The sequence below is a fragment of the Artibeus jamaicensis genome, unplaced genomic scaffold (assembly GCF_021234435.1).
Source record: "Artibeus jamaicensis isolate MK-2021 breed Jamaican fruit bat unplaced genomic scaffold, CSHL_Jam_final contig_482, whole genome shotgun sequence".
Taxonomy (NCBI): domain Eukaryota; kingdom Metazoa; phylum Chordata; class Mammalia; order Chiroptera; family Phyllostomidae; genus Artibeus; species Artibeus jamaicensis.
Window position 1 is genome coordinate 2,090,138 of NW_026521857.1, and position 144,179 is coordinate 2,234,316.

The window sequence follows — 144,179 nt, forward strand, 5'->3', positions numbered from 1 at the left end:
TGTTCAAGTACACTTGTCTCCATTTTCCCCCTACCACACCCACCCAGCCCCATCCATCCCTACCTCCCACCCTCGATCTTACCCCCCTTTGGCATTCTCCATATGTTCTTTATATATGTTTCTTGACTACCTTTCCCCCTTTCCCCCTTATTCCCCTCTCTCCTCCCCTCTGGTTACTACTGTCAGTTTGTTCTTTATTTCAGTGTCTCTGGTTATATTTTTCTTGCTTATTTGTTTTGTTGATTAGGTTCCACTTATAGGTGAGATCATATGGTATTAGTCTTTCTCTGACTGGATTATTTCACTTAGCATAATGCTCTCCATTTCCATTCATGGTGTCACAAAGGATAGGAGCTCCTTTTTTCTTTCTGCTGCATAGAATTCCATTGTGTAAATGTACCATAGTTTTTTAATCCACTAATTTATTGATGGGCACTTAGTTTGCTTTCAACATTTGGCTATCGTAACTTGTGCTGCTGTGAACACTGGGGTGCACAGATTATTTTGAATTGGTGTTTTAGGGTTCTTGGTATACGATCCTAACAGTGGTATTGATGGATCAAAAGGCATTGCCATTTTTAGTTTTCTGAGGAAATTCCATACTGTTTTCCATAGTGGTTGCACCAGTCTGCAATCCCACCAACAGTGCACTAGGGTCCCCTTTTCTCTACAACCTCTCCAACAGTTGTTTCTTGCTTTGTTTATGATGGCCATTCTCACTGGTCTGAAGTGGTATCTCATTGTGGTTTTAATTTTCAACTCTCTGATGCCTAGTGATGCTAAGCATCCTTTCATATGTCTCTGGGCTATCTGTATGTCCTCCTTGGAGAAGTGTTTGTTCAATTTCTTTGCTCATTTTTTAATAGGGTTGTTTGTCTTCCTGGAGTGTAGTTGTGTAAGTTCTTTATATATTTTGGAGATCAAACCCTTGTCTGAGATATCATTGGCAAATATATTTTCCCATACAGTTGGTTCCCTTTTCATTTTGTTGATGTTTTCTTTAGCTGTGCAAAAGCTTTTTATTATGATGAAGTTCCATTTGTTTATTCTTTCCTTTATGTCCCTTTTTCTAGGAGACATATTGGTGAAAATATTGCCGTGTGGAACATCTGAGATTTTCTTGCCTATGTTCTCCTCTAGGACTTTTATGGTGTCATGACTTATGTTTAAGTATTTTATCTACCTTGAGTCTATTTTTGTGTATGGTGTGAGTTGGAGGTCAAGTTTCATTTTTTTGCATGTAGCTGTTCAGATCTTCCAACACCATTTGTTGGAGAGGCTATTTTGCTACATTTTATGCTTTTGCTCCCCTTTTAAAAATATTCTTAAAATGTTTTCAGATTGTTTTCCATAAGTGTTGTAGTAATTTATTATTTGCCCCAGATGCATTTTAAAATGATCCTTTTCAGAGCTGTATCCTAGTACTCAAAATTTTCATTAAAAATAGCTCTGCTAATTTTACAAGTAAGGGATTGTTTTAACCTTCAATCCTTTAAATACTGAGGGAGAGTTTTTTTCACAATTATTTACAACTTTTAGTACTCCTCCTATGACACTGTTACTTTTATTTTTCATTCTTTTAATAAAATTTATTTGTATGAAATTTGCTTCTTCCTTGTGTGTGGAATATATTAACATTGTTCAGTGTCCTCATTAGTGACATGAAGGTAAGAATAAGTATCCTCTAGCATTACAGTTAAAACTTGGTACGCTGAATACACAAAGTATTAGGCACCTAATAGTTCTTACAAATGGGTATAATTTCTTATAACTGCTTGCATATCAATGAAATGACCTGCATATACTCTCACTTGCTAAGATTTAGCAGCACACTTAGTTTGAGTTTGTTTTTTAACTTTTATTTATTTATTTTTTTAGAGAGGGTAGGGGAGGAAGAAAGAAAGGGAGAGAAGCATCAATAAGTGGTTGCCTATCATGTGCCCCCTACTGGGGACCTAGCCTGCAACCCAGGCATGTGCCCTGACTGAAAATCGAACCAGTGACCCTTTAGTTACCAGGCTGGCATTCAGTCCACTGAGCCACACCAGTAAGTCAAAAAGGCTTACTTCGAGTTTTCTATTAATTTAATCACCATTTTTGGAGTGATCTTGATAATTTTCTTTTGTATTCCCTATAATCTTTGTTAAGATTGGACCAAAGTGTAGGAATTAAGCTGGTTTGAAGACTCACTGTGGGAAAATACATAGAGGCATGGAATGCTTGAGACGGGGAAGGATGATGACTTTGCACTGGGACTACCTGGGTTCAAGTCATGATTCCATGTGTTGACAAGTGGGTATCTTTGGATGAGTAAATTTATCTTTTCATGCCTGTTTTCGCTTCTGTAAAATGGGAACTAATAATGTTAACTATCTTACAGATTCTTGTGATGGGTAAATAAGGTCTTTAAATATCACATTATCCCAAATCCAGGAATCCAGGAATTGTTTAGCTGGATGGTTCTAATTCAGTGTCTCTTAGGTGGTTGTGGTCAAGATGTTATCTGAGGTAGTAGTCATCTGGTTACCGAACAGCAAGCTGTGGTCCTGCTGCCCGCTGCCACCCTCTAGGCAAAATTCCAGAGGCAAAGTTTTGGTTACAAAGAAAAGGAGTCTCTATTCAAAAGCTACACAATTTTGGAACAGCAGGCTTTCTACAAGAATTAGAAACTTAGGGCTATGAATGAAGTCTAAAATCTTTAACTCTTTAATTGCAGCTTTAATTACTTCAGCCTATCAATTAAGGCTAAATGCTAATACCTGGGTTCCCCTGTCATTCCCCTGTTAATTTTTAGTTATTTTATTTCTATAGAATTAGTTTACAAGCAAAAATAACATAAGCTATAAAAGCTACACAATTTTAAAAGAATGGCTGCCTCAGTCTTCTGCCTCAGAGTCTGTTTCCTCTAGAACACCCAAAGAATAAATCTGCCACCCTCTGCCAGGCCAATCTGATCATAGCCTGCACCTGGAGTTCCTTCCCATCCAAAATACTGTCTGCTGGGAAACACAGGCAGCTGCAGCACAATCATCCAGGCATCCTTGAGGAAGAATGGGCCCAAGAGCCAGATAGAGCCAGTCCAGAAACCAGAGATTCCATGAACCAGAGAGCCAGCCCCCTCTTCATTTTCATGCACTCTGAAGGCACTTGGCTTCTCAGCCCAGCCTATTCTAGACTGCTTACCACTGCTTCAGCAAACTCCTCGTACAGCCCCTCCCTACTTCTCCTCAGTGATGTGATCAGATCTTTCTGTATCCATCTAAGGCCTGACTAGGTCTAAAGGATCTGCTTCCAAAATGATCATTCTTGTGTCTGGTAAGTCAGTGCTAGCTCCTGGTGGCAGATTGAAGTATCTTGCCCTGTGGATTTATTCTTGGGTTTGCTTGAGTATCCTAACAGTATGGTGGCTGTCTTCCATCTGAAGTAAGAAAGACAGCATGAAAGAAGTTGCAATGCCCTTTTGACCAAATCTTGAAAGTCTCCCACTGTCACTTCTGCTCCTCTCTAATTATTAGAAGCTATTCATTATTTGTGGTCTATACTCAAGGGAAAAATTATTAGGCCCCACCTCTGGAAAAGAATTTGTGGCCTTCTTTTAATACAACATGACAAAAGATATTAGCTATTGTATCATCATAATCATCATTGTTATTCATAGCACTGCCATTGAGGAACTGTGCTGGCTTTGGGGTGCACATGAAGTGTGATAGAAAACGAGTTTTTGAAAATACATGGGGGATAGGTCAAATGGGACCTCATCTGTGATAACACAACATCGCATTTTTTTCTGTAAGTTTTTGGTTTTCGAACTGAGCTATTTACTCCCAGGGCACACAGGCACAAGGAACTGGTGCTATTAAAAAAAAGTAAAACTAAAAAGACATGAGCTACAAGCCATGAAAAGACATGGAAGAACCTTAAGTGCACATTACTAAGTGAAAGAAGGTAAACTGAAAAGACTACATACTGTATGATTCCAATACATGCCATCTGGTAAAGGCAACACTACGGGGCAGTAGAAAGATCAGTGGTTGCCAAGTGTCAGAAGGGAGAAAGGGAAGAATAGCAGAGCACAGAGGATTTTAGGACATTAGAAATAGTCTGTATGGTATCATAATGGTGGACATATGTCATTTCATTTTTGTCAAAACCTACAGAATGTACATCAAGAGGGCCCTGTATAAACTATGGACTTCAGGTGATAGTGACTTATCAGTGTAGGTTCATGAATTATAACAAATGCTCCAATCTGGTGGGGTAGATTGATAATGGAGGTGGCTATGCATGTGTGGGGGTAGAGGGTATATGTGAAACTTCTGTACTTTCTATTTGATTTTGCTATAAATATTAAATAGCTCTTAAAATAGTCTATTTGAGAAAATAGATGTATTGGAAAATAGATTGTGAAGTTGCTAGGATTTTAAAGATAAGTATTAGACTTAAGTGTCATGTTGCCTTTCTGATGGGCTGCTTTGGATCATACCTCTGATTCTTACTCAATAATTTACTTTTCTCTCCCTTTGGGGTACCTTGGTGGAAAAATTAAGTGACTTGATTGATAAGGGCTAACTGAAAGATCTTAGGCACGGTGAAAACTTGATTATTTAGAATGGTATTGCAGACAAGAATATTGAAGAAATTTTTGTTAAAAGAAGAATGGTAAATATTTGAATTTGCCCAAAAGATTAAAAAATTAGGATAAGAATAAGAATAAGGAAATAACCCATTTATGAGTTTAGCTGTGTCAGAAACAGATGTTGCTTTATATCTTAAAAGCCTGATAAAGAACAAGAAGGTATTACTAATCATTGGGGAAAGCAGTGAATTTGGGTCATGTCAGGGGAAAAATTAGCTCTCTGAGGATAAAAATCTGTACCTAGGCTCACCTTGCATTATATACTAAAATAAATTCCAGATACATGTGATAAATGTAAAATAAAATCATAATAGACTTGAAGAAAATAGATGTTTATGTACTTGCTCTCTGGATGGAAAGAAATTTCTAAACATAAAAGCATTAGAAGGAATCACTAAAGAAAATAAATCAATATATGTATCTAAATAAGTACTAACCTTTTAAAGATTTTAAAACAAACCACATGAATACTAATAGATGGTATTCGAGTGCACCGGCTATGTACCAAACATGCTTGGAGCTTTGTCTTCATCACTCACCTTTCACAATGCAAAACATACAAAGGGCTCAGTGTTATTACCTCCATTTTACAAGTGAGGAAACTGAGGCTGCAAGATTACATCAGTTTACAATTCTGGCTGCACACTGAATTACATACAGAGCTTTAAAAAGACCCATACCTAGGCCGCATCCTAGAACAGTTCAATTAGAATTTCTGCGAGTGGAACCTGGCCATCTAAATGCTTTGCCCAAAGTCACACAGCAAAGATGGAGCAGAGATTTTTCTGCCTCCTAAATATATAACCTTTTTGTATACCACACAGAAATATTTCTTTAAAATATAAATAGTTGCTTAGTTCTCAAAGACTGCAAAAACCTAAATGAAGTTTTAACGTAAAGCAGAAAAAAATTAGTTATGGGGATGTATTTGTTGACCCATGCGCAACATGGACTCCATAATCTGTGTTTTGAGGCATTGATAACCCCCCCCCCCCAGGCTAGAGTGGATGATCCTGTGAGAGTTCCTTCAAAACTGTGGGCTAAAAGAAATAATAGAAAGTAGGGGGCCTTGAAGAAGGATAGCATTTTGATGGTCTAGTAATTTTGAAACAACTGGCAGTGCATGCACAACATGTGCAATGTTTACATAAATTGACTTGCTTTGGCTTATTATAGCCCTTGTAACTTCTCCATCAAGTGATACTTAATATGCATTAGCAACTTTATTGCATCATTTTTAAGAGCACAGATTTTGCAGACAAATCACCTAATGTACTTCCCAAGTATACTCTTTATAACTGCATAATCTTAAATATGTTACTTAACTTCTCCATAACTCAGTTTCATCAACCATAAAATAGGAATAAAAAAGTATCATATTAATGCTGCACAACAAATCACTGGAAACACTAGAGACTTTAGATCTCATGGTTGTTATGGGTAGGAATGCAGGAGTAGCTCAGTTGGGAAGTTCCAACTTCGAGTTCTCTTAAGCCAGGGCTATAGTCATCTGATGGCTTGAATAGGGATGAAGTATTCACTTCCAAGGTGGCTCACTCACATGAATGATGAAATGGTGCTTACTGTTGGCAGGAAGCTTTAGTTTCTCACCACAAAGTCTCTTTACAGAACTGCTTGGGAATCCACATGGTGTGATGTCAGACATCTCCCAAAGCAAGGGATCCAAGAGACCAAGGTGGGACTTAAAATGCATTTTATGACAGTCTTGAGGTCATACATCATCATTCCTGCAGTATTCCCTTTGTTACACACATCAATCCTGATTTAGTGTGGAAGGGGACTGTGAGAATATTATATAACTAAATCAGAAATTCTAGGAGTAGGATTTGGACATTAGTATTAGTAGGTTAAACGTCACCTCAGGTGATTCTAATATACAGCCAGGCTTGAGTACCACAATTCTATTCCAATGCTTAATCTTCATGAAGATTATCAATCCTGAAGCCCTAGTTGAGAGGTCTTCATCCTGGCTGCTCAGTAGAATCATCTTTGGAAAACTTTTAAAAATCTAGATGTTTAAGCTAAATACAATTATAGCAGAATCTCTGAGGTATAGGACCCAGATATCAATATTTAAAAAAAAACAACTTTCTAGGCCATTCCAATACATAGTCAAATTAGAAGCACAGTGTTTTAATTATTTAACTTATATTTATCTTTTATGATTGAATTCCCATCCTCTCTAACACAGCATTTTCTTCTCTAACAAAGCATTTAGATCCTCAAGACCTGTTTTCATTTGTTGAAAACAAAGAGAAGACCTTTGCCTCACCCTAAATGTGCTGGGAATGCTGAAGATGGGTGGGAATGTGCAGCATGGCGCCAGTTGCTCTGTCTATGCTCTTTGTGTCTGGAGGATTCGAGCCTCCAGCATGTCAGCCAGGCTCCTTTGGCCAGAATTTGCCACCATGCAAAAGAAGAAACCTCCTAGGCATGTGATGGCTGGGCCAGGAAAATGTCACCCGTTGCCAGAGAAGAAACAGCCTTTCACAATACCAGAGTGAATGATAAAACGAGTTCAGCCAAAGTGGTTGGAGAAGTATGGGAAGCATTGTGAGATGGCCACTCTGGAAACAGTGCTGAAAAGATGTACCTGGTAATGTTTATAGGTGCTGTGCAGCCACACAACATGCCCCAACTTCAAGGATATGGATCTATCTGCTGCTCCGAGAGTCTGCTCTTGTAAACACTCATTAGCATGACATAGAGAACAGTCAATTACAATTTGGTGTGGATGAGCAATAGAAAGCAAATGGAAAGTGTATTAGGTCAAGAAAAAATTAGATGAATGGCAATTTCTAATGAATGTTACCATTAAATTATGCACAGAAAACTTGTCATGTGCTAGGGGGAAAGAGCCCTTTTTGCAAGTATTTGAGATTGAGAGAAACTTTTAACAGACTTTGCCAATAGTTTTCTCTTCACTTTTAAACCTATGTTTGTTAAGAAAAGCTTAATCCGTATGCTTTAGATTCCTTTACACATAACTCATTGGAATCTTTATTTTGAAAAAACAAGTCTATTTAATGTCTAAGATGACCTTGTGCTTTTATTTTTCCCTCTTTGAAAAGGGAATCAAATACCGTGTTTGCTGGGGTTAGAGCCCACTCAGCTTCTGTAAATACAAAATTTTGACCACTGCTCAGGATTTGAATTTCTTCACATTTGCCAAAAATGTGACTTTGTGTTTATTTTGAATACAGAAGTCCCTTTATAAAATTGAGTTTGAGACTCTCAATGAACCCTGAATGCAGTAGATTTGCCCATCCATAGGTTCTTTTTTGCCTATATATTTATATAACAATCTTTCTGACTCTGGAAAATTTTTAATTTGTGTTGTCTAGTAATAAAGGAAGAATATATTGAGTTTATGATAACACCTTTCATCAAGGATCTCAAAGCTGGCTTGCAAACATGAGCACAGAGCTATGATAATATTAGTTTCATATATCCTGTCATAAATGCGATATTTGATTTGGAGAAATAAGAAAATGAGAAGTAAGAATATAAAAGGAGAGTATATGAACTAAAAGCAAGCCAAATGGGACATTAGGGCCCCAATAATTTTTTTCACATTCATCACTTAAGACAACTAGTTAAGTGTCTCTCTCTTATACAACCTCTATTTCTTAGAATGAAAGGAAAGGGGAACTAACTGTGTTAGTTGTGTGGAAAATAACGCAAATTGCCTAATAAAAACTGTGATGAAATTATGAAAATCACCTAATAAAAGCCAAATAAATATTAGTCAACTATTCAGATATATTTATCCACATAATACTATATGTTCTTTTATTTGGAATAGTTTTCCTTTTCTTTACTAACTTTTTAATTATAGAAGCTTGTTCAGGTAATCAAGAAACAGAAGAAAAAGCTCAAGAAAGTTGTAATGAACTATTGTCAAGAAACCGAAACAAATATTATTTTACTTGATGCAGTAAGCTGATATGTAATTTCACCCCCAGATGAGTAATTTGGTCAACACCATCTTTTATGTTGTTATTTGGTTACAGGGGGACATTTGTATGGGCAGTGGAAGTCACAGCTCTTGTCCTTGAAGAACTTAGAATTAGGACAGTATGACATTTTACTTCCAAACATAAGCCATGAAAAACAAGAGATTAATTTATAACAATAACAAATATTCAAGCAACTCAGTGTTTGGGAAAGAAGAACATCAGCAGAGAGATTGAGTTACCGTATCCGAGGAGACTTGGAGCTCTTTGACTCCCAGGATACTACAGAAAACTCAGGTATGAATTTTCACATGACAGATTCATTTATGAAACTAATGATGTAATCAAAATCATTCTCTCTTATACAAGTAGTTGCAAGATTGATATTTAAGGGAAGACCAAATTGAATATGGCCGTGGAGAGGGACACACTTTAATAACTTCTATTGGCAGCTCATGCTTATTTTCTGTAACAAGGTTTACATTTACTATCTCTACTTAATATATTCAATTGGATAAAAACATTCGTAGTGTAGTGATGAATTTTTAATCACTATCTTTTATTTTATTTTATTTTACTTCATTTTCTTTTATATTTTGCTTGTGCAGACATTTTATCTCAGGGCTATATTCTTAAAATGCCAGTGATTTATACTAACTGCAGTTGTCTGTTGAAAGATATACAGCAGCTTCTTTAATGAGGAATTAAAATCAGACATCTTAAGGGAAGATTTTAAATGTTTTCTCTGGTTGGGCAATATTAATTGAATTTGCCTCTCAGTCCCTTATTCTAAACATAGGGCTTTCACTTCCCAGAAAAGATGTGTGGGAAGAGGAAATGCTTGAAATGAAGATTTGGACTCCATAGTTACAAATATTATTATTCCTGGGATTCTGGAAAGATTGTAGAGTAGGAAGCATGAGAAATTTCTTTCTCCACCTAGACAATTGTACTGGCAGACTCTGTCTGATGTAAGTATTTGGGAACTCGGGAATTTATCGAAAGCTTGCAACTTCCAGGAGAAGACGTGGTTGATAAGTTGTGTTTAATTTCCATCAGTTTCAGCTCTTAGCACAGCAGCCACTACCCCTCCTCCACCTCCAGCCCCAGGGCAGGCCGCTGTGCACACGGGCCATGAGCAGTTCATACACAGCTTGCAGAAGCCAGGGTGAGTATAGTAATCATGGTTCTCCAGAGAAACACAACCAATGGGGTATATATAGCTATAATAAGAGGGAATTTATTACAGGAATTAGCTCATGTGGTTACGCAGGCTGAGAAGTCTCATTATCTACTGTCTGCAAGCTGGAAAACTGGGAAAGCTAGTGGTATAATTCAACTATCTGGCTGTCCCTTAGTCAAACTGTCACACAAAATTAATCATCACAGTGGGCAAAAAGGACCCTGTTCTACAAATATTAGAGGTTTTTGTTCTGATTGCTGATATCTGCTTCTAACCTCAAAGGTGCAGGCAAAGAGGTGTGCAGCCCTTGTTGCCGTACCTTCCTCCATTGTTGCAGGCCCTTCTCCCTCTGGCTGAAATGACTTCTAATGAATTGAAAAGGCTGATGACCTTCTCCCTGCCTTCCTTCAGTTTTCTTTTTTCTCCTTGTGGGAATCAGATTAATATCAAAGACTAACATATATGAAAACAATTGCATATAAAAGGGGCCATTAAAAAGTCACCATTAGTGCTCAACATCACTAATCATAAGGGAAATGCAAATTAAAATGAGATATCACATTGTGCCTATTGAAATGGGTATAATCAGGATAACAAGACAGAAATGTTGGTGAGGATTTGGAGAAAAGGGAACTCTTGGGCACTGTTGTGAGACTGTAAACTGGTATAGTCACTGCGGAAAATATAGTGCAGAGGGTCCTCAAAAAATTAAAAATAGAACTACCATATGATCCAGCATTTCACTTCTGGGAGCATAGCCCAAGAAAAATAAAGCACTATGTTAAAGAGATATGTGCACCTCCATGTATGTAGTATTATTTACAACAGCCAAGACATGAAAACAAAAGTATCCGTTAATGAACACATGGATAAAGAAGTTGTGACACAAATACACACACACACATATCACATCTTCTTTATCCATTCATCTCTTGTCAGGCATCTAGGTTGCTTCCATATCATGGCTATTATAAATAATGCTGGAATGAATATTGGAGTGTATATATCTTTTTGAATTAATGTTCTCATTTTCTTTGGATAAACACTCAGAAGTGGAATTGCTGGGTTGTATGATGTATCTACTTTTAGGATATTTTTTTAAAATGAATCTCTGTCCTCTTTTCCATAGTGGCTGCACCAATTTGCAGTACCACCAACAGTGCACAGCAGTTTCCTTTTTCTACATTCTTGCCAAAACATGTTACCTGTTTACTGTTTGATAATGGCCATTATGACTCATGTGAGGTGGTATCTCATTGTGGTTTTGATTTGCATTTCCCTGATTGTCAGTGATGTTGAGCACCTTTTCATATGCCTGTTGACCATCCAAATATCTTCTTTGGAAAAATGTCTTTTCATGTCTTCTGTCCATCTTTTTTTTCAAGTGGATTGTTTATTTTTTGTTTTTGAGTTGTATGAATATTACATATTTTAAATATCACCCCCTTTTAGATATATCATTTGTACCTATATTGTTTTTGGTTTTTTGAAGGTTTTCCTTCACTGTGTGGAAGTTTTAGTTTGATCAAGACCCATTTGTTTATTTTTGCTTTTGCTCCCTTTACTTGAACTGATGTATCCAAAATGACATTATTCTGATGTCAAATAGTTTACTTTCTATGTGTTCTTTTAGAAGTTTTATGGTTTCAGGCCTCATATTTAAGTTGTTAACCCATTTGAGTTTATGTTTTTTAGTGATGTGAGAGAACGATCCAGTTGTATTTTTTGCATTCATCTGTCCAGTTTTTTTAAATACCACTTGTTGAAGAGACTGTCATTACTTTATATATATTTTTACTTCCATTGTCATAAATTAGTTGACCATATAAGCAAGGGTTTATTTCTGGGCTCTCCACTCTTTTCCATTTATCTGTATGTTTTTACCTGTTTTAATTATTACAGATTTGTAGTATATTTTGATATCAGGGAGTGTGATAGCTTCAACTTTATTCTGCTTTCTTAAGATTGCTTTGACTATTTGGAGGTAGTCTGTGGTTCCATATACACTTTAGCATTATTTGTTCTAGTTCTGAGAAGAATGATGTTGGTATTTTTATAGGAATTGCATTGAATTTGTAGATTGCTGTGGGCAGTATTATAATTTTAACAATAGTAATCCTTCCAACTCATGAGCACAGTATACCCTTACATTTATTTGTATCCTCTTCAATTCCTTTATTTGATATCTTCAATTTTTGAAGTACAGATCTTTCAGCTCGTTATTAAATTTATTTCTAGTTATTGTATTCTTTTTTATGCAATTTTAAGTGAGATTGTTTTGTCAATTTCTTCTGCTGATAGTTTGTTATCTGTGTATAAAAATGCAACCAGCCCTGGTCAGTGTATCTCAGTTGGTTGGAGCGTTGTCCCATATACTAAAAGATTGCAGGTTCAATTCCCAGTGGGGCACATATCTACGTCGTGGTTTTGATTCCCAGTTGGGGCATCTATGAGAGGCAACCGATCAATGTTTCTCACATCAATGTATCTCTCTCTCTCTCTAAAAGCAGTTTAAAAAGTCCTTGGGTGAGGATAAAAAAATGCAAACAATTTCTGGATATTTTGTATTCAAAATTTTGAATAATTTTTTACTACTTTACTATTTTTTAAAATAATTTAGTGAACTTTTTGGTGGATTCTTTAGTATTTTCTATATATTGTGTCATGTGATTTGTAAATGATATTTTACTTCTTTCTAGATGAGGACTTTAAAATTACTGTTTTAAAGATGCTCAAAGAATTAAAGAAATGTGGGGAGAGAAGATGGTGGTTAGGTAAGAGGGAGCAGATTATACTTCCCCCTACACATGGGAAAGAAACCTGGCCGATCTACAGAGGAATAGAGCAGACAGCCAATAGTACCAAAGCATATATAAAGACAGGAGATCAAAAATTGTAGCGGACATTGAAAAACCAGAAGGTAAGGAGAGTGCTTCAGGACAATAAGGGCCTAGGAATCAGTTCAAGGACCAGAGAGGCTGCAGCCCCAGGCCCAGGGCCCACTGGGCCAGCCACACAACTCTTGGGAGAGAGCTGGGTTGGCACTCCTTCCCCAGACAAGCAGGGTTTGAGCAGCACTGGGAGAGATCTGGTTCCTTGAAGTCACAGAGCAGGGAGTAAGGACTGAGTAGCAAACACACAGGGGCTGTAAGCATCCATGCATAGCCCTGGGAAGAGTGTGCACTGAGCCCATGTGACTGGAGGCAGCCTGGCCAGGCACATGCACCCGCAACCCAGGGAGAGAGAGCTTTGTGGAACACCCGGGAACCATACCCGGGACCATACCCGGGAACCTGGAGTGAGCTCACACAGCCTCCAGAGACCCACACTGCCCCTCAGCCTGCTGCAACCAGCAAGAACAGAAAAACCAGTTTGGCCAGTTTGAAACCAGCAAGAGCGTTTTTTTGTTTGTTTTGTGTTTTTCTTTGTTTGATTTTTTACAGTATTTTTTAAAAAAATTTCTTTTATCTCTCAATTTCTTTTGCTTCTCTTTTCTTCTTTCTCATTTTATTACTTCTTCCTTTCTTTCCACTTTTATCTCTTCTGCCTTCCTTAGCCTGCTTTTTTTTAAAAATACTCACAAAATTGAAATCATACCAAGCACTTTCTCTGACCAAAAGGGACTGAATTTAGAAACCACCCCAAGGAAAAAAAACCCAAACACACAAAATCATGTAGATTGAATAGCATGCTATTAAACAATAAATGGGTCAAGAATGAAATTAGAGAAAGAATCAAAAAGTTTCTGGAAACAAATGAAAATGAACTGACAACAATTCAAAATTTATAGGACACAGTGAAGGCAGTCCTAAGAGAGAGGCTCATAGCAACACAGGCCTACTTAAAAAAGATAAAAACATTTCGAACAAACATCCTAACCCTATGCCTACAAGAACTCAGGAAACAACAACAATGACAGCCCAGGGCAAGAAGAAGGAAGGAAATAACCAAGATCAGAGGAGAATTAAATGACATAGAGATTAAAAGCACAATTCTAAGAATCAACGAATCCAGGAGCTGGTTCTTTGAAAAGATAAACGAAATCAACAAGCCTTTAAGCAGGCTCATCAAGAAAAAAAGAGAGAGGACCCAAGTAAACACAATCAGAAATGAAAGAGAAAATATTACAACTGACACCACAGAAATACAAAGCATTGTAATAAATTACTATGAAGAACTGTATGCCAAGAAATTTGAAAACTTAGGTGAAATGGACAAATATCTTAAAATATATAATCTTCCAAAACTCAATGAAGAAGAAGAAGCAGACAGCTTGAACAGACCAATAACAGCAAATGAAACTGAAGCAGTAATCAAAAAACTCTTGACATGCAAAAGCCCTGCAACCTGATGGTTTCACAGGAAAACTCTACAAAACGTTTAAGGAAAAGCTAACCCCTATCCTTCGCAAACTATTCCAAAAAATTCAAAATGATGGAAGACTCTCAAACTCTTTTTATGAAGCCAACATCATCCTAATCCCAAAATCAAATAAAGACAACAAAGAAATAAAACTTCAGGCCAATATTGCTGATGAACATAGACGCTAAAATCCTCAACAAAATATTGGCAAACCACATCAAACAATGCATTAAAAAGATCACACATCATGACTAAGCAGGATTCATCCTAGGGATGCAAAAATAGTTCAACATCCGCAAATCAGTAAATGTAATACACTGCATAAAAGCAAAGACTAAAATCACATGATCATATCAATAAATGCAGAAAAGCTTTTGATAAGGTACAAAACCCATTTATGATAAAAACACTCAGCAAAGTGGGAATGGAGGGAGCACTTCTCAAAATAATAAAGGCCATATGTGAGAAACCTACAGCCAACATCATACTCAAGGGGCAAAAACCAAAAGCTTTCCCACTAAGATCAGGAACAAGACAAGGTTGTCCACTTTCACCACTTCTATTCAATATAGTATTGGAAGTCTTAGCCACAGTAATCAGGCAAGAAAAGGAAATAAAAAGCATCCAAATTGAAAAAGAGGAAACAAAACTGTCATTGTTTGTAGATGATGTGATAGTGTACATAGAAAATCCTACAGACTCCACCCAAAAACTGCTCGACCTAATAAATGAATTTGGCAAAACAGCTGGATACAAACTCAATATCCAGAAACCAAAGGCATTTTGGTATACCAACAATGAAACAGCAGAAACAGAAATCAAGAAAAAATTCCCATTTTATATGGCAAAAAAAAAAAATAGGTATAAACCTAACCAAAGAGGTAAAAGACTTGTATGCAGAAAACTACACAACACTGAAGAAATATCAAGGAACACACAAACACATGGAAACATATACGGTGTTCATGGATCAGAAGAATTAACATCATCAAAATGTCCATACTACCTAAAGCAATTTACAAATTCAATACAATAACTATTAAAGTACCAATGGCATATTTCACAGATATAGAACAAACACTTCAAAAATTGATATGGAACCATAAATGACCCCAAATAACTGCTACAATTTTGGGAAAAAAGAGCAAAGTCAGAGGGATCACAATACCTGATACCAAATTGTATTACAAGGCCACTGTAATTAAAATGGCATGGTGCTGGCATGAACACAGACACATGGACCAGTGGAACAAAACAGAGAGCCCAGAAATAAACCCAACTCTCTACAGTCAATTAATATTTGACAAAGGGGACAGTAACATAAAATGGACTAAAAATAGCCTCTTCTACATATTGGGAGAACTGGACAGCTACATGCAAAAGAAAATGAAACTTGAGCACCAACTTACACCATACACCAAAATAAATTCAAGGTGGATAAAAGACTTAAATATAAGCCATAACACAAAGTCCTAGAGGAGGACATTGGCAAGAAAATATCAGATATTTCATGCAGCAACTTTTGTCTGATATGTCCCCTAGAGCAAGGGACATAAAGAATAAACAAATGGAATCTCATCAAAATAAAAAGCTTCTGCATGACTAAAGAAAACAGTATTAAAATAAAAGACAACCAAATGTATGGGAAAACATATTTGTCAATGATACCTCAGACAAAGCTTTAATCTCCAAAATATACTAAGAACTTACTCTACTCTAGAAAAACAAGCAACCCAATTAAAAAGTGGGCAAAGGACTTGAACAGCTACTTCTCCAAGAAGGATATACAGAGGATCCAGAGACACATGAAAAGATGCTCAATATCGCTAGCTATCAGAGAGATGCAAATTAAAACCACAATGAGATACCACTTTACACCAGTCAGAATGGCCATTATAAACAAAGCAATAAACTTCAATAGATTGTGGAGAAAAGAAAACTCTAGTGCACTGTTGGTGGGATTGCAGACTGGTACAAACACTATGGACAACAGTATGGAATTTTCTCAGAAAACTAAAAATAGATCTGCCTTATGACCCAGCAATTCTAGTGCTAGGATTATACCCTAAGAACCCTGAACCACCAATCTAAAAGAATCTATGCACACCAATGTTCATAGCAGCACAATTTACAATAGCGAAGAGCTGGAAGCAACCTAGGTGCCCATCAGTAAATGAATGGATCAAAAAATTATGGTATATATACACAATGGAATTCTATGCAGCAGAAAGAAGGAGCTCCTACCATTTGCAACAGCTTGGATGGAACTGGGAAGCATTATGTTGAGTGAAATAAGCATTATGTTGAGTGAAATAAGCCAGGAGGTAAAAGACAAATACCGTATGATCTCACCTTTAACAGGAACCTAAACAACAAAATAAACAAGCAAGCAAAATATAACCAAAGACACTGAAATAGAGAACAGGCTGACAGTGCCCAGAGGGAAAAAGGGAGGGAATTTCAGGAGAAAAAGAGAAGGGTTTACAGAAACAAGTATAAAAGACACATGGACAAAAACTAAGGGGGGTGGAAATGGGAGGGAGGTGGGTGGGCTGGGGTGAAAAATTCAGTAAGGTTGAAACAACACATGCATTGTGGTCTCAGAGGGACATGAGAGAATGGAAGAGAGAGAATATTTGATAAAATACTGAATGAAAAATTTCCAAATTGGTGAAGACATGAATTTAAATACACGAGAAGCTTATCATACTCTAAGTCATATAAACTCAAAGAGACCCACATCCACGCACATTGTGATCACAAACTTTTAAAAGATTGAATCTTGACAACAGAAAAAGAGAAGAAATTTAATACACATAAAGAATCTTCAATAAGTTTATCAGCTGATTTCTCTTTAGAGTCTTTGGAGGCCAAAGGCAGTGAGCCAAGATATTCAATATGCAAGAAGAAAAAAAATGGTAACTGAGAAATCTATATGTCATAATACTGTCCTTCAAAAGTAAAGGAGAAAGTTGAAAGACTTTGCTACTACTAGACCACACCTGCAAGAAGTGCTCAAGGGAATTCTGCAGCTTAAAATAAAACAATACTAGGCAGTAACTCAAAGCTTCATGAAGAAATTAAGATCTCAGTGAAGGAAGTTATAAAAGCTATTACTAGTGTAACAATGATGTATAACTCTACATTTTGTTTTCTGCATGATTTAAGAGACTAATAGATTAAAAATAGTTGAAATATTTGTTCATAAGTCGACATTTTGTCTTCTTCATTATTTAAGATATTAATGCATTAAAAAGAATTATTAGTTTATGTGTTGAGGCAGACAGTGTATAAAGATAAAATTTCATGCCATTAACAACTGAAAGAGGGAAAGAAGAGTTTTGTATGTTATTGAAACTAAGCTCCTATGAATTCAACTTAAAGTGTTAGAACTTTAGATTCCCCATGAATACCACAAAGGAAATAGCTATAGAATATACACATAAGGAGAAAAAAATAAAATGTCTCACCAAAAAGAAATCAACTAAACACAAAATAAGAGAATAATGCAGGAAATGAAGGACCAAAAAGCTATAAGACATAGCAAAAGGATTATATCCTAAGAACCCTAAAACACCAATTCAAAAGAACCTATGCACCCAATGTTCATAGCAGCACAATTTACAATAGCCAAGTGCTGAAAACAACCTAGGTGTCCATCAGTAAATGAATGGATCCAAAAACTATGGTACATTTACACAATGGAATTCTATGCAGCAGAAAGAAGAAGCTCCTACCCTTTTCAACAGCATAGATGGAACTGGAAAGCATTATGCTGAGTGAAATAAGCCAGGTGGTGAAAGACAAATAACATATAATCTCACCTTTAACAGGAACCTAAACAACAAAACAAACAAGCAAGCAAAATATAACCAAGACACTGAAATACAGAACAGGCTGACAGGGACCAGAGGGGAGAGGGGAGAGGGGAGAAAATTTCAGGGGAAAAGGGGAAGAAGGGTTTACAGTAACAAGTATAAAGGACAGATGGACAAAAACTAAGTGGGGTGGAAATGGGAGGGAGGTGGGGAGCACTAGGGGGGTGGGCTGGGATGGGAGTAAAAGACAGAAAACTGTACTTGAACAACAATTAAAATAAATAAATTTAAAAAAGAAAAAATAGCAAAATATGAAATATCTCTCTTTTATCAGTAATTACTTTAAATGTGAGTTAATTAAACTTCCCAACCTAAAAATAGAGATTGGCAGAATGGAAAAATAAACCAGTACCAAAAAGACAAATACTGTATGATTCCACTTACATAAGGTGTTTAGAGTAATCAAAATCACAAAGACAAAAAAGTCACCAGAGGCTGGGGGAAGGGAGAAAGAGTTTTTGTTTAATAGGTATAGATTTTCAGTTTTATAAGATAAAGAGTTCTGGAGATGGGTGATGGTGATGATAGCACAAAATTATGAATGCTTTTATACCATTTAACTGTACACTTAAAATGGTTATGATGGTAAATATATGTTATGGGAGTTTTATCACAATTGAAAAATTGGGAGAAAATCACTATCCTAAAGAACTGATGGCCATTAAAATTATGCATTGCCTGGCAAGATCAGGAAAGTAGATGCACCTGGCTTACAACACTGGGAAATGAACAATGTCATATGAGATTTGATTTGCTTCTCTGGGCCTTTACTCATATTACCTACCACCTACGTCCTTTTATGGTGTCAGCCATATTTTGAGAGCCATTATGTATGTAGTCATACATGAGCAGTGGTTAATTAGTATTTCCCTATTGAAGTAGAGCATCATGTTTTTCTTACACTCAGCATGTCAGATGTGGAAGAATTCCAGCATGCACATATGCAACAGAAAACAAATTATTTATCAGGAAAAAAAGGTAATATGTTTGGGGTTTGGTTTGTATTCACTGAAATGATCAACAAATACTTATCCAGCATACATCAGGTGCCAAGTGCTGTCCCAGGTGCTATGGCTACATTGGTGGGCAAAGTTTTAACCCAAGATTAAGGGATTTATTTAGTTTCCTTAATCAAATGTGTGTTGGAGGAATATTGAACCACACCAAAATCCTAAAAATAATTTTGTCTAAGTTTAGAATTTTTCTCTCATTCTATTTTCTTGTAAAAATTAAGTATAAAACAAAATTATCATGTAATAGGAGACATGTTACAAAGTGCTCTCATAAATTGTAAGTTAAAATTAAACCCATGTTTTTTTCTTCTTTTTAATTTTTCAAACATCTTTATTCACTATGGCAATTTTTCTTTTTTTATATATTTTTTAAATTTAATTATTTTTCAACTACAGTATTCTGTCTTTTACTCCTATCCCAGCTTACCCCCTGTGCCCCCCACCTCCCTCCCATTCCCACCCCCCTTAGTTGTTGTCCATGTGTCCTTTATACTAGTTTCTGTAAATCCTTCCCCTTTTCCCCCTGAAATTCCCTCCCCTCTTCCCTCTGGTCGCTGTTCCCCTGTTCTCTATTTCAGTGTCTTTGTTTTTATTTTGCTTGCTTGTTTATTTTGTTATTGGTATTTGGTAATATGGTGTTTGTCTTTCACCACCTGGCTTATTTCACTCAGCATAATGCTTTCCAGCTCCATCCAAGCTGTTGCAAACGGTAGGAGCTCCTTCTTTTTTCTGCTGCATAGGATTCCACTGTGTATATGTACCACAATTTTTTGATCCATTCATTTACTGATGGGCACCTAGGTTGCTTCCAGCTCTTCCCTATTGTAAATTGTGCTGCTATGAACATTGGGGTGCATAGGTTCTTTTGAATTGGTGTTTTAAGGTTCTTAGGATATAATCCCAGCAGTGGAATTCCTGGGTCATAAGGCAGGTGCATTTTTAGTTTTCCTAGAAAATTCCATACTTTTTTCCATAATGGCTGTACCAGTCTGCAATCCCACCAACAGTGAACTAGGGACTCCTTTTCCCCACAACCTCTCCAACATTTGTTGTTTGTTGCTTTGTTTATGATAGCCATCCTGACTGGTGTAAAGTGGTATCTCATTGTGGTTTTAATTTGCATCTCTCTGATAGCTAGCGATATTGAACATCTTTTCATGTGTCTCTGGATCCTCTGTATGTCCTCCTTGGAGAAGTGTCTGTTCAAATCTTCTTCCCATTTTTTAATTGGGTTATTTGTCTTCTTACAGTGGAGTTGTGTAAGTTCTTTGTATATTTTGGAGATTAAACTTTGTCTGAGGTATCATTGGCAATTACATTTTCCTATACAGTTGGTTGTCTTTTTATTTTAATACTGTTTTCTTTAGCCACGCAGAAGCTTTTTATTTTGATGAGATTCCATTTGTTTATTCTTTCCTTTATGTCCCTTGCTCTAGGGGACATATCAGTACAAAAGTTGCTGCATGAAATATCTGATATTTTCTTGCCAATGTTCTCCTCTAGGACTTTAATTGTGTTATGGCTTATATTTAAGTCTTTTATCCACCTTGAATTTATTTTGGTGTATGGTGTAAGTTGGTGGTCAAGTTTCATTTTTTTTGCATGTAGCTGTTCAGTTCTCCCAATACCTATTTTTTGAAGAGGCTATTTTTAGTCCATTTTAATGTTACTGTCCCCTTTGTCAAATATTAATTGACTGTAGAGAGTTGGGTTTATTTCTGGGCTCTCTGTTCTGTTCCATTGGTCTATGTGCCTGTTTTTATGACAGTACCATGCCATTTTGATTACAGTGGCCTTGTAATACAATTTGGTATCAGGTATTGTGATTCCTACTACTTTGTTCTTCTTTCTCAACATAGCAGCTGCTATTTGGGGTCATTTATGGTTCCATATCAATTTTTGAAGTGTTTGTTCTATATCTGTGAAATATGCCATTGGTACTTTAATAGGTATTGCACTGAATCTGTAAATTGCTTTGGGTAGTATGGACATTTTGATGATGTTAATTCTTCCAATCCATGAACAAGGTATATGTTTCCATGTGTTTGTGTGTTCCTTGATATTTCTTCAGTGTTGTGTAGTTTTCTGCATACAGGTCTTTTACCTTCTTGGTTAGGTTTTTTCCCCAGATACTTTATTTTTGTTTTTGCTATATCAAATGGTATTTTTTCTTGATTTCTGCTTCTGCTGATTTATTGTTAGTATATAAAAATGCCTTTGATTTCTAGATATTGACTTTGTAACCTGCTGTTTTACCAAATTCATTGATTAGTTTGAGCAGTTTTTGGGTAGAGTCTATAGGATTTTCCATGTACACTATCATGTCATCTGCAAACAGTGACAGTTTTGTTTCCTCCTTTCCCATTTGGATGCCTTTTATTTCCTTTTCTTGTCTGATCACTGTGGCTAAAACTTCCAGTACTATATTGAATAGAAGTGGTGAAAGTGGACATCCTTGTCTTGTCCCTGATCTTAATGAAAAATATTTTGGTTTTTGCCCCTTGAGTATGATGTTGGCTGTAGGTCTCTCATATATGGCCTTTATTATATTAAGGAATGCTCCCTCTATTCTCATTTTGCTGAGTGTTTTTATCATAAATGGGTGTTGTACCTTATCGAAAGCTTTTTCCGCGTCTATTGACATGATCATGTGGTTTTTGTCTTTGCTTTTGTTTATGTGATGTATTACATTTACTGATTTGCGAATATTGAACCATCCTTGCATCCCTGGGATGAATCCCACTTGGTCATGGTGTATGATCTTTTTGATATATTGATGGATGCGATTTGCCAATATTTTGTTGAGGATTTTAGCGTCTATGTTCATCAGCAATATTGGCCTGAAGTTTTCTTTCTTTGTTGTGTCTCTATCTGGTTTTGGAATTAGGATGATGTTGGATTCATAAAAAGAGTTTGAGAGTTTTCCATCATTTTGGATTTTTTGAAATAGTCTGTGAAGAATAGGGGTTAGGTCTTCCTTAAATGCTTTGTAGAATTCTCCTGTGAAACCATCTGGTCCAGGGCTTTTATGTGTTGGGAGTTTTTTGATTACTACTTCAATTTCATTTGCTGTTATTGGTCTGTTCAGGATTTCTTCTTCTTTTTCATTGAGGTTTGGAAGATTATTATTTTAAGAAATTTGTCCATTTCACCTAAGTTTTCAAATTTCTTGGCATACGGTTCTTCATAGTAATTTCTTACAATCCCTTCTATTTCTGTGGTATCAGTTGTAATCTCTCCTCTTTCATTTCTGATTGTGTTTGTGTCTGCTCTCTTCTTTTCTTGATGAGCCTACTTAAGGGCTTGTCTATTTTGTCTATCTTTTCAAAGAACCAACTCCTGGACTCATTGATCCTTAGAATTGTGCTTTTAGTCTCTATGTCATTTAATTCTCCTCTGATCATGGTTATTTCCTTCTTTGTCCTTGCTCTGGGCTGTCTTTGTTGTTGTTCCTCCAGTTCTTGCAGGTATAGGGTTAGGTTGTTTGTTTGAGATGTTTCTATCTTCTTTAGGTAGGCCTATATTGCTATAAACTTTCCTCTCAGGATTGCCTTTGATGTGTCCCATAAGTTTTGGGTTGTTGTGAATTTATTTAAATTTGTTTCCAGAAACTTTTTGATTCTTTCTCTAATTTCATTCTTGACCCATTTGTTGTTTAATAGCATACTATTCAGTCTCTATGGTTTTGGGTGTTTTGGTTTTTTTCCTTTGGGGTGGGTTTCCAATTTCAGTCCCTTGTGATTGGAGAAAATGCTGGGTATGATTTAAATTTTCTTGAATTTGTTGAGGCTTGTTTTGTGTCCTATCATGTGGTCTGTCTTTGACAATGTTCCATGTGCATTTGAAAGGACTGTGTATTTAGCTTCTTTGGGATGAAGGGCTCTATATATATCAGTTAAGTCCATTTCCTCTAGGGTGTTGTTTAATGCCACAATACCTTTGTTGATATTTTTTTTGGAAGATCTGTCCATTCTTATAGTGGGGTGTTAAAATCTTCTACTATAATTGTGTTGCTGTCAATATCTTTCTTGAAGTCCTCTATATTTGGGTGCTCCTATGTTGGATGCATATATATTTAGGATGTCAATGTCTTCTTGGTGGATTCTTTCCTTGAGTATTATGAAATGGCCTTCTGGGTCTCTCTTTATGGCCCTTTTTTTGAAGTCTATTTTGTCTGATATGAGAATTGCTACCCCAGCTTTTTTTTTCTTGTCCATTTGCTTGGAAAACTTATTTCCAGCCTTTCACTTTTAGTCTGTGATGGTCCTTTGTCCTGAGGTGGGTCTCTTGTAGGCAGCATATGTGAGGGTCATGCTTTCTTATCCATGCAGCTATTCTGTGTCTTTTGATGGGAGCATTTAATCCATTTACATTTAAAGTTATTATTGATAGGTACTTATTCATTGCCATTTTTGTACCTGTGTTCCTCTCTGTCTCTCTCTTTTCCTTCCTTTCCTTAAAGCAGTCCTTTTAGTATTTCTTATAGGGATGGTTTGGTGGATGCATATTCTTTTAGACTTCTTTTGTCTTGGAAGCTCTTTATTTGGCCTTCTATCTTGATTGAGAGCCTTGCTGGGTAATGTAGCCTTGGTTGTAGGCCTCTAGTTCTCATTACTTAGAATATTTCTTGCCATTCTCTTCTTGCTTGGAGTGTTTCCATTGAGAAGTCAGTAGCTAACCTTATTGGGGCTCCCTTGTATGTTACATCTTTTTTCTCCCTTGCTGCCTTTAAGATTCTCTCTTTGTCTTGGAATTTTGCCATTTTAATGATGATGTGTCTTGAAGTGGGCCTCTTTGGGTTCCTCTTGATTGGGACTTTCTGTGATTCCTGGATTTGTGTGACTTTTTCTCTCATCAAATTAGAGAAATTTTCCCTCATTACTCTTTCAAATACACTTTCTATCCCTTGTTCTTCTTCTTCTCCTTCTGGTATTCCTATTATCTGGATATTATTATGTTTCATATTGTCTTGCATTTCTCTTAATTCCTCTTCATTCTTTGTGAGCCTCTTTTCCTTTTCCTGCTCTTTCTGTGAGATATTTTCTACTTTGTCCTCCAACTCGCTAATCCGATCTTCTGTCTCATTGACTCTACTTTTAATACTTTCTACTGTGTTCTTCAATTCAGAAATTGTATTCTTCATTTCCTCTTGTCCCTTGCTGATAGTTTCTATTTCCTTTTTCATGTTGATATAATTTGTGGTGAGATAATTGTAGCTCCCCTTAGTTTCTGGTAGCTCATTGTGAGCTCCTTGAACTTCCTGATAACCAGTACTTTGAATTCAATATCTGATAGTTGACTTGCCTCTATTTCATCTAACATTCTTTCTGAGCGTTCCTCCTTTCCTTTCACTTGGGGGTTATTTCTTTGTCTTCCCATTGTTCGTGAGACTATTGTTACCCTCAGCTTCTTAGATTGATCTGTTCTGACTCCCTGAGTTTATGGTGTGAACTTCTATGGTAGAATGCCTGTGAAATTTAGTGGTGCTATCTCTTTCAGTTATCCTGTCATTCTCTGCTTCCACCTACTCAAATATGCAGCAACTTGTGGCTTCTCTCATACAGCAAAGTGAAATTTGTCTCTCTGACTCTACTGTTGGGAAGCCTCTTCTTTGGGTCCAACTCTAGTGTTTTTGCATTTTCAAGTTGTTAGTGTCTCTTGTGGGTAAAAGAAAGAAAAGAAAAGAAATAAAAGAAAAAAAAAGGCAGGGGAATGGAGGAAAGAGTGATAAGTTTTGGAAAGAAAGGAAGAAGGAATAAAACAGAAAATACAGAAAAAGAGGACAAAAGTATTGACAGATAAAACAATAATAAAATTTAAAAAGAATAACAGATTACTTAAAAAGAGGAAAAAAGAAAAAGGGAAGGGAAAAGAAAGAAGGAAAGAAAGAAGAAAAAAAAGAAGAAGAAGAAAAAAGAAATGTCACTTGTTGGTTTCAAACTGGCCAAACCAGTTTTTCTGGCTGCAGATGGCTGAGGGTTGATTAGTGTGTTCTTTCTGCAAGCCCTTTCTCAGGAGCCAAACTGTGGGCACCTCTCCCCAGCTCCCTATGATGGGGATCTAGGACTTCCTCACAGCACTCTTTTCCTAGGGGTTGCCACCGTGGGTTGGGTTGCAGGGTGCGCGGGCGCCTGCGCCAGCCAGGCTGCCTGGCTCCCATGGGATCAAGCACAGACCTGCCCCAGTTCTGTGGGAGAATTTCAGGCCCTCTGCCCAACCTCGGGTTCGCTGCCAGGCTGGGTGAGGAGCAGACCAGGTGGCTGCATCTATCGGAGACAGAGCTCCACACTGTGCTTATCAGTTTTCCGGGGCTGGCAACCACAGAGTCCACAGTTGAGGTCCTTTGTCCTCAGCACCCTCTCTGCCAACTCTAGCAAACAAGTCTCTCCCAGTGCCCAACCTTGCTTGGCCAGAAAGTGAGGGAGTTGAGGGTCCCAGCTCTCTCCCAAGGACCACTCGGCAGGCCCAGAACTCCCAAAGAGTCCAAGAGAGATGAACCAGAAGCCAGAAGCGGATCTGAGGGCTGGGCGCCAACCTAGACCCGCCCGGTGCATGTCAAGGCAAGCTGCGAGCTGTGCACTGGTCCTCAGACTGTGCACTGGCCAAAAACCCTTCTGCTCCTGTCTTTGTTCCGGTCCCTTCAGCAGACCCAGGCCTCCTGACAAATCCAATGGAGAGAGATGCACGGGGAACTTCGGGAGTGCTGGACAATGACCCAGGTGTGCTGCACGTCCACCAAGATGCGCTGCATGCCAAGCACTGGTCCCCAGACTGTGCACCCCCCAAATTCCCTGCTGTTCCTGTCTTTATTCCATCCCCAAGACTCTACTGTACCATTGCTGTCTCCCTACCATCTGGATCCTCTGTGACCGTCAAGATTTCTGGTCCCTTATTTTCATACATACTGAGCAAATGCTGGCTGTCTGGCTTCTCCGCAGATCGGACAGGATTCTCTCCCTTGTGTACAAGGAACTGGAATATGCTCCGTCCTACTCCATCTCCATCTTGCCTCCCTCTAATTTTTCTTAATTGTCTATTCATATCCTTTCCTTCTTTTTCTACCAAGACACTGACATTTTGTTGATTTTAGGATTCTTTATTTATTAAAGATAGTTCACCATTGTAAATCATATGTGTTATAAATATTTTACCCAGTGTTGTTTATCTTTTAACTTTTCTGCCCTTTTATTTTTACTTAAATGTTTACATAAAATATTTGTGATTTTGATGTAACCAAATCTATCACTCTTTCCCCTTATACCTGATTTCTTGGCTTTTACTCTTGAAAAGCCCTTGCTCCTCTTGAAATCAAATAAATATTCACCTATATTTTTTGGGGGGTCTCTGCACACCTTTATTTTTTATCTTTTTTGAGCCTTTAAATTATTATTTTTTTACTTTTAATTGTTATTCTTGTTTATTCTTTTACAGTTGTCCCAATTTTCCCCCTTTACTCTCCTCCATCCTGTCCACCCCTGTTCCCACAATCCATCCTTATTCTGTTGTCCATGTCCATAGTCATTCATACATGTTCTTTGACTAGTTCCTTTTCCTTATATTCACCATTTCTCCCTCCCCATTTCTGCTGGTAGCCATCAGTCTGTGCTCTGCTTCCTGGTCTCTGGTTCTGTTTTGCTCATTAGTTGATTTTATTCATTAGATTCCTCCTGTAAGTGAGATTATATGGTATTTGTCTTTTACTGACTGGTTTATTTCACTTAGCATAATGCTCTCCAATTCCATCCATGCTGTCACAAAAGTTTCTTCTTCTTACATTTTGCTGCATAGTATTCCATTGTGCAGATGAAACTACAATTTTTTAATCCATTCATTTACTGATGGGCACTTAGGCTGTTTCCAACACTTGGCTATTGTAAATAGCACTGCTGTGAACATAAGGGTACACAGGTTCTTTTGAATTGGTGTTTCAGGATTCTTAGGATATATTCCCAGCAGTGGAATTGCTGGGTCAAAAGGCAAGTTCTATTTTCAAATTTTTTGAAGAAATTCCGTACTGTTTTCCACCATGTAAAGCCATGTTTTAAAGTAGGCCAAGGTGTCTTTTTAACTTAGTATGGTCCCCAAAGCAAGTTCTATTTCTATCTTTATCAGTGAATTTAGGTGAGTCACCTACTCAAAGGCGAGCCTTCACTCAAAGTAAAATGCTGACAATTTTGCTGTTCTGCAGCAGACAGGATTGACTTATACTCACTAGCATTCTTTTTTTTTTCTTATCAACATCTACCATAGTCATTGAAAGCTAAATATAAGTTTTCCAGGCATCCTTGCAGCTAGAGGTAGGTGTATCATGTAGCAAGTAGATGTAAGTAGAGATGTAAGTACCCAATGAGTAGTACATAATGTCTGTTGAGGAGGGGTGGAAAATTCTAGAAAATACATATTTCCTCATAAAATGGTACAGACACAGTGGTGCCACTTCTCACCCCCTTTTTCTCCCTTTTTATTCCTTGAATCCATCTGCAATAACCTAAAGTGTGAAAACCATATTGTGCCTATGAGCTGACATAATATTCAATTAAGTAGAACATACTCAATGTACTATAATAGCTGAATAAAAGATGGAAAGTGCCTGAATCCAGTGAGAGATTCCTGAGCACGTGAGTTGACTCTAGCAGTAGTTGACCTCCTGATTTACTGTAAGAGAAGAACATGCACCCTCAATTTACTTAAACCTCTGTTAGTCAGGAGTTTTCTTTCTTGAAGACAAACATATTGCTATGTGGTTACCCTTTCCTCTTAAGCTTGTTGTAAGGGTTTTACACAAAAATGGCATAAAATGTATGTTTTATGTTGATATTATTTATACTACGGATATATTTTTAATTTATTGATTATGCTATTACAGTTGTCCAATTTCCCCCCCTTTATTCCCCTCCACCATGCACACCCTCTCCCACCTGCATTCCTCTCCCACCCTTAGTTAATGTCCATGGGCCATACGTGTAAGTTGTTTGGCTTCCACATTTCCTATACCATTCTTTTTTTTTTTTTTTTAAATTTTATTTAGTTATTTTTCAAGTACAGTTTTTGTCTATTTTTCCCATCCCAGCCTCCCCCGCCCCTTGCTCCCCACCTCCCTCCCATTTCCACCCCCCCCTTAGTTCTTGTCCCTGTGTCCTTCCTATTTGTTCCTCCAAATCCCTCCCTCTTTTTCCCCTTAACTTCCCTTCCTTCTCCCCTCTGGTCACTGTCCCCTTGTTCTCTATTTTAATGTCTTTGTTTTTTGGGTTTTTTTTTTTCTGCTTGCTTGGTTGTTTTGTTGTTTAGCTTCCTGTTAAAGGTGAGATCATATGGTATTTGTCTTTCAGTACCTGGCCTATTTCACTCAGCATAATGCTTTCCAGTTCCATCCATGTTGTTGCAAAGGGTAGTAGCTCCTTCTTTCTCTCTGCAGCATAGAATTCCATTGTGTATATGTACCACAATTTTTGGATCCATTCATTTACTGATGGGCACCTAGGTTGCTTCCAACTCTTGGCTATTGTAAATTGTGCTGCTATGAACATTGGGGTACATAGGTTCTTTGATATTGATGTTTTAGGATTCTTAGGATATAATCCCAGCAGTGGAATTGCTGGGTCAAAAGGCAGGTCGATTTTTATTTTTCTGAGAAAATTCCATACTGTTTTCCATAATGGTTGTACCAGTCTGAACTCCCACCAACAGTGAACTAAGGTTCCCTTTTCCCCACAACCTCTCCAACATTTGTTGTTTGTTGCTTTGTTTATGATAGCCATCCTGACTGGTGTAAAGTGGTATCTCATTGTGGTTTTGATTTGCATCTCTCTGATAGCTAATGATATTGAGCATCTCTTCATGTGTCTCTGAATGTTCTGTATGTCCTCCTTGGAGAATTGTTTGTTCAAGTCCTTTTCCCATTTTCTAATTGGGTTGGGTGACTTCTTAGAGTGGAGTCGTGTAAGTTCTTTGTATATTTTAGAGATTAAACCTTTGTCTGAGGTATCATTGGCAAATATGTTTTCCCATACAGTTGGTTGTCTTGCTAATTTAATACTGTTTTCTTTAGCCATGCAGAAGCTTTTTATTTTGATGAGATCCCATTTGTTTATTCTTTCCTTTACATTCCTTGCTCTAGGGGACATATCAGTAAAGAAGTTGCTGCGTGAAATATCTGAGATTTTCTTGCCAATGTTCTCCTCTAGGATTTTAATGGTGTTATGACTTACATTTAAGTCTTTTATCCACCTTGAATTTATTTTGGTGTATGGTGTAAGTCTGTGCTCAAGTTTCATTTTTTTGCATGTAGATGTCCAGTTCTCCCAACACCATTTGTTGAAGAGGCTATCTTTACTCCATTTTATGTTACTGCCCCCTTTGTCGAATATTAATTGACTGTAGAGAGTTGGGTTGATTTCTGGGCTCTCTGTTCTGTTCCATTGGTCTATGTGCCTGTTTTTATGCCAGTACCAGGCTGTTTTGATTACAGTGGCCTTGTAATACAGTTTGATATCAGGTATTGTGATCCCCCCTACTTTGTTCTTCTTTCTCAAAAAAGCAGCTGCTATTCGAGCTCGTTTATGGTTCCATATAAATTTTCGAAGTGTTTGTTCTATGTCTGTGAAATATGCCATTGGTACTTTAATAGGTATTGCATTGAATCTGTATATTGCTTTGGGTAGTATGGACATTTTGATGATGTTAATTCTTCCAATCCATGAACAAGGTATATGTTTCCGTTTGTTTGTGTCTTCCTTGATTTCGTTCTTCAGGGCTGTGTAGTTTTCTGCATACAGGTTTTTTACCTCCTTGGTTAGGTTTATTCCCAGATATTTTATTTTTCTTTTTGCTATATCAAATGGGATTTTTCTCTTTATTTCTGCTTCTGCTGATTCACTGTTGGTATACAAAAATGCCTTTGATTTCTGGATATTGACTTTATAACCAGCTGTTTTGCCAAACTCATCAATTAGTTTGAGCAGTTTTTGGGTAGAGTCTATAGGATTTTCCATGTACACTATCATGTCATCTGCAAACAGTGACAGTTTTGTTTCCTCCTTTCCTATTTGAATGCCTTTTATTTCCTTTTCTTGCCTGATCGCTGTGGCTAAAACTTCCAATACTATATTGAATAGAAGTGGTGAAAGTGGACAACCTTGTCTTGTTCCTGATCTTAGTGGAAAAGCTTTTAGTTTTTTCCCATTGAGTATGATATTGGCTGTAGGTCTCTCATATATGGCCTTTATTATTTTGAGAAATGCTCCTTGTATTCCCACTTTGCTGAGTGTTTTTATCATAAATGGGTGTTGTACCTTATCAAAAGCTTTTTCTGCATCTATTGATATGATCATGTGATTTTTGTCTTTGCTTTTGTTTATGTGATGTATTACATTTACTGATTTGCGAATATTGAACCATCCTTGCATTCCTGGGATGAATCCTACTTGATCATGGTGTATGATCTTTTTGATATATTGTTGGATGCGATTTGCCAATATTTTGTTGAGGATTTTAGCATCTATGTTCATCAGCGATATTGGCCTGAAGTTTTCTTTCTTTGTTGTGTCTCTATCTGGTTTTGGAATTAGGATGATGTTGGCTTCATAAAATGAATTTGGGAGTTTTCCATCCTTCTGAATTTTTTGAAATAGTCTGTGGAGAATAGGGGTTAGCTCTTCCTTAAATGCTTTGTAGAATTCTCCTGTGAAACCATCTGGTCCGGGGCTTTTGTGTGATGGGAGTTTTTTGATTACTGCTTCAATTTCTTTTGCTGTTATTGGTGTATTTAGATTTTCTGCTTCTTTTTCACTGAGTTTTGGAAGATTGTATTTTTCTAGAAATGTGTCCATTTCCCCTAGGTTTTCAAATTTCTTGGCATACAGTTCTTCATAGTAATTTCTTACAATCTCTTCTATTTCTGTGGTATCAGTTGTAATCTCTCCTTTTTCATTTCTGATTGTGTTTATTTGTGTCCTCTCTCTTCTTTTCTTGATGAGCCTACTTAAAGGCTTGTCTATTTTGTTTATCTTTTCAGAGAACCAACTCCTGGATTCATTGATCCTTAAAATTGTGCTTTTAGTTTCTATGTCATTTAATTCTGCTCTAATCTTGGTTATTTCCTTCCTTCTGCTTGCTCTGGGCTGTCTTTGTTGTTGTTCCTCAAGTTCTTGCAGGCGTAGGGTTAGGTTGTTTGTTTGAAATGTTTCTATATTCTTTAGGTAGGCCTGTATTGCTATAAACTTCCCTCTCAGGACTGCCTTCGCTGTGTCCCATAAGTTTTGGGTTGTTGTGCGATCATTTTCATTTGTTTCCAGAAATGTTTTGATTTCTTCCCTAATTTCATTCTTGACCCATTCGTTGTTTAATAGCATACCATTCAGTTCCATGTTTTTGGGTGCTTTGGGTTTTTTTCTTTGGGGTTGGTTTCTAATTTCAGTGCCTTGTGGTCAGAGAAGATGCTTGGTATGATTTCAATATTCTTGAATTTGTTGAGGCTCTTTTTGTGTCCTATCATGTGGTCTATCTTTGAGAATGTTCCATGTACATTTGAAAAGAATGTGTATTTAGCTTCTTTGGGATGAAGGGCTCTATATATATCAGTTAAGTCCATTTCATCTAGGGTGTTGTTTAATGCCACAATATCTTTTTTGATAATTTGTTTGGAAGATCTGTCCATTTTTGATAGTGGGGTGTTCAAATCCCCTACTATGATTGTGTTGCTGTCAATATCTTTCTTGAAGTCCTCTAAGATTTTCTTGATATATTTGGGTGCCCCTATGTTTGGTGCATATATGTTTACAATGTTAATGTCTTCTTGGTGGATTCTTCCCTTGAGTATAATGAAATGACCTTCTGGGTCTCTCTTTACAGCCTTTTTTTTGAAGTCTATTTTGTCTGATATGAGAATTGCTACCCCAGCTTTTTTTCTTGTCCGTTTGCTTGGAAAACTTGTTTCCAGCCTTTCACTTTTAGTCTGTGATGGTCTTTTGTCCTGAGGTGAGTCTCTTGTAGGCAGCATATGTGTGGGTCATGCTTTCTTATCCATTGAGCTATTCTGTGTCTTTTGATTGGAGAATTTAATCCATTTACGTTTAAGGTTATTATTGATAGGTACTTATTCATTGCCATTTTTGTACCTGTGTTCCTCTCTGTCTCCCTCTTATCCTTCCTTCCCTCAAAGCAGTCCTTTTAGTATTTCTTGTAGAGCTGGTTTGGTGGAGGCATATTCTTTTAGACTTCTTTTGTCTTGGAAGCTCTTTATTTGGCCATCTATCTTGATTGAGAGCCTTGCTGGGTAAAGTAGCCTTGGTTGTAGGCCTCTGGTTCTCATTACTTGAAATATTTCTTGCCATTCTCTTCTTGCTTGAAGTGTTTCCATTGAGAAGTCAGTAGCTAACCTTATTGGGGCTCCCTTGTATGTTATTTCTTTTTTCTCCCTTGCTGCCTTTAACATTCTCTCTTTGTCTTGGAATTTTGCCATTTTGATGATGATATGTCTTGAGGTGGGCCTCCTTGGGTTCCTCTTGGTTGGGACTCTCTGTGATTCCTGGATTTGTGAGACTTTTTCTCTTATCAAATTAGGAAAATTTTCTCTCATTACTCGTTCAAATACATTTTCTATCCCTTGTTCTTCTTCTTCTCCTTCTGGTATTCCTATTATTCGTATATTATTACGTTTCATATTGTCTTGCATTTCTCTTAATCCCTCTTCATTCTTTCTGAGCCTCTTTTCATTTTCTTGCTCTTTCTGTGAGATGCTTTCTACCCTGTCCTCCAACTCACTAATCCTATCCTCCGCTTCATCTATCCTACTTTGGAAATTTTCTACTGTGTACTTCAATTCGGAGATTGTATTCTTCATTTCCTCTTGTCTCTTGCTGATGGTTTCCATTTCCTTTTTGATGTTGCTGTAGTTTGCAGAGAGATCATTATAATTCCCCTGTAGTTTCTGGTAGCTCACTGTGAGCTCTTTGAACTTCGTAATAACCAGTGCTTTGAATTCACTGTCTGATAGTTGATCAGCGTCTATTTCATCTAACATTCTTTCTGAAGTTTCTGCTTTTTCTTTCATTTGGGGATTGTTTCTTTGTCTTCCCATTGTTTGAGACTCTTCTTTTTAGTCTCTGCTTCCAAAATTGATCTGTTCTGAAACACTGGTGTTATGGTGTAAACTTCTGTGGTATGTTCCTTGTGAAGTTCAGTGGTACAGACTCCTTGAAGTTTCTTGATGTTCTTCGTCTCCACCTACACTCACGCTGGTCCTCGCACTGGTCTCTGCGTTGGTCACCTACCACTGCTGAATGTCCCGGCTCTAGTAGCCGCCTCCTCAATCACCCAGGCCCGTTACTAGGGCAGTGGCACAGAGGCTGGGAATGTCCTGGCTCCCGTATCTGGCTCTCTCTGCCGTCCAGGGCCGTCACAGGGGCTTGGAGTGTCCCGGTTTCCGTACCTGACTCCCCGGCATCTAGTCCTGTCTCTATGGCAGTGGCACAGAGGCTTAGAAAGTCCCAACTCCCGTACCTGATTCCCCAGTGTCCAATCCCCTCGCTATGGCAGCAGCACAGGGGCTGTGACCCTCCCAGTTCCCGTAGAGGGATCCTCTGCCACCCCGGGCTGTCTCAGGGGTTTGGAGTGTCCCGGCTTCCGTACCTGACTCCCCTGCGTCCAGTCCAGTGGCTATGGCAGCAGCACAGAATTTGAGAGCTTCCAGGCTCCCGTAGCTGGCTCCTCAGCTGCGTCACAGGGGTTTGGAGAGTCCCGGCTTCCGTACCTGACTCCCTGGCATCCAGTCCCGTCACTATGGCAGCGGCACAGGATTTGAGAGCTTCCCGGCTCCCGTAGCTGGCTCCTCCGCTGCGTCACAGGGGTTTGGAGAGTCCCGGCTTCCGTACCTGACTCCCCGGCGTCCAGTCCTGTCGCTATGTCAGCGGCCCAGGATTTGAGAGCTTCCCGGCTCCCGTAGCTGGCTCCTCAGCTGCGTCACAGGGGTTTGGAGAGTCCCGGCTTCCGTACCTGACTCCCCAGCGTCCAGTCCTGTCGCTATGGCAGCGGCCCAGGATTTGAGAGCTTCGCAGCTCCCGTAGCTGGCTCCTCAGTGTCCAGGCCTGTCTCTATGGCGGCGTCACAGGGGCCTTTGGTGTCCCAGCTCCTGCAACTGACCCTTCCGTTGCCCAGGCCAGTAGCTATGGCATCGGCACAAGGGTGTCCCCGCTCCGGTTCCTGACTCCTCTGTCTCCCAGGACCGTCACAGGGGCTTGGAGTATCCGGCTTCCGTACCTGACTCCCCGGCTCCCAGGCCTGTTGCTCTGGCGGCAGCACAGGGGCCGTGTAAGACCCAGCTCCAGTAGCTGACTCTGCCGCCGTCTGGTGTTTCAGCGTCGGTCACAATCTCTGGTCTTTTAATTTCATAAATGCTGGGTAACCGATGGTTTATTGTGCTGTTTCTCCATAGATCTGCCAGGATTTTCACCCATGAGTACAGGAGCAAGTATCCGCTCCATCTTACTCTGTCGCCATCTTCCCAGCCCCTATACCATTCTTAACCTCCCCCTATCTATTTTCTTCCTACCATTTATGCTACTTATTTCTGTACCTTTTCCCCTCATTCTCTCCACCACTGATAACCCTCCATGTGATCTCCATTTCTGTGATTCTTTTCCTGCTCTAATTGTTTGCTTATTTTGTTTTTGTCTTTATTTTTGCTTTTATAGGTTTGGTTGTTGATAGTTGTGACTTTATTGTCATTTTACTGTTTGGATTCTTGATCTTCTTTTTCTCAGATGAGTCCCTTTAACATTTCATATAATAAGGGCTGAGTGATGATGAACTCCTTTAACTTGACCTTATCTGGGAAGCACTTTATATGTCCTTCCATTCTAAATGATAGCTTTGCTAGGTAGAGTAATCATGAGTGTAGGTTAGCCTTTCATGACTTTGAATACTTCTTTCCAGACCCTTCTTGTCTGTAGGTTTTGTTTTTTTTTTTTAGAAATCAGCTGATAGTCTTATGGGAATTCCTTTGTAGGTGACTTTCTTCTTTTCTCTTGCTGCTTTTAAGATTCTCTCCTTATCTTTCATCTTGGCTAATGTGATTATGATGTGCCTTAGTATGTGCTTCCTTAGGTCCAACTTCTTTGGGACTCTCTGAGCTTCCTGGACTTCCTGGAAGTCCATTTCATTTCCAAGATTGGGGAAGTTCTCCTTCATTATTTTTTCAAATAAATTTTCAATTTCTTGCTCTTCTTCTTCACCTTCTGGCACCTCTATGATTCCAAAGTTGAAACATTTAAAGTTGTCCCAGAGGTTCCTAAACCTCTCCTAATTTTTTAAAATTTTATTTCTTCATTCTGTTCTGATTGAATGTTTATTTCCTCCTTCTGCTCCAAACTGCTGATTTGAGCCCCAGTTTTCTTCTCATCACTGTTGGCTCCCTGTACATTTTTCTTTATTTCACTTTTAATAGCCTTCACTTTTTCCTCTATTTTGTCACCATTTTCAACCCATTCCCTGAGCATCCTGATTACCAGTGGTTTGAACTCTGCATCTGATATGTTGGCTCTCTCTTCATTACCTAGTTGTATTTTTTTCTGGAGCTTTGATCTGTCCTTTCATTGGGGCCATTATTATTATTATTATTATTATTATTTTGTCTAAGCCTGTGTGTTACATAGTAAGGTGCAGGGCCTTGGGTATTCATCAGGGCAGGAAACCCAGGTCACTGAGTTGTGGCACTGTATATGGGGGGAGAGGTCTGAGAAGAAACAATACTGCTTGATCAGCTCTCTGCTGGCTTTCAGTCACTTCCACCACTGTCCACAAGCAAATTGGGACCTCCTGGTACTGATTCCTGGGTGGGTGGGTTTGTGTACATTCTAGAACCCTGTGGGTCTCTCCAACAAACTCTCCTGTGAACTTGGGAGTTTCTTTTGCCACATCAATTCCTACAGGTTTTTACAGTCAGAGGTTTTGAGGCTCTATTTCCCTGCACTTGAACCCTGGGTTGTACTGTCTATCTCACATCCCAGTTGTTCCTCATGGTTTGTCCTCATGCAAATGTGGGATTGCCTGCTCCACCAGCTACCACCTCACCTACCCCAGTCCTCCAGCTGCTGCCTGGCTGGGAGTCCTCTCTGCCCGGCTGCCCATCTCTGCCCCTCCTAGTGGTCTGGATGAATGTTTTTTCTTTAACTCCTTGGTTGTCAGACTTCCATATAGTTCAATTTTTGTCAGCTCTGATTATTTCTTGTTTTTAAATTTATTGTTGTCCTTCTTTTGGTTGTGCGAGGAGGCATAGTATATCTACCTATGCCTCCATCATGGCTGGAAATCCAATATATTTTATATTATTGCATATGAAGGCAGTTGGTCTCCAAAAGGCTAAATAACAGAGCAGTGTTAATTCAGGTCCTCCGATTGCAAGTCTTTGATCATGCTTTATGCCTTGATGCTCCCTTTTGGAGAATATGGAGTGTATCAAAGCATTTTGTAAACAGTAATGCTCTTATATTAACTCTAAACATCTGTCTAGTTATTTAAAATATTCAATGCATTTTCAAAAATTTCAAGTTTAATTCTCAGAGCAACCCAATGAGGTGGGTATTATTAATCTCCCTATATTACATAGTTATTATCATTATTTCCCCTTAGTTCTTTTTCAACCACCACTCAACAATGTCTATTTACTATTCTTTCTTTTTCTTATGGGTTCAAGCTCTTTCTCTACTTCATGTTTCCACCTCACTCAATCTCTATTCATCTCTTGTAAAATTCTATTTTAATTTGGTGGGGCATATAACATACTTCAGCTTGGCTGAAGCCAAGAACTTTTGGAAATCTCACTACAGAGCCTGTCTACATGGCTGATTTCACTTATTTAAAAATGCTTATAGCATTAAGCATAAAATATGATTAGATCCAGTTCTGACTAGAGACCATTGTTATAAAGGCAGTGCCTTTCATTCTGAAGGACTTGCAGCCCATGTTTTCCTACCAAACATGCTTACTTAGAGGAAACCTCATTTGAGCTAAATCACTGAAATCTACCCTTTCCATACACACCTTCCCACCTCCTCAAGTTGGTGACTGTAAAGTGACACGTCATAAAAAGAGTGAACACCAGTTTGTTGACACAGATTCTGTGTGTAATAAAATGTGACAATTGCACTTAGATTGGGAACTAAGAAGTTACTTTACTCAGGCTACTTACATGGCTCCTAGACCAGCATCATTAGCATTACTCTGGATTTTGCTAAGTGTGCAGAATCTCAGGCTCTACCCCAAACCCACTAAATAAAAAACAGAATTTTAACAAGAGTCTCTGGGGATATGGATGCATACTGAGGTTTCACAAGATTACTGGGAAGAGCTATCTATCACATAGTTGCATCTGTTATGGGTGTCTATGAAGCAGTCTTTGCTAGAGTATGCATTCTTTTCATCTCTTTTATACCTTGCCTGTGATGCCTAAAGAATTTCAGTGACACAAAATGAACTCTCCTAATCCCACTTTTTTTATTGCTCAAAATTTAAGTTGCTTTACTAACACTTGCTTTGCAGTAAATATGTTTGCATGCATCTACTTTGAGAGCTGGCAGATAGTTCAGTGAATTGTTTGTTCTATCTCATTAGATTTGGATTCAAATTCCTAACTGAATTCCTGAGATTTTATCGATCCTCAAGTACTACTCCAACTAGTAATGTCAATTAAGTAAAATGTGTAAAAGATGTAGTACAATGCCTACAATACAGTGCTATGCAAAATATGGCGTTATGAATGTTTTTATCTGTTGAATTTCAAGATACTATTGTTTTTATTTTGGGATCCACATTTAGAGAATATTGAGGGAGATGGAGGGAGAAATATAGACTACATGAAATTTTTGTAATAGGTTTTTAAAAAATCACATATAAATATTCTCCTAGGTTCCTGCACTGACCAGGTGCTGAGCATGTAAAGATGAATGAACATAATCTCTTTCCTGAAGCTGCAGGTGATCATGTGGAAGCAGAGCCTGCATAACTAGAATCTAATGGCACCAGTCATACTCCAATTTAGGTGAGTCTTTCTCCTGAAGCTAGGCCTTTGTAGACACCTTGAAGTGGGCAACCAACAGGAAATAGTGAATTAGAGCAGAAATATTTTTAGGAGCCCAGGTAGCACATTGGATGGGTATCTAACTCACACTGAATGAAGTGTGAGTGTATGTGAGGTTTTGTGTGCATATGTGTACATGATTTGGGTATGTGTGGCATATGTGTAAGTGTGAGGTATATGTGTGAGGTATACACCTATATGTGTGTGTATATATATATATATATATATATATATATATATGGTTGGCATGTCTTTGTGGGTATATATGGTATATATATGTATGTGAATGTATGAGGTATGTGCACATTCTTGTGTTTTTGTTGAAGGGAGAAGTGGGAAGCTTGGATATAAGCAAAGCTTTGTGAAGGTAGTGATGTCTGAACTATTTATGCAACTACAGTCTGGCCAACTTTCCTGAACTGCCCTGGTAGGACACCTACCAAGTTCTCAGTGTCTTGGACACCAACAAATCAATGCTTGATTATTCTTAGTCTTCAGTGTGTTTACCTCCTTGAATTCCCATGTCAGTAAATGGTACCTGCTTCACCTAGATGCCCTGATTGCACACCTAAGAATTATTATACATCCTCTTTCTCTAACACTGTCCATCCAACCCACCTAAAAATTCTGTTAGTTCTACCTTCAAATCATAGCCAGAATCTGAGCACTTCTTACAACCTTTACTGCTAGTCAAGAGTTCTATATTGGTTGTCCTGACTAATATAATAATCTCCTAACTGATTTCCCTGTTCAACCCTTACCTTCCTAGAGTCAACCTTACATTCAGAAACCTTCACCATCTATATTTGGCCATGTAATTCATTTCCTCAAGGTTTTTCAATGACTTTTCTTTATCTTTAGAATAAAATTCATTTTTTTCCAAGGCTGTACACGATGCAGTCCTTGGCTGCTTTGCTTTCTGACTTCTTTCCAACCTCTCTCCCCTCCATCGTCACTTCTCTATCCACACGGGTCTGCATGTGGATTCTGAAACTCACCAAAACATGCTCCTGCTTCAGGGCCTCTACATTGTTTTCCTTCTGGTTATAATGCCCTGCTGCCAGTCAGCCACGTGCTTTTCTCCATCTCATCCAGGCCCACACTTCTCCTGGTCACTCTTTTTTCCATCATACCCTGCTTTATTTCTTTTGAGCACTTATTATACTCAGTATTTTATATTAATGTCTTAAGTATCTGTCTTCTTACTAGCATGTAAGCTCCATGAAGTCAGGAACCTTGTATTTTTGTTCCCTGTATCTCCAACTCATACAGTCCCTGCCATAGTAAGTACTCAATATGCATGTGCTTGGTAGCTGGCTGACTGGCTGAGTAGGGGTGGGCAAAGCATAAGGAATGCCTAGATAAAAGCAATCGTTGTGAAGCTGAACAGCAGGAACAGGATATCAAGGCTAACTTGGTAATAATTGAGCTGGGTGAGAAGTTTCTTGCTGTAGGTCAGTAGGTAATTGTAGGTTCATTACAATTTGATGAGAAAAATAACAAAAGGGGGAAGAGTAGGTTTGGAGGTAAAATGATTAATTCAGTTATGAATGTTTCAAATTTGAGGTATCAATAAAATATCCAGTTTGAAATGTTTAGTAAGCAGATGGGAGTATGAGCCTGGAGTTAGGGAGAGGAGATTTGAAAGTTGGATTGCGGGTAGTGATTGGAATCACAAAAGAAAATGGGTTCATTCAGTAGGCAATCCAACAGTGAGAAAAGATAATGCAAACAGCTACCCTAGAGCCCTGAAGTATTATCCGTCCCTGCTGCTGCTTTGTGTAGAAACTCAACAGCAGCATGATTCTCGTTTACCAGCCTAATTAAGAACAATGAATGTAAATTGGGCCTGAGTTAGTTGATGGTGGCAGCAGGTTACAGAGCCTCTAGAATTACCTCATATCTTCTGTGCAGCCCAGAAAATATCGACACTTACGCTTCTAGCTATCTGACATGATGGCCAAGTGCTCTGCTCTTTTACACTGTGAAGTATAATATAATAATCACTCAGTATTATGGTACTTTCTTTATTTCTTCACTACTCATTTACTTTGTGACCCCCTACCTTCAGATTCTACCACTCCACAGAAGCTGTTTGTTGAGAGCCTTTAGTAACACACACACATATAAATTTAATGCCCTTTCCACAATCCCTTTTTCCTTGCTATGTTCGACATTTGACACTGCTGATTGCATCCCTCGTTATGAAGCACTCTCCTATCTTTGGGAAGTTAATTGTGGTCATTCTTTTTCCTTCCTGGGTCTATATCTATTCCTATGGGCTCTTTCCAATTTCAGACCTTGGTTTTCTATTTTGTTTCATGCTCTCTTTCTGGAACCTCAAACATCCCATAGTTTTGTAATCCCCAAATCTGTAACTCCATCTGACTACTCTTCTTCCCCCACTATCCTCACTTGTCTTATGAGCCTACGTTTTTGTTTCCAACTACCTCCTGAATAGTGCCATTTGGATGTTATGCTTCATAATTGTAACCCCAACATGTGAAACTGAACTCAACGTTGTTACCAATAATACTGGCTTCTTTTGCCAATCTTTGCACTGCTCTATCTCTTGGGTCAAAGTCTTTATCACCCGCGCCTAGTTAGTATGGGGAAGAGTCTCTGGAACTTAGCCATCTCTGCTTGACTTCAAGATCTACTCTTTATGCACTTTTGAACAAGTCATATCACCTCTCTATATCTCCACATCCTCATCTGTCAAGTGGTGATAATAATGGTATCCATCTTACAGACTTGTTGGAAGATTAAATAGATTGATACCTAGAAAATATTTAGAATAGTCCTGCTCCATTATAAGCACTGTTATTGACATTAGGTGTTATTATTTGTCATCCTTTGTGTAACTTTCTAACTGTTCTATCTGCCTTCCTTCCTATAGCCTCCCAGTACAGCTCCACTGTCTTCCTACAATACTTTTGTCATGTCCCCCTAACTAAGAGTCTGCAATGATTGCCATTCCCTTTCATTTACAGGGAAATGGTCCTACTTGCCTTTCAAGGTTTTCCATGCCTGGTGCTACCCTGGGTGATCACTCTTATTTCTTATCACTTCCAAACATCTTCTATACTTCAGCTGCAATTTCAGTCCCAAGCATGATGTGGTGGAGAGATTAGAGGAGGAAAAAAAGAGTTATGTCTTCATTTTCATAGACCTACTTTAGCTTCAGATGGAGGTTCCAATCTCAGCTTTGTGTGATCTGGAACAAGTAACTTAATCTCTATGACCTTCAGTTTCTTCATCTGTAAAAATTGGAGAGTAATAATTTCGTATAGTATTGTTATGAGTATGAAATGATATATCTACTTTAAGTCCTCATTGGAATGAGGATAGACATAAACACATTAATTAAATAAAATATTACAAACAGAATGTTAAAAATGAGTTTGAAATATGTGCAAACTCATGGAATATATACAAATTCATTCACAATGTATGCAAGTACTTTGAAGTTATGTAAATTTACAAGTTGTATGTGAAAAGTTGACATGAATTAATTCCAAGCTAGTTCATTCCCATTTTTGCCTTACTTAAAACTGCTGCTTGCTTTTATTTGATTTTTTAAAGGTTTTCAAAAAAGATTTTATTTATTTAGCCCTGGCTGGTGTAGTTCAGTGGATTGAGCATGGGCCTGTGAAGCAAAGGGTTGTCGGTTTGATTCCCAGTCAGAGCACATGCCTGGGTTGCAGGCCAGGTCTCCAGTGGGGGACACATGAGAGGCAACCATACACTGATATTTCTCTCCCACTCTTTCTCCTTCCCGTCCCCTCTCTCTAAAAGTAAATAAATAAAATATTTTTAAACAGAAAGATTCCATTTATTTAGTTTTAGAGAGATGGGAAGTGACAGAGAAAATTGGGTGAGAAATGTTAATGTACAAGAGATACGTCACCCCCAAATAGGGGCCTGGCCTGCACCTCAGGCATGTGCCCTAACTAGGAATCAAACCAACAACAACCTTTCAGTTCTCTGGCCAGCACTCAATGCACTGAGCCACACCAGCCAGGGCAAAACTGCTGCTTTCTTTTAAATAATTATCTTAACTTCTTCTGCCTTCCTATCTTAAAAGTCCAGCTCTGGTCTTGACATTTGAAGGATGTATTTCTTTCAACTCAGAGTTCTGTTTTTTCCTTTTATAATAGATATTATCTAGATTATTAATTTAGGGTTTACTATGGGCTTCCCTACATTGTTAGTTAATTTTCGTTTGCATGTTTAGTCTATTTGGCTAAAGTATTTGTGCTTCATAAGCACAGAAACTATGTCTTGATATTCCCTCAGTATGTAGAACAGAATTTTGCATTCAGGAGCCCCACATTAATGTTTTTAATTTCCTGTACTGTGGGGGAAAAAAGGAACCTTTGCTATGTATGCTGACTTGTCCTTTCATAGAGTGCCTCAAATTCATGGGTATCTATCCTCTATGTAAGAAGTGTCATGCCATCCTCAGGCCTGGTGGGCCTCTTGAGGCCATGTTGCAAATGTACCATTCAAACCATTGCCAGTACTGTGTTCCTCTGTGCCGGGTATAGATTGAGGCAGAGTATTTGGAACTTGATTGCTCTATATACAAATCACAACTGCTTCCTTTTTGGTAGCAGCATTTAAAGTAAGCTTAACAGAAAATAAGATCCATCGAGAACAAGTCTCACTATGAATAATATATAAAGCCTTTCTAAAACAGACCCTAGAAACTACCTGATCTTTTCTCATCTGGCAGCTTTGATTTGTGTTTATACAGATTTTATTAGTTTAAAATGAGATGCATTCATAGAGTCTGAACTTGCCTCATTATTTATCACAAAGTGCACATAGATTTCAATGTGTTATAAGTAATCCTATTATATTGTTTAGGTGGTCTGAGCTAATTCAGGCTTTCTGTCCAAACACATAACAGAAACAACCCCTTCCTCAACAACCACTTCAGTGATGACAGGGGTGCCCTGGGTCACAGTCTCCGCATAGCCCATTAGAGAAAAAAAAGGGGCCATTCTTGACATGCTTCGGAGATTCATTCCATAATGAGGCTCAACAGTCATTTCAAAAGGCGCAGGGCCATATAAGGGAATTTTGATCCATAAACTAAAGAACTTGAACAGAAATGGTTCAACACCTGCTTTCAAGGCCTTGTTAGTCAGTCTGATCAAATACTAGGTTTCTGGCCCTGGTGCCTTGACTTTATCATAGCCTCTTGCATTAATCAATAAGTTGATAGATTAGCACTTTATCAAATGGAGAGACAATGAGACTAGCACAAATGTATCATTAACTCCAAAAAAACAGTGTTCATACTAATACTAATAATAGCTCCTTTTATAAAGCCCTCTACTAACCATTTATGTAATCTCATTCTACCTTTACAGCAATCCTACAAGGTAGGTAGAAGACCAATGTTCAGGTAAGTGACCTAGTAATTAAGTGTCAGGGAAATTATTTAAACCTAGGTCTAGCTAGCTTCAAATTTTTTTACACTAAATATTATATTGCTTAAATGAGGATGCTTCTTGAAATAATAAATGTTTTGGTGGCTGAGTCTTTGATTAAGGACACATTGATTCCATATGATTTTAAGCTGTGTGCTAACTGCGAAGAAAATATTTTAGTAATATCTAATAATAATGAAGAACTTAACCACATGGTAGAGTGAGTGTGTAGATGGTTAGACATGATTTTTAAAGATTCTGAGAGTGTACTGATTACCTTTCTGTGTGTGCAGATACAAAGAAGGGAGCAGTATTGACTAAGAAAGGGCCCAGGGAGCTGGGAATGTTTAGTCTCTTGATCTTGACAGTGTTTATATGAGTTTACATGAGTGCATACTCATGTGAAAATTCATGGAGCTGTGTACTTAACATTAGTACACTATATTTGTCAGTTATAGCTCAATAAATATTTTCTAAATTAAAATGCCTTGAAGTATGCTAATTTTAGTTTTATTTGCTGGAAGCTTAGATCATCAGTTAAAGGCCTTTCTTCTATTTTGATATGAGTACTTTATGCTACAGATTTCCCTCAACCACTGCTTTACCTGTGTTTCTTATATTTTGAAATATGATGCTGTTGTGCTCATTCAATTCAAAATATTTTATATTTCCCTTTATGAATTCTTTATTGACCCATGAGCTACTTAGTAATGTTATTTAACTTCCAAATAGTTGAAGATTTAAAAAATTTTAAAGTATAGTTTAATTTCGTTGTGGTCTGAAAATATATTCTGTGTGCTTTCAATTCCTATGTGTTTAATGACCCACAACATAATCTATGTTTATATTATATGAGCTTGAAAAGAATGTGTATTCTGCTGTTGTTGGATGGAATGTGCTATAGATATCAATTAGGTCAAGCTGGTTGATTGTGTTGTTCAGATCTATATATTTACTAAATTTTTTCTACTTGTTTTACCAATTACTGAGAGAAAACTGTTGAAGTCTCCAACTATCGTTGTATATTTTTCTTTTTCCACTTTTGTTCTGTCAGTTTTTATCATTTATTTTAAAAGTATATAGCATTATTGTCTTCTTGATTAATTAAATCATTTATCAATAAGGAGTGACCTTGTTTATTCCTGGAAATATTCTTTTCTAGTAATCTACTTGGTGTGATATCAATACAGCCACCTCAACTTTATTTTGATTAGTTTTATAATAATAAACCTTTTACATCTTTCACCTTTACCTTTACCTTATTTTTGTTTTTATATTTAAAGTAAGTTTCTTATAGGTAGCATATAGCTGGGTCTCCCTTTTTTTGTTTAATCTAACAATTTCTGTCTTTTAACTGGTATGTGTAGGGCATTTATTTTTAATGGAATTACTGATATGATTAGATTTAAATTACTACATTAATATTTGTTTTCTAATTGTATTAGCTATTCTTTGTATCTTTTCTTCTCTTTTTCAGCCTGCTTTTGGAAGGTTTTTTGTTTGTTTGTTTGTCTGATTGATTGTTTGTTTGTTTTGAGAGAGAGGGGGTAGGGAGGGGGAAAGACAGGAAGAGTAACAATGATATGAGAGAGAAACATCTGTTAGTTGCCCCTTGTATGTGCTCTGACCTGGGACCAAACTGGCAACCTAGGCATGTGCCCTGAGTGGAACTGACCCAGCTGTACAGGACAAAGCCTAACCAACTGAGCCATGCCAGTCAGGGCTTGGATTGAATATTTTTATGTGTTAATTTTATCCTCAAATTTAACTTCTTATTTATAGGTCTTTATAAAAAATAGGGGCTGCCAATCACTTACAATTCACATATTTAATCAAGTATAGTTTACCTTTTCAAATAATAATATACTGCTTCAAGTAGTGTATAAAATCCATACAGCAGTGTAGTACCAGTTGCCACCTCTCATCTTTGTACTATTGCTGTCATGTATTTTATATTCTAAATGGTATACACCCACAATAGATTGCTACTTATCATTTAGATAGTAACATCTTTTAGAGTGATAAGAAATAAGAAAAATGTCTTTTATATTAACCTTTATTTTAAGCATTCCTAGAAATCTTCCTTTCTTTATTTATATCCAAATTTCTATCTGCTATCATGTTGCTTGAAAAATGTTAACCTTTCTTGTAATCCATGTTTGTTGAAAATGGATTGTTTCAGTTTTTGTCTGAATAGTATTTATTTTGCCTTCATTTTTGAAAGACATTTTCACTAGGTAAAGAACTTTAGATAGATAATTTTAAGGATATTTTATTGATTATGCAATGACAGGTATTTCACTTTTCCTTCATTAGCCCTTCTCTGCCCAGTACCAGCCTTTCCTCCAGTAATACCCCCTTTGTTTATGTCCATGAGTCATGCACATAAGTTCTTTGGCTTCTCCATTTCCTATACTATTCTTGACATTCCCCTGTCCATTTTGTTCCTAACAATTATGTTTCTTAATCCCTGCATCTTTTCCCCTTTTGTCCTTCTCCCACCTCCCAACTGATAACCCTCCAAATGATCTCCATTTTTGTGATTCGGTTCCTGCTTGCTTATTTCTTTTGTTTGTTTTATTTTAGATTCAGTTGTTGATAGTTGTGAATTTGTTGCCTTTTTAATGTTCATGGTTTTGATCTTTTTCTTAAATAAGTACTTTTAATATTTCATGTAATAATAGCTTAGTTATGATGAACTTCTTTAGCTTTACCTTGTCTGGGGAGTACTTTATCTGCCCTTCCATTCTAAATGATAGCTTTGATGGATGGAGTCATCTCTTGCCAGTCCCTTCTTGCCTACAAAGTTTCTTAGCTTTATATTTTTTGTTCCAGAATCTATTTTTAGTCATTTCAATGATATTTATAGTAGATCTCTCATGTACTGTCAAATATGCCAGGTGCTTAATATACTACAGTGAACAAAATAAACATGGTCTATATTTCTCTCATCTGATAAGTGAAATAATTGGAGATTTTTCAGGCTTTTAACCAAGCCATACAAAGTCCCAATGTGCTAAACTGCCAATGCTGGGAGAGTTTAGATACTCAGACCATAATACCTGAATGCTGTTTACATTTTCATTTCTGACCTAATCACAATTTCTTTCCTAGTATGTATATTCATGTGGGGATTTTAATATCTGGCTGTAAATTTTTTAAATTGAGAAATGTATTTTATTATATTCTGCTTTGCTGTAACTTCTCATATACTTTATTACCAGACATACAAAACATGAGAAATGTTTTTGTGAATTTGACTTATAGTATCCTCTGAGTCTCACATGTTATTTTATTAGAAAAGTATACTTTATTCTACTTTTCAAAGCATGGTAAATAGCCAGATAATTGTTACCTGGATATTTGCCACATCAAAAAGCTTTGAATCATAGGCCTAACATGCAAATTCTGATATTTTATCTTCAGCAACCTTTACACTTCATAAAATAGATATGGTGCTTCCTATTTCTGTACATGAAGGTGAGAGATAACAAAATTGAAGGAAGTTTGGTTTTGCAAATGACTTGGAACCATATCTTGAACACTGCTTTTTACCACATATCCTTTTCAAAACAGATATAAAATATAATGTTTTCTTCTTTCTTTTAATTGCCAGGAATAGAAATATGATGGCATTTCATTTCTGATAAAACATTGCAGAGTTATGTATTTCCCCCAAGTAATGCCTTTGACTTAGTCAAACTCAGTTAATATGTTTTCCTCTTAATTTTTAAATTTCATAAATGTGTATATATATCAATATATCTATATGTAGTTTAAACTATAGATTTTATTCATTTATGCATAATTTATGTATTGAATACATGTTTTTGTGCTTGAGGTGTCTTGTCAAGACATCTTTTTAAGTACTGGCCTTTGAACCTAGGAATTATGTTTTACTAGCACTCAACTGGGGAAGGGCCAAAGTTCAACTCTCAACTCTGTGTGTGCTGCTTGATTTAAATGTGAAACTTGGCACTGAGTGTCCTTCTGCGCCCAATTGTTATTCTTGGAATGCAAAAGGTACATGTTTTTGTAATTCTCTGAGGAGCTCCTCTATAGCTTTTCCAGAACTTAAGTCTGATTTTGCTTCCAGGGCTATATTCCAAGGCCTAAAATTCATTATTTACCAGTTCTCAGACAGATGGGTACTATTTTGGAAATTCATACCAGCTTTCCTGTCTGCTAGGGTCTCTTTAATGGTGTATGTTACTGCTGCAGAAATACTTACTGCATTTGTTCTCCCCTGGCTGCAGGGAGGGTTCTGATTTCCGTCTGAAATACTGAAGCAGTCCTAGAGAGGAAAGGAAGAGCAAACTCATTTGCAAATGAACTTTGGTCAGCATTTCTGAACTTCCATAGATCCCATTTCAACATTAATGTAGAACTTTAATGTCATCTATGCATATGCTATTGACAATTACAGCTAGTATGTTCTTAAAATAGTATGGGTAGATTAAGGTTTGGGAAATTAAATTTTAAGTGCACCAGGAGGGCATATCAGAACAACATTCTAATTAAGTAAAACCACTTTTGTTTTAAAAGGGCAGTTTGGTATGCATTTTGTAATTCCTGTTTTTGGAATTATGATCTACCCTATCTGCAATGCACCTATTCTGTAATTCCTTCATTTAGAACATAACCAGAGTCACAAAATAGACCAAAGGTGTTGCTGCAGGCTGAAATTGCTACCATAGTGTTTCTGTAGTAAAGCCCAAGAGCTTGACTCCGTGGCAAGCCCCAGTTCAAGATGTATTTACTCGTAGTTCATGCACAATTCTAAAAGTTAGCTGTTTTCATTCTTTGTTTGTATTGGTTGGCTAGGGTTGCCATAACAATTACCACAGACTGATTCAACAAAAATGGATTACACAAAAGGAATTTATTTTCTCAGTTCTGGAGACTGGGAAGTTCAAGATCAGGGTGTTGGCAAGGTTGGTTTCATTCCAAGGCCTTTTTCTTTAGCTTGAAGATGGGCATCTTCTACTTTTGTCTGCACATGGTCTTTCTGTGTGTGCATGTCTGTGTCTAAATTTCCTCTTTTCATAACAATACCAGTCATATGGGATTAGGGCCCTTAAGACCTCATTTAACTTAGTCACCTTTTAAAGTTTGCCTCATTTCCAAATACAGTCATATTCTAAGGTATTAGGGTTTAAAAATTCAACATAGGAATTTTGGAGGATGCAACTCAGCTTATTGCATTGTTCATAGCAACTTTGAAAAAGAAAATAGGAACAGTGACTGTAGAAAGATACAGTGTTAGTCAGTTTTGCTGACAGTAGCAATAAGCAATAACTCAAAGGCAATAAAGAAAATGGCACATTAATTTTAAAAGCATATGTGAGTATGTTGAAAATCACAAAACCTTGCTATAAACATCCTTTCATCTCTCAGCAGGTCCTGGATCGTCTAGAGGTTGGTACACTTGGAGGTGACTTAATCTCTGACATTTAGAAAAAAACAAATAACCTAATGAGTCACAGTCCTCATATAAATTGTTTCAAAAATATGCTTTTAAATGCTGTCAATAATGTAGTAACCACAAGAGACCCAATGCCCTCAGCCTTTCTCTTTGTCTAATATCCTAAAAGAAACTTCTTGTACTAGGCAGAAGCACACCAAAGAGTTTCTCTTTGCTTGAATACAATGAGAATCCACCAGGTGTCAAAATAAATTTTTCAGTCCTTCTACCTAAAGCAGGTAAGGATTTGGGGATAAAATGTCTAGCAAGCAAGCAAGGACTTTCCCAGGCCCTAAGAGATACAAAGTCAGATATGTGAAGATAGACTTCACAGAGCTCATGATCTAAGGGTGAAGGGACAATGAAGTAGTGATGGCAGGGATTTGGGAAATAGGACAGTGATTCTGCAGCAGAACCTACATGGATACAGATTTTGAACTCTCAAAGACAATTCATATTTAACATCAGCAACCAAACTCATTATTCACCCCTGCACAAACCACATTCTCTTCTAAGTCATTTAAGCCAGAATGTAACTTTCTGTACCTAATCAATACCTAAGACCTACCTATTTCATCACCTGTATATCTCTCAAATCCATTCCTCCTCTTATTCATGATATTATCCTGATTAAATATCTCTGTATGCCTCTAGTCTTTCTAACCTGTAGATCATACTTTTCACAATCAACAGATTAACTAAATAAAATTCAAATTTACCCATATCACTTGTCTGCCTAAAGCCCATAAATAGGTCATTTTATTCAATAAAAGTCCAGGCTCCTCAGAAGTATATATAAGGCCTTCTGTACCTAACCTCCCTTGATATGGACACTTTATTCACTTCCTTTCACATTTTAAATTTTCATTCTCTCATTCTGACTCTAGAACATATTGATTCAAATCCACTTGTATCTCTTTATACATTGATTTAACATACATCATATTAGAAAAGCAACATGAATATTGGTCACTGAAGAGCAAAAGTGCCTTACAATAATTTTATAGATTTTCTGGAACAAACAAGTTCTGAACAAGTTTAAATGGTAAAAGCCATTTTCTCTTTAGCAAATCATCATTTACTGAGCTGAGTATTAAAGTTTCATGACTTTACAACAAGTACAGAATAAAGAAAGGTGATAGCAACCTCTATAAACCAGCAAACTGTTCTCTACTACTATAAAGAAAATGAAATAAGATAAAATAAACTTTCATCTTATTAGGCAAAGTTACATTGAGTAAGGAAATTGATTTACAAGTTTAGAAATAGTAGGGAAATAATCTAATGGTGTTTTGATTAGTCTTGTTTAGTGCAAGGCATGCCTTGCCATAGGCATAAGCATAACTAATATTTGGGTGCCATGCAGAACTAATGGAAGAAACAAGCGCTACTGTCCATGGTCCTGATAAACAGATACACACAATGACATGGTTGCTGTCTATGAGTCATGTGCCTCCTTCCCCACTTCCATGATCCATGAGCATTCAAAGATACATCAATACCATTGACTGTAGTTTGTGAGAAAGTCAGCAATTTAAATGAATGTATAGGTTGAATTGCATCTCCCCAAAAGATATGTTGATATCCTAACATTTGAAAAATATAAATATGACCTTTTTATGGAAATAGGGTCTTTGCAGATGTAATCAAATTAAGACCAATTTACACTGGATTAACTAGTATTGTTATAACAAGAAGGAAATTTTGACAAAGATACACAGTGGGGAAGGTCATGTGAAATCAAACCAAAGATTGGAGTAATTAATCTACAAATTTAGAAATATCAAGGATTGCTACAAACACCAGAAACTAGAAGAAACAAGAAAAGATTCTCTTCCTAGAGCTTCTGAGAGTGCATGATCTTACCAACAACCTTGATTTCAGACTTCTGGTCACCAGAAGTGTGATAGAATACATTTATGTTGTTTTAATCTACACCATCTGTGATAATTTGTAGAGCATCCACCAGAAACTAATACAATTATGAGACCAATACTCCTTTAGGTATTTTATATTGATGTTACCTTATGGACCACATCTTAGCTAATTAACTTACTTTAAGCTACAGTTTTGGTGCATTCATTAGATGTATGAAGGATAGTAGTGTTCAGAAGATCTCCAAAATGGCAGCCCAAGTAAGTGCAGTATTTGCCTCCTCATACAACCACATAAAAGTTACAACTCAACTTTATAATAATCAACAATTAGTACCAGTAGAAATTGAATTGAATGGAGGTTCTGCAACCACAAAATTAAAGAAGATAGTACATCCATACAGACTGGTAGGAGGGGCAGAGACATGGAAACACAAAGATAAAGAATGGACTAGTCCCACATCCATGTGTTGTAGACAAAAATTGGGAGGGATATCTTGGGAGTGAAGTATTGCAGCTTCACATGAGGCAGCCCATCCCACAGTTCCAGTACTGGAAAGATAAATCTCTATGGCTTCTGGCTGTAAAAGCCAGTGGAAAATGAGTTGGTGGAAGAAACTGCTGGATTCCCAGGCAGTTCCTCTTAGTGGGCCTGTGCATGGACTTACTCAGACTCACCCCTGCTGAGCTCCAGCACTGGAGAAGCAGCTTAAAAGGCCACAGTGGCATGTGGAAAGGGACTGAAGTGTTTAGAATCAGGGTCAGAGGTGGGGGACAGTTTTAACCAAGACAGAACTGGTGGGACAGGCCATTGCTCCTCTACAGAGCCCTCTCCCTACAAAGTCACAGGGTGCTGTGGCCACTACATATGAGATTCCATCAACCTGGCTCATACTGTTTGCCTGACCCACCTTGAGATTCTATCCATCCCAACTTAGGGGACCACAAAAGCAGTTAACAGAGGCCTTTCCATATGAATGACTTGTCTTTGCTCACGCTTCTGATCTTAGTAAATCCTCTCAAACAAACACCAACTGGCTTCAGCAAGCCCTTGTATCTCTTGCTAAATGGCCCCAGGCCTGGCACTAGCAGTAGCTGGCCTTGGTTCACAGCCAGACCTCACTTGGGCACCTCCAAGCCCAGAACAAGAAGCAGCCAGCTGCAGATTGCTTTATAGCTTAGAACAAGTTGCCCCAGACAGAAAACAAGCGGGAAATAGAGCACTGCTGAAGTATGCCCTGCTCTGTGGAGTGAGACCTGCATAGCTGATCCTACACAGATAGTGGAGGTTGGTGATCAGTGGTCATAACCCATCCTCGGAGCTGACTGACCTGAGTAACTCCCTCCCACCAGCCTTTCAACAACAATCAAGCCTCAACTAAAAGAAGTGGGTGTACTCAGCCCAAACTAAAGGTGCACCTTGAGTATTCAGCTTGGGTGATAGGGGAAACTGTGTCACTGGAACCTGCAGAAGATCTACTGTATTACACTCCATTACCAAGACAGAGAGACATAGCAGCTCTACCTAATACATAGAAAAAAAACAGGGAGGCTGCCAAAATGAGGAGATCAAGAAACATAGCCTAAATGGAATAAAAGAACAAGATTCCAGAAAAAGAAGTAAACAAAATGGAGATAAGCAATCTTTCAGATGCAGAGTTCAAAACACTGATTATAAGGATGCTCAAGGGACTTAGTAAGGACCCCAAAAATTTAAAAAAGATCTATTCGTAAATGAAGGATATACTAGTTGAACTAAAGAACAATTTACAGGGAATCAAACATACAGTGGATGAAGCTGAGAATCAAATCGATGATTTGGAACATAAAGAAGCAACAACCAACTAGAACAGCAAGATGAAAAAAATTTTTAAAAAACCACGAAGATAGTATGAGGAGCATCTGGGACAACTTTAGGCATACCAACATTTTCATCATAGGGCTGCCACAGGAGAAGAGAAAGAACAAGAAATTGGAAATCTGTTTGGAAAAATAATTAAAGAAGACGTCCCTAATTTGGCAAAGGAAATAGACACGCAAGTCCAGGGAGCACAGAGAGTTTCAAACAAGATGGATGCAAAGAGACCCAAACTAAGACACATCATAATCTAAATGCCAAAAGTTAAAGATGAAGAGAGCATCTTAAAAGCAGCAGGAAAAAAGCAGGTAGTTACCTTCAAGGGAAATCCCATAATACTGTCCACTGGTTTCTCAAAAGAAACTTTGCAGGCTAGAAGGGATTTGCAAGAAATATTCAAAGTGATGAAAAAACTAAAAACCTACAGCCAAGATTAGTCTATCCAGCAAACTATCATTTAGAATAGAAGGGCAGATAAAGAGCTTCCCAGACAAGAAAAAGCTAAAGGAGTTAATCATCACCAAGTCATTATTATATGAAATGTTAAAGGGACTTACTTAAGAAAAAGGTCAGAACTATGAACAATAAAATGGCAATAAATATATATGTCAACAATTGAATCTAAAAAACAAACTAAGCAAATAAGCAGAACAGAAACAAAATGATAAATATGGAGAATGGTTTGATGGCTGCCAGATGGGAGGAGGCATTGAGGAAATAGGTGAAAAGGTGAAGGGATTGGGAAGCACAAATTGGTAATTACACAATAGTCATCAGGCTGTGAAGTACAGTACAGGAAATGGAGAATCCAAAGAATTGATATGTAGGACCCATGAATATGAACAAAGGTGTAGAGGTTGCCTGATTGAATGAGGAGGTTCTGGGAGGAGGTGGGCAAAGGGGGAAAACTGGGACAACTGTAATAGCAAAATTAATAAAATATAATTTTAACAAAAGGATAGTAGTGTTCAGGACTCAAACATGATAATCCTTGCAAGTGAGGGAGACCACATTGTCAACACTAAGTCAGATTTAGTTCTTACGTCCATGATACTTCTCTGTTCTACTGCAGTTCAGGCAGCAGGTCAAGTATATCTCTCTCTTAAAAGAATAAAATAGACATATCCACATTATTAAAATTAGTGGTAATTTGTGAATAATTTATAAATTTTACTTGTCTGCTTTTTTCTTTTGTATCTTCACTGCTTAAGCATTTCCTGAACACTAGCAATGATTAGTATGTCTACTTATTGTTTTAAGACACTATTAGGTAAAAAAAATTATTTCTTAAAATGCCTGTTTTCCTGGAACTAGAGGAGAGACTTGTAAAGAAGTAGCCAGGGAGAGAGGTGGCATGGTGGACATACCATGCTTTACAAGTCACAGAGTTTCCTTGTGGCTTTTTCCCTCCTGTCTGCAATGATAACAGGTTGCTTTCTCCCCTTTCCATGCATACATCCAGTGTCTAAGAAGGTTATCTTCATTATTCTTCTTGTGTGATGCTTTTTTAAAAATGAGAACACAGATTTCCTGCCTTTATTACCTTTCATCTGGTGTGTGTATGTGGTCAATGCTCTGTGTTATCATAACATCTTATAGGGAATAATGTTGAAGCATTTCCTGTTCTGTTAGAACAGAACAGCCAGTTTAAGCTTTGAGACAATGCACTCTGGGTACATGGTGCTGACAGGCTGCACGTTAACTCAGGAGGAGCATTTTGCATGATTGAAACATGATACCTAATTCTTAACATTGTTTTTATTTTTTTTAAGGGAGTGAAATTTTTCCCATGGTAATCTTCTTATATATTTCAAAACACATTGTCTGTCCCAGTGTAAACACAGAAGCTGTCCCTGGGGGGCAACTTCCTGAGATAAATTTTCTAGAGTGAATGTTGGGACTAGCATCTGAGTACACTAAAGAGAAAGATTGACTTCACTGGAGTTGCTCTCACATTGAGGCATTATTAAAATTTGATACAGACTTAGAACTCTTGCTAGACTTATTTTATTTTGATTATTTGAAAATATAGACAGTAAAACCATGAACTTTATGTCAAGATTATTTCAATAATAATCATTGAGATAGCTAGTCTCTTGAAGATAACTGGTCTAATTTGTGAGACGTTAGTCCAGAACCTTAACCTTTTCTTTAGGCCACTGTCAGTAAGTGAAATAGTAATTATTTTCTTGTCAAAATTGTTTTTCATGTAAATCAACGACTTATTTAATAAAATGATTTCTGTGGAGAATGGTCAAGATGGCAGAATAGGAAGATCCAGAACTCACATTCTCCCATGGACACACCAAAACTACAATGTACAAAACAACTATCTCCAAGTAGGACCTGAAGACTAGTTGTAGCTGAACAGATTTTCTACAACTAAAACTATAAAGAAAAAGCCATATTGGGATGGGTAGGAAGGGCAGAGACGCTGTCTAATCAAGATGCCTATACCTAGTATGGCATCCCAGAAGTGGAAGGGATATCACAACCAAAGGGTTCTTGAGGAGTAAGGGGAAACAGCCAAGGAACTTGTACAAGAAAGAAGAGCCCCTGTGACATCTATCTTTAAAAACCAGCTCAGCTTGTACCCAGGGAAGCTGGACTACTGTAAGAAACCAAGTCTTAAAGGACTTACACACAGACTCATCCTAAGTTCCAGTACAGAGGCAGGAGTTTGAAAAGCACCTGGTCATATGGAATGGAAATACATTGACTATTTTTAAGACAAGTGCTGGAAGGCAGGGATCTGTTGGAACTTACTCTGGGAACAGAAATGCTGGTGGGTGTCTTTTTAAAAACTCTCCTTCCACCTGGCTGGTCCAGCACTGTCAAACACCATTTGTCACATTCTCCATAAAACCTGCTAATACCATTCATCCCAACCTGGCGTGCTCCTGAGTGTTTGCCCCTCCCAACACGCCCACCCTGATCAGTGCCTCTCCAAAACAGTCTGCATGCTGCCACATCTAGTGGATGACTTTAGCTGGCACTGGTACCCCTCCTAAAAGGGCCAGCCAACTCACACCAGCACACTCTCAACATTTCAAGCAAAACCTTACCTCTAGCTGACCTGGAATCCTGTGCCACACACAAGCACACCCACAATAGTCATGGCAAGGCCTCGTAGACAGTGAGTAAGGGAGCAGCCCAAACCATCATCATGTCTGCAGCCAGTCAGCCTGGGGGCTAACACTACTCACTAGCGTGCCTGACACAATTTCAGCCCTATCACAACAGGAGGGCTCATGAAACCCACATGAGGAACATCCCTAAATCACCTGGCTCTGGTGGCCAGGGAGGATTTATATGGAGCCACAAAACACCCCAATTAGCAAAGCAATTTTTAGAAAGAAGAAACAAAATTGGAGATAAAATGCTCTCTAATTTTAAAACTATACTACGAAGCTATAGTAACCAAATCAGTATGGTGCTGACACTAAAACAGATACATAGATCAATGCAACAGAGTAAAGAGTCCCAAAATAAGCCCTCACTTACATGGTCAATTAATCTGCAACAAAGGAGGCAAGAACATACAATGGGATAAAGACAGTCTCTTCAATAAATAGTTTTGGGAAAATTGAACAGATACAGGAACAAAAGTGAAACTGGACAACTTTCTTACACCATATATAAAAATAAATTTAAAATGAATTAAAGGTTTATATGTAAGGCTGGAAACCTTAAAGCTCCTAGAAGAAAACATAAGCAGTAAAAAGATATTTGTAAATGATATATTCAATAAGGGTTAATATTCAAAAATATATAAAGAACTCATATGACTCAATATTTAAAAAGTCAATTAAAAAATGAGTAGAGGACCAAAATATTTCTCCTTCTCCAAAGGAGACATACACATGGTCAGCAGACACACGAAAAGATGCTCCACATTACTAATCATAAAGGAAATGCAAACCCAAACCACAATGAGCTCACTTACACCGGTCAGAATGGCTATTATCAAAAAGAGAACAAAGAACAGTAGTTGGCAAGGATGTCACTTACATCTCCCTCTGTTTCATCATTCTCATCTATAAAACAAGGAACAGAATCTATACTGCTTCTTGGACTCTCCCCAGAGTGAAAACAATTTGTGTATGGTATCACTGCTTATGCTCTGGGATGTGGGAGGCAAGAAAATGAATTTTTGTGACTGCCAGAAAAGTTGAAAACTAACCTAAACTTTAAAAATTATAAAGCTAATAATCAGCTTGGAGTAGATACCTAGAATATTCTGTTATGATTTGGATATTGAATTTGGCAAGGCATTTGACTAATTCTTATATGTTTATGGACAAGATGCACTGAAATTGTTGCCCAAACTAATTTGCATTTAGTCTGCATTAAAATAAGTATAATTCTCATAATATTGTATTGGTTCCACCCAGATCTGTCTTATAGTTTTCTTGGAGTGTGGGCACAGTTCTGTGTGCTATGCTTTAGGAAGACATTAACTACTTGGAGTGCATTCAGAGAAGAGAAATTAAAATAGTGAAAAGATTCAAAATTGAGTCATTTTAAGGAACATTGAGTAAATTCAGAATATTTAGCCTGAATGAGAGAAGACAGGGAAAGAATATAAAATGCTCAACAGTAAGGTGGGCCAATATGTCAAAGAAGGGTTTAGTCTATGTGGCTCTTTGATTTAGAGAGGCAACAGGGGAGAGAAAAGAAAGAACAAGGCCTTACAAATGAGAACCCTGAGTGTTGCACTCCCCAGCTGTGTAGGGCTGGACAAATTTTTTAACGTACCTGAATTTTAATATTATAATCTACCAAGGGAAAAGAATTGTGTCCATTTTAAGAGGATTAAGACAGGCATTAAAATTGCTGGGTGTATAGTAGTGTTATGGACTGAATGTTGTGTCCCCCAATTCATTTGTTGAAATACTAACCCCAAACACGATGGCCTTTAGAGGTGGGACCTTTGGGAGTTAATTAGGTTTAGATGAAGTCCTGAGTGTGGTGCCCTCATAATGAGATTAGTGTCCTTATTAGAAGAGGAAGGGACATGAGAGCCCTCTCTTTCCTCTACACACCAAGGAAAGGCCATGTGAGCACACAAGGAGAAGGTGGCTATGTATGTGTCAGAACGAGAGCCCTCACCCAGAGCTGAATCTGCTGGTGCCTTGACCTTGGACTTCTTAGATTCCAGAATGGAGAGAAAATAAATGTCTGTTTTTTATTTTATTTTATTTTAAAGATTTTATTTATTTATCTTCAGAGGGGAAGGGAAGGAGAGAGGGAGAGAATATCAATGTATGGTTGCCTCTCATGGGTCCCCTGCTGGGAACTGGCCTGCAACACAGGCATGTGCCCTGACTGGGAATCAAACTGCAATCCTCTGGTTCGCAGGCCCACACTCAATCCACTGAGCCATACCAGCCAGAGAAAAATGTCTGTTTTTTAAATCACCCAGTCTATATTTTCTTATAGAACCCTGAACTGACTAAGACAGTAGGTACCATTATGTCTAAGAATTAGATCTAACATCTAAAAGATTCTGGGAAGTAGTTTTACTTCTCTATGATAAAGATCTTTCCTATACCGAAGCCATCTTGACAAGAGAGGGAAGGAGTGAACTGCTTCTTGCTGAGGTGTTCAGAGTGGATGGTAACCTACCTGACTGTGTAAACTTTCTGCCCCCCTCTTTCTATTTGCTCCACCTTTACTATTTCCTAGAAAATCAAGACACAAGGAAGTAAAAAAAAACATATAAAGGAGAAGGTAACTTGAAAAGCGGTTTCATAATTTTGACCTATTTGATGGGTTTGTAATTCAACCTTCTTGAAAGAAGTTCTTCATTTATTTCTAATTTGGATGTGTTAATTTATTTTAGCCAGTTATATTGCCAAATTATATCTTTTAATACAGTGTCAGTTACTTCCAAACAAACAAATGGCTGTAGGCTTAAAAAGAATACTTATTCTCTTAAACTAGAATCTTAAAAAATCAGTTTTAATTGCTACAAACAAAACATATACTGTTTTTCAGTAAGGAATTATAGTCTCAGGAGAATAAAACTGAAATGCAAGAACACATCATTTCTCTTTTCAGAGACAAGGTGAAAACTCAATGAATATATATACGTGTGTGTATATATATATATATACATATATACATATATACATATATACATACATACATATATATATATATATATTCCCTGAAAGAAATGTATAAATGAGCCTTTATAAAGCATAGAGATTCCCCGGTGGAACACTGAATCTTAGATATGATACCATAAAGCCATATAAGTGTAATTTATATCCACTAATTGTGTTTATATAAATTTCATCAATATTAACAAGTAAATTGTTACTACTTTCATGTGGATAAACTATAATTCTTTGGTGACTTTTGAAAATCATCCTGGGCATGTAATGAAAACTCTCATAGGAACTGAGATTCTGTGTATAAAAATTAATGTACATAAATCATCCACTGTTGGCAGCTCATATTATTGTTCAATGTAACATACATTAATAAATTAAAGTAGTATGTATCAAACTAATCAAATAAAGAGAGACAACATTGTGGATGTTTTAAAGATTCATTATCAACTTGTTAAACGCAATTAGAAGGAAGAGTCTAAAACTTGGCTGAAGTTAGGAGTCATTCAGTCCTAAAGGAGTGGGCATTTTAAATTCCTTTCTGGACAAAAAAATCTGTCTCCAGATATAACATGTATTTTAAAAGCTTTGGAACTTCATCTAGAAATCAAGATAAATTCATCAATGTATTTTTTAATGAATAGGTATAATTAGGTGATTTTTTTTCTTCTACAACATAGAAATTCATTATATTTTCCTCCTCAAACAGGAATTGATTGAAAAATCATTTGAGACATTTCTTGGCTGACAAGTTGGCCTTTCCAAAGAAATTCTTAAAATTCTTCAAGATTTGGTGAGCTAAGTATCTCAAATGCCTCAGGAAGGGAGAATCACTCTTAGGTATGAACAGATGAATCCACCTAGGCATTAACCCTCTCTATTTATTGTGAAAATATGTCAATCATTTCCTTAGAAAGAAAACATTGAAATACAGGAATGCATTTTTTGAACACTATAAAAAAACCTATAGATATATATTATTTGTCTCATCAATTTCCTAACACTTTAAGAGCTGTTATTTTAAACAAATTGAAAGAGGAATTTGCTTTTGCTTTCTTGTACGTGTCTCAGGAAATTACAAGTGGCTCATTTTGAGTCTTGGGAATGTATGTATTAATTCTCTAAATTTGAAAGTGAACTTGAGCTTAGAGAAGCTAAATAATTTCCCCACATGAACAAAAAGCAGTAGAGCTGGGATTCAAATCCAAGTGACATTGCCTACAAACACTCACTGTTTTTCTCGACACCACCTTCTCTTTTCAGAAACATTTTATCCCTTTTATTTTCATTTTAAATATCAATGTTCTTTGGGGCTCTCAATTGGGCCTTCTTCCTTCTCTTTACCTGGACAGTCTTCTCTTTGCCTGGACAACCTCACCTATTCCCACATGCACAAATGCCACCTGAATGTTGATAATTTCCCATTTTCATCTCTAGCTCAAACATTTTTTCTGAATTCTTGGTTTATAAAATTAAATGTCTTATACTTACTTCATTCTGAAAAAATTAAAAGCTTGCTTTTTCCACAAACCAAAATGTACCACCTCTAATTTTTCTATTTCAACAAATGGCACATCCACCCACATTACCTAAGCCAAAGAGTTATGATTGGTCTACATCAGCACATTCAACCCATTGCCTATGTTTTGTTAAACATTTCCTAAGTATTCATTGACTACTTCTCACCATTTCCTGGTAATGAGAGTCAAGAAAGTGGCTACTGATTCATAAAATCTATGTTGATATAGTTTCATAGAAAAAAAAGTGTAATGGGTTCTAGTTCCTGTTTTCTGGAACTATGATCATCCATATGCTTTTTTTCTATTAAGAACTTGTCTTTTTTGCTTTAATACATCTAGAACTGTTTTCAAGTTTTTGGTGGAAAAAATAATATAAGAGTTGTTTTCTTATTTCAGTGCTTCCTTTCTTCTTTTCCCTGTGTGGCATTTTCTACGCTTTCTAATAGCCCTTCTGATTCTCACTGGGGACTTTTTTGCTCAGTTATTTCTCCAAGAACTTCTTTTGGGCTAGCCAGTCCTAAAATCCTGGCTCCTAGGAATGGCATTCTTATAACTATTATTTATTCAGATATGAACGTATTTTATATAGCCAAACATGTGAAAACATTCTGTTTAAAGATTCCCTTATTTAAAAATATCATTAAAAGGTATTCTTCTATTCTAGAGAAAGGAAGAAAAGTTCAAGATTTTGCCACAGAAGGAATACACTATAATCAAGTTTTTTAAAAATATCACTTAAATTTTTTTATTTCTCCATCAACACACAATGCCTGAGTTAGATTTTCACACTCAGAGACAGCAGTGTGCGTGGCAGAAGGATCTGACACACTCCTGATAGTATGCATGTTTTCTCTCTCAGAGGCATACCTCACAGAGAGGAAGAGAATCAAAATCTTAGTTGTGGGTCTGAGAGTACACAGAAAGATCCAGTGATCTTTCTCATTAAATACCACTCCTCATTCTGCATTAGCTGGGCTAGCCAATTTCACAAGCAGCCTTTATACCTGTGACAATTTAGAAAAAAAGATTTTTAATTATTACAATTTTGTTTTGAGGATGGTTTGATTTTATAGTTTCCAGAAATAAATATCAAAAGAGCCAGCTTCTGAGAATACAAAGCAAAGCTGAACATGAATTTGTATCAAGGTCTTTAGACACACACTTGCAGGCCTGGGAATTGACCGAAACCACAGAACAGATTTTGTAGTTACTTTATATGGAACAGTATCTCTAACACGGTTCTCATTAAGAGAAAGTATGCATTCCTCTTATTTTTGGTAGTTAGGTGCAATCCTACATTATCACAGTACACAAAGTTTGTGTTCAAAATAAGGCAGGAGGAAATTTCTCTTTTTAAAAAAGAAAACATTGTGAGATTTGAGAACCAAAATCCTAGAACCAGAAAGATATGTGATGAATATTGTCAGTCTCAGCTGAAGGCAGAACAGAGCTCGTGGGTTTTGGTGTCAGGGCCCTTGACTAGCTGCTTGAATTTGAGCTAGCAGTTTTAAGGTCTTTCCTCATCTTTGAAATGGGCATTTCTTACATGTTGGAATTTATGCTGGATTGGATTGATGGGTGGTGATGGAAATTTAGTTTAGTGGTGGGAAATATTAAATAAATAACTAAGAAAATAATTATTTAATATAGTTGTGGTTGGAACTATGAATTAACAGAACAGGGTACATTGACAGCCTGTTATTGGGGTTAACCTGATATAGTCTGGTAATAAAAATAGCACCTGTGATAGGTTGAATAATGATCCCCTTATAAGCCAGTGAGGGTTATATGACAAAGATTTTGCAGTTGTGATTGACTTAAGGATATTTACTTGGGAAGATCATTAAGAATTATCTGGCTCTGGCAAGGTAGCTCAGTTGGTTAGAGCATCATCCTGATACCCCAAGGTTGCAGGTTTGATCCCTGGTCAGCCCATATATGAGAATCAAGGAATGAATGCATATATAAGTGAAACAATGCATTGATGTTTCTCTCTTTTTCTCCCACCTTCTCTCTCTCCCTTCCTTTCTCTCTTTAAAATCAATAAATCATAAAAAATACACAAAAATTAAAAAATTTTCTGGAAAAACCCTAATCACAATCACAAGTATCCTTATCAGGGAGATAAAAGACGGCTATAGTTTGGAGAGGAGGGGGCAGTATGACCCTTGAGATAGAGACTGAGGCGAAGCAGCCGGAGCCGAAGATTGTTGAGTCCCCAGAATGTTGGAGAGACACGGAGTGGATGCTGCCCAGAACCTCTGCAGGATGTGTGGCCCTGCTGGTTCCTTGATTTCACCCAATGAAACTGTCTTATACATCGGGCTTCAAAATCTGTGAGGTATTCTGTTGTTTAAAGCCACCGAGTTTGTGGTAATTTGCCACAGCAACCCCAAGCAGTTCCCACAGTTCCCATGTCATAGGGTTTGCCAAGAACAGTACCTGGAATTTTGTAAATTCTCACTTATTTGTTGCCATTATCATCTAAACCACCTAGGTTAGTGGGAACTCTTGTTCATGGAATGGTGTTTGCTAAATGAAACATTCATTCTTTCAAAAGAAAAACTAACTGCTCTCCAGTCTACAGACTGTGGGCACCCTAATTTCTCAGAGTTTATTCATCTTGTCCAATATGTCAACACTTATTGTCTAATCATTATATTTACCCAATGTTCAGTCATTTGCCTCTGTTCATTTATTAATAATATTATCATTACTATCATTTTCCCTGAGTTAGCAAATGACATAGAGATCATCAGTGACAATATGCCTTCTCTAAGTTACCAGAATTGATTTTACTTCATTCTCTTTGCTCTATATTTTCTCTCTCTACTTACTTAGTCTCTCTTCTCTTCTCTCTTTCCATGACTCCCCTACTCTCCCCCTCATTTCTCTCTTTCTCACACACACACACACATTCACACACACTCACAGAACATGCCTTATACCTGGCTTCAAACATCTAGGTGCTCTTTACTACATCACTGATAAAGTGCACAACTCCTGCCCTTTCCTTTTGTAGATTTAGTGGCTACAGAGTGTTCATGGCCCACAGTCACGTACACTTTTCTTTCTTTTGTGGAGTAACCGAAATGGAGACATGACTCAACCCTTACTGAAAAACCACATTGTGAGGTGGACAGATTTGGAAAATAATGGAACTCCTATCCTAACCAAAGCTGCCTTCCTGGTCTCTTATTCTATTATTCCTCCCATCAGCTGCTGTCCACGCTCAGAAACTCATTGCCCTACTTAATTTAGTTTCATGACTAAATGTAATGAGGATCCTCAGTAAATTGCAAATTGGGAATGAAAAAAACCTAGTGCTCCATATTCAGAGTAAATTATTTAAAAAGAATCTCTGCATGTGAAAGGTTAGAAAGAAATCAAAGTTATAGGAAATAAAATATTTTGGACTCCTTAGATTGTAATTAACTGGTGCATATCTTGGTCCATTTTAAGTAGTTCTGGTGAAGTACTAACCTGGTTATAAAGGTTGGATATTTTTACTTTTCCTTTGATTAAACCCAATGCTTGTGAGAACCTCATCATTTCTCTGGGCTTTCCTTTTTCATAAAGAAGAAATTGACATCCGGAGAGGTTAAGAAATAGTATAATTTTATGATCTAGTGAGATGTGGGATTGAATTTGAATCTGCTTTTGGCCAGATCGAAGCAGGCTCCATTTGTCTCATCACCGGCATTGTGGCGCCAATTCTACCGCAGTCTCCCTGAGGACATCGGTGCCCTGCTGCCATTGCCCGAGGGTTCTCAATTCAGGTGCCTTATTTCAGAGTCATAATTATTTATTTTAGTGTATAATGCCAGCGAATTACTTGTGACTTATACCCCTAGGTTTTTGCTCTCAGCCTCTCTCCTTCCCTTCTTATCCACCTCACCAGCCCATTGTTCCCCAGGAAGAAATGGGGTCATTCTAGCCAAGCTGCGGAGATATTCAGTCCCTCATCTGCTTCTTTGATAATGGCACCTGACTTCACCTTGCCACCTCCTTGGGTACTCCTCTAGTTCTTTCTGTTTTGATGTCAGAGCTCTTTTCACATTGGAATTGGCTGGGAACCTGATATTTTCACTGTAATTCGATGCTGTCTTCTCCATGAGAAGCTGTGTTGTTGCCTGGATCGAGGGGTGCCTTTTGTGAGCACTGTGTTCTTCTGTGTCAGTCACAATAGCATCTTTCACAGCATTTCTCTCTGCACAGAAGGCTGCACTTGGTTTTTGATACTATGAGAGAAAGTCCCTAAACTTACAGCCTCTGAGGGAAGCCACTATGGGCCACAGGCTGATGACTTCACTCATCACATTCCTAATTCTCTCCAGATCCATACTGGTTGCTTTGAGGTGTTTTTCTTGCCTCCAATCCCACTGAGCCGACCCTGGCTTCAAAACCTGACAGACCAGAGTCTGTACTGAGCAGCTTGACCTCAGGACTCTGGTGTCCACATACTGACTTTCAGATCTCTGTAGTCTTTGTGGCTCCATTGAATTTTCTAAGGAAGCTGGAAGGCTGTTTGCCGTTTTAAGCAGAAAGAAAACACTTCTTGGCAGCCAGGAAGCATGAGACTCACTCTCCAGTGAAGCATAGATTCTTATTCTATAGCTTTTCCCTACTCCCAATTTCAAACACTCCTCCAAAGCCAGACACATACTCTCTTCTATGGAACTCAGTCTGCTAGCTGGGTCTAGAGCAGAAAACATTAGTTCTTTTTTGCCTTCTATATGGGCAAACGCTGTGCATAGATTCATATTTTGCTAAGTTTTTATTCAACTTTGGAAAGCCGTTATGGTAGAAACAAATAACATTCTCTCATAGGGTATAATATTATTCCATATGTAAGACAAGATGTGATCCTTAGTTCTAGGCACACAAACTTTCTTATAAGCATATACAGTGACACACGCACACAGTATGCACCACTGTAAAGGTTGAACACACACTCCACAACTCTCATCATACACACACCGATGGAATGTAGCAGCATTCTTAACATATAGCTCCAGCAGTGGAACTACTGGGTCAAAAGGCAATTCCATTTTTAGCTTTCTGAGGAAATTTTATACTGTTTTCCACAGTGGCTGCACCAGTCTGCATTCCCACTAACAGTGAATGAGAAAAGGGAACAGTGGGTTCCCTTTTCTCCACAACTTTGCCAGTACTTGTTGTTTGTGGATTTGGTTATGATGGCAATTCTAACTGGTGTGAAGTGAAACACCAGTTCAAAAGAACCTATGCACCCCAATGTTCATAGCAGCACAATGCACAATGCCAAAGTGCTGGAAGCAAACTAAGTGCCCATCAGTAAATGAGTGTATAAAAAACAATGTAATACTATGCAGCAGAAAGAAAGGAGCTTCTTCCCTTCACAGCATAAATAGAACTGGAGAACATTATGCTAAATGAAACAAGGCAGGTGTTGAAAGACAAATACCATATGATCTCAACTATAAGTGGAACCTAATCAACAAAACAAACAAACAAGCAAAATATAACCAGAGACATTGAAGTAAAGAACAAACTGACAGTAACCAGAGGGGAGGGGGCAGGGAGATTATGGGGAAAACAAGGGGAAAAAACATGTTTAAAGGACACATGGGCAAAGCCAAAGGGGGGACAGAATCGAGGGTTGGAGGTGGGAATGGGGGGTGGAGAGGTTGGTGGGGGGAAAATGTAGACAACTGTATTTGAACAATAATAAAAAATAAAACTAAAATAAAAAAGGAAAAAAGAAATGCAACAGCAAAATATTAATATTATTCTCAAAATAATTTTGAACTCAACCAAGTTTCTTTTTGAAAATTGAAATTTAAGTTTTAAATACTGCCTTGCCATATTCTTCCAAAATTTCCTGCATATACAGATTTCTTTCTTTTTTCTAAGATAAATGTTATTCCCCATTATTTACTCTTTAGAAAGATGACTTTTTTCTCATCCTATGCTGTTTCAGGTCACATCTGTTTACCCGGAAAACCTCAAATACAACTCCAGACTTACTGATACTCTACCATGATTCCCATAGATTCCTACCCAAAACAAATGACCCTGCTCCTTTTGTTCATAATCATGTAGCACTTTGTACATTCGTAAAATCTTAATGTAGGACTGTAGCTATTATATACACAGCTGTCTCTATATTATGCCATGAGCTCCTCAGAGGAAGGTGCTGTTCTTAGTAATCTCTACCATCCCAGCACTTAGCACAGTGCCTAAACACATAATATGCCCTTAATAAATTTTCAAAGACCTACAAATGACCAATGGGTATGTAAAAAGATGCTGAATATTAGTAAATCAGGGAAGTGTAAATGAAAATCACAATGAGCTACCACCTCATGTTGTTAGGATGGTACTATCAAAAGAACATAAATGTTGGTGAGGATGTAGAAGAATGTAATTATACACTGTTGGTGGGAATATAAATTGGTACAGCCACTATAGAAACAATCTAAGTGTCCATCAACTAATGAATGGCTATTGAAAATCACATATACACATATATGTAAACATACACTGGATTATCACTTAGCCACAAAAAAGAAGGAAATCCTGCCATTTCCACCATGAATGAATCCAAGGGCATTATGCTAAGTGAAATAATCCAGACAAAGAAAGACAAATAATGCATGGTTTCACTTACATGTGGAATCTAAAAAACAAAATTCATAGAAACAGAGAATAGAATGGTGGCTGTCAGGACGCCAGAAGCTGGAGGCAGGAGAAAATGGGATGATGTAGGTCAAAGTGTACAAGCTTTCAGTTATAAGGTTCTGAGGATCCAATGTACAGCACAGTGACTGCACTAAATGTCACGGTGCTGCATATTTGCCAGTTGCTGAAACTACATCTTAAGTATCTCATCACACATGCACTCCCACACACACAAATGTTAACTATGTGAGGTGAGGATGTTTGTTACCATGGTAGTCTTTCCATAAGGCATATGTATATCAAATCATCATGTACACTTTAAATGTATTCAATTATATTTGTCAAAAATATGACTTAATTAATTAATTAATTTTCCACAGAATGGCTGGTTACATGAACAATTAATCTTCTCTGGATTTGCCATTTTAATCATACACTGAGACATTGAACAACAGTGTGGGACAAAAAACAAAGTAATGAATGACAGTGTGTTGCAGATGCAACCTAAGTGAGTCTCCATGGGAGAATTCTACCAGGAGGATCAGTTCCATTTCCCAGTGTATAATTTTGCTTTTTCCAACCATCTTACTTGATCGTGTTGACACTATTGACATATTCTAGGATACCTTTAGATTTGATTAATTAATTAGGGTCTGTTCTCTTTTAAGCTTATTATTTTCCATAAGTGTGTAGTGGGTGAGTCCCTACAGTTTTCTTTCCCTCAGCAGTTGGTTGGGGAAATTTATTTTCAACAGGGAAATCTAAGGCTTTGTCTGTCAATGCAGCAGGTCTGGCAGGGTGATTGTTTTGCAAGGCAAGGATTAAGGACATTTAGTCATTTGGACATAAACTATTTTTCTTCTGTCATTTTAGTATGTGAGTCAATGAAGACATCTAGCCTTCTTAATAAATTACAGATAATCTCTCTCTACATGCATGTTTTTCTGCTTCTAGCTTGGAGCAAAATGTTGCTCATGCCGAAAAGAATGATGTGTACTTATTTGTTTTGCTATTAGCTCTATTTTGATATATGGCACCATATTGCAATTCAAATCATCACCCCAAGCACTTTGTACCACATGTGTACTTTCCTACTTCCCAGTCCTGACTCTGATGATCTTATATGTTTGTGTAACGTGTTTTGTGTGGGTCTCTGCGTCAAACTCCATGTGAGGTATATTTGGCAATAATTAAAATCCAGGCCTCCATTTAACTCTGTGCTCTATGAATATGAGGTTTCTTAAATAAACTTTAAGAGTAAAATAGTTTAAAGCACTAGTGAATCTATTTAAGGAAAGAACTTTCAAAGACATACTCATTGTTGGAATGCAAAAAACCCTTCTAACCAGGCATCATTTTCTTTAGTCAGGAATAAAACTTAGTTCCAATACATTTTACTGAATGTATCTACATTACCTTATATGTATGAAAATAATGAAAACTCATTTAAAATATATCTGTAATTCATACCTTAACTTATATTGTCTTTTTTATCTATTAATCCAAGTAAAACTTTCTACAGTCCTTAGTTTTGAATGGAAGGATCAGAACACAGTGATAGGGGAGAACTATTGGCATATTATGCTAGGGGGAACCCCCCAAAACTGGAATTGATTGATAAAAGTTGTGTATTTATTCTTACATATTTAAACTTCAGTCACCTTCAAAGTACTCTCCAGCTGATGCAATACACCTATCAATATGTTATTACCACTGCTTGAAACATTTCTTGAACATGCCAATTTTGATGCCTTTTAGTGCTTCTGCTGTTTTTTGTTTCACCATTTTTTGTTTTACCTATTGCACATCAGCAAAATGTTTCTCTTTGAGGACTTTTTCCATCTGGTGAAACAAACAAAAAAAAGTCATCTGGGCAAGATCTGGTGAATATGGAGGGTGGGGCATAGAGGGTTATGCCAGTTTTGGTCAAAAACTGCTGAACACTCAGTGAAGTCTGGGCAAATACACTCATAAATCACCCATCATGAAATGGGCAAATGTGTTGAAAAAGCCTTTAAAAAAATTTACTCAAGCCAAACACAGCCTCTCACAACAATGCCAGCTGTTACACGGATACAGATGGGTTCCTAGAACACTTACCTCTTGGGGGAAGCCTGTACTACAAGGTACCCACCCTCCAGAAGATAATTCCATGTTTTGGGTTTTTCTTCCAACCCAGCCCAGCACAAAAGCCTCCAGGATATACAGCAGAAATTCCAGAAGAATGCTGGGAAATAGGGTAAGAAATGGCAAATGTTTTCTGCAAAAGGTTTGCACATAGTAACTATTTTATACTCTGAGGGCCATATACAGTCTCTTGCATAATCTCGCTTAGCTTTTCCTCCTTCCCACCCCCAACAACACTTCAAAAGTATAAAACTTCTTAGTTCATGATGCCTCAAGAAAAAAAACCAGGCCCCAGGCTGATTTTGGCCTATAACTAGTTGTTTCCACACCCCTGGAATAGAATGTTGCTGATTCCATGAGAACACATGCAGTTGTATATGTTGTGAATGTTGAATGTGTGTGTGTGTGTGTGTGTGTGTGTGTGTGTGTATTGGGGAAGGGAATTTAGACTGTGGTAACTGAAAGCCTGGAAAACATTTTTCCTTTGGGTTTATGAAACATTTTAATTTGGGGATGCTCAATTTAGATTCTTTTAGTGACCTAAAACTAGCCACTTTAAATTTTTTTCACAACAAAGCAGGACAGTAATACACATACTTACATAAATGAGTTGGAATAACACATAATAACTTTTGCAATGGACTTAACCATCTAAAAATATATGTAGCCCTCACTGGTGTGGCTCAGTGGGTTGAGCACCAGCCTACTAAAGGGCGAACTAAAGGGTCACCAGTTCAATTCCCAGTCAGGGCATATGCCTGGGTTGCTGCCCAAGTCCCCAGTGTGGGGCAGGGGGAGGCACTCAAGAGGTGACCACACTCTGATGCTTCCCTCCCTCCTTTCCTCTCTAAGAAATAAAATAAATCGAATCTTAAAAAATAAAATAAATAAAAGTATATGTAGACAAGCACAGTTATCTCTAATACCACAACCCAGCAAAAAAGTTTTTTATTTTGATTTCCCTCCAAACTCTTTAAATATATGTGTTCTTATTATATACATATATATATTTATATATATACAGAATTGTATACTTGTGCATAGAGCTATGTATATTTATGTATAGATGCATATAAATTCAGATAATTTTATGTTAATCATTTTACATCCATCTATTTTTACTTAATCCATGTATTTTCTGGTATAATCACTGATTCTTTACACACATAATTTTAAATTATCAGGTAATATTCTGTCTTACTAAAATACCATCATGTATTGAATTATTTTCTATTAGGTTGTTTTTGCTGTTATACATCACACGACAAGGTACATATTCATATTTCAGTATTTGGGAGTACTTTTTAGAAACTGGAAGTTTTATTTTCTTTAATGAGAGCCAAATATTTCACAGGTATATAACTACAGAAAAGCATGAAGCAAGCATGTTAGAACTTTTTTGAAATTTTATGTTGATAAGGAAAGGGAATAAAAGCTTTTGACTGTTTCTTACCATGAGGTAAATGACCTGCAAGAATTTACTATGTATGTTTTACTCAAAAAGATATGCCAAGTTCTTCATGGTACTTTTTAACCTACTTATCTATTCCATCTCCTATTCTTTTTCCACTTGACTTACTCTCCAAATTCTCCATGAGCGCCTTAGGCCAATGCTATGTATAAGGTGTACTAAGAAATAAGAACTTAATTGCTGCTTAAAGGAGTACTTTCTGTTAAGTAATTTAACCTAGAGGAGGCCCAAAATCTCATATTATAGTGAAATCAAGATTATTTGAAATACAAAATTTAACTTAATATTTGCTCTTGTATTGTTTGTGCCTGCTGAATTAGTTTTGAGCTGGACAGATCCAGAAACACCTATTAACAGAAATGGCATGATATTAAATGTTGGCAGTAAAAAGTTTGATAAAAAGTGCTAAGTTTTAACTATCTAGTGTTTGTCATGGAAGCTCAAAAGATAAGACACAGTCAAATTGCTTATATGCCATAAAAAGTGCTATAAGACATTATTCTAATACCTTATCTACAGCAATGAATGGATCTCAATTTGAACTATGTGTAGTACTCTCTTTATCTAAAAAAAGTTATACACACTCAGCAAAAAGAATGGAAGGGAACATTGTCTTTGGGCAGGGACTATTGGCTGACTGATAATATTCAGGGATCTAAAAAGACATAGAGCCTTCCTGGAATGATCAGTTGGGCTAATTTAGAGGATATTTTCAGAGCTAATTCTATCTCCTGTTTACAAAATTCCCTTTGTCCAAAGGTAATGGCTAGGTGTTTTGGACACACAGAAGGCTAGAGGGACATATGTGTGCAGAACGCGGTTGTTCTGGGAGGAACAACTGGGGAGTGAGACACATAGCACAACCCAGGGTTTCAGCATGGGAAAATAAAACCTCAAACATTCAGACTGAAAAAAACCTGTGAGGGTTGAGGTGGCAGGAGAAACTCCCAGAATTCACAGCAGAGTTAATTGAAAAGACCCACAGGGTCCTAGAATGTACACAAACCCACCTGCCCAAGAATCAGCACCAGAAGGGGCCAATTTGCTTGTGGGTAGTGGTGAGAGGGACAGAGAGCTGACAGAGATCTGAACAAGCAGCACAGTTCCCCTTCAGACCCCTCCCCCACATACAGTGTCATGATGCAACAGCAATGTGGATTGCCCTGGACTGGTGAATACCTAGGTCCACCCCTTACTATGTAACAGGTGCACTGAGATTTAAAAAAATGGCCCAAATGAAAGAACAGATCAAAGGTCCAGAAAAAATACAACTAAGTAATGAAGAGATAACCAAACTATCAGATGGGCAGTTCAAAACACTGGTAATCAGGATGCTCACAGAATTCGTTGAATATGGTCACAAGATAGAGAAAAAAATAAAGGCTATGATAAGTAAAATAAGGGAAAATATACAAGGAACCAACAGTGATGGGAAGGAAACTGGGACTGAAATCAATGGTTTGGACCAGAGGGAAGAAATAAGCAGTCAGCCAGAACAGAATGAACTTAACAAGAATTAGAAAATATGAGGAGAGGCTTAGGAACTTCCAGGACAACTTTAAATCTTCTAACATCTGCATTATAGGGGTGCCAGAAGGAGAGCAGGAAAAGCAAAAAATTAAAAACTTATTTCAACAAATAATGAAGACAACTTCCCTAATCTGGCAAAGGAAATAGACTTCCAGGAAGTGCAGGAAGCTCAGAGAATCCCAAAGAAGTTGGACCCAAGGAAGCACACACCAAGGCACATCATCATTACATTACTGAAAATTAAATATAAAGAGAATCTTCAGAGCAGCAAGAGAAAAGGAGACAGTTACCTACAAAGGAGTTTCCATAAGACTGTCAATTAATTTCTCAAAAGAAACCTGGTAGGCAAGAAAGGGCTGGAAAGAAGTATTTGAAGTCATAAAAGGCAAGGACCTATATCCAAGATTACTCTATCCAGCAAAGCTATCATTTAGAATGGAAGGCCTGGTCAAGTGCTTGACCAGGTAAGGTCAAGTTAAAGGAGTTCATGATCACCAAGCCCTTATTATATGAAATGTTAAAAGGACTTATTAAGAAAAAGAAGATAAAAATACGAACAGTAAAATGACAATAAACTCACAGCTATTAACCACCAACCAGCTATTAACAAAAGCAAAAACAAAAGCAAACAACTAAAACAGGAACAAAATCACAGAAATGGAGATCACATGGAGGGTTATCAGCGGGGGCATGGGAGGGTGAGAGAAGGGAAAAAGATACAAGGAATAAATAGCATAAATGGTAGGTAGAAAATAGACAGGTTAAAATAGCATAGAAAATGGAAAAGCCAAAGAACTTATATGTATGATCCATTGACATGAACTAAAGGAGGGGAATGTGAGTGGGAGGCAGTATGCAGGGTGGAGGGGAATAAATGGGGGGAAATGGGTAAAATGTAATAGCATAATTAATAACATACATTTAAAAAACAAGACAATGGGAAGGAGGTGAGGAGCACAGGGCGGAGTGGGCTGGGATGGGAGAAATAGAAAACTGTACTTGAAAAATAACTAAATAAAATTAAAAAAAAAACAAGACAAAAAGAAGAAACAAAATAAATTTCCCTCAAGGAGCAACACAACCACACCTTCTATAGAAATTGTTTATTTGGCTTAAAATGCAGAGATAATTGGCAGTAGAAGGTTGATGGCAGATGGATAAAGAAATCCAGAAGCAGGGGAAGCAAATCTAAATAACCTGAAGAAATGATGGAGCTTGGAGGAGTGTTTGTGCACTTGGGGCAGAGCATTGATGGTACTGCCAATGGCTATTGGATAGGGTGCACCCTAGGAAAGGTATGTAGATTCTTTTTATACCATATTGTCCTCATCTGTGGAAATAATAACTCCCATCTTTCTGAATTGCTATGAAGAAAGGAAAAAGAAGGTTGTAGAGTACCAAACATAAACCGATGCTACCTCAAAAATTTCCCCACACCAGCCCTGTACCTGAACAGAGTCTATTTTTCACTGTACTGAATCTTTGTCATAAAAACAAAGCCAAACATAATTTTAAAATCTTTTCTTGTTCCCCCTCCCCTATAGCTACTGGGCCATTTCTGTGTTCCTCTTAGCAGAAAAGCTCCTTTAGAAAATTGTCTTTTCTCACTGTCTCCTATTCCTCTCCTGCTACTCTTTCTCTAACTCCCCCATGGCTCTCATCCCACAACTTCTCTGCAACTGCAGTCTGACTTCCAAGTTGCAAAATCTCATGGTCAATTCTCCACTGTCATCAGTGACATAATTTGTCACTCCCTTCTCCTTGATTAGCTTTTTAACTTAGTTTACTATACACTCCACTTTCTTGGTTTTTCTCTTGCCCAAGTAACTGGTCACTCCTTTATCACCTTTTGGGTCCTTCCTCTTCTCCCTGAACACTGGACATTGGAGTGTTGAGAGCTTCAGTGATCATTTTTCACTCTACTTACTCAGTCTCATGATGATATTATTAAAAGTCACAGATTTACATGCCACTTATCTTCTAACGATATCAATTATAGAGGCACAAACCAGACTTTTTCTTAAACTCCAGCCTCGATGAGTCCACAACTGAATACTGGCCACCTCCTCTTTGATGTCTAACTGGCATTTCAAATTCAACATGTCTAAAACAAAATGCCACCCCCAGGCCACCCCATCTGCTTTTTCTGTAGTCTACCCCATCAGAGTTAATAGCAGTTTGCTCAACTAGCTCTTCTAGTTGCTCAAAGACAAACCCTTGGAGTCACCTTCACTCTTTGTTTTCTTCACAGCTCACACTTGATCCTCTAGAAAATCTTAAACAACTTGAACCTTTGATTACATCTCACCACCTCCACTGCTACCACGCTAGTTTGAACACTGTAATTTCTCATCTAGATTAGTATAAAAGTCTCCTGAATTTTATCCTGATTCCTACTAAGAAGCCAGATGATCTTTTCAAATGTGAGATTGTCATTATCAATCATTTTTTTATTATTGTTCAAGTACAGTTGTCTCCATTTCTACCCTCCACACCTCCTGCCCCACCCATTTCCACCTTCAACCCTTGATCCTACCCCCACTTTGGCTTTGTCCATATGTCCTTTAAACATGTCCCTTAATGACCCTTCCCCCTTTTTTGCCTATAATCCCCCTGCCCCCTCTTTTCTGGTTACTGTCAGTTTGTTCTTTACTTCAATGTCTCTGGTTATATTTTGCTTGCTTGTTTGTTTTGTTGATTAGGTTCCACTTATACTTGAGATCATATGGTATTTGTCTTTTATTGCCTGACTTATTTCACTTAGCATCATGCTCTCCAGATCCATCCATGCTGTCGAGAATGGTAGGAGCTCCTGCTTTTTTTGTGCTGCATTGTATTCATATCAATTCTTTTCTCAATCACTCTCAATGTCTCCATTTTGTGAAGAATAAAAACTAGTCTTAAAATGGGTCATAGGGCCCTTGTTCCTTCTTGGTCTCCATTTCCTACTACTGTCTCTTTTCACTCCAGCCACACTGGCCTCCTTTCTGGTTTTGGAAGGCAGAAATACTCTGCTTTAGGAACTTTACTCTTGCTGTTTCTTTGCTTGGATCACCCTTCCCCTAGATATTTGCATGATTAATATCCTTAAGTCTTTCAAGTCTTCTACAAATGTCAGCCTCTTAATGAGGACTACCTAAACAGACCATCCTGTTTAACAAAATACTGTTCACCAATCTACCATTAGCACTCTTTTTTCCTATATTGATGTACTTCTTTTCTGCCCATAGCACTTATATCTTTTAAAGATTCTATATAGTGTACTCATTAATTACATCTATTTTGTTTTTGTCCTCCTCCTCCACTAGAATGTAGGCTCCTTAAAAACTGGAATGCTTGTCTGTGTTGCTCAGTGACTACCCAAAGGGCCTAGAAGAGTGGGGTACACATAGTAGACACTTAATAGCTATTTTTTGAATGAGTAATTGATTGAATAAAGTGTAAATGAACTGGCACTGATTTAATAGTGAGGTAGTCATCTCCTCTATATCAGTCTGTGGGAAAACTGCAAGTACAAATTCAACATGTCTAAAACTAAAATTTCAGTGACACCCCCACCTAATCCCAAGAAATCTGTTTTTTCTATAGCCTTCCCCATCACAGTTGATGTCAATTTGTTCTTCTACCAGCACCCACTCTCTCACTTGAGTCCAAGGGGGAGGTGTAAATCTGCTTTTTAAAGTTTAGCTTATCAATTGCAATAAAACGTGTACCAGTCACCTGGAATTAAAAATTAAAAGAAGTCAGTTAATATAAACTTTCATCTCTAGAAATGAATTTTTAAAAAATTAAACAACTTTGTATGCACCATGTTTATCCAGTGAATCATCATTTGAACTCAAATCTTATGTTTAAAAAGTAGTGATTTGATAGTCAGATTTCTGTCAAAAATTCCATTTCCCAAAGTATGTTCTTTTGAACCCCAAATCTAAGAGTCATTTCATATACTTGGGTCCAATAAAATAGTAAAATGACTTGGTCTCATGTTAGAGCAAGCTCTTACTGGTTTGCAGCAACTAAATGTGCACAATGCTCCCCAGCTTTACATCAGTAGCTTGAATCTGCTGTGTTGGGAGTATTGACACCAAGGAAATAGGCAATTGACAATAAGCAAACATCGTAAATCAGACCTGATTAGATTTAGATAAAATTTAATAAGAGAGTCAGTCTTAAACATCCACTACTAAACAAAATATATATTTGCGTGTTAAAATTGTGAAGAAGTTTGTGGAAAAAAAAATTTATCTTTGTCTTCCAGTATTACTAAATGTGCATAACTGTGGAAATAAATTTTGTTTTGGGGTTCTAGGGTTTTGAGTGTGTGTGTTTATCTTGGACACACATTAGTACTCTACTAGAATACTCTTTGTGAAATGCTATGATAGGGGAAATTACATTGAATTTTTTTGTCTAAAAATTATGGAATTGGGGGACAGGCTGAGTGAAAGGGGAAAAGTGGGACAAGTGTAATAGCATAGACGATAAAGTATTTTTTAAACCTAGGTTTTCAAATGTGTAATCTGGGGCAACATATTCCTTCATGTGAACTGAGGAAAACAACTAATTTGCAAGATTTAAAAAAGACTTAAAATGAAACAAAGCCTGTAACACTTTGTGACATATATTAGGTAATTTTAAAATGTTAATTTTCCCCTATCCCACGCCCATTTCACAATGGTTTTGAAAAATGTGATTAACACTAAGAAACTTCTATTGTGAGAATGAGAATTATCATTCAGAATCTTATTTCTCATTACATAATCAGATGTACAAATTCATAATCAAAAATGAGAAATTTCTTCTATTCACCATTTTATTTTTAACACTATTTTGAAAGGTATTTTTGAATTTAGATTTAAATTTAATTTATCATTAAATAGTTTGTATGATAAATAAATTGTGCTATAAAATTTTAGAGGTTTTTAGTTTGTTTATTCGAGGCATATAAGCGGGTCTTCTCAATTTTTTATTGATAAGTTTTTCATACCCAGAAATTATGAAAACATCTTTACAGTTTATTTCGTTGATACAGGTTAGTCTACTCCACATTATAAGTACAGATTTTGGTTCAACAAGCTTCAGTTATAAGGGAGTTGTCTTTACAACTGGTGGGTACTTTTTCCCTAATAAACAAATTATTCTCTATATGCTGAATGTGTCTTACATAAGGGGCCATAAACTCTTCTTAGGTAAAATAAATTGTTTATTATGAAGATCAAATGGATATTTGTAGTAGTTTCTGGAAACGTCCCTTTCCAAACAACTACAATTCCAACTCAAGGGGATGTTCTTTGCCAAAGCCAACTTGCCTGGTACTAAATATTTTCAAGCAAAGTTCTAACAACCTTCATGAGAATCATATAGATATTCCAAATGTTTCTAAACCACTACTAAAAAATCCTTCTGATGTACAATTTGGAGATAGTAGATTATATAAGGGGAAAAATACCTCTTTTTTTTTCTGAAGTTCTATTTCCTGTAGGAATTCAGTGAGGACACACCTCGACTTAAATGTGCCATGTGACTTTCCATGGGCACCATTCTCCAGACTCCAGGGAGGCTGAGAGAGTGGAAAAGTCATACATGTACAAATGAAGAGAACCCCTTGGCACTAGTAATGGAGTTTTTATAGACACTGAGTTTGGGATTCAGATGTGTAAGAAGTCCTAACCATCAATGACAATCTAAAAGACCTTCCTTCCTAGTTGCCAATTGACACAGAAACACGAAATGATCACCTCTAGCCATTAGGGGGATGGCAAAGATTTTTTTCCTGTTATCTCTGGATTGCATTGTCTCTAGGATGTTTTCAATGTGTGTATACATTTCTGTGAAGAGGAAATAAGTACAATCAAGAACACCCATCAACAAAAGACCTTGCAGGAGCTCTAGGTGTGCTTTATTGCATTGTGTTGATTTTGCCACAGCCAAAATTCTTGTGTACCAGAAGAGTCATTTTGAATTTTATTTAATGCAAAAGCCTTTGCCAAAGAGAGATTATAGCTGGCACATAGATGTTAATAAGCTACATAACTAACAACAACAACAATAGAAGTTAAACTGTTCTTCTATGTACCTTTGCTAGAATTTGACAGTATTATAAAAAACTTAATTTTATAGGTACAAAATGGTTATTATTTTCTTAATATTAGTAACTTAATTGGTTTCCATGTTTGTAAATTATAGTTCTATCATTAAAAATGTTCATATTGTATGCATATTTTAATTGAGTTTTCATCAATATTTCTTATATAACTCATGTGAACTTTATATAAAATAAATAAATTTACCTTTTATTTGCTGAATATCTGAATTTGTAATACCACTCGATTTTGATTATTTTTTTGTACACAGAAAAGTTAAAATTTTTTACATAGTCAATTCTATCACACTTTTTATTTGTCATTTTTTTCTATCACATCTACTCTGAGTGCATTTTTTCTGCCTCGCAATTTGCTAAACATATACTCTTATTTTCTCCTAGCTTTCTAAGACTTAACTTATATTTAATTTCTTAATATATCTGAAATTTATTCTGATTCCTTGTGTGAGTTAAGAGCTCAACTGATGTTGAGCTCTTAGCAAATAGCAAATTAACTACCCTAATATTTACAAAGTAATCTTTTCTTTCCCCTTTAAATTGTAAACCTTACCAAGAGGGATTGCATAGGACAAGGAGTCTTCATTTGAGGACTAGGCAGAGTTAGGTCCTACTCTCAGCTACTTATTAACTGTGCAATCCTAAGCAAGTCCATTTATCTTTCTGCTCCTCAGTTTGCTCATCTGTGAAGTAGGGGTAATAATATCTAACAGCCAGAGTCATTGTGTGAAAATGTAGCACAATTATGAAACAAAGTCCATGAGACATAATTAGAGCCACCAAGAGTTTCACTAGAGTTCACCCCCAACAAGTTGTGAAAGGCAAATCCCTTAAGATGACCTAAAGGCTCTAGTGCCTGCACAGTTGTTTTCTTCTCCCCACCTAGTCACTCTCTGACCTCATTTCCTCCCTTTAGCTCATCCCATTTCCAACACACTAGCAACCTCACGGGCTCCAAATTAGCTAGGTTTACTCCTGCCTCACATCTTTACTCTTACTCTTTTTTCTGCCTGAATGTTTCCCCAGATTCACACCTGTTTTGCTCCTGCACTTCTGTAAAGTCTTTGCTCAGCCGATACCTACTTGCGGAGGCCTTCCTTAGGCACCACATTTAAACACTCTCTCTCTCTCATTTAAACATTCCTACAACACTCTCTCTCATCCTTGTTTATTTTTCTCCACAGCACTTACCCAACTCAATATATTTTATATATTTGCTTATTGTCTGCCTCGGCCCCACCCTGCCCCATGATAAAGACATCCATGGGGTCAGGGCTTTCCCCCTCTGTTGTTCACAAGTGTATCCCCAGGGCTGGCAGTAGTGTCTGGCAAATAGCATATGCTCCATAAATTACTACTGAATGAACAAATTATTCAACATTTTAAGTTTTGTTGTTTGTTTCAACTGGCTAAGATGTGAGAGGAGATTATCAAATCAGAGACTAGAAATGAGAGAAAAATTTAAAAATTTAAAAAACGTATTCTCAGATATTACCTTTCTCTACACTGAAAAACAAAACAAATTGTTTGAACGCAGAAAGTTGCACTATCTTTTGATATCAGCATTTTGTGCCATTCTCTGCATGACTTGGGAAAATTAGATTTACTCCTGGCTTTCTGTTTACATAATCAGGTGTAGATTCAAAGAATGTCTTTGTTCTTTATTCTAATGTTTTTCTCTTAATTAATTGCATTTACATATGAGAACTGCAATAATCTCTTAAACTGTATGAACTGTACTACTAAAACCTATCAAATAAACTCTTCTCACTACTGTAAACTCATAGACATGGGTTCTCTCTGGGTCAACACAAAGGGAGTGTTTTGCTTCTAACTTTTCCCAAGCCTATATAATCTTTTTTAATGTGCCCTTTTCCCACTTTTCCTATTTGCAAATGATTTAACGTAAAATTCCTTGACTTTTTTCTGTATATTTATTGCCTTGAATAACTAGAAGAGTATTAACATTATAAAAAGCAAGGGCAGGAGGGGGCATGACTTCATTCTCTAAGCTGCACTCTTTCATAACCCTTCATGGACATGAAATAGAGACAATCCACTAGAAAGAGCATTTTGCTCTTGCCTTGGCAATCTTCTGATTCATTGCTCCCAGACGTCCTTAAATAGTTGAAGCTGATTTTAAAACCACCATCAGAATTACCTCTGGGGCCCATGTTTACTATTAAGTACCCAACTGAGACGTTTGTTTGGATGAAGGTGAAACGACCAGTGAGTGCTTGCCCACACGTGAAGAGACAGGCATCTCAAAATCAGGATGCCTTGTCTGGTGCTACCAGGGATGACTCAGATGACCTGAATTTCGGGAAAAATAAACCAGCCAGCAGCATGGTGCTCATTTCACTGATAAAAAGGTTCTCTGTGTCATATTGATTAATGCAAATTTGTTCTGTTCTTTAGAATCAGTAAAATAACCTCAAGAAGTTTTTGCTCAATCAATGTTTACATTGAGTGCCCAAGTTATTCTAATTTAGATCTTGTCTTTACCTTTAACTCTCGAATGTTCATAGTAGAAGAATAATTTATTAGTAGAGATTATCAATCTGCAGATATTTACTAGGCCTCACATTGTCTGATTGCTATCCTGAACTCTGGTGGTTGCTTGTGAAGGACATAAAAAACTACAAAATACTGTCTCGGATTTCAGGGAAGCTGTACGTGAATTATTGGTGGAGAAGTGGCCTCAAGGCCTATATGCTTACTGATTTGCATAAAAGGGAAGGGCTCTGAGGAGGAAGTTTCCACAGAAAGGCTTGAAGGGGGGAGGAGCTAGATGTGGAGGTCATATGCCTTTCTCCCAACCTGGCCCATGGACTAACTAGGTGAGAGCTTTCTCAAAAGAGAAGCTGAAGATAGAAGCTGAAGAGGGGTACTCTGAAAGCTACAGAGCCTCTTGTAGAGCTTCTGTGAGGGCTCAAAGACAAGGGACAGCGTGTAATGGAGACAGGGTTATCTGCAAGGGGACACAAACAGTACAGTGCAGGTGCCCACAGGTGTGCAGCCAGCGGAGACCATGGTTTATACTCTGGTTGTGGATCCAGGTGCTAATGGGCAAAGGACAAAGTGGACGTCAAAGGGGCCAGTGTGGACCAAAAGAAGAGGACTCTTGGTGAGCACATGTGAGAACCAAGGAAACCCCAGAAATACCTGGGAAGGATTTGTGGTGAATGGGGTGAGGTCCTCATAGAGCAAGTAGATGCAGTGAGACAGTAAATTTTCACTATTACTCGGCATTTTTTTTATTTGTACCCATACATTTAAGATTATTTTCCTGAGATGATTTCTGGAGTCTCTCCATTATTTGTGGTAAAAAAAGATGTTGGTAAGGCAGTTCTTTCCAGGACACAGCTAGTCAGAAGAGGAGTGGCCTGAGTGGAGAAAGAGGAGAGGTTGGAAGTTGAATCAGTCCTGCAAAAGCAAGGTGAATATGTAAATGTCACTTTCCACTTCTCTTTAACCCCATTAGAGGATTTTTGGTTAATGACATGACTCTGAGGGTTATAAACCATTAGGCTGATAGAGAATAGCAGCAGAAGGAAACATTCTAATGGAGTCAAATGAAATATAGTGCCCACATGAAGCAGTACATTTACTTGGAGGGGAGCTCTCCAAGTGACCACACACTCTCTGCTGACTGTCTCTTTTCTCTCCAGCTGCCTCAGTAAGGCAAAGGTTGATTGCTGTGTGAGCGAGGCAAAAAATAAAGTAGAGACTCAGTTAATACATGCCACTTTTAATTAATAACAGCTGCACATAAGCACGCTTCTTCTAATCAAAAGATCATCAAGTGGAGATAACTACTTACCTCTCTGAGTAGTCCCGCCATCTCCACCTTTTTCTCTTTTATCATCTAATGTTTGATCCAAATCCTACTCATGTTAATACAATGATTAGAAACCTGAAAAAAACATCTGCAGCTAGTCCTCTCCTGTTTATTGTGACTTCCACAAGCTTCGAAATGCCTGGGATTGTCTTTTGCTGGCATGTTACTTGCTTTTGAAAAATTTATCATAAGAAGATTAAAGCCAACAGGCAAGAAAGAACTTTTATAGGTTACATCATCCCCTTCTTCTCTTTATTACCTCCAGAAATAACCGGTTTTAGGGATATTTTATTAGTGAGTTTTGGGAATAAAAATTAATTCTTCTCTGAATGTGATTTAAAGTAAAATATTAATAGATCTCATTTACAGATAAGATCACAGAGAAAACATTTCATGTTTGGTTTTTTATTAAGAGTATCTATGCAAAAATAAAATTATTTTACGTATTTGCCATGTCGAAAACTGTGACGGATCTAAGGTTCACCTCACTCGTGAGCTAAGGACTGAGTCTGCCATTGTTTCATAGATGCTGGCAGAAGACATAAGATTCTTGGGTAAAAGACAAAGAACTTTACGACTCAGACCAATAACCATAAGCCAAGTATTGGCATTTTTTGGAGGCATTCCATAGCCCTGGGTGACATCTGAAAACACAGTGGGTCATATTACAAGGTAGAAACCTTGAGCCTAGGAAATTAGAATCTTCTACAGAGTGTGCTTTGTCCTTTGCTCCAGAAAGAAGTGACTTTCTTTATCTTCAAAGACTACTCAATATACAAACATCTTTGAAAACATAGTCCAGATCAAAAGCAGTCAATATCTGCTCACAACAAGTGCAGAACATAAACTGATCATTGAGAATTGTCTCCCAATCACACACTTATTTTTAAAAGTTATTGTTAATATCACAGCAAATTATATAAATTAAATGTTATAAGTCCCTCAAAGGAACATTGTAATATGAATTTTACCTTATTTTTTAAAGATTTTATTTATTTATTTATTTTTAGAGAGAGGGGAAGGAATGGAGAATGAGAGGCAGAGAAACATCACCATGTGGTTGCCTCTCATGTGGCCCCACTGGTGCCTGGCCTGCAACCCAGGCAGTGCCCTGACCAGGAATCAAAGTAGCAATGCTTTGGTTCACAGCCTGTGCTCAATCCATTGAGCTATACCATCCAGGGCTGAATTTTATTTTACAATATACAATCTTGATTTATATGCAAGTTGGATTCACTTCCCAATTAATATTTTTATAAGGATAAACAAAGTGGTGAAAATATAGAAGTCATTCTTTTCTAAAGAGACAAATTTCTATTTGAATTGAAGTTTTTAATAAAGTTAACAATCAAATAAAAAACCAACTGGAGAAGACCTTTGCAAAATATACTGGCAAGAAAATTGGAAGAGAAATAGATTTTGTCTTTTTGAAGTATTGATTTGGGTGGAAAAACACTGGCATAAATGAATAATCAAAGGGAAGGTTACTTTTTTAAAAATACATATATTTTATTGATTATGCCATTACAGTTGTTCTATTTCCCCACCTTCATTCCCCTCTACCCTGTACACCCCCTCCCCCACCATTTCCCCCCTTTAACTTATGACCATGTGTCTCAAGTTCTTTAGATTCCATATTTCCCCTACTATTCTTGCCCACCCTCTATCTATTTTCTACCTACCATCTATGCTACTTATTTTCTGTACCATCTCCCTCCTTCTCCCAGTCCCCTGTTGCTAACCCTCCATGAGATCTTCATTTCTATGGTTCTGCTCCTGATCTAGCTGTCCTCTTAGTTTGCTTTTGTTTTAGGTGTGGTTCTTAATAACTGTGAGTTTGCTGTCCTTTCACTGTTCATCTTTTTTATCTTCTTTTTCTTAGGTAAGTCCCTTTAATATTTCATATAATAAGGGCTTGGTGATGATGAACTCCATGAATTTGATCTTATCTGAGAAGCACTTTATCTGCCCTTCCATTCTAAATGAAAGCTTTGCTGGATAGATCAATCTTGGTTGTAGGTCTTTGGATTTCATGACTTGGAATACTTCTTTCCAGCCTCTTCTTGCCTGTAAGGTCTCTTTTGAGAAATCAGCTGACAGTCTGATGGGAACTCCTTTGTAGGTGACTGTCCCCTTACCTCTTGCTGCTTCTAGGATTGTCTCCTTCATTTTAATCTTGGCTAATATAATTATGATGTACCTTCATGTGTTCCTTCTTGGGTTGAACTTCTTTGGGACTCTCTGAGCTTCCTGGATTTCCTGAAAGTCTATTTCCATACAGCATCACAAACCAGCAACCTGGGTGGCCCTGCCCTAGTGAACATATAAGGCTCCGCTCCTCATACATAACAGGCAGGAACAGAGGAAGGTTACATGTTCTTTTTTTTTAAAGATTTTATTTATTTATTTATTTTTAGAGAGGAAGGGAAGGAGAGAAATATCAATGTACAGTTACCTCTCATGAGTCCCCTGCCGGGAACCAGCCTGCAACCCAGGCATGTGCCCTGATTGACTGGGAATCGAACCACAATCATGTGATTCGAAGGCCCACACTCAATTCACTGAGCTACACCAGCCAGGGCTACTTGTTCTTCTTGATGGGAAGGAATCTCTTAAGCTGGGCATTGGACAACTGGGGATACAGCTGGAGATGAAGTCTGTACGATGGCAAAAAGATACCTGAGTAAAACAAGACACAAAGAAAGGGAATTGGCCCCACTCAGTTCTTTCTAGTGACAGATAAATACTAGTTGATTAGTGTTTTTTTCTGGTAGAAATACTTGACTTCTGAAGTGCAAGTTCTTATTTGGCAAGGGGGCGGTAGTATTATTTCACTTCCCCAACTCAAACCAAGAAATATAATAATCCTATAAATCATAAATGTACATAATTTATTCAGATACTATAAGTTTCAGTGGGTTATACTTTCACCCTCCAGAAATTAATGTAACTTTAAAGACTATCTTGTTGAAAATAAATTGAATTGAATCCCTTCTACTCACTTATCGATAAAAACATCCATCCTCTTGGCTTCTGGCATTTTTAGATGCTCAGACAATATGTTTTTCTGACACATAATGATGCTAATATTGACCTGTGTAAACATTCTTACACAGTATAATTTGAGGTTGCTAGAAAGCTGTCCATTACAATTTCTCCCTAAGCTAGTGATCAAAAATAAATGAATGAAATACATTCTGGCATCAAAGTACATTAAGTTTGTAAGTGGAACTTTTTACCCCATAAATGATAAAGTTTTCATTCCAGAGCCAAACTACCCAGGTCCAAATCCTTGCTTCACCACTTACTAGCACTGTGACCATAAACAGCTTCTCCTGCCTATGCTTCAGGTTTCCCAACTTGAAAGTGGAGGTAATAGTAGTTTTCACCTCAGAAAACTGCTTGGAGGACTATGTGAATTAATACATGAAACTTCTTTAGAAAATTGCCTGGCACTTAGGAAGCCCTCTGTAAATGCTCACTATTATTACCTCAAAACTAGCATTTTTTTGTTCCATCTTTTCTGATCAAAATAAAGTTTAGACTTTGGCAAACAAAAATATTTACATCAACATGAATACTATGAGCACAGTGTCAATCACATGCTGAGCATTTACTGATTATTTGTTGAATGGCTATATGAAATGAATACACAAACTGGTGATGCACATATTCTTATCTCTTTATTCTCATTTTACCACAAATATAATAATTATATTGAAAATTCAGTGCAAGGGGCTAGAGAATAAACCCAAGGCTGAGCCAGTGCCCATGGGAACCTGTTGTACCCTGTTTTTGCCAGCACTGATTTGCTCCCTCTCTCAGGCAGTCTGATGTAGTTTTGGTCAGTGCACATCTGCTTCTTTCTGTCTTATGGTGTTAACTGTCAGGGTGGCCTTCTGGGTAGAGCAAAACAGATACGTGCCCTAAGCTAAATTAGATAATGAAGGTGGAAAGTAAAATGTACTCAGTCACATAATGCCTTTTGATATTGTAGAGAATGAAAAATAAAATTATATTAAATTTCTCCACGGCCTAAGCCCTGGCTGGTGTAGCTCAGTGGATTGAGCATGGGCCTGCGAACCAAAGGATTGTGGTTTGATTCCCAGTCAGGGCACATGCCAGGGTTGCAGGGCAGTTCCCAGCAGGGGATGCACGAGAGGCAACCATGCATTGATATTTCTCTCCCTCTCTCCTTCCTTTCCCCTCTAAAGGTAAATAAATAAAATATTTTTTAAAATTTCTCCACAGCCTGATAATTAAAATTCAGAGTCATGGCATTTCATCCATATCTGACCCACAAATTTGAGCCTCCATCACCTTTAAGTAAAACCTATTTGTAGTGTCATTTGGTCGGAAAGCTCTTGAGTGGAAACGGCTGTCTTTGGGGTGTGTTGCATTTTTGATTCTACACAATGACTCAAAGTGGTTCTATTTCACTGCTTGACTGAGTGTAGACTGAAGTAACCTGACAGATATTTTTTGACATGTCTTGACAATGTCCTGATGCCCCACCAAAAACTTAGCTATGGTGAGAACCGAAGTGTAACTTGGCCCTATTTGGAGTGGACTCAGTGTGGGAAGTAGTAGGGGCACAACTCCTAAGCATCAAGGATGATATGAATAAGAGGTTAGGTGGAGCCTCAGTAGGTATTACAAATGCCAGAGAACTTTTCAAAGCTCTAATAGCACTGCCATTTCTATTAGAATGTAAAGGACTTACTTTTTTCTTAAACAAAGTAAACTTGTTGGCACAAGTTAGCTCCTAATATTAAACTGACTTAGAAAGAGGGGAGTAAAAATTGTGTAATTTAGTTTTATTTTAGTATTCTAGAAAGCCTCCACTACAGAGTAAATGGAAGAAAATGGGCTGAGTTGTCTCTTCCCTGCTACCAAAATTCATATGCAGGAGGCATAACCCCAAGTTTCTCAGAATGTGACCATATTTGGAGATAGGGTCTTTACAGAAGAAATTGGATTAAAATGAGGTCATCGGGGTGGGCCCTAATCCAATAAGGACTGGTGTTCTTATGAGAAGAGGAAATTCTGACACTGCCATATAGAAGATGTGAAAACACAGAGGGAAGGAAGCCACTTGCAGGCCAAGGAAAGAGAACTCAGAAGAAGCCAACCATGTCCAGCACCTTGATCTCAGGCTTGTAGCCTCCATGATGGGGAACATAAATTTCTGTTGTTTAAACTACTCTGTGATAATTGCTTATAGCAATTCTAGCAAACTAATACAGAGATGGAAGACTAAAGACATTTATAGGCTGAAAAAGTGACTCAAACTTCAATTATGACTGTCAAAACAGTCATAATTGTCATTAAAGAGGGTAGAAAATTTTGATAAACATGAGTAGTACAAAATGTTCACACTCAAGTCTCCATTATTTAATTTTGTACAAAGTCAACTGAAATTTGATTCACTCATTGCTAAAATGGGCTATAGGGTCCTAGAGGCAACCATGAAGAATTTTCCATCATTTTAAAATATGAATATTTTTAAATGTCTAGTTTCAATATCTGAAATTAGATACAGATATTTTCTGTAATCTGTTTTACAGAAAAAGATATTTTTCTATTGACTGAATAGTAATTCTACAAAAAGAGAGCAAAGAAGCCCCCCCCCCACCCCGCCAAGGAGTTTACAATTTGTAAGTGCTGAGTATTCAAAAGACTGAGGGCTCTAAAGCTCCCAGAAGGGGAGACACTTGAACCAGGATGATCATGGAGGGCTTCAAGGAGGAAGGAAAGTTGATTTTCTCTTTGAAAGCTGAGTAAAGACTGAATATGAAAAAAGACAGATATGTTCCAGATAAAAGCAAAGAGCTAGAAAATGCAATGAATGTTTTTAGGACAATAACGGGAACAGCTTGCCAATGTGGAACCCTTTGCATACTGGAGAGAACACCTTCAGGTAATAGTGTTTTAACTTTTTCTGAATTAGGCCTTAAAAACAATAAGGCAATTTGACTAGTTGTTGGACGCAAAGGAACTTACCTGACTATTAGAATTAATCAGGGCTATTGTGAACATTATAGCAGGTAAATGTTTCATCTTTTGACCTGAATACTGAAACCTGACTATTCTATCCCATCTGTTGACTCTTGGGGTTATTTAGACAGAGACTGCACTACAGTTACTTTTGCTTCATCTAAGAAGAAAATACTTGTCAAAGAAGTGAATGGAATAAACAACACTCTCAAAGGAATGCTTCCAGAGTATTAAGATGATGAGTTTCATTCCAACTAGTATTCTAATTTTGAATCCTTCTAAGCTTTTCATCAAAATAGAAATCTGGAGGATTGCCATTTGGCATGGCCCTTACGCCTATTTAATGCATTCTATATGTCTTTGAAAGCACTGACTGTGCTGTATTTTACAATTTAGGCTTTTAGTTCAGATTTACCTTACTATAGTTAATCAAATCACCACATTTTACTATATTATCAGTTCTCTATGAATTGAAGCAACAGAAACTTATTGAATGTCTACCATACTCAGAATTATATTTAAAGAAGAAATAATCCTAAAATAATTGATGATGATGCTGTGTGATGTATGTGTTTTCTATTAAGGCCATTGAAGGGCTCCAAAACCTTGGAAGTGGATAAATTATTTACTCAAATTGAGGTAAGAATTGGTGGAGAGGTTTGGATTTTGATGATGACAGAATAGATTATAGATTTATTGAGAATGGTGTTGCTTTGCAAAAGGTGACAGTTCTGTCACTAACATCTTTAGAGATGAAAGGTGAGACTACCAAGTGAGAATAAAACTCTATTCAGTAACATGTTGCTCCATATTACCTACATGGACTAGGGTTTACTGAGTATGGATGTTGAAGGGAGCTTTGTTGGAAAAAAGCATAAGCATCAGAGAAAGAGGTAAGTATTAAAAGAAGGTCAGAGAGGGACCACCTAATCTGGAGCTTGGCTTTAGTCTTAAAGGTAATGGGGAGTCATTGGTGTTTATGAGCTAGGGATCTAATAAGATTTGAGTAACAGTTGGTAAAAATTATTTTGGTAGCTATCTCCAGAATGTATTTCAACTAAAGAAGAAAGAAGGAAGGCTATGCAGGATTTTGATAATCTGAGTGAGAACTGATTATGAGCTGTTGTTTATACAGTGGTGATGGGGAAAAAGGTCAGAAAACTAAAGATGGCATAAAGATCTAATGGGACAACAAAATGTGCGTGAAAGTAAAATAAGTAGACCAAGGTGACTCTAAAAGCTGGTGGACATGTACCATAAAGGGGCCACCTGTAGGACAGGCTGTTTCAAAATTTATTTAGGACTATTTTCAAGGATAGGGATAAGAAACACAATCAGCTATTGTCATAGTTGTTGCTCATGTTTTATAATGGTAGCAGAAGTTTACATGCACCTATAACACATGCGCATTTTATCACAGCCTAAAGTTTCTGACTTCCTTCTCAGTTACTGAAAAAGATGCTAATGAGTGGAGGTAGATAAATGCTGTCGTGACATCATCCTGGGACTTCTAGCCAAGATGGAGACATGGGTAGATATACTTTGCCTCCTCCCACAACCAAAAGAAGGATAATAACAAATTTAAAAACAAAATATAACCAGAACTGCAAGAAAATCAAACTGTATGAAACTCCAACAACCAAGAAGTTAAAGAAGAAACATTCATCCAGACAAGTAGGAGGGGCAGAGAAGGGCAGCTGGGATGTAGAGGACTCAAGGCAAAGTGGTGTATGGAGCATCTGGGCAATTGAGGCAGCAGCTGGTGGAGTGTGAGGTCCCCCATTTGCATGCAGATAAAATAGGAGGAACAAATGTGGAGCGAGACAGACAGCTCAACCCAGGGTTCCAGCACAGGAAATAAAGCCTCAAAACATCTAATTATAAAACCTGTGGTGGTGGAAGAAACTCCCAGTATCACAGGAGAGTTGGTTAGAGAGTCCCACAAAGTCCTAGAATGTACACAAACATACCCACCCCAGAATCAGCACCAGAAGGGTCCAATTTGCTTGTGGGTATCAGGGAAAGCTGGCCAAGAGCCAAGCAAGTGGCACTGTTCCCTCTTAGACCCCTCCCACATGTACAGTGCTATGACACAGAAGCAATGTGGATTGCCCCACCCTGGTGAATACCTAAGGCTCCACCCCTTACTATGTAACAGGTGTACTGAGTCCCCCCACAAAAAAATGGCCCATATGATAGAACAGATCAAAGCTACAAAAATACAACTAAATGATGAAGAGACAGACAACCTATCAGATGCAGAGTTCAAAACACTGGTAATCAGGATGCTCACAGAAATGCTTGAATATGGTTGCAAAATAGAGGAAAAAGTGAAGGCTATGCAATGTGAAATAAAGAAAAATGTACAGGTAACCAAGACTGAGGGGAAGGAACCCAGGACTGAAATCAATGATTTGGACCAGAAGGAAGAAATAAACATTCAACCAAAACAGAATGAAGAAATAAGAATTCCAAAAAATGAGGAGAGGCTTAGGAACTTCCAGGACAACTTTAAACATTCCAACATCTGGATCACAGGGGTGCCAGAAAGAGAAGAACAGCAAGAAATTGAAAACTTATTTCAACAAATAATGAAGGACAATTTCCCCAATCTGGCCAAGGAAATAGACTTTCAGGAAGTCCAGGAACTTTAAAGAGTGCCAAAGAAGTTGAACCCAAAGAACCACACACCAAGGTACATCATAATTACACTACTCAAGATTATAGATAAGGAGAAAATATTAAAAGCAACAAGAACTCCATTGTAGGAGTTTCTGAAAGACTCTCAGCTGATTTCTCAAAAGAAACCTTGTAGGCAGGAAGGGGCTGGAAAGAAGTATTCAAAGTCATGAAAGGCAAGGACCTACATCCAAGATAACTCTATCCAGCAAAGCTATCATTTAGAATAGAAGGGCATATAAAGTGCCTCCCAGATAAGGTCAAGTTAAAGGAGTTTATCATCACCAAGCCCTTATTATATAAAATGGTAAAGGGACTTATCTAAGAAAATGAAGAAGATCAAAAAATATGAACAGTAAAGTGACAACAAAATTACAACTATCAACAACCAAACCTAAAAAAACAAACCACAAAAGACAAACTAGGCAAACAACTAGAATAGGAACAGAACCACAGAAATAAAGATCACATAGAGGGTTATCAGTGGGAAGGAGGAGGGGGAGAATAGGTGAAAAGATACAGGGAATAAGAAGCATAAATGGCAGGTAGAAAATGGACAGGGGGAGGTTAAGAATAGTATAGGAAACAGAGAAGCCAAAGAACTAAGGTAGGGGAATACTGGTGGCAGGGTGAGTGCAGGGTGGAGGGGAATGAAGGGGAGAAAAAATGGGACAACTGTAATATCATAATCAATAAAATATATTAAAAAAAGAAACACCATCCTGAATAGCTGTGGTTTTACCTCTCATGGTCTTAAAAATCTAATTCTTCCTAATATGTCTCACCTTACCTTGAATAAAATTGGGCACTTCCTTTTGTACTTATAAAGTTCATACCACCTACAGTGCCTTTTTGAGTTCATGCCACCAGATTAGGGGACCAAGTTATTATCTATTTTAAATAGTAAAAATAACATGCATGCATATGTTCATCCATACTTATAGAGGAATCTACCAAGTCTGGAATATATCTCTTCAACCTTTTACAGCCGAATAAGGGTTATGAACTTCTCTCCAAGCATTAAGTTTCAGTAATTGATGTTTATACAGTGAAAAGAGGAAGGGAACCAAATTTGATACAGAAGACCCGGTTTCCAGTCTAATCTTAGTCATTTCTTTGATCTAAGACCTTAGGCAACCCACTCAAACATCTGAACACTTTCCCCCTCTGTAAAATGAAATTGTACTTGCAAGACTTAGAGAAAATTTCTTCCTATTGTCTAAGTAATAAATAAAATTACTGTATTTTTGGGCTATAAGACACACTTTGCCCCCAAATTTGGGAGGAAAAGGGGTGTGCATCTTATAGTCCAAATGTAGCTTGCCTGGCTCACTGTTGGGTAGGGGGTGGCAGTAGAACAGGGTCATAGGTTATTAAGTATTTTACCACATTTTTGCTTCCAATTTTTTTCCTGCTTTCCTCCTCTAAAACCTAGGTGCATCTTATGATCCTAAAAATATGGTAGTTATTACTGTTATTATTTTTGTTTAGTTTGCCATGCCCTGCTATAAATATGGGCTGTGCAACTCTTCTTGTAAGCTATTTTCTGCACTGAAGTTGAAGGAGCTCAAGTCTAAGGTTTGTCTTAGGTTTTACCTATTCTCTACTCTTAATTCCATGTTATTTTATCTTTTATGGAAGATTGAGAAAGAGGCAGATTTACTGTGATGAAAGTACTTTATAAACTATAAAATGCTTTCAATGACAGTAGTGTTTGGATAGAAACTTTTTGTTGGGAATGTTTTATGGATTTGAACTAATATCAGGAAGCTTCCTCCTGAAATAGGGGAATTCCATGTGGGTTCTTGGGCTTTTTTTCACCTGAGGATATGTTTATTGGTTTTAGAGAGAAGGGAGGGAGGGGAGAGAGAGAGAGAGAGAGAAAAACATCAATGTGAGAAACATCAGTCAGTTGCCTCCAATACGTTCCCCGACTGGGCATCAAACCTGGAACCTAGGTATGTGTCCTGACCAGGAAACAAGCACATAAACTTTTGGTGTATGGGACTGAGACAATGCTCCAACCAAAAGAGCCACTCAGGCCCAACCAGGGCTTGGGCTCTTTCTCTTAAAGCAGTAGTTCAATTTTCCAGTCTGGTCACCAAGCCATTTGTCACTCATGGACAGTAACTTTTTCTTTTTTCAGAAAAGCAGCCTACAAGCTGGCAAAATCAGAATGTGATTTGGGCAGAAAATCACATTCTGAGTAATAGATCTGGTATCAGTAGAAATCCTATCTGGCCCAGTTTGCTCTCTCTCTTATATTGCAACTGTTGGAGTGCTCACCTCTCTTCAGTGACTAAGTCTATATTCACAGCTGAAGTACATGCTTCTAGGAGAGAAGTGGTTGGTGCACTTCCGGTTCCCTCAGGGACTTTGTAACCTATGACAAACCACAGAAACACTCTGTGCCTTAGAGACAAGTTACTCCCACTTACCTCCCTCTGACAGGTACTGTCAGAAATAGAAAGCTCTGAAAGGTCCTCAAAACATAGACTTAAAATAATTATAATTAATAGTGATTAACTTTTATCATAGGTGAGTCATCTATACATTAGAGATTTAGTGATCATTTCTTTCAAAGTTACCTAACCCATCATAAAAGGTAAGCTACATTTTATTTTTTATTTGTTTCAGCTTTATTGAAGTATAATTGACAAACAAAAGTTTATATTTAAGTTGTACAAAGAAATGTTTTACCATATGCATACTTTGTGAAATAATCACAATGTATAATCAAGTTAACACACCCATAGCCTCACATAGTTATCACTTGTGTGTGTGTGTGTGTGTGCATGATGAGAACACTTAAAATTTACTCTTAGCAAATTACAAGTACACGATACAGTGTTGTTAACTACAGTCACCATGCTATACATTAGGTCTCCAGAACTTATCCATTCTGCCTCACTTAAATTTTGTATATACCCTATGAACAGCATCTCCCCATTTTCCCCACTCTCCAGCCTGGCAACAACCATTCTAGGTTATATTTTACGAAAAATATTCTTAGCTTTTGAAAAGAGCAGAGAAGTTTTCCCATCTTAAATTTAATGGATGTGGATGGCTAATACTGACACAGTAATTTTTTCCTTAAACCACAAAGAATAAAAGGGGTAAATGTTTTCTAAAGTAATCTGTAATTGTGTCCATAGTAATATTTTTGCTTTTAAATTCTTTTAATATTCAACAGGGCAGCTTATGTCTGTGAAATGCTTCCATCTTCCCCTCTTCAGTAACAAATGCATGGGAAGTTTAAACATTTGTCATTTTCTTTGAAGTGATTGCCTAAGTCAGTAAAAGCTCTTTCATCAGCTATAACTTGGAATATTTTTATTTCCTCCTGATGAAATTTTAGGTACGTGCTCATGAACAAGATATATAACTGTCAATAACCATCTTTTCAGTAGATAAAGTTGGTTTGTTAACAGAATGAGCTGTTCTCCTGGTCTTTCCCCACCATGACATATTGCCCATTTATTTCACATCCTTGTAGTGTAACATAAACATGTTAAGTCTTTGGGATACTCCAGTGGTTATTTATCTTTCAAATTTAATAAGAAGGAGGGAGATGACCTTTCTTCTAGAGTAGGAAACAAAATTAAACCTGACAGTGATACATTATCAATTTTCACAACTATGAAAATATTTCATAAAGGAAGCAGTTCTCTGTGCATTTAGGTGACTCTTCAAGTTGGCCAATGAAGTCATAAAACCCAAAACTTGTTAAGTTCATTATGAGTTAATTTACCATTTACTTTCAGGTTTTCAGTTACTCTGGTAAGTGGGATGACCATGCATAATCATGTCAGTCTAATTCCACACTTCTCAGGACATAAGAAGCCTGTGAGCCTCTTCCCGATGCAGGCAGAAAGAGCATTGGGACTCTGCAAACAGGTTTACCTGAGGGATATGCCATAGTAATTTGCTTTGGTGAAAGTAAATTTGCTTGATGGAACTGAGTCAAATAATTTTATTGTCCCATATTTCCATGTTTCATACAATTAAAGTCCACATCAACAGATTCTCTTATCCCTGATGTTATAGTCATGAAAATGCATAATAAAGTTAAAGACAAGTGCATTTACATATGTGTGCTGACCAAAAAAAAATCTGTCGGCAGTGCTGGGAGAAACATCACACTTTCAGGCTCATTCTTTTCTGATTGTCATCTTGGATTTGGTTCAGTGAGCATGCTCTCATAGCCAGAGGCATGATATTGGTATGTGCAAGGCAGTCAGGGGCAGCAGCATTTGAAGATTTAGAGGTGTAACATTATTTAGAATGAAGAAAAATATTTCTAGACCTGGAACAGACTGCAAATTCTGTGGCAATAGGAGAAAGTAATAAAACAAGCAAGGAGACACATACGTAACAGCTCTCCTCTGAGAGCTTAAAGAAATAGAGATACTTTTCCCAATCCTCAATAATATTCTCTAATTTCTATCTCTACAGCTGTGTTAGCTTGAATGATAGTTTTGTTCTGTTTTAAAGGGAATGGATGTTGGGGGAAGGAATGGTTACTAATTCCTGTATTTTAAAAAAATACAACCCAGGAAGAATAATGATAAGGGAACCACAATGGCTGGAGCCACTATTTATCCCCTCTCTGGGTGCTGGCTTGTTGAGGAGAAGATGAAACCTTGTCATGATCACCCCATTTTTTAGCAATTTCTGCATAAAGCAATCTGCTCATTGTACTCAAACTTTATGAAATTTGTCTTGGAAAATAATTGGTAAAAGAGATAAATGTGAGATACTGTGTCTGGTGTCAACATGAAGCCTATGAAACAAACATTTGCTAAAGTCAGATTTTCAATATGCACATTTGGATTTTCTTGGTCCAGGTGTTAGCTTTCAATATTGGCCCTGTTTACTGAGGAAGCAATCCCGCTGAAAGGTAGACCCAACAAAAAACACATCCCTGTCCAAAGCAAGGCAGATTTATTACTATTATAGAAATACTTCTTAGGCATTATTTAGAATAGAGTAAATCAAGATAATATTTTGAGGATTATGCTTTCATGTTTATAAATTCTAGGTAACACATTTTCTTTTTAAAACATTTTTTAAAATATATTTTATTGATTATGCCATTACAGTTCTATTTCCCCCCTTCATTCCCCTCCATCCTGCACACCCCTCACCCACCACTCCCCCACTTTAGTTTATGACCACGTGTCTCAAGTTCTTTAGATTCTATATTTCCCCTACTATTCTTGCCCACCCCCTATCTATTTTCTACCTACCATCTATGCTACTTATTTTCTGTACCTTCTTCCCCCTTCTCCTTCTCCCACTCCCCTGTTGCTAACCCTCCATGTGATCTTCATTTCTATGGTTCACTCCTGATCTAGCTGTCCTCTTAGTTTGCTTTTGTTTTAAGTGTGGTTGTTAATAACTGTGAGTTTGCTATCCTTTCACTGTTCATCTTTTTTATCTTCTTTTTCTTAGGTAAGTCCCTTTAACATTTCATATAATAAGGGCTTGGTGATGATAAACTCCATGAATTTGATCTTATCTGAGAAGCACTTTATCTGCCCTTCCATTCTAAATGAAAGCTTTGCTGGATAGATCAATCTTGGATGTAGGTCTTTGGATTTCATAACTTGGAATACCTCTTTCCAGCCCCTTCTTGCCTGTAAGGTCTCTTCTGAGAAATCAGCTGACAGTCTGATGGGAACTCCTTTGTAGGTGACTGTCCCCTTACCTCTTGCTGCTTCTAGGATTGTCTCCTTCATTTTAATCTTGGCTAATATAATTATGATGTGCCTTGGTGTATTCCTTCTTGGGATGAACTTCTTTGGGACTCTCTGAGCTTCCTGGAAATCTATTTCCTTTGCCAGATTGGGGAAGTTGTCCTTTATTATTTGTTCAAATAAGTTTTCCACTCGTGGCTGTTCCTCTTTCCCTTCTGGTACCCCTACAATTCGGATGTTGGAGTGTTTAAAGATGTCCTGGAGGTTCCTAAGCCTCTCCTCATTTTTTTAAATTCTCGTTTTTTCATCCTTTTCTATTTGGTCATTTTTTCCCTCTTTATGGTCCACTCCTTTGATTTGAGTCCCAGTTTCCTTTCCATTACAATTGGTTTCCTGTGCATTTCCATTCATTTCAATTAGTTTAGCCTTCATATGTTCCTCTAACTTGTGACTACAATCAACCAGTTCCATGAGCATCCTGATCACCGGTGTTTTGAACTGTGCATCTGAAAGGTTGGCTATTTCTTGGTCACTTAGATTTATTGGCTCTGGGCTCTGAGTTGTTCTTGAGCCATGTTTTGATCTGGTCGTGCCTGTTACATATGAGGAGGTGTTCATCAGGGTGGGGCCACCCAGGTCTCTGGTTTGTGATGCTGTATGTGGGGGCAGGGTCAGAGAGGGACAATGGAGGTCTCCTCTGCCACTTTCCGCCACTGGGGCCTGCATGGTCTGTCTCACTGCTTCGCTTCCTCACTGGGTTATCTGCGCTCAACTGTGTGACTTTGGTCAGCCCTCAGTGAGTCCACCGCCTTACACCCTGAGGGGTTCCGCCCTCTACTCCACACCTGGGATCCGCTCCGCCTACGGCTGCCAGCACACCTTGGTTGCGCGCCTGGGTTGTGTGCCTGGTTCGGTCGGTGGATCTTTCCTGCCCGACCCCACTCTGCTGCTGGCTCTGCCCCTCTTACTGGTTTGGCTGCAGGGTTCGTTGTTATCAGACTTCTGTGTAGTTCAATTTTCTGTGGTTTGGCTGCGTTTTTGTTGCTAAAACTTTATTGTTTTTAAACTTGGTTGTGTGAGAAGGCGCAGTGTTTCCACCTACGCCTCCATCTTGGTTGAAGTCCCATTTTTTTGTATTAATAAATACTATTGAGAGTTCTCCAGTTTTTCTTCATTTTAATCTTCCACTCAAACTTCTTTCTCTTCTCATCATCACATTGTTAGCGGGTCCTTAAATAATTTTAGCTACAAGCAAAGTGAGTAGAATGCTAACCTTTCCTTGGGGACATGTTTACACATATTTTAAAAATTTAATCGTTGATTATGCATTTGTGTTTGCACTTTAGATTTCAACATTATAGTTGTTTTCCTTTCCAAGTAAACTTTTCTTGTTGCTAAAACACCCTGATATCCTTTTTAAAACATTTCAGTAAACAACTTTCTGTACATTGCTACTATAAGTTAGCAATTTTGTTTTTTCCTATGTTAGTCATTTCATCTGTCAGTGGTTGCAAATTACCATATATTAGAGTTTGACACCAAAACACAATATCCTAATGTTAGACCTCAAGCTTCACTTTTTCCTTCAGGTTTTTCTTTTTCATTCATTTTGGTCTTGAGTAAAGCATTTGAAAAATTCTTTGCATTTTTATTGTTGTTCAGTTACAGTTGTTCCCATTTCCCCCCATTACTCTCCCATGCCCTTCCCACCCCTCACCTCCCACATTCAACTTCCCTGCACCACCTCCACTTGGCTTTGTCCATGGGTCTTTCATACATGCTCCTTGACTTGAAATTTCCCCTTCTTTCCCCTATTACCTGCCCCCCGATACTCCCCCTGGTCACTGCCAGTTTGTTCTTTATTTTCATGTCTCTGGTTCTATTTTGCTTGCTTGTTTGTTTTGTTTTTTAAGTTTCACTTATAGATGAGATCATATGGTATTTTTCCTTCACTGCCTGGATTATTTCACTAAGCATAAAGCTCCTCATCCATGCTGTTGCAAAGAGTAGGAGTTCTTTCTTTCTGCTGCGTATTCCCTGCTTAAATGTACCACAGTATTTTGAGAAATTCTTGATGGCAACTAAGTTTTACTGTGGTTAAGGCCTATTCTTTCTTAGGATGAATTAGTCAATAAAGATCCATCTGAGTTTTTCAAACAGGCAGCAGAAATGTTTTCCAATGCTCAAGAAACAAATCATCTGCACATTGGGGCCATCCTCCCTATTACTGAAGGATGGCTGTCAATGTCCAAAAAACTGTTTCAACTTCCAATTCTATTAGAACAGGGTCTTTTCTCACATCATAGCTCCTTTTCTTTCTGAGAGAAATCTGCAGTGAATGGTCTAGGCACATTCCATTTGAGGATTTGGCATTTAGCAGGAACAGAATAGCTCTGCTGTCGTGGCTCTCAGCAAAAAGTAAGTAACTCCAGAACACAAAAGAAGAACATTCCCTTTCTAGTCTTTGTCATGAGTTTTATGCACAGCCAATTCTCTAATAGGTCCTCTGAGATACTGGCCTAACAGGACTTTCCTTTCTGGTTAAAGCAGATGGCAAGGGAGAAGGAAGGAGTCCCTGGAAGGGACCTGTTTCTTTACAATCTGCTCCCTATTGTCTTCTCTGATGGGATTCCAAGAGGGTAAGCATGCAAGAGACACACATGGAAGCAAACTAATCAAGAGTATTCTTTATGATCTCCAGGGATCTCAAACCTTTGTAAAGCAAGACATTTCACAGAGGAAAGAGCCTTGTACCCAAAACTGTACTTTGAGACTGCTCTGACACTTTTGGTAACCAAGTATTGAAAACTAACTCAATCTAGCTTTCATAAAATAAAAAAAGAAAAGCAAGAAGAAACTTTTTGCAAGTAAGTGTAGATATGATTGGTTGCTGAATTTGAAGGCTGCCTTCAGCAGTGTATATGCCAGTTCTACTCTTACATTCATCCACGGGTCCCCAGCAATGCTGAGCCTGCATAGACCTTTGAAGTTCTGATCTTAGAAGAAGAACTACCATCTCTTCCAATAGCTCTTGCAAGGGTCAGGTGAGGGCTCTCATTAGCCTGAGTTAGAACAAATGACCATCTCTAAATTAATCTTTGTAGCCAGCAAAATGAGTGGCCAGTCTGGTCCCTCTGAATACCTAAATCCCTGCCCCATTACAACTTAACAGGTGCCCTAAGACAAAGAAATATGGCCCAAATGAAAGAACAGTGTAAAACTTCAGAAAGAGAGCTAAACTATGAGGAGATAGCCCACCTATCTGATGGAGAGTTTAAAGCTCTGGTAATCAAAACACTCACAGAACTGTTTCAGCTTGGTCAAAAAAGTTAAAAAAAAAAAAAACAAATCAAGGATGCCTAAAATGAAATAAAGCAAAATATTTAGGGAACCAATAGTGATGGGAAGGACCCAAATCAAGGAAGGAAACCAGGACTCAAATCAATGACTTAAAACAAAAGAAAGAAATAAACACCCAACCAGAACAGAATGAAGAAACAAGAATTCAAAAAAGTGAAGAGAGGCTTAGGAACCTCAGGGACAATTTTAAATGTTCCAACATCTGAATTATAGGGGTGCCAGAAAGAGAAGAACAACAGCAATAAGTTGAAAACTTATTTGAACAAATAATGAAGGAAAACTTCCCCAATCTGGTAAAGAAAATAGACTTCTAGGAAGTCCAGAATGCCCAGAGAGTCCCAAAGAAATTGGACCCAAAGAAGAACACACCAAGGCACATCATCATAAAGTTACCCAAAATAAAAGATAAAGAAAAAATTCCAAAGGAAGCCAGAGGAAAGGAGAGAGTTACCTACAAAGGAGTTCCCATAAGACTATTAGCTGATTTCTCAAAAGAAACCTTTTAGGCAAGAAGGGGTTGGAAAGAAGTATCTGAAGTCTTGAAAGGCAAGGACCTACACCCAAGATTGCTCTATCCAGCAAAGCTTTCATTTAAAATGGAAGGACAGATAAAGTCCTTCCCAGATAAATGAGTTCATCATCACCAAGCTCTTATTATATGAAATATTAAAGGGACTTATCTAAGAAATTGAAGAACAAAAACTATGAAGAGTAAAATGACAACAAACTCACAATTATCAACAAATGAACCTAAAAAGAAGAAAAATAACAAAAACAAAAACTAAGCAAACAACAACAGGAATATAATCAGAGAAATGGACATCACATGAAGGGTTATCAGTGTAGAAGGGGAGGGGAGGAATGGAGGTAAAAGGTTCGGAGAAGATGAGGCATAATTAGGAGGCAAAAAATAGATGGGAAGAGGTCAAAATGGTGTAGGAAACAGAGAATTCAAAAAACTTGTATGTACAACCCAAGGACGTGAATTAAGAGGGGAGAATGCTGGAGGGTTGGGGGGTGCAGGACAGAATGGGTGTAAAGGAGGAACATTGGGAAAACTATGATAGCATAATTAATAAAATATACTTAAAATAAGTGATCATAACAAAATTAATCCTTGTGGCCAGCAAAATGAGTGGTCAGAACTGAGCCAAGTGCCAAGTGTCCATTCCTAAGACAATTGGGTGTGTGGTGGGGTTAGATAAAAATAGGGGGTTGGAAATTATCTGAATAACTTGGAGTGAAAGGTATTATACAAGATTGAGAGAGAGCTGGTTCCTTAAGGAAGTATTAGAAACACAGAAAAACATATGTCTACTTCACATATGAGAAGATCTTAATAGACTGTCCATTGAAAGAGACCATGAGCTTCTAAGTGCTTGGAGAAATAATGTGTTCTAAATGAAACTTGCATAAGTCATAATGCAAACTGCAGAGTAGAGCTATGAATTGAGTTTTAGCACAATTAATTTTAAGTAATTTCATTGTACATTGCTGGTTGGTCTAGTCCTGGGTAAGAATGTAAACTCAGTTACTTTTTGGGTCCTCTTATTCATATAGTCTTGTTTTCTGTCCTTTTCTACCCATTGCCCAAAGAACTTATACAGCTCAAAGTGTGGCATCACATCTGGCCCTGATGTCTCACACATAAGTAATCACATAAACATTCTATCCATTATTCCTTTCCAAATGACCCACCCTATGGTTTAAACAGTACAGACTTGAGGGAAAATGATGATTAATACAAATTAAAATGAGTATTATTTGTTACTGGAAAAGACTATTTTTTTACTTTAAGTAATTTTTTATTTTCCAATTACAGCTGACTTACAACATTATGTTAGTTTTAGGTGTACAACTCAGTGATTACACATTCTATAACTAAGTGATCATTCTAATAAATCTCATACCCACCAGGCCCCATACATAGTTATCAAAATATTATTGACTATATTCCCTATGCTGTACTTTACATCCTGGTTTTTTCCCTTCCTTTCCTTCTCTCTAAAAATAAATAAATAAAATCCTGTCACTATTCTGTAACTACCCATTTGTACTTAGTCCTGTCACATTTTTCACTTATTCCTCCAACCACACTGCCATCTGGAATTGTTGAAATGTTCTCTGTTCTGCTTATTTGTTTATTTTTTATATTCAGTTGTCATAGATGTGCACTTATTACCATTTTATTATTCATATTTTTAATATTCTTTTTAAAAATACCCTTTAGCATTTCATGCAGTACTGATTTGGTGATGACAAACTCCTTTAGCTTTTTCTTGTCTGAAAAGTTCTTTATCTATTCTTTGATACTAAATAATAGCTTTGCTGCATAAAGTTGTCTTGGTTGTAGGCCTTTGTGTTTCATCACTGTGAACATTTCCTGCCAGTCCTTTCTGGCCTGCAAAGTTTCTGTTGAGAAATCACCTGGAAGTTTTATGGGAACTCCCTTGTAGGTAACTAACTACTCTTCTCTTGCTGCTTTTAAGATTCTCTCTTTGTCTTTAACCTGTGGCATTTTAATTACAATATGTCTTGGTGGGTACCTCTCTAAGTTTATTTTGTTTGGGGCTCTCTGTGCTTGCAGGTCTGGTATGTCTATTTCCTTCACCAGGTTAGGCAAGTTTGCTGTCATTTTTTCACATAGATTTTCAATTCCTCACTTTCTCTCTTCTCCTTCTGGCACGCCCATGACGCAAATGTTAGTATGCTTGAAATTGTCCCAGATGCTCTTTATACCATCCTTGCTTTTTGTATTTTTTCTTTTTGTTGTTCTGATTGGGTGTTTTTTGATTCCTTGTCTTCCAAATCTCTGATTTGATCCTCTGCTTCATCTCCTCCCCCTTGATCCCCTGTAATGTAGTGTTATTTCAGTTAATGTATTCTTAATTTCTGACTGGTTCTTTTTTATGTTTTCTAGTTCAATTTTTATGTTTCCTATCTCTTTGTTGAAGTTCTCATTAAGTTCCTCTACTCATCCCCTAAATTCATTGAGCATCCTTATAACCAATGTTTTGAACACTGCAACTAGTAGATTGCTTGTCTCCATTTGGTTTAGTTTTTTCTGAGTTTTGTTCTGTTCTTTCATTTGGGACAAATTTCTTTGTCTCCTCATTTTGACCACTTCCCTGAGTTGTCTGTATGTATTAGTTTGAGCTATTAGAGTGGCCTTCTGTTGTAGGTGTCCTGTAGGGTCCAATGGCAAATTCTCCCCATTCACCCAAGCCTAGGCACTCCAATTGTGCTCCCTCCTGTGGGCTGTATACACTCTACTATTGAAATCAAGACTTGATTGCTTGGTATACCATTGGGAGGGATTTACCTCAGCCTAACTGGCTGCAAGGACTGGCTATGACCACTGTGGATGATCTGCTGTGCAGGGCCCACCCCACAAAGCAGGGCATACTTCAGCATAGCTATGGTGCCCACTGAGTCTGCCTCTTGAATGTTTTACCTGTGGAGGTGGTTGGGTAGTGGTGCTTCAATATGGTCTGAAGCTTTCCACTGGTGTACTGGCTCTGGGACCTCCGGGTAGGTGCAGGAAAAGGTCAGCCACTAGCTATGTTCTGTGCAGAGCCACCCGCCATGATCTACAAAAAGATATGTAAATGACTACTACATGGGCTAGGCCTAGAAGTACCCAGGAGTAGCCAAGCTACAAAACAAGGAAGGCTGTTGCTAGTGCTAGGCCTGGGGCTATTTAGCAAGAGGTACAGGGAATGCCAAGCCAAGTTTTACTTGTTCGAGAGATTTTTAGGAAAGTCTGAAGCATGAGACAAAACAGGTTTTTCATATGGAAAAGTCAGTGGAAACAGCTTGGGTGGGCCTACATGTTGGGTGGGGTGAGGTCTCAGGGAATCACCAGGGTGAGGTGAAAAGTATAAACCAGGTTGATGGGGACTCAAATATAGAGCCCTTCAGCTGGCTCTGTGCATGGGAGGCTACCCCCAGTTCTTATCCTGATGCCAGAAAATTCAATTTCTCTGTGTATGTCCCTGGTTCTTTTCAAGCTTTTGTCCCAGTGCTGAAGCTCAGAGGGAGTGAGTCCAAGTAAGTCCATGTGTGGGTCCTTTAAGAGAAACTTGCTGGGACTCCAGAAGCCCTGCATCTCACTCAGCCACAATCCACACTGGTTTTTGCAGCCTGAAGTTATGGGTACTTGTTTAACTGATAGTAGAACTCTGAGCTGGGGTCCTGGTATGGAGCTGGGACCCCTCACTGCTCCAGGGGGACCTCCACAGCCAAGGTATTTCTTCTGATTTTTATTCACCACATGTAGGTGTGGGACCAGCTTATTCTGTCTCTGCCCCTCCCACAAGTGTCCATGTGGCTTCTTTATATTTGTAGTTGTAGGACTTCTGTTCAGCTAGATTCCAGGCAGTTCTAAATGATGGTTTTTCTGTAGTTCAGTTATAATTATATTGTGGTTTTAGGAGGATACAAGTACCGCATTTATCTATGCCACCATCCTGACTGCCATACAAGAAGCTACTGATGCTTCAGGAAAAGCAATCTCTTAACATTGTGAGAAGGGGAGGCGAAAGACAGGGAGGGGAGTGGAGAGAAAAAGTTCAGTACTGGTTTTTAAGCATTTTATTTTGGTAAGTTAAAGGCCTTAAGAAAAACTACTATTTAGTATGACAAAATTTTTATGAAAGAAAGGATATTTCAATACCAAAAAAATTTGGAAAGGGCTTGTTTCATCTTCAAACAAAATTCCTTAAATTTTAAACATTTGGGTTTTTTAGGAAAATTCATTGATATGTCTTGAATTAGCTGGAGATAATTTCATGTTTCATCTCAAAGCAGTCTTTGCTGAAGATTAATGTTTAGGAACCTCAGACTTGCCCCCAAAGTGCTTAAAGGTAGGAGCTTTGGAGTTGTGGTTCATCAGTAGGAGAATTTTATTCCCACCATCCCCTCATATAAAAAAATAAATAGTTCTTCTATCTATAAAGACCTGCTCTTTGTTCCAAGATGTTGATTCTGATACAATTTACACAGATCAGAACCATTCTTCATAGAGACCTTTCATCACTCAGGAGAACATCCCCTCTCTTAGCAGGAAGGGAAACCAAGGCTCAAGAGGTAAAGAGATTTGTCTAATGCCACACTCTGCAAATGAATCCCATAGCCAAGGCAGAACTTTTGTTAACCAAGACTCAGGTGGCCCTTAGAACTCAGAGAAAAGGGTCAGAACCTGAAGACTGAAGGTGTCTTTGGGTGGGCCCACTTGCAGACTAGGCAGAGACAGCCATAAGTGCTGGGGAGGACCCCAGACCAGCAGGTGGAGCACTTCAGCAAAAGACAATGGTGTCACCAAATGGATCTCAGCCTGGCTGTCTGGGAGTTTGTAACTGGGGTGTGTGGCAGTGAAAAAAACATACCATTGGTAGACTTGGGAGTTTACAAGGAGGTCCCATAAAGTCTAAATAAAACCCCACTCTCGGAAAAACCAGATTACAGGTCAGGAGACTCAAATTCCTGTCCTGAGTTCCTGGAAATGAGGAATAAGAGTGAATGGGGCAGTATCAAGGCTAACTTGATTGGCTTCAGAAAGTCAGACTAGTTGGATTGGCCCTCCAAGATAGTTCTGATTAATTATCCCTCCAAGATAATTCTGATATGATGAGTAAGGTGGTAGCAGCAAATGTGGGGTTTGGAGGGAAGAAAAATGCGTAGATTTTTTTCTCCCAGTAAAATAGTTATTATTATGAATATTTTCCTGTTACTCGAACCCCATTGCTGAGCAAAAAAAAAGTATATATCGGGCATTGTGTTATAAAAGATGTGGTCATATTTGCATGATGGGACGTTTGGGTGAGATTGTGAAATTGTAAGGTATTTAGAAAGAAAAAGAAATTTTGGTAAAACTATAAGAAAAGGCAAAGACTGGCTCTTTGAAGGACTGGAAGTTAGCTGAATGTACAGTATCGCAATTTTGTCAAAGTGTACACAAAAAAATCTCAGTGTTAGAAGAGGGAGAAGGGCAATTAGGACTAATAAAGCTCGCAACCAGATAGGATAAATCATGATGGAGATTCAGCCTTCTCAGCTAGTTAACTGATTTGAAATCCGGTAAAACCATGGAACCCTCATGTCTAATAAGAGACATCAAAGACAAGTTAAGCTTAGATCCACAAGAGGAGCCCTGAGCCTTGAGGTAGGAATGATATAGCTTTGTGAGAGACTTAAAAGGCTAAAAGAGAAAGTTCACAGTGAGTTCCAAAGAAAACATACAGTAATTGGTGGGCATAATCCCCGTAAAAAATAAACCCAATAGGGAATGCCTAAAATTCTTCAGTGCTTTCAGATCATAGGAAGCTGCACCTCAGCAATGCTACCTCAGAATTACTTCATATTGAAATAAAATTTGGTTGTATCTTTTGTAAACTAGTTGATTTAGGCTTGGGGGTATGGGATAAAAAGTATGGCATTGCCCACCCATTCCTCCTGGAACACAGCAGGAGATCTTTGGTCAAAATATCAGCAATCGAAACAAATGAAATGTCCTTGTGACATTCATAATTAAACTTTCATATCTTTCACAAAAAAAACAGTACTTGGAGCACAGGCATTACTGGAAATTCATGAAATGAACCCTCCTTTTTGGGTCAGTGTTTACTACAATCCTGATTGTTTCAGAAAGAAAACTTCATGAAAGGAAATCAAGAGCATTTCTCCAACTCCACGAGCACTGCAATAACAGGAAACAAAACTCCTATTTCTGTAGTTTGCCAGATAAGAACTGAATAGTAGATTTTTTTGAAGGCATGTGGCAAATACTGTTAAAGACATATAAATTACTGCCTATTGCATGGTCTTGGCTGGGTGACTTACATTGTAGCTTCTATTTCTGGTGGGGAGACACATTTGTCATTACTCCAGAAAATGGTAAAAAAAAAAGACAAGTTGGCAAAAAGAGAAATTGTTGTTAAGAGTATGACCATTTCAACTTTGTTCATTTGGTAAAGACTCTCTTTCCCAAGAACATTCTAGACAATAACTTTGAAGCAAAGCAAGGGCCGATTTACAAAGCACTTAGGAGTAATTTCCAATGAACTCCTAAGATACTGCAGTTCAGATGCTTTCTAAGAATAGAATAAATAATAGCATACAGTGGCCTTAAATGGGGTCTACTTTTAAATATAGAAGGAGATGTCTTAGTTCAGGGCATATTTGCTTATGACATATTTTATAACTCGAGTACAATAGCTAGCCAGCCCATTACAATATATGTCCCCAAACATTGTTTAAGTTATATTGTAACAGCAGACATAATTAGGGAGGCATGTGATTTTTTTTCATTTTGAAGTTTATCCTCTTCCGTTGCTTTAAAAAGGAAAGGAAAGTGAGGACACAAATCTCTCAAAATACACCTTCTGAACACGTATTGCTATGGAAATACGTACATTCAGGGATTTTTTAGGTTATACTCCAAAGATGCTCTTCTGGTCGTGGTTTTCAGCTTTTTTGATCTTCTGGTCGTGATCATCAGTTTCCTTGTTTGCTCTGACATCTCATTGATGTCATCCTTTGTTGACAAGTCATAGAGAAAAGAATTGTTCATATATGGCTATGTCAATAATTGGAACTATTACTGAGACCATGTAACAGAGGGTGAAATTATTACTTTTGTTGAATGTGTCATTGTCAGCACCATTAGAGAACTGCAGAAATGCAAAATAATGTACCATAATTTAATCTCCACTTTTATATACTTTGCTATGCATTATACTTTTTATCTCTAATAGATGACATTTATTCACAATTTAGCATACTGATTTCAATCCACCTAACTCTATATCATAAGTAAGTGCCCGTGTTATCAAAGTTCTGTGTAAAGATCAGTGTTATAAATTAATTCATTTTACATGGAAATATCATATAGTAATCAACACACCAGTGTTGTTTGCAGTTTTTCTTATTATAAATAATTCTATGTGAAACATCTTTGCAAATATATCTTTTTTCTTATTATTTGTGATTACCTTACAATTCTTAGAAGTAAAATTACAAGGTTAAAGATATAGATTTTTTTAGAACTCTTGATACATATTGCCAAATTGTTTAACAGGAAGGTTGTACCACTTTATAACCTGATGGAAGTTTATAAAGGCAAGCAAGAGAATATACTTAGTTTTCTTTAATTTGGTCATGGCTCTGTGAAAATTTATACTATGGCAAACAGAGCATTTGTTAAAGACAAAATACTGAAATATTTTCGTTTCAGATAAAATGAAGGAGTAAGTCATCTTTAAATTAATAGTAAATGCTAGGAATTTAAATATATATTTAAAATTTATTACTGGGAAAACATAGCAAATAATTTTTAAAGTTCATTTTAAGAATAAAAATAATTTCTCAGATTTGCTGCCTGCTTAGCAATTTAAAAATAATTTTATCAATTATATTTGATTAATTATTATAAACTTTAGCAAATTCTGAAATCAGTCTGGCTCACCAGAAACCCTCAAATCCAGTCACCTTAAGAAGTATACCACAAAATTGTCTTCACAATAAGTTTCAAATTTATATTCCCAAGAAATATCTCTGTTTTGGATAAAAAGTAAATGCTACCACACGATTCTCTCACTTCCAAGTAGCACAGGAAGGCAGGGCTAAAAAGTTCGCTGAATAATGTCAGCATGCCCACAGTCTTTTGCATCACCTTGAAATCAAATCAGGGTAAGAGTAAACTCTTACCACTCTCTGAACGCGGCATGCGTGCCCCCACCTACCTCAGAACCATTCTACTTGCTCCTGTTCTCTTAGCCTGCAGATCTGCCTTCAGATGATGCCATGGGTTCACCCCTCCCTTCCTCCACAGCATTGTCTCAGCTTGGCCTCCCTGCATAACCCGAGAATTTCAGCCACCACCATTGCTCCCCCCCCACAAAAGCATCTATCTGTTCCTTTCCCCTGCCTCATTTCTCTATATAGTATTTGTTACTATAATTTTTGTTTCTTTGTTTTACTTGTTTTGGTCTGGCTTATCATAAAGTGTAAGCTTCACGAGAGCTGGGATTTCTGTCTGCTTCATCCACAGCTACATCCCCATTACCTAGAGTAGTCTGGTACACAAGCACTTAATATGTCTTTGTTAGACTTAATATGTCTTTGTTGAAGGAAGGAGTGACTAAATGAATGTGCAGCCTGAAGTTGTCCAACAATTTTTCTGAATGTGCTATAAAGGAAAATAGTACTCTTAAGAAGAACCTTGACTTTGATGCCCATGCTGCCAACAGCTTGAATTATAATATGATATTTTCCCACTGATAGCTAAGGAATGGGTCCAGCATTTATTAAAGTGTTGTCAGACAGATTCTGTGGAGTCAAACAGTTCCAAGGCTTCCTCTTTCTTGCATGTGACCCTGAGCAGTTTGTCAACATCTCTGGTTTCTGTTTCCTCATTGGAAGATGAGAATGGAGATTCTCATCTACCTCACCTACCTCTAATTAATTATTGTAGTGACTGTAGTGACTATAGTGATGATTCAACACAGTGTCACAGACAGTACCTGGCACATGGAAGTGGTCAGTAATTGTTAGCCCTTATAATTCAGGAGATACTGAGCTAGAAATTTAATGTACATTATTATGCTTAATTGTCATAGCAACATAAGGAATTGGATAAACTCTTCTGAATATGTATGTAGTCTTTGAATTTCCAAATAAGTCTGGAAAGGATGTATAATTCATGCCTTTACCGTAGATTCAAACTATGTATTGAATGTCTGAAATAAAGAGACCTGTTCAACCTTAATTTGGGTTTAATCAAATATTACCCAAAAGATGTTTCTCTCTTTTTACATAACACATGTTGCCCATGTGGAAATGGCGATTTCTGTAAATGCCCTTTAATAGATACAGAACAGATCATTTTCTTCATTTAACGGGGGAGGAAGCTGAAGCGCAGACTTTCAGTGACTTGTACAATGTCACATAGAGAACAAATAGAAAGGCAGATATCCTAAGTCTGGTCAACCTGATTCAGAAGGTGGATCTTATCACCACCTCAATCCATGTAGCTCCCCATCACCTAACTTGTTTGTGATTATTGCACATGAGGATGACAAAACAATAACACAGCTGCACCTCTCGAATTGTTGAAAATTCCAGCTCATCTGGAAAATAGATTTGCGACAAGATCACATTTTGTGAACCTAAAAGAAACATGTTACATGAACTCTAAGTGTTTGGCCGTGGCTTGGTACTACAGAAGACTTTCTGACATTTATGTTGTAAATAAGCAAATAATAGAAGACATCAACATGGTATAACTTACAAAGATTAAAGAAGAGAACTTAAAATCAGTTCATTACAAGCACAGTGGTATAAACATAAACTCAGAAGTTTTATTTATTTATTTATTTATTTATTTATTTAGTCTAAGAGAGAACCAGAGAACTTTCAGAACATTATATGAGGAAAAACTGAATTTCTACACAGACCTCTGTTGGTAGTTAACCAGGTATGGGCCTCATAGACAGAAATCCAAGCTAGGCAGGCTGCCTTGCTCATAAATAGATGTGGCTTGTCTGTGTTTGGAGATATGCTTACTTGGTTTCTGAATCAGCCAGAAATTTCATATTATGTAACTATTTTAGGCTTTTTTAGACTCTAGCAAAATGCGGCCATGGGATGCAGAAACAAACAGAGAATGTTTTTATTTTTTCTGCTCTTGAAATTTGTACTTCTGCCCTGGCTGGTGTGGCTCAGTGGGTTGGAACATCATCCCATCAACCAAAGGGTTGCAGGTTCAATTCCAAGTCAGGGCTCTGGGGAACAGCTGATGGATGTTTCTCTTGCATGGATGTTTCTCTCTCTCTCTCTCCCTTCCTCTCTCTCTAGAATAAATAAATATATCCTTGGGTGAGAATTAAAAAGAATTTTTGTATTTCATTGGAAATGAAAAAGAAAAAGTTATAGTAAATAGAAAAACCATGTTAATATCTTTATTATCAATCATCTAAAATAATTTCCAAATAAGAATAGGCAAAAGTGACAAGACAAACCAGATGAAATAAGATGCCAGAAAAAAACACCACAATTGTAAATTGCATCTGGTGTCAAGACAAATCATCTCAATGTAGATAAGCTGGAAATAGTTTATTTGACTTTCATCTAGCATGCAATGGAAGATAAACAGGACTGAAAAGGTGTCATAATGATTAGACCAAATACCCATCTACCTTAGTTTGTTTTGCAATACTCTGTCATTTTTTGCTCCACAGTGTCCCTCCATAACTGTATAGAAATAGAAATTGGTAGAAATACTCCAATTGTCATTTTCTTTTGTCCAAACTATGATAATTATACTCAGGTATCTGTTTCAGCCCCAGACTGATCTATGTGTATTTCTCTCAAGATTCCCTCATTCTGAGTTTAAATTATAATTTGTTTCTGGTTGTTAAGACAGTGGACATGTTAGATCTAAGCATAGCTTTTTGGGCATGCTTCTGCATGGTGACACAGTAGCAAGATAATTCCAAGTAATCATCAGTGGTGACACTGATTACTAGAGAGAACATGAAATTTTGCCCCTTAATCACAGTTCTCAGAGTCCTATAAGTGACAGAAGGCATGGGGCCCAAGTGCTTGGTGGATGATTTGTTGCCTGTCTTCAGTAGACAGTTCTTATATACATCCTTATACCCAGATTAGCAGTCCTACAGTATTGTCAGGAGAAAGGAATTCCTTATATGCTCATGGTGTTTTTGGGGGATAATAGTATGCACATGTCTAACATTGCTCTTTTATAAATAAGTAAGGATTTAGATTTTGCCAAAAATGCAATGTCAATCATTAGAGACTTGTAGGATGCCAAATGTCTATGTTTAGTGCAGCTTTTACACATTTTGGACAAAAAAGATTTATTTTGAAATTAAAATGTCTCCAAGCAACCATGTATTACAAAACATTTTAGAAAGCATTTTTGGTGGTGGCTACAGAAAATTTTTTATACATATGAATAAGCATGTGGAGATAATGGGCATACAACCCCATATGCATCTTCTGACACTTCTGGTGCCTGATTTTACCATAGAAAGAAGTAGCAGTGATTAGGCTGCATGCAATGGCCTATTCTATTCAACATCATCAGTGTGCCAACTTTCTATTTTCTGTTCTATTTTATTTTATTTTTGGCATGTGAAATAATAATTATGCATGATGTAAACTGCAAGAGCAATGCTAAGGTTTATCTCAAGGAAGTATATTTCTAAGTCCATATTTTCAGGTGGTTAACCTCTTGGGGAAAGTACCCTTAAGATAAACATTTTCTTCTCTTTTCCTATATCCTTTTGACAAATGGAAATGCCAGCATAAGAATATCTATCAAATCCCTTAGTAGGAGAGATAGATAGGAATAAAAGCCATAAATAAAACCCATGATTATTATGTATTAGTATATTTATATGGCATTTGTACATGCCATTTCTACTTCTGTGTCACTCTGGTTGACAGGGGATTGGAGACTGGACAATATTGTCTCTCCATTAATGGGGAGTCATACCCTTAGTGCTCTGCAGTTGTCAGGGAAGCCCTTAGTCAACTGGCAGGACCTAGCTTTGGGGGTTAACTTCCGATTTGCACGTGTACTACAGAATTAGTTTGCATTTGGATTTTTTTTTCTATCTGACCATGAATATTTTGAAAACCTTCTTTCATTTGTCCAGGGATCATCCTTTAGTTGAAATTATGTCTTGGCAACATTCTGTGCTATACCACCCCGAAAACAATTGCTGGGTTAAGTATAATTCAAGTTTTACACTTCAACAAAAGTTCTAGGGAGTCTTGCAAATAGGTACATCATTAAATACTGAAACCCTTGTTAAGCTCAGACCCTTTCTGTTGAGAGCTTGATATATTTTAGCATTCAGTTTGTCTAACTCCTCATGTTCTGAGTCTAAGCATATTCTGATTGTGATTTTTCTCCCCATGTAGGTCTGTGTCCAGGGAGAGGTTTCTGATATCAGCGTGAGCATTTCAGTTTTATGACAGTTTTATTTCTCATTGCAAATTAATACATCGGATACACATAAGTGATATTCCTCACTGGTTAATTGGAGTCTGACAGCCCTCATTGTCTGAACAAAATCCCATTTCAGAGCCCACAAGGCTGAAAGTCACACTCAGGTACACGGTGAGTTATCTCTCAAAGGACCGGTTGTGCTTTCAGAATGTTGTCCGCTCCCCTGGAGGCAATTACCAGATGTCACCATGTAAAAACTGTCTGTTTCAAATTCCTGTAGTCCTCTTGCATTTTTGTCCTAGGGAAGTTTAGAAGCTGTGCGAGCAAAGCTATTATGGGGTTGGACATGCATTTTGGGGAAACTGAGGTGATAATAATGTAGAGGGAATGGATTATTTACTTTGAAGGATCAGGCAAGAATAGATTCTACAACCTCCTGTGGAGTGTCCACAGCATTGCTGGCATACCAACGTCAGGGGAGAAGAAACACTTCCACAGAAGGAAATGTTTATTCAGGGATAGCCAAATTTTGGAGGATGAGGAAAATAACAGTTCCATATCTATATTACCTTGGATTTGTCTCTACCCTTTATCAGTCACTGCTCCAAACAAAGTTAATGGGAATGTTATGGCTCAATTTCTATGGCCTGGGGAAGCTTATCAATGGAACTGCTACTTCCTAGTTACTTGTGGAATTTATCTGTGTTAAATGAGTTCACTCAGAGGTATCACAAACATTATAAACTCCTCCCTGCAGGATAATGAAATACTAGAAGAGAGTCACACACATTTTTTTAGGGGGGTAGCTTCTACAATCCAACTTTTTTCCTGCATTCTACCTTGAACTTCTTGTTCAGAAAAGTTAAGTGGATGTTTATAATTATACAAGGTGTAAACATCAATGGAGCTTAATTATATTTTAAAACCAAATTGTTTACCACACAGTGGAAATAAACATTGTGATTATTTAAGGATACATCCTTTTAAGAAGGAATATTATAAAGGACATAAATAATAAATTGGAAACGTTTAAAATTTGCTTTCTTGGGAGCAAGCTACCAGAATAGCTTATAACTCACCAGAGACATTCACATTTCATTATATAAATGTATAAAGTCATTTTAGTATGCTATCCCAATAGTCACAGCAATGAACCCTTAAGAACCCTTGATTTCTACAGCAAAGAAATAAGAGCACATCAAAAACAAGATAGCTGAGTTACAAAGAACTGTAAAAGTCATGCTCAATTATACACAGAAAACTAGTTATAGAACCAATTCTTCCAGTTAAAGATACATCCACTAAATTCATCAGACTATCCTGTATTTCAGTGTAATTATGCCTTTAAGCAAGAAGAGTGAAAAGCCAATGGTTTAAAAATAGTCACAGCATTACTAAAGGAATACCTAAGAACTCTGCTATTTGTCTTTGCTAAGCTCTGTGCTGTTTACATGAAGATTTATGGTGTTGAGAGCACAGATACTTTTAGTCATTTTACATGTTACTGCAGGGGTGGGTTGAAAAGGATTAGGCACCAGGAGAAGGACACCTCACTAAAGAATGTCACACGCCCAGTCTTCCGTTAAAGCTTATAGAAGAATTATGCACCTTAATTTTAAAAGACACCATGTGACTTTCAGATTGAGTTTCTTAAATGAAGCAAGAGAGAGCTTTCTGGAGCTATTGTGTGATATGAAGCAACTAAATTAATTGAAGCAGCTAAATTTTGCAAAATATTTTAGGGGCTACAAAATATTGGCTTAACCAACATTTTTAGTCACATAAGTGTATTTCTTCCTCTCACCCCAAACCCTTATTTCTACATTATTCCCCAAAAGTACATTTTTATGAATTATAATTGACTTAATTAGAATTAGAATTTACTTTTTAAATATTCTCCTAATAACTAAAATATTAAAATATTTTTTGATACAAGATATACTCTGAACACTTTTGCTAGGATACTAAAAAGGATGACTTTTGTTTCTCATTTCCAAGTGCTGTGGGCCTAGGACTGAATAAAAGCTGCTCTGCTCACAGCTGGAATGCTATTTCAATTCTCTGATCTTTTGTTCCTTTATAGAGACCAAGGAAGGTAATGAGTCCTATGATTCAGGGTGGTCATGAGGATTAAATCAGATAAACTGTATAAAAATTTTGGTGCCTAGATTATAGTAGATGTTATAGTGTTAATGCCGCCTATAATCCATTCAACCCCAACTAGATTTTAGGCTTCACTGGTACTATGGTAACTAACTTTACCCATTATTAGTGGATTTAATCATCAAAAGATGATACTCAAATTGCTCATGATGGAACATAAATATATTTATTATAACTGTAGTCAAAGGCACTAGATTTAATATTCTCTAGTAGTATTAATTTTCAATAACATAGTACTTAACACTTCATCAAATTCTAATGTACATATTAATTCTACTGGTAAGAGGATTGTTTAAAGGAATATGGCATATAGGGACAAGGAAGAAATCATAGGTTTTCTGCACTCAGAATCAACATGATTTGACTCTTCAGCTTTTATATAATGCATAAGGTTGAGCTTCTCTGGGTTTCAGAATATGGTCTTATGCTAAATGCTACATATTAAAAGGTGACTTCCAGTATTTCAGCTGTCTCACTCTTTCTTCTTTCCTCCCTCTCTCATGCAGCACTTTATCACATACATCTTTACCTCTGCTCATACATCTCCCCTTGCCCAGAATCCTACCAATGGCTCAAGATCCATATCAAGTACTATCTCCTCCAACAACTATTTGGCTGTTATTTTGTTCTGCAGATGAAGAGATTGTTAGAATGCAGGCCTCCCAACCATGGAAACCAAGAAGGCATATGAGTCCTTCAACAGAGTTACAGCATAACATGAAGAGTCAGGAATAATATATCACAGATACTAGAGTAAGGAGATTTGGAAGCCAGAAAGGGAACCTGAGTAGTCAATTCAAGTTAGTAAAGGAGGTGCATTTCAGAAAATACTTAAAGTAGGTGACACCATGAACCTGACCCTGTACGCACAAGTATCTTGTAAGTATGTATCTGTCAAGCAGGGTGGATGTAGGTAGTGGTAGATAAGATAGTCCTCAGACAAAGACCTGGGCTGTGAAGGCACAACGGCTTAAAGCACCCTGGTTTGTTTGGTGCTGCAGGATATTGGGTAGGGCTGGTGCAGACAGACGAAGTGAAAGATAAGTTGGGAAAAATAAGAGGTGTAAAGTCCTCAACGTTTTCTGTTTATTTTACAAAGGTTGGACAATGAAAATTTTTAGAGAATGAGAGCAAATGAGAAGATGCAGGTTTTACAAAACTCTCTGGAAAAATCATGAAGGATGCAGGAAGGCTAGATTGGAGGTGGAATCCAGGTTGGGGACTGTTTCAGTCCTCTAGCTTGAAAGTTCTATTGTACCGATTGTCAATGCCATTTATTTTACCACTTACTTGCTCTTTACTTTAATGCATAAGAATTTTCTCTGTACAGCTTTCATGGAAAGTGTTCCTGCCTTGATGTACTTGCATTGTTTTTTGGTACCCCCTCTCCTAACTCTCTGCGACATCTTTACACACATACACAGTTCTCATGGCAGGGATACATAAAGAGAAAATGGGCAGAAAATGCTTTTAATTGACAGATTCCTTTGGCTTCACTAGTGATTATTTGTACACAATCAGTAGGGATGACGTCAGCAGCAGTAAACGTCATTCAAACATATAAGCTCTTAAAAGATGTTTGAAGGCTAAAGCAATGAGAGAGTTGGAACTTGTGTGTCTTGTGATTCTTTAATCTTTTGCTATTTGTTATATGTAACCTAATTTAAGTATCCACATATAAAATGGTAGCTTAATTTAAGTAATTGACTAACATTAAATAATTTGTAATTATGTAATAATTTACAATTAAATAATTAAAGTCTAGTTTTGACCTTGTTAAATGTATGAGATGCTTTGTCCTGAACACATTGTCCACGTCTTCGAAACTCAGTTTTTAGAGCCTTATCAAACTCAGCAGAATTTTCATTAAAAAATACCCATTGTTTTTCTTGTATAGCTCACTTTTTCATCTGAGTTTTTATCTGTAAGCACAAATTAGCTTTCACTGAATTATCATCTTACTAATAAAGGATGACATGATAAGTGTATAAAATAATGCTGCTTGGGTAAGGTGAAATTTTGTGGATGATTGGGAAGTTAAAGGAAGAAAAACTCCCTGTCAGGTATCCTATTTTTCTTGGTTTTGAAATTCATGAAATTAAGAAAACTATGTTGTCTAAGACAAGATGACAAACTTCTGCTTTGAAATTGATTTTTCCTTAGTGTAACAAAAAAATAATTTGGTCTTCGGAACACATTGCAAAACACACTTAAAATTTTTTTACATTGGGATTGTGATAGAGACCTAAATGCTTGTTTACAAGTTTGTATAGATACATACATTTAGATATGAGAAATTTTAGTTGATTCTTTAAGAATCCAGCATTCTATGGAGTTGTCTAATTTTTTTAAAACCTTTTGGCAGTCTGCCAAACTCTAGTCAGCAGAGAGTACTGGAAAGTATACAAGAGAAAGGGATAGGATAGAAAAGGTGAAGAAAGAGAAAAAAGAAAAGAATGGAGGATTGAAAAAAAATTCTCAAAATCGGGAGGATTGACGAGTAGCACCCATGCAGCAGAAAGAGAGCTATCAGAGACAGAAGCATTAGAAGAAAACGGAAAAGGAAGACTGAATGACCTCAGCAACGGGTCAGACTCACTTCACATTTGTTCCCATCATCTTACTCAGTGATCCTAAAGAATCCATGGGAGAAAATTTGGAAGCAACTTCCTTAGGAAATTAAACTTTATCATTATTAATGTACACTGAACATTCAACTTATACATGTTATATCTGTACTGGTAAATATAATGAACCTCACTATGCAAAAGTCAACCCATTCTTCTTATCAGCTGTCCTGACTAGAGCCCATAAAACTGGGATTAAAAAAGAGAAAGCGACTTTTAAACAAAGTACCCAGATAATTCTCATAAGTCCTCTTCTGTAGAGCACAGAGTATTGCTAAATGCTAATTAACATGGAATTCAAGAAAATTGGGGTTTATAATTTCTCATTAACTTGACAAAATTAGAAATATGTGAGAAAGACTGATAAAGACAAAAGCAAATAGTAGAAGAAATATTTAAAGTAATAGAGTAAATTTAGAGTAATTTAGTAGTAGAGTAAAATATTACAGAGAAGGTAGAAAAAATTAAAAATGGATGATATCATATTTCCCCAAATATCACCCAAATTATAATGCAGAGACAGCCCCCCAAAAAGATGGAAAATGCTCATAGACAAAATATAAAAATTGCTATCATTGTAAAGCTTAAAATATATAATGGAATGAAATGAAAACATCTTACTCCACAAATGGTGTAAGATAAGTGAAGCACCATAATTTCCTTAAAATAGATAGGTCACCCTTGAAACAAATGAACACTTACAGAGAGAATAAAATGTTTGCTCTTCCTACCACATGTAATTCATCAAGGGGAGTTGGAATAACACTAAAAGAGCCTGAGTAATTGTTTTCTAATAGTAAATAGGAAATAATGGAAGTACTCCCACAGTTAGCTTAAGAAGATTATGTGGCATAGGGACACATTTGTTGAAAGTACTGCATTTTTGGACAGTGGAGATAATCACCTGACAATAAATTATAAGCTGCAGTAAAAAATTTCCACTTGTTTTTCACAGTGTGGTAACTAAACCAAGTTTGTGAGGTTTTGCTGCCCTTTCCTTCTTGGCTTTGTAGTAAGGTCCGAGGTAACTGCCCTTGCCTGTAACTATGGCATCAACCATTTAATAGGTTGTTTGTTGTTTTGTGCCCTCTTCTCTGAATTCAAAGTTTAGATAGATATGGATGGATAGGGAGAGAGAGAGAAAGTGGGAGAGAGAGAGAGAGAATTTTACAAGGCATATTTTAAAATGATAAATCAGTTTAAAGAATAATACATATGGCAAAATTCACATATATGTGTACATATATATTTATTTTTTAAATAAAAAATCTGTATATGTGTACAGGTATTTATGTACATGCATAGAAATTAGAGTGAAAGACTGCAATAATGCATAATTAACCTTCACTAGTAATGTCCCTGGGTACTGGCTATCCTCAACTACCTTCCCCAGCTTAGGCAATCTCTACCTCCCACGTGAGCTTTGAACTGCTCTTCTAAATGGTCTCGCTGCTTCTACTTTTGTTTAGCCATATCATTCCACTGCAGCCCTGAACCCACACTAATACCTTGGCTATAATTCTTTGAAAAGCTTTTCAATTTTATAAGTAGGTATTATACAGTTATACACTATACATAAATATATTTTCAGTATAAAAATGTCAGACATTTTATCCAAACATTTTCTTTCTTCCCCCACCTCATATCACTTCCCTACACATTCTCTATCCTAAACTACATTTTTTTCCCCAGAGCTCCTGCGAGTGATTTATTATGTACCTCTCCAGTCTTTTTCTGTGCTTCTTGACACAAATACACTTACATGCACCTTTGTCTTCATTATTTTTGCAAAAACTTTATTATGCCATATGTAGTGTTCTGCAGTTTCATTTATTCCTTAATTGGTCTTGGAGAATTTTCTATGTAGGTATACAAAGTTTACTTTGTTCTGAATAAGTACCATAAAGGATTTCATAGAATGGTGTATATTGTGATTTATTTATTAACAGACATTGAAGCTTATAACAATTCCTTTCTCTTAAAAAGAATGCTGCATTTGTGTGACAGACCCATTCTATAGAATAGATTCCCCGAAAGTGGAATGCTCAGAGAAGGAATACTAACTCTTGTTATTTTATAGATACTGCAACAAATTACATTTAAAAATTTTTTTACCTATTAGCACTACTGCCAGTTTCTGAAATTGATTTTATCTTTTAAATGTATTAAATTATGATGGCAATATATGACACTTAGTTATTGTTTTAATTAGTAATGCCAGAGATAATAATTAAATATATTTTATGTTTTTTCATGATAACTCTAATCTCTTTTGACAAACACTTTTTCTGTCCATTTTAATAGATTTTAATTGATTTGTACAAACCCTATTGATCAGCTGTTTAATTGATCATTCTTTCCTCTGACATATAGAGCTTCTGGATTTTTCCTGTTGTTCATATTGTCCTAACTACAGATTTAAAATTATTGGATATTGTCTTTTAATAACCTATTGAGAACTCATATTGTTTATGGTGTGAAGTAGAAGAGTCCTATCTTTTATTTTTTCAAATTGATGGACAATGCATAGTTGATCATTTTTCCAATGATGTGAAAGGTCACTTCACAATAAACTGCAGCTCAACATACCACGTCTTATTTTATCCTCTCCACTCCCTTTTACTAATGTTTTTATGTTTACTTTTAATTTTTCTTTTCTTTCAGTGTTTCAATTATTGTAGCTTAATGACATGTTCTTATAGGGAGTAAGGCAAGCTCACTTTTTTGTATTAAAAATTCTCTTGGTTATTTTAATAAATTTTATTTGTCATATGAAATAAAGATCTTGTCAAGTATCATGAAACATCTTATTAAGATTTTAATTGGGCTTATATTAATTTCAAGGTATAATCTGTAGTAGACCGCTCTGCCTGATTTTAGGAATTGTATCTCTACCCCTTGTGGCTAAGGGCAAGAGACGACCTTTGGAATGCAAGCCGCAGGAGACAAAGCTTGTCTCTGGTAGCAAACGCTGCCTCAGTTCCTCTCCCTGCCCCCAGAGCTTGGTTGGAAGTCAATGACGGGTAAGACCCCTCACAGCAGGGGGCAACCTAAGCCAGACTCAATCACCTGGGAGGCCTTCATGGAAGGACTGGGGGGCTGCAAAAAGAGCAATAGACTCTTGGCCCCCAGCTTTGACATAGCCCGAGCCCCCATGTTCTCTGGGAGAAGCGCTTCCTGGCTCTAATCCCCTTAAGCCTGAATACCTGATGGGGAGAGGTGCAGCTCCTTGCCTGGCCAGAGTGTGCCCTGGGGAAAAATCTGGCACCACAAAGACTTGCTGATAAACCTGTGAAATCTGCTCTGCTAAGAGTGCTTTCCTTCATACGATAAGGGTCTGAGAGGAAATAAGTATGTCTCCCAAAGTTTCTGCAACTCTCTTCCTGACAGACACTGACTCTGAAGCCCTCAGATCTCTTTGTAATGTTATCTACTGTTTGATCCTTGCCACCCTGTATTCCTGTGTATTACAACCCAATAAAAGGGTATGGAAGAGGGTGCTCGGGGCCTTTTTCTCCCCAGAGAAACTGGCCACAGCCCACGCCTCCATCACCAAACAGATCCAGCATGTCTCAGCCATATTTACTCATTCACACGTGTCCGTGGCACCGGGGGGACCTCACAAAAGTAGTTGCCCCCACAATAATCTAAGGAAAAAACAACTATTTTGCATCACTAAATCTTTTTATCCAAGAATATGGATAATCATTTAGGTGTTTTTAAATGTCCACTGTATTTTTATGGCTTTGTTTTATATGGTTCCTTGTACATTTTTGGATTTATTATTATGTCTTCTGTTTTTATTTTTGCAATTTCAAATAAAAATTGTTCTTCCAATATGTATTTTAAATAGTTATTTCTGCTACTTGGGGAATTATTTTTTCATTTTTGTTCAGTTACAGTTGTCCCAGTTCTCCCACCATTGATCTCCCCTGCTCCACCCAACTTTTTAATGTTTTAATTTATAGTCTATCTTAGAACTACAAATTAATCTTAGAACTTTGTTGTTCTCTTCCTAACTTCTTGCATTCTATGCTTTGTATCTGAGAGCCTTTGTTTGGCTCACTTTGACTTATTATTACCCAGCTATGGTTAGGTGGGACAATGGCAAAATGCACCACTGGTTTTTAAAGAGTCCTTTCCTCTTCTTTTTTAATTTTAGTGAGGAATAATTGATGAATACAATTGTATATGTTTACAGTGTGCAATGCAATAATTTGATATATGTATAAATTGTAGGGTAATTACTGAAATCAAGATAATTAACACATCTAAGACCTCAGTAATTAACATAGGTAACTTGTATGTATGTGTGTGCATATGTATGGTAATGCTGAAGGCCTACTCTCAACAACTTTCAAGTAATCAATAGCATACTGTTAACTACAGTTATTATGAAAAAGCATATGGTGGTTTCTCAAAAATATTAAAAAATGAACTGTCGTGAGATTCAGCAATCTCACTTCTGGGTATGTATCCAAAAGATGTGAAATTAGAATTTAAAAAATATCTGTACCCCACATTAATTGCAGCATTATTTGTAATAGCAAGATGTCAGAACAACCTATTCTTTGACAAGTGAATGGATAAAGACAATGTCATATCTATATACAGATATTATTCAGCCATTAAAAAGAAGGAAATCCTGCCATTTGTGACAACATGGACGTATCAGGATAGTATTATGCCAAGTGAAACAAGCCAGAAAGAGAAAGGGGGTTCTGTCTTTCTGAGAGGCCAGTGTCTTCCTGCAATGCTACTCCATCTTTCTGGCCACCATGCCCACCCTCACTGGCTCAGTGCTGGATACACATCATGACTGTTTATATACAGCCCCAATGAGGAAGAAAGAGATGGGAGGGCCATTCCAGCTGCTTCAACCACAGTCCCTGAGTGAGTTCCATGATACTTCCTCCTCGTGTCCTTTGACTCTGCACTTTTGCCCCCAACTTCTGGAGAAATTTTTTTTTCCTACTGAAGTGTGTTCTAGACATAAGAGAATCTAGATACATTTTATTTTATACTTTTTATTCTCCAGGAATTATTCAAAATTTCAGGTCTATCAGGGATATTGTTTCCTGTTTTCTAATGTTATGATTGATTTATACTCCTCCTATCATCTTTTCTGCTGTTCAATACTGTTGGAGACTGTTGGAGATGAGTTCAATTCAGTTCACTGTCTTGACCAACTAAATAATTTCCTCCAGACATAAGTCTTAATATATCATTTTTCCCTCTTAAAATGTCTTGGTAATTTTTCCGACTTCCACCTCTGTTTCACAAGACCGTTTATCATCTGGTGCCTGCCATTTGTCCAGCCTCATTCTTATCACCCTTTCCCCAAAGCCCAGCTCTCATTTACAAGCTGGAGACCTGCTTGTGTTCCCCAAACACACTCCTCCTCACCAGTCCTTGCTATCTGCTATTCTTTTTTTTAGTTTCATTTAGTTTTTTTATTTAATTATTTTTCAACTGCAGTATTCTGCCTTTTACACCCAGCCCAGCCCACCCCCCATCCCCCCACCTCCCTCCCATTTTCACCCTCCTTAGTTGTTGTCCATGTGTCCTTTATACTAGTTCCTGCAAAATCCTTCCCCTTTTTCCCCTGAAATTCCCACCCCTCTCCCCTCTGGTTGCTGTCCCCCTGTTCTCTATTTCAGTGTCTTTGTTTTTATTTTGCTTGCTTGTTTGTTTTGTTTTTAGCTTCCTGTTAAAGGTGAGATCATATGGTATTTGTCTTTCATCACGTGGCTTATTTCACTCAGCATAATGCTTTCCAGTTCCACCCAAGCTGTTGCAAAGGGTAGGAGCTCCTTCTTTCTTTCTGCTGCATAGAATTCCATTGTGTAAATGTACCATAATTTTTGATCCATTCATTTACTGACGGGCACCTAGGTTGCTTCCAGTTTACACTGTTCTTTAATTTTCTTTAACTGTTCTGTAACCAATTAATTTCATTGGTTAGATTAGAACTAACATATCAACTCTTCTAGAAAGCTTTTCCTGACCTCCAAAATTAGGTTGGATGCTCCACAACTATTCTCCCATGGTGCCCTCTACTTATTCTCACCATTTGTCACACTGTATATGGCAATTTGCTTTTCCCCTGTTCTTTACCTCTTTAGCTTGTATTTATGTGAAGACCAAGGATTGTAATTTGTTCATCATCATAAAATCCTTGATGTAAAAAGCTGCAATTAATTCTTATCTGTATATTTTCTAGAACCTGATACAATGCTTCAAACATAGCTGTGGTTAAAAGCAGGAGCTTTGAAATAAGGCAAACTTAGATTGAAAGTCTAGTCTGTCACCTATTAGTTCTTAGCAGTGGTGGATACATAATTTTCAGGGGCCATGGGAAAATGAAAATGCAATCCCTCCTTCCCATAGGCTCATCTCCCCAACCCACAGCTAATGAGCAATCTCCAAGGGATTGCAACCTTCGCGTTGGAATGGGATTGGTACCTGGATGGGAGGAAAGCAAATAGCTCTTACCATCACCCACCAGTGAAAATTAGTAACAAAAATTCATTTAAAATAGGCTCAGAAGCCCTGGCTTGTGTAGCTCAGTGGAGTGAGTGTGGGCCTGCGAACCAAACAACCTCGGTTCAATTCCCAGTCAGGGCACATGTCTGGGTTGTAGGCCAGTTCCCAGCAGGGGATACACAACAGGCAACCATACATTGATATTTCTCTCCCTCTCTCCTTCCCTTCACCTCTAAAGATAAATAATAAAATTTTAAATAAAATAAAATAGGGTCAGGAGACTCGAAGGGAGAATTCTCATGCATGTGTCACTCAATATACACTACTGACCCAACAGGTAAAGATGTACCTAACAGCTCCTACAGGAAGCAATATTACTTTAATAACTAATCAGGAAGAATGAAAAAGATCTCTCCTTGCTCAGTAACAGCCCAGCCAATGAGAGGACTGCCATAATTCAGACAATGAAAAGTCACTACATTTGGAAATTCCCATTTCCTCCAATGAACTCTTTATTTAAAACAGCCCCTCCTAAATCCATAAAACAGCAGTCCTCTTTTTTGTTTCTCTGGCCTTGTGCATGGTTTGCATTTAAACCACATGTCTTGAATTGCATTTCCTTGTTATTACCAAAAAAACCATTTTGTTAGGAAAAATTAAAAAATAATAAATTAAAACCAAACCAAAACATGTACCAAATGTGACATGGCATTATCAGCCCTCCCAAAGACTGTGAACTCCCCTTGTGTGTGTGCCCTGGCCCCCCAGGGGGCTTCCAGAAACAGTGGAACAGGGGTCTCCCATTGCAGGTAATCACTGCCCGGTCCATAAAGACTAAGGCAATAGGGGTAAGAGAAGAGGAGAAGGCCAATGGTATCTTATAGTGATAAAAGGCAAGACCACTTCTAAATTGAGACTCCCATCCTTGGCAATCCAGTGGTCCCTTGAATTTCACTATAAAAAATTCAATGATAAAATAATTAAAATGTCAGAAGTAGACCACAGATCATTGATTCTAATAGCAACCCTTGGGGTGGCAGGAGAGAGGTGATGAAACCTGTGCAATTACACTAGTTGCAAGTCAACAAAGCTAGTTCTAAGGTTACTCTGTGACATAAGGAAAAAACGGTTTTGAGTCTCAGTGTCTTCACCTGAGACTCAGGTAAAATGGGCATGATGAAACCTACCTCACAAGTTAGAGAAAGCCTTAAAGAAGTAATGTCCAGGTGTTAGGAGATGGGTAAAAAGGACAACTTAAAAATTACATTAAAATTTTAAAAATAAAAATAAACACATCAACCCTGTAGAATGGGCAGAATGAAAAATCTCAGCCAAAAAGAAGAAAAAAGTCCCAAAGATCATTAGCACAGCACTCTGATATTCTGGAGGAAGTTAAATACCTATTGCTTAAAAGTATATAACATAATTTTTAATGGACTATTTTTGTAACACATAAAATGTTTCAAAGTATAATCCGTCATTAAACCTTTACTTAGTCACTACACTTTTGGGTTGGGTTGTGAAATGCAGGAATGGCGATGATATAATTTCACATTTTAAACCTATACCTGAACCATGCTATATTGAAATTGGGTATCAGTGAATATTTCTGAGTAGCTGCATATGATTGTCCTGAACTGCTTAGAAAATACTGGTTCCTGAGCTCCACCATCAGAAAAATCTGGAGATAAAATTGGGGAAAATAGTTTTTGCAAGCCTTCTAGTTATTCACATATATACATTTTCTAAAAAAATTGTTGTTACTGTTATTGTTTATTCTATTACAGTTGTCCCAATTTTCCCCCCTTTGCCTTCTTCTGTTCAGCCCATTTCCCTTCCCTGCTCCCCCAGTCATTCCTAAAACTGTTGTCCATGTCCAGGGGTCATTCACACATGTACTTTGACTAGTCCCTTACCCTTCTTTTCACCATTCCCTGTCCCCCCACCCCTTATACCACTGTCAGTCTATTCCATGATTCCAGGTCTTTGATTCTGTTTTGCTAATTAGTTTATTTTGTTCTTTATATTCCTCTTATAAGTGAGATCATTGTAATTTTTTCCTCAACATTTCCTTTTGCTTTTATTTCCTTCTGAGGTAAATTTACAAACATAGAATGGACTTCCTAAATGCAAATTTACAAACTTGACAGATGCTTAGACCTTTGTAATCCAAACCTCATCAATTCATAAAATATACCTATATTTCACCAAAAACATAGACTGAATGTCTATGTTATTTTTACCAAAAACATGGGACTGAATGTCTCTGTTTCACCAAAGTTCATATTTTGAAGTCTAATGCTAAAAATGGTAGTATTTGGAGGTGGGGCCTTTAATATTAAGGCATAACCCTCATCAGTGAGAATAGTTTCCACAAGAGAAAGGGTATCTCTCTGGGCCCTGACAGGACGTAACAGGAAGATGACTGTGTCCTCCTTCCAACAGGAAGATAATTTAGTTGTAGTTCTTTGGATATCTAAGATGCTAGATATCTGTCATCAGATATATGTCTCACAAATAGTTTCTCCCAGTCTAAGCTATCTTTGTATTTCTTAATAGTGTCTTTTGAAGAACAGAATTTTTAAAATTTTGAAGTTTAACTTAACATTTTGTTGTTCTATGGTTAGGGTTTCTTCACATACTAACTTTTGAGAATCCTGCTCTGTATTCTCTCACGTTCTCTAAACTCTTAGCTTAATCATAACCATGACCCAAGCAACATAAGCAACCCCCTTCCATTTCTATTCCTCCTCACTCTATGATATCACTCTTCAAGCTCTGCTTCTATGACACTTGAAAGATAACTTCAAAGGAGAAGTACTCAACAGGCACTTAAAAAAGTCCTCTGTGTATGAAACAAATGTTTGATAGTTATTATTATTATTATTATTATTTGAAGAAAAGGACAGCTGGCTTTGTTTCCTGTTGTTCATTTTTTTTCAGAGACACAAATTCCTTTCTATGTTTAAAAATTCCTAAAAGCACCAAGATCAAGGCTGCAATCTGCAACTTAAAATTTTCAGATTTATGAACTCACAGTGAAATGCAAAGGGGAAGATTGGGATGATTATAGTGAGCTCCTTAGGCTCATTTTTTTACTGCTCTGTATTCAGAAACAATCATCTGAAGATCTAACAGCATTTAACAGAGAGCTAGGGTGTAAGGTATATCTCTTTAAAGAGGAAAAAGCAGATACAAGGGACAAGGTACTTTGCCTCAGGCCACCGTGGGGAGCTCGGAACAGAAGCCAGTCCCCTATCAAGAGGTCCCAGTTGCCTCTGAAATTCCATGATCAGAACAGGCAGAACACAAAAGAGAAACCCACTGAGGAGAGGAAATGTTTTCCCACAAAAGCAATTTCCTCCAATTTGTATTTCAGCAACAAATTTGTTTCCAGTTTCAGATGCCACTATTCAAACCTGACCTGTTGCCTTTCAACTATAACAGAAGCTCTCTCATTCTTTAGGATACGCTTCTAAATATTTATCAATACAACTTGGCCCTTAGTTCCATTTCTCTGGCTTTATTGAGGTGAGCCCTCAGCCCCTGCCAACATTTCTAAAGTCTTGATTACTGTTATGTCTTTCATGTGGGTTGATGTGCTTTCTCATGTGATCTCTGAGGTGCTATAAACATTTACAACTGAACTGTCAACATGGATAAATAAAACACGGTAAATTCTTAAAGTTTAGTGACCTTTATTATGCTTTTTATACTTTTCCCTAGGACTAGAAGATTTGCTTCATCTCAAGAAAAATATATTAGATTACTGTAACTATATTACTCAGTACCAATTGCACTCAAATCCTGAAATTGTCTCATTCTTAGAGTTGTGTGTGTGTTAAGTTAGAATCTGGTTAATTTAATGATAGAAATAAGACCTTTGTTAAAATTTCAATCTTCTTTTAATTAACAGCTATAGTTATTTAAGGTAACAAAACTTTAGCAGGCTCTGAATTCCCTGGAGAACTTGTTAAAAAGTAGATTGCTGGCCCAGACCTCCACAGTCTCTGGGTCAGAAGATCTGAAGTAGGTCCAGAAACTTGCCTTTCTAACAAGTGCTGCTGGTCCAGGAATCTGAAAAATTGACTTGATTCTTTACAGTGAAGAACCAAGGATATTTTCCTTTTTAATTTTGATTTCTAGCAAGTGGATGCCTTATTTCTTGTTGTGAACTATGAAGAAGACTAAGGCTTTGTTATTGCAGAAAGCAGGGCTTGCCTGTATAAAATTGAAGAGCCAGTGACCCTCACACATGGACAAATACACGTCTCAAGGTACACAGGGTTCCAGGACAGCCTGCCCAGTACCATTGGCCTCCAGCTGTCCTGGACCTCTCCTCTTCTGGGAAAACGCTGTGAGAATTTTTTGGCCCGTTTTTTTCCTCCACATTACTCCCTCTTTCTACTCAGTTACTTTTCAACTTTGTCTGCATGAGTATGTTAATCAGGAGGACTCATTTTTCTCTCTCTAACTTCCTTTCTACACTCCCATCTGTTTTAAACATTAAGTTTCTTACACAGACTTAGTGTCTCAACTCAAACCTCTCTCTCTCTCTCACACACACACACACACACACACACACACACACACACACACACACCCCTGCCCTATGATGCCCTAGAAAAACTTTCAGTGTCTGTCTGTGGTCTGAGAGCATTTTGGTCATACATCTCACCCGACACATGGCCCTGTACCTTTCTGGTTATGTGTTTACCTTTCCCTATGAAACTCAGGCTTTCCTAGACAGAGCAGTATCTTATTTATGTTTATTACCCTGCAAAGTCACACCTAATAAATTAAGGGAAGAAAGCAAAATGGAAGGAGGGAGGAAGAGAGGAAGTTTTGTTTTCAGAAAATATGCAGACGTATACTATGGAGGGGGTAGTTTGGTAGTTGTGTGGTTGCAGAAAGCAGTGAAGCCTATTGTCTACTGTGACATCCCCCAAAGTGGATCTTCACAGCAACAACAATGGAATGAGCCACCTGAAAGATTTTGCCTTCAGTCAAGGACATGATCCAGGACAGCAATAGAAAAGGAATGCAGAATGCATCACTTATGTGCACTTGTCATTCTCATATCTTTGGCAGAGATGGTGCTGATGCCATGACAATGGCAGAGGGCTCTTTGGGGGTCTTTCATTTGAGGCAGAAGAATTTTGAGACTTAGGCAGGACATGGCATAAGAAAAAAACAAGGGCAGGAATAATATTTGCAGAGAGCCATTCATTATTGGCCTCTTATGTGCTAGTTACTCTTGTAGGGGCTGGATGTACAATGGTATTGGCTGGTTAAGTTGAGAGTTATGTAATAAATTAAAATAATATGTATTTGTCTTTTCATCATGTATGAATTGTCTTAGGCTTTCCCCTTAATACAAGAAATAAAACTCATAGACTTTGCTATTATCTCATTTATCTTCAATATCTTACAAATGTAAATGAATGATAAATTCATATCATGCATTATATGTCTTTTTCTACTTCCAAAAATAGCTTAAAATTTTTTCATGCAGTTACTTGGAAGAGAGTTGGGCAGTATCTACAAAGCTAACTATAGCCTTACCATACAGTCTAGCAATCATACTCCTAAGTAATTGTTCAAATGAATTGGAAACTTAGGTTTGTATAAATACCTTCACACAAATGTTTATATATTTATAATTGCTAAATTAATAATTCACAGTATTCAATTCATAACTGATAAAAATTTGAGGCAATCAAGATGTCCTCCAGGAGGTAAATGGATAAACAAACTCTGGTACACTTACACAATGGAATGTTTTTCAGCAAGTAAAAGGAATTATCTATCAAGCCATAAAAAATACATGTAGAAACATTAAATGCCTATGGCTGCATGAAAAAAAGCCAGTCAAACAGGCTACATATTGCATGATTACAACTATGTGACACTCTGGAAGAGGAAACACTATGGAGACAGTAAAAAGATGAATGGTTGTCAGGGGTTGAGAGGGAGGGAGGGATAAATAGGTAGAACACAGAGGATTTTTAGGGCAGGAAAACTATTCGGTAAAATAGTGGATACATTTCATAACATATGTCAAACCCATAGAATGTGCAATACAAAGTGTAGACACTAATGTCAACTATGGACTTTAGTTAATAATAATGTATTGATATTGGCTCATCAATTATAATAAGTTTACCACAATACTGCCAAATGTTAATAATAGGAGGAAGTGAGTATAGTAAAAAGAGGGTAACTGGGAACTCTCTGTACTTCTGTTTAATTATTTTTTCTACCTAAAACTATTCTAAAAATAAAATGTGACACAGGAAAAAAACATATTTCTCTCACTGTATTCCATTATATTCTGAAGACATCTAGAAATCCATTTTTCCCTAGTTCCTAATGCCTTGTTTTTGGAAAAGTTGAATTTTTATTGTGTGTCTGTGTTGGCAGAGTACAGTACATTTCCTCTCTCCTAAGCAAAAGAAGATAATATTTAATGCTGATCTCATGAAGACTGATGAGAAAGTAAACTCTATGAAATAAAAATATTTTGGAATAAATTACTACAAACAGAGGGAAATGGATATTATTAAGTGTAAGTTTACACTTAATACTATCAATTTCAGAGAATTTGGTCTATACAAATTTAATCTTGGCAGCTAGCCATTAAGAACTTTAAGACTGGTACATCTTAAGAAATGCCCTAACTTTTTTGATGGGGTAAAGATGGGGCAAAAGAACATAAGGGAACGACTTATTTTTACTTCCACAAACTTCCATTTGAAGAGATTTTCAGTCTGTTCTCAAGATAATTCTGGAAATGGATTTCAAAAACTGCTGCTCAGATATCTGTTTGTAGTTAATTTATATTTCACCATTGATAGCCAGATACAGGGAAACCTCTTTTATAATAGTACAGCATATTTTTATAGCATTTTTAATTTGCAGTCACTATTCATATATTATCTAATTTGATATTCATAATAATTCTAGGAAAATTAGAAAACAAATGTTAGCTACTAAATAAATAACCACAATTTCTCAAAGTAAGAGTGCTTTCATAAATGTTCTTGTAGCTTCTCTTTCATAATCATGGTTTGGGCAACCTGGCCTGCAACTCTAAAAAACCAAGCTAAGATAGGTGGTTACACTTATTCTTAAAACTACAAAAAATATTCTCCTGCAACTTTCGGTTCAGAATCATTATGGAGATTTCTTAAAATAAATCCTTCCTATTTTTCTTTCTGTCTTTGGTTAAAGCAAATCTGCATATCAAATGTTTGAATAAAAAAATACCTTCTCATAGATTCCAATCGAAGAAGAAATATTAAATATTATTTGTTTTTATTATATATTACATTTATATGTTGCATTTATTATATAAAATTAAACAAGGCAAAATAAATATGTAATTAGAAACAGGTATCTTTGAAAACAAAGCATAGACTCTTGGAGCAGACACTGTTTGCCCTGCGTGCTGTTTTCAGTTTCGAACTTGAATAGAAATGTGTGGTATTCTTGAGTACGTGCTCTACTGGAGGCCTCTCAGATCCAAATGTAACATTGGTTACACTTACCTATAGGATATTGAAGAACCTGCATATTAAAAGTTCATTTTTAGAAGCTTTATTAGACTATACACTTTCCATTTTGTCTACCATATGGACTTGTCATGTGAATGCCACAGACGTATGGGTGCCTAAAGAGGTGGGGTGATCAAACCAGTGAGATCCAGTTTTACAGTGACTCCTCACATGCCTTTAGACATAGTAATTCTCCAGAGGGGAATTCAACCTGTGTTTCATAGTGGAACTTGCTGAGGTTACAACTATTTCGGTTTGGATTTAGGCCTGGACTACACAGAAATGGAGTAGAATCATTCTCATTCCAATCTTGGCTATCTGTCTCAGGTTTTTGGTTTTCTGGTTTACTTTAGGAAGTGTGCTCATTGTTACACTTTTGGCTTTTTAGCTGATAAGTGTACTTACACATAAAAAGTCCAGATATTTTTTAATATAAAATATTATAGGTTTCATGTTTTTAAAATATCAATCTCTTTTTTCTCCTGAACTATTTCAGATGGAAAGAAAATAAAATGTTGGGCTAATTATGTTCTTTTTCTAGGCATGTTAAATTATACATAATTATTAGAAGGCCACCAATAACACAATACTTTAATTTTTTGGTAAATTCATTGTGGTATATTAAAATTGTGAAAATACTTTCTCTTACCCTAATAGGTTGCCTGATTATGGTGCATTTATTTAAGCAAGTACCTCTTTAAATATCAAGGACATTTTTAGGACCTCTCTTTCCAAAAAGGCTGAAGTATCTAGGGCCATTTTCGGCCCTCAGTTCTGGGTACTTGCATTTTCTCATTACCCTAGATTTGAATCCACTGCTGTTTTTCTAGAGAAAGTTGCTGGTCTTTGAAAGAAAAATATTCTAAGATAGTGATCATGCCTATATGTGAGGGACTTTGGGAAATTCCTGGAAGATGCTCACCAAGATGTTAACGCAGATGCTACTAGTTTTGTGGAGGAAAAAGAAACACTTCCACTAACTCCAGTACAAGAGGGATGGTCATAATCTCTCGCAAAAATGATATCAACATGCAGCACAGAAAAGGAAACAATTATTTTTTACCTGGGTGGGTCAAGGCGGAGAGGACATCTTTGTCTTGAGAAATACAGATTTCCCTTTCTTGACAGATGAAACCAGGGCTGGATTTATCAGTAAATTCCCACAGTCAAAAAGAAGCAAGAACACAACACTCCACTTACACATTCCCTAATGAATAATACTGAAAAACATCTCCTAAACAAAGAAAATACCTCTTCAACATAAATAAATAAAAACTCATGCAACATAGTTTTATAGGTTTCCAATTCTTTCTCCTTTGACTTTTCCTCCACAGCAGAGTTTATGTCTAGTGGGAAACTCTTGTGTTGTCCTCCTGAGTGTAATGGGAATTTTGCAGCTCTGCCTGGGTTTCTCTCTGGAGCATCCATATCTCTTCAGGTCCTTCCTATAGCCTTTCCTGGCTCCTCCTTGCAGGGCTTACCTGGAATTGAATTCCCTCCGTGGGGAGTAGAAAGGGTAAATTCATGTGGTGGTGATGTTACATTTAGTCTAAAACTGATGCCATTACTGATATTTGCTGCCATCAGCTGGTGTTGAATTGCAATCTGGCAGTCCACAAGTAATTCAGCGCAATTCCTGAAAGGGACTAAGCTGACAAACCACATTATATTACGGGCTGAGCTGACAAACTGCATTATTACTCTTATCACTATAACTATTACACCTAAACTGCAAGGAACAACATGTAGACCTTTAGCAGACGAGGTGGTGTTTATCTCTTTATAGTAGGGAAAAAAAGTAATTTAATTTGTTCCCATTGCCCTAACCTGAGTGATGCAATATTCTAGTAACACTAGCTATCATTGATAAAAGTGGAGGCAAGTATATAATTATGCCAGTTCCCTCTATAATTGGCCTTGTCTAGTCTGAATCAGGAAATTCTGTCAAGGGAATATATAATATAAAAGGAGGAGAGGGACTGCTGTCTGCAATATCTGTCTTTAAATTAAAAATCTGTTCTAAAATAAAGAATAGGCATTCTAGTCCACACCAGAGGACCAAACTTAGTTGCCAAAAAGATCTCTCTTAAAATTAAAGTTGCTAAACAAGGATTCTCTGTAGTTTGCAGGATTGTGCTGCAATTTTATGTCTACCCAGAGTGATGGGTGGCACAAAAAGTCATACTTCAGATAGGCTAGAATATTGGAGTAGGTAGTGTCTAAAGTTACTTCCAGTTTTTATACCCTGTGATGCTGTAGAAAAGTAGCTACAGGCACATGAACTCTGCATAGAATAGAGGCGAATAACAGATTGCTTCAAACTAGGGCTTAAAGAAGGCAAGCAAAGCGTATAGACTGCATGTAATTCTGAGTAGTGGTAAGGAGTGGGTTGAATGGGAAAAACTGAGAGATTGTGCTTTATTGACATTTTGTTCTCTTCTGGAAATCGTATTAAGTGCATGAAAGGAAGTAAGATATTGGACAGCTACAGAATTTTCTCTTATCTAAATTTCCCCCAAAGTATAATCTACCTACAAATGTATGTGTGTACACACACATATAACTGACCAGTGGCAGGGGTCACACTAATGAGTTGGCCCATTTAATGGTTATTTGGTTTTGGGAATTCTCCATAAGAACCCCTTAAAGACCCTCTAGAAATAATAGAACAGAAATACTTGGGATAAGATCCTCTAAACTGCAATTATTTATCCTATATCTGAAAAAATATTGTAAATTTCCTCTTTCTCCCATGGTAAGAGAACAATAGGAAGACTTCATAAACATACTCAGATAAAAGTCCCTCTGTGGTCACTTATATGTTCTTCTCTGCAACATTAAAGGAAATTCAGGGTTTGTGTCCACACAGCCACTGTTGCCAGGGAAACAGAGGACTTCATCAGAATACAACTGCATGAAGAATGAAATGCCCCGGTTACTAGGTCTTTTGATTGGTCTATAACACATATGAATCTCTTTATACCTAAAAAAAAAGTTACTTTCTTCATATGATCTATTATACAAACATGTTTGTGAGCTGGGTCCAGACAGAATACTATATCTGGTTACCTGATTAAACTTGTTGATGGAAAGATGAAAAGCAAAACTAGAAGATAGGCCATTCCCAGTTTACACAAAGAGCAGATGACACTAACAGGCCCTTTCTACCTGAGGGTCTTCCTAGGAGTTCTCCAGAGACCAAGAGAGCTTAACTATTTGTTTCTGATAGTGTGTGTTTCACCTTCTAGGAAGGCATTATAATTTTCTATGACTCAGGTAAATTAAGCATGGGATGCTTTGCAAATAGAATTGTCACTAAAACTACTAAATCTTTAAAACTGGGGCAGCTTGTCTGAATTTCATAGCCCTCAGGTATTATTGGAAGGTCTTTCAGAGGCAACTTAAATTCTTACTGTAGTTTCAGGTTTGTTCCAACTCAAACAACTCACCAGAGTGATTTCTAGAGAATAAGTGAGCTGATGCAGACTAGATTTGGGTATTTTGGATTTGGTAAAAATTCCAATGAGATATTTACCCATGTATAAAATCATTAACTCATATACTTATCGAATCTAATCTACCTAGTCAATCTTTTTTCCTGTAAATAAGTACCCTTCAAGAAACCACCTTCATTTAATTTTTGTTTTATTTGTGATAGGTAATCTGATTTCTTATTTATGCTATAGAACATGATTTATGAACAAGCTGCTGTGTTCATCCAAGAAAAATCTGAAATGTAGTCATTTCTAAAGCACCTTTTTCAGGAAGGCAAATAAGGTGTAGTGGGTGTCTAATTATGAATGTTTGTTTCATATGCATGTAGTTATTTAGTAAAAGATCTTGGAATTTAACCATATGAAAATCTTTAAGCCTTCTCTTGACTCTGTTGTGGTGTCTCCCTGTGCATGATATTAGTATTTCTAGATCTTTTTGCTCTCTGCTTAGAATTTATCTAAAGTAATCTATTCTTACATTTTACTTTTAAACTAGTGCCTCAAGTTTTCTTATTTTCAGCGATTATACTTATTAACTTACCATTGCATTTCTAAAGCACATTCCAGAACATTTTTAACCTATTTACTGATAATATCTTGCCTGACAATAGCATGATTTCAAATGAAATCCATTTTACTTACTAGGTCTAGAGGAGCCATTTACCTATTCTCCCAATAGGCAAATTCAGGTTTAGTTGGGCTAAAGTGATGCACATAACCAAGGACTTACAAATGTGATCTCCTCTCAACGTTTATCATTTATTCTTTTTTATTTTTTACAGATTTTTCATTGTTTTTCCATTACTGTTTAGTCCCCTCATACTCCTTTTTCCCAGCAATCACTGCACTGTTGTCCATGTCCATGAGTCCTTTCTCTTTTTAGCTCAGTCCCACCATCTCCTACCCTCCCCTCAACCCTGGGTTGTCACACACACTGCTCTCTATTTATGAGTCTGTCTCAATTTTACTTGTTCAGTTTGTTCGTTAGATTCCACATCTGAGTGAAATAATATGGTATTTTTCTTTTTCCGATTGGCTTAGCTCACTTAGTATAATGTTCTCCAGGTTCATCCATACTGTTGCAAAGGGTAAAATTTTCTTCTCATTTACTGCTGAGTAGTATTCCATTGTGTAATTAAGTCCCATAGTTATTTTATCCACTCATCTACTGATGGACACTTGGGCTCCTTCCATATCTTGGCAATTATAAATAACCCTGTAGTGAACATACCAGTGCTTATGATCTTTTGAGTTAGTGCTTTGGGTTCCTTTGGATATATTCCCAGAAGTGGGATCACTGGGTCAAAAGGCAAATCCATATTTAATTTTTGAGGTGTCTCCATACTGCTTTCCACAGTAGCTGCCCCAATCTGCATTCCCACTATCAATGCTAAAGGATTCCCCTTTCTCCGCATCCTCGCCATCACTTGTTTGTTGATTTATTGATGATAGCTATTCTGACAAGTGTGAGATGATATCTCATTGTGGTTTTAATTTTCATTTCTCTGGTGATTAGTGATGTTGAGCATCTTTTCATATGTCTATTAACCATCTGTATGTCCTTTTTGGAGAAATGTCTATTCAGGTCCTTTGCCTATTTTTAATTGGGCTATCTGTTTTTTTGATGTTGAGTTTTGTAACTTCCTTATACATTTTAGATATTAACTTCTTATCAAATCTATCGGAGAATATATTCTTTCATTCTGTGTGTTGTCTTTTTGTTTTGTTGATATTTACCTTTGCTGTACAAAAACTTTTTAGCTTGATGTAGCCCCATTTTTTAATTTTTTCTTTTGTTTCCCTTGCTTGGGGAGATATATCTGAAAAAAACATTGTTATGAGCAATGTCCAAGATTTTTCCACTTATTTTTTCTTCTACTATTTTAAGGTTTTTGGTGTAATATTTAAGTCTTTAATCCACTTTGAATTTATTGTTGTGTGAGGTGTAAGAAGGTGGTCTAGTTTCATTTTCTGTATGTATCTGGCCAATTTTCCCAACGCTGTTTATTGAATAAACTATCTTTAGCCCATTGTGTGTTCTTGCTTCCTTGGTCAAATATTTTTGTTTTTATTTATTTTATTATTTTATTTTTTAAATACACTTTATTGTATTTTATAAAAATACACAATATTTACTTTATTGATTATGCTATTGCAGTTGTCCCATTTTCCCCCTTCACTCCCCTCCACCCTCTACAACCCCTTCTGCCCACATTCTCCCCCTCACCTTAGTTCATGTCCATGGGTCATACATATAAGTTCTTTGGCTTCTACATCTCCTATACTATTCTTAACCTCCCTCTGTCTATTTTCTACCTACCATCTATGCTACTTTTTCTCTGTACCTTTTTCCCCCTTCTCCCCCTCCCATTCCCCTGTTGATAACCCTACATGTGATCTCCATTTCTGTGGTTCTCTTCCTGTTCTAGTTGTTTGCTTAGTTTGCTTTTGTTTTTGTTTTAGGTGTGGTTGTTAAGAACTGTGAGTTTGCTATCATTTTATTATACAGGTTTTTTATCTTCTTTTTCTTAGATAAGTCCCTTTAACATTTCATATAATAAGAGCTTGGTGATGATGAACTCCTTGAACTTGACCTTATCTGAGAAGCACTTTATCAGCCCTTCCATTCTAAATGAAAGCTTTGCTGGATAGAGCAATCTTGGATGTAGGTCTTTGGATTTCATGACTTGGAATACTTCTGTCCAGCCCCTTCTTGCCTGTAAGGTATCTTTTGAGAAATCAGCTGACAATCTGATGGGAACTCCTTTGTAGGTGACTGTCTCCTTTTCTCTTGCTGCTTCTAGGATTCTCTCCTTCATTTTAATCTTGGCTAATGTAATGATGATGTGCCTTAGTATGTTCCTTCTTGGGTCCAACTTCTTTGGGACTCTCTGAGCTTCCTGGACTTCATGGAAGTCTATTTCCTTTGCCAGATTAGAGAAGTTCTCCTTTATTATTTGTTTAAATAACTTGTCCTCTTGTTCTCCCTCTTCTACTTCTGGTACCCCTATAATTCGGACATTGGAACATTTAAAGATGTCCTGAAAGTTCCTAACCCTCCCCTCATTTTTTTGAATTTTTGTTTCTTCATTCTTTTCTGGCTGGATGTTTCTTTCTTCTTTCTGGTCCACACCATGGATTTGATTCCTGGTTTCTTTCCCATCACTATTGGTTCCCTGTACATTGTTCTTTATTTCACTTGGCATAGCCTTAATTTTTTCATCTAATTTGGGACCACATTCAACTAATTCTGTGAGCGTCCTGATTGCCAGTGTTTTAAACTGTGCATCTGATAGGTTGGCTATCTCTTCATTGCTTAGTTGTATTTTTTCTGGAGCTTTGATATGTTCTTTCATTTGTACCATTTTTTTCTTCTCTTGATGCACCTGTTACATAGTGAGGGGCAGAGCCTCAGGTGTTCACCACAGCAGGATAACCCACATCCCTGTGTTGTGTGGGGAAAGGGTCCAAAAGGGAACAATGATGTTTGCTCTGCTCTCCACCAGATGTCAGTCACTTCCCCACAAGCAAATTGGGCCCTTCTGGTGCTGATTCCCTGGTGGGTTGGCCTGTGTACACTCTAGGACCCTGTAGGTCTCTCCAACAATATCTCCTGTTAAGCTGGAGCCTCTCCTGCTAACTCAACCTCCACAGGTGTTTTCAATCAGTGGTTTGACACTTTATTTCCCTGCACTGGGGCCCTGGGTTGAGCAGTCCATTCTGCTTCCCAGTTGTTTCTCCCTGTTTACCTACATGTGAATGTGGGACTGCCCAGTCCACAATCTGCTGCATAGCCAGGTTTGCCTGCTGCTGCCTTGCTGGTCAGCTGCAGCCTTGTTCACCCTACTACGCAATCCACCATCTCACCAGATACACCAGCAGCCGCCTTGCTGTGAGTCCTCTCCACCCTGCCTGCCCATCTCTGCTCCTCCTACTGGTCTGGATGAGTTTGTCTTCTTTAACTCCTTGGTCATTGGACTTCCATACAGTTCAATTTTCTGTCAGTCCTGGTTGTTTTTTGTTTTTAAATTGTCATTGTTCTTTTTTTGGTTGTGCGAGGTGGCACAGTGTGTCTACCTATGCTTCCATCTTGTCCAGAAGTCCCTAGTCAAATATTAATTGACTATAAAGGTATGGGTTTATTTCTCGACTTTCTATTCTATTCCATTACTTTATGTGTCTGTTTTTATTGCCAGTACATACTGTTTTGACTACTATGGCCTTATAGTATAGTTTCATATTAGGCAGCATGATTCCTCCAACTCTGTTCTTCTTTCTCAGGATCACTATTGCTATGTAGGACCTTTTGTGTTTCCACATACATTTTTGAAATACTTGTTCTAGTTCTGTGAAATAAGCCATTGGAATCTTGGTAGAAATTGCATTGAATCTATAGATTGCTCTGGGTAGCATGGACATTTTAATGATGTTTATTCTTCCTATCCATGAACACGGTATCTGCTTTCACTTATTTGTATCTTCATCAAATTCTTTTTTCAGTGTCATCATTTTCTGAGTACAGATCTTTTACATCTTTGGTTAGGTTTATTCCTAGGTATTTTATTCTTTTTGAAATAACCATGAATGAGATTATTTTCCTAATCCCTTTCTCTTAGTTCATTATTGGCATATAAAAATGCAGCTGATTTCTGAATATCAATTTTGTATCTTGCTACTTTGCTGAATTTATCTATTAGTTCTGGTAGTTTCTTGGTGGAATCTTTGAGGTTCTCTATATACAGTATCACGTCATTTGAAAAAATGACAGTTTTACTTCTTCCAATTTGAATTCTTTTATTTCTTCTTCTTATCTGATTGCCATGGATAGAAATTCCAGTACTATGTTGAATAAGAAAGTTGAAAGTGGACACACCTCTTTTGTTCCTGATCTTAAGGGGAATGCCTATAGTTTTTGCTTATTGAGTATGATGTTAGCAGTGGGCTTGTCATATATGGTCTTTGCTATGTTTAGGTATGTTCCCTTTATTTCCTCTGTATGCTGAGAGTTTTTATCATAAATGGGTGCTGGATTTTTTTAAATGTTTTTCTTGCATATGTTGATATGATAATGTGGTTTTTATCCTTCATTTTGTTTCTATGGTTAATCACATTTATTGACTTGTGATTGTTGTACCAACATAGCATTCCCAGAATAAATCCCACTGGATCATGGTGTACGATCTTTTTGATGTATTGCTATATTCAGTTTGCTAATATTTTTTGAGGATTTTTAGCATTTATGTTCATCAGGCATATTGGTCTATAATTTTTTCTAGTGTCTTTTTCTGGGTTTGGATTCAGGATAATGATGGTCTCATAAAATAAGTTTGGGAGCTTTGTTCTCTTGAAATTTTTGAAATAATTTGAGGAGAGGTATTAGTTTGCCTCAGATTGTTTGGTAAAATTCACTTGTGAAGCAATTGGGTCCAGAGTTTTTGTTTGTTGGGAGATTTTTTTTATTACTGCTTCAGTTTCAATAAGTGTAATCTGTCTGTTGAGATTCTCTGATTTTCCTGATTTATTTTTGGAAGATTGTATATTTCTAGGAATTCATCCATTTCATCCAGGTTGTCCAGTTTGTTGACATAGTATTGTTGACAATATTTTCTTACACTTCTTTGTATTTCTTAGGTGTCGGTTGTTCTTTCTCCTCTTTCATTTCTGATGTTATTTGTTTGGGTCTTTTTTTTCATGATGAATCGAGTTAAAGGTGTGCCAATCTTGTTTATCTTTTCAAGAACTAGCTCTTGGATTCATTGATCTTTTGTGTCATTTTTTAGACTGGCTTTCATCTATTTCTGCTCTGATCTTTATTATTTCCTTCCTTCTACTCACTTTATGCTTTGTTTATTGTACTTTTTCAAGTTCCTTTAAGTATAAGGTTCAATTGTTTATTTGAGTTTTGTCTCATTTTTTGTCTGAATTATTACTGTTTATTAGGCTAAGCTGCAATTAAAACAAACAAATAAACAAAAAAAAGTAGATGAGGGACATTGGCCAATTTACACACATAGTTACACACTAATAAGTTACACACACATAGTTACACACATTAAATAAAATGTATGCTGAACTGTAAAGAAAATTTGGATTGTTTATTACAAGCTCAATTAATTCATAAGTCTGATTACAAATGGTCTTTTGCCCCAGGTTTTTTCCTAAATATCTATTTTATTTGTATGTATATTTTATTGATTATACTGTTACAGTTTTCCCAGTTTTCCCCCTTTATCCCTCCTCTGCCTTGCCCCCTCAACCCTCCAGCATTCCCCCCTCCCTTAGTTCACATCCATGGGTTGTACACATAAGTTCTTTGAGTTTCCTATAATATTTTTATCTCTCCATGTATTTTATGTCTACTAATTATGCTTCTTCTTCCCTGTACCTTTTCCCACTCTATTCTTCCCTTCCCCTTCCCCAGTGAAATTCCTACATGTGATGTCCATTTCTCTGATTCTGTTTCTATTCTAGTTGTTTGCTTGGGGTTTATTTTTGTTGTGTTTCTTTTCTTTCTTTTTTTAGGTACGTTTGTTGATAGTTGTGAGTTTGTTGTCATTTTACTGTTCATATTGTGGTTCATATTGTGTGTTTATCTGCCCTTCCATTCTAGATGATAGTTTTGCTGGATAGAGTCATTGTGGATGGAGGTCCTTGCCTTTCATGACTTTGAATACTTCTTTCTAGCCCCTTCTTGCCTGCAAGGTCTCTTTTGAAAAATCAGCTGATAGCCTTATAGGACTCCTTTTAGGTAACCTTCTCCTTTCCTCTTGCTTCTTTCTGAATTCTCTCTTTGTCTTTAATCTTGGGTAACTTTATGATGATGTGTTCCTCTTTGGGTCCAACTTCTTTGGCACTCTCTGGGCCTCCTGGATTTCCTAGAAGTCTATTTCCTTTGCCAGATTGGGGGGGTTCCTTCATTATTTGTTCAAATAAGTTTTCAATTTCTTGCTGTTGTTCTTCTCCTTCTGGCACCCCTATAATTTGGATATTGTAGTGTTTCAGATTGTCCCAGAGGTTGCTAGTCTCTCTTCACTTTTTTGAATTCTTGTTTCTTCATTCTGTTTCAGTTGAATCTTTATTTCTTCCTTTTGTTTCAAATTGTTGCTTTGAGTACTGCTTTCTTTCCTATTACTGTCGGTTCCCTAAATATTTTTGCTTTATTTCATTTTGGGTATCTTTCATTTGTTCTTTCATTTCTCGACCAAGCTCAATCAGTTCTGTGAGCATTTGGATTACCAGGACTTTAAATTCTCCATCAGATAGGTTGGCTATCTTCTCATTACTTAGCTCTCTTTCTGAAGTTTTGCTCCCTTCTTTCATTTGAGTCCTATTTCTTTGTCTTGGGGCACCTGTAATGGGGCAGGGCCTTAGGTATTTACCAAGGTGGGGAAATCCTCCTTGCTGCACGGTGGGGGAGGGGCCAGAGATGGAACAATGCAGCTTGCCTGCTTGGCTCTAGCCCACTTTCCAATGAACTGTTTTGTGTGAGACTGGGAGTTTCTCCCACTGCAGCAACTGCCATGGTCCACAGTCAGCTCTGAGTCTCAATTTTTTGTTCAGTCAGCTCCACCTGCATGGTCTGCTGTCTCACAACAGCTAGCCTCACCCCCATAGTCAGTAGCCTCACCCCGGTTTCTCTCCGCAAGCCCCTTCTGCACAATTTGCCTCCTTGCCACAGGTTCTCTCTGTCCACCATCTTACCAGTCTTGCTCTGGTTGACTGTTTCTTTAATTCCTTAGTTGTCAGAGTTCTATGTGGTTTGATTTTCTGGTGCTTCTGGTTGTTTATTGATTTTAGTTGGTTGTTATCCTCCCTTTGGTTGTGAAAGGAAGCGAAGGGTTTCTACCTATGCTTCCATCTTGGCCGGCTCGCCTTTGTCTTGTTTTTTTGAGGTAGGCCTCGAATGCTATCGATTTTCCTCTTAGGATTGCTTTCCCTGTGTCCCACACATTTTGGATTGCTGTGTTCTCACTTTCATTTGTTTCAAGGTATCTTTTGATCTATTCCTTAATCTCTGTGTTGACCCATTCATTGTTTAATAACATGTTATTTTGTTTTCATGTTTTTTTGTGTTTGTTCTTCTGATTGGTTTCTAGTTTCATAGCAATGTGGTCAGAGAAGATGCGTGATATGATTTCAATCTTCCTAAATTTATTGAGACTTGTTCTGTGTCCTAACGTGGTCTGTCCTAGAAAATGTTCCACGTGCACTTGAAAAGTATGTATATTCTGCTGTTTTGTGGTGAAATGATCTAAAGATATCAATTAAATCCAATTGATCTAGTGTGTCATTTAAGGCTGCTGTCTCCTTGTTGATTTTCTGTCTGGAAGATCTATCCATTGAAGTCAATGGGGTGTTAAAATCCCTGACTATGACACTATTTCTGTCAATCTCTCCCTTTATGTCCATCAAGATTTGCTTTACCTATCTAAGTGCTTCTATGTTGCATCCCTTATTCTTATAGCTGGGTCTGCTTATCAGGTTATTCAGCAAATCCAAAATGATTGTTTAAAGCAAGACAATATGATTACATGGAGTATATAACATAGAGCCCTAAACTAGAAGATCGACACTTAAAACTTGACAAAAACATTTCTTTTAGGTAAAATAAACAGCTTTCTCCTAGATAAAGTGGAGCAATTTTTAATTAATCCATATGGTTTGTTCTCTTGCCTAGGAAACCAGTAAAGACAACAATTTTCATTTAGTTCTCTTCTTCCAAGCTTTCAGTGCCAACAAATGCCTGTGATACCAGCTATGATTGTTTAGCCCACACATCTGGTTTGTATCTCAATTGCAATAATAATCTTGTCACAAACAGCCAACTCAGTAATATGTGGAAATACTTGATTTTTTTCTTCTGCCCCTGCTCCCCCCATACCTCCAGCTCCCTTCTTGCCTTTCCCCATTCCCAACCTCATGGAGTCCGGAAACTCTCGCAGCATTCCTGAAAAGTTACATAAGACACCAGAAGTAGATAACATTGTATGTTTCAAGTTGAAAATGCAGAATG